Below are 144,179 nucleotides of genomic sequence, written 5' to 3'. Positions count from 1 at the left end.
CCATATTAATTAAATGCAAAAATTCGTTTATCTGGGAAACTAATAGAACTAAATTCTTCAACTTTAATATTCATCTAAACACTTTGGAGAAAAAAGGGCGAGCTTTTATCTTGGGGGCTTGAAACCCCACATGAATTTAATAGAAAAATTCTTATATCTGAGAAACTATTAGATGTAGAATCTTTAAATATTACATGAAGTATTCTGACATTAATGTGAACATTTAGGGAATAATTGGCGGACTTTAAATGGGAGACTTCGCACTTCCCATATTAATTAAATACAAAAATTAATTTATCTGGGAAACTAATAGAACTAGATTCTTCAAATTTTGCATAAATTACTTTAATATTCAACTGAATATTTTGGGGAAAACGAGCGGACTTTCATATGGGGGTCGTGGAGCCCCCATATGAATTAATTAGAAAAAATCGTATATCTGAGAAACTATTAGAGCTAGAATCTTCAAATTTTACTTGAAAAACTTTGACATTCATCTGAACAATTAGAGTATAATGGGCGGACTTTCAATGGGGAACTTGACAACTCCCATATGACTTAAATATAAAATTTCGTTTATCTGGGAAACTAATAGAACTAGATTCTTCAAGTTTTGCAGAAATTACTTCAATAATCATCTGAATATTTTGGAGGAAAAAGATCGGACTTTCATCTGGGGAGCTTGAAGCCCCCACATGAATGAAATAGAATAATTGTATATCTGGAAACTACTAGAGCTAGAATCTTAAAATTTTACATAAAAAACTCGAGCTTTCAATTGCGGGCTTGGCACTACATAAATGAATTAAATACAAAATTTCGTATATCGTGGAAACTATTATATTATTAAAATTTTTCATAGATAGATAGAAATTGGCGAACTTTCAGTAATTTGCTTGGCATCTCTAATATGTAACATATTGTAAATCTAGAGAACTATTGCAGTTAGAATCTTCAAAATCGTTAAGTGGGTTTTTTATTTATACTGCAAAGCATACTGGGCAAAGCTAGTATATATATATATATATATATATGTTGCATTTTTCCAAACTTTGAGCGACGAGCGGCACGTGTGAACGTCTTTTAATCTTTATAATATATATATGTATACATATATACTATCTGCGCGTACCCGGTGTTGCACGGGTTTCTTCTCAAATAAAGAGAATATTATTCTGTCTGTAATGACTATACTTTTTTAATAGATGTCAAAATTTAGCTTATTACGATAAAATAGTTATTATATTTTTCTGCATTTTGTTTAATACTTTAAGTTAGTTTCTAGACAAAAATGTCCCTTAAAAATTTACAAATTGAAAATAAGCTTCAATTACGAAATTTCGACTAATTTGTACAAACATTTAGGAAACTTTTTTTGAGAAATTATATTGAAATCAGCATTCTCAATCACTGGTAGGGAACTGAGGACACTTTCAAATTAGTTATTTTTCCCATGTGCAGTTGATTTAAAGAACTGTTCAGTTTAAATTCGGTCACACTGTACTTAGAATTGTAGTGCCCCTGGTGTATAGAGACAAAAGGCTTCGGGGCATTTTATTAACTACAAAAATACGTACCGTTAACCGTACAAAATTTCAAGCGATTTTCTTTCTATTTGAAAAAGTACAGGTAATTGAATAAACTCTGAAACGATTATGAAACATTCTGCAAAAATTATTAAAAATTTGGAAGAAAATTAAGTTTTTTTCTGTTCTAAAAAATATGAAGAATACTTAAATCTTGACTGAGAAAACAAAACAACTTTTAATTTGACAAACAATTTTGAATAGTTCATTAAAGAGTAAAACCACCGTTTTTGTCTCATCATTGTTTCTCAAAAATACATCCATTTATACAAAAGAATGTTTAAATATATTATTTTTATTCATTAGCATTTATGCATCCACACTAAAGTTTTGACTGAATTTAGACATCACTTATTAAATCCGAAGAAATAAAGGTCAAATATCGTTAGATGTACAAAGCAGATACCCAAATAATTTTACTTATTAAAATATCCACGTCTTCCTCTAATTAAAAAAAATCGGAATTTGTAAATGTTAAATGGAAAATGTGTGCTGGAGTTATTCAAAATGATTATTTAATTTGAAAGGCTTAGAATAAATACGGCGCTACATACAGAAAAACTTGTGCAGAATTTTTTGTTGATAATTTTCTAAAAGTTTAAAAAGATCAATTTATCCAAATTTTATATGAACAATGCTTTCAATGCATCGTTTGAGAGGTCTACCTATATAAGATTTGCAAAAGTGCTGTCTTTCTGGACACTCTAATGCAGCGGTTCCCACCGTTTTTTACTTCGCGGACCCCTTGAGGAATTTATTTAATTTCACGGACCCCCATACATATTTTGATATCTTATTGTTATAAATAACACTGTGATACAAAAGTGAAGAAAAATAAAATGCAGGCGTTCTCATATACCAATTCTATTTCGTTATAGTCCATAGAGTACGAATATATTTTTAGTTTTCCCCTATCACTTCGTTAACTTACTTTTTAAGAGCAAAAGATGCGAAAAAGAGCCATTTTTGAAGTTTTAAATTTGAAAAATCATAAGTTTAGTAGTAGTTTTCATCCGATTTTCAAATCCGATATTTTTTTTAATGATACAAGTGTTGCCTTTTAATCCAAAAAAAGAAATCCAAAATTTATGGTCAAATGTCTGAGTTATGGTCGTTTAAGTAAAGAAACTCACACTTTTTTAAAAAAATTTCATTTTCATCATGCTCTACTTTGACCATGAGGCAGTGAGTTCATCTTTTATTACTTTCCTGAAGAATCACATAAAGGAAGGTTTCTAAAACTTGTTATTTCATAAAAATCTATGAAAAACTGGATGATTTATGCCAATTTTTCTAATAGCATGTTCCTCGAATTTTTGGTTTTCTCCATACAAATTAATTTTTGTATAAAAATGTTTATAAACATTTTTTAAACTTGTTACAAAGAAAACCAGAAACATGAACGTTTTTGTATGGAAGAAATATGCTATATTTTTATAAAACTTAGCACAACTCATAACCTTTTTCATCGATTATCATAAATTGACCATCATTGGAAACCCAACTTAATGTGCCTTTTTTCAAATGTAATAAAAGCTAAAGTTACTGCTTCATGGCCAACGTAGAGCAGTATGAAAATTAAAAATTGTGAAAAAAATGTGAGTTTTTTTACTTAAATGGCCGTAACCAAGACATTAATCATAAATTTTGGATTTATTTTTTTGGGTTGAAAGACAACACTTGTATCTTTAAAACAAAATATCCAATTTGAAAATCGGTTGCAAACTACCATAAATATATTTTTTTAAAGTTAAAACTTCAAAAATAGCTCTTTTTCACATCTTTTGCTCTTAAAAAGGAACTAAACGAAGTGATCGGGAAAAATTAAAAATATATTCCTACTCTATGGACTATAACGAAATGGAATTGGTATATGAGAACCCCTGCATTTTTTTGCTGTATCACTGTGTAATTGTTCGTCCGAAAATTGTCTTAGTCCTGGTCCATAAACCCTATAAAATATTCCCGTACATTGAGATCGGAGATGTTTTCAATTGCATGGTTTTAAATATAGAATGACTTCTAACATGATGTTTAATTTTATGATCGTGAGAGCTTTCATGTTAATTTCTCGTCAAGGTATAGAAAAGGTTTCTTTATCAAGTATTGTCGACATGTGCTTAAAGAGTCATGTTTCTAAATTTTTTTGCGATTGCATAGGAGTGAGCTGAGTATGTAAGCTAAGTTTTCGAGAAAATATGTGAAAGTTAGACTTCTTCGATGTTGTTGCGGAATGCGTTACCCACATAAAATATGACCTGAACTCTTTGCGAATGTACTGTGAATTTGGATCTTAATTTTGAATTTTAAAATACCTACGAATTATTTTACTGCGTGGTTTTGACTATTTACGCAAAACGCTATGAATTTTCTGATGTTGATTTAATAATATTGGACAACAAAATGAAGTTAAAATCTGTGTATCACGTCGGAATGGAATATTTATATTTAAAATTAACTAGATTAACACTTTTGCTTACAATTTAAAAAAATATTATGAAATGTGACCTAACCTGGGATACCAGTATCAGTATTTAATTCTAAGGCAAATCATTATCCGTCTGCTATAAAAACATTTATTTCGATACATATACATTTATAAAAATTACAAATCACGTAATACTTTACTTTATAAAAGTGAAACAATAAATTTGTAAGGCCTAGCTTCATCCTGATAAACGACCGAAACAATAAAATTCAAAGAGTCACCAACAAATCTGGGATTATTGAATAAAAATTGTGTATTTTAGTATTTATGACAAATTTGGAGATATTTTTAATATTTTCTAACATATAGATAATATTTTTTATTCATGATTTTTTTCGTTCGTCTTCGCGGACCCCCTAGGATTTTGCTACGGACCACTAGGGGTCCACGGACCCCCTTTTGGGAACCGTTGCTCTAATGAGTAGTCAAATACATATCTTCATGGTTTTTTAGATTTGAGCTGCATTTGAAAAATGGCAACCGAATTTATATCCAGATAATTTTTTGATGGCATATTTACCTGATCATAGATTTTTATTGTTATCTCGATTATTAATAATTTTAATTTTTTATTTTTGATATAAAACTCGATTTGTATGGAAAATATGAGTGATTACGGATCTTTATTGTTTTCTCAAATTGAGAGTTATTTAAAGTAATTTTTTAAAGAGTTATATAAATAGGAGTTAAAGGAAGAAACCACAGCCGATTTAAAAATCGAATTTAAGTGAAAATGTAATATGAATATATTATTTTCCCTAAAATAGTTATTTTCTGAGAATATACAGCAGATTACAGGTTTTTAAATAAAAACAGTTTTCTGGTGGAAAACACGCTTTAGATGAAAATCGATTTTTGATAATAAATTAAATTGAATACAGATTTTAATTTTACCTAATCGTAAAGTTAGTTAAGGATCTACAAATATTTTAGAGTTTTCATATAAAAATAAATTTTTGATTATAAATTTAACTAAATAATAATTCTCATATACTATGAGAATTATATATCATAATCTTTAGCATTATAAATGAAACAAAACGTGGACGGAAAAAGGTCATTGCATTTCATTAAGATCACAACAGGCCCGAAATTAGTGCTATAGGTGTATTTATTCGGATTTGGTGTATTAAACATTCTCTTCCTCTAACACTGTATGTTGCCAAATTTCTTGAAAATCGGTTCATGTTTTTCTATATTTAGCCCAGAAATTTGGTGTTATAGGAGTTATTCAAAAAGTGAATATAAAAATGTGCGTATCATCCGATCAATATCATATAGAGTTTTTTTATACAATCCACCACCATCAGTGGTGATAGATGGTATATATAACTCTGTCATTCCGTGTGTAACACCAAGAAATATTCATCTGAACAAAGTATATATATTCTTGATCCTTATGAAATTCTGAGTCGATTTAGCTCTGTCTGTCTGTGTAAAACACGCTCACGTTAAAATGAAACAAAAAAAATTCACGAAATTCACCCAAAACATTCCTTATTATCCGGTCCAGTTTGGTATTGAAAATCAGTAAAACCGGTTCACGACGTAAAAAGTTATGTTTAAAAATTTCAGTTAACCTCGAAAAAAAATTACGTTTTTTTCCCAATTCTTAAGTAGTTTTCTCAGAAACTACCAAAGAAATATCAAGTATGTTCAAACTCATAACAATTGATTCAATATTTCCCATAGCCCCCATACAAAGGTGTAATTCCCGGATAGTTAATAACTCCCTATCGTTAATAACTCCCTCAAATATATAGGTATCAACACAAAGTTTTGTAAATACAAATATAATATGAACAGAAATCATACTACTAACGTAGATCTCAGTCGGTCCACAATTGGTCATAGCTCCCATGTAAGGTTCACTTCCAAAAATCACCCAAACACACATATTTCATTGACAAATAAAGCTGTTGTGATAAAATACGAGCTGAATATGTTTTGTGTACATACAAATCATTCGACCAATTTTTTTTTGGATAGATTCATTGTTAGTCATAGCTCCCATATAAGGCCCACTTCCGGAAATCACTTAAACGCACATATTTAATTGTCAAATAAAGGTATTTTGATAAAATTCGATACAAATATGTTTCGTCTATATATGAATCACTCCACGAAATTTTTTTCGGATAAGACCATAATTGGTCATAGCTCCCATATAGGGTCCACTTCCGAAAATAAAGCTATCGGTATAAAATTCAACTTGAATATGTTTTGTATACGTATAAATCATTCTAACAATTTTTCCCCGGATCGGTCCATTATTGGTCATAGCTCCCATATAAGGCTTATTAAATAAAGCTATCTTGATAAAATTCGACACAAATATGTTTTGTGTACATACATATGAATCACTCTACGAAATTTTTCTGGAGAGGCCCGTAATTGTTCGTAGCTCCTATTTGAAGTCAAGTTATCTAAAAATTAGATAGTTAAATGGGTTTTAATAAAAAGTAGGTTGCTGGTGGAGGGTATTTAAGATTCGGTATAGCCGAATATAGCACTCTAACTTGTTAACTTCTGAGGTTAGACCTATTAAATGCCAAATTTTATGTAAATAAGTTTATTAGTTATGTAGTGAAAGAGTAAAAAAAGAGTTTCATAAACATATATTTATTATTATATATTATAATAATAGATGTAATGTGTCGTACGGTCAATTCTACAACATTCATTATAACAAATTTCATGAAAATCGGATCAGTAGTTTTTTGTATGCCTGAACGTAAATTTGGTTTAATAAATGTTCTACAAAAAGTTGGTGTAAAAAGGGACGTGTCGTCCTATCCTGAGATCAGACCTATCAGTTCAGTAGTTTTCTGTAAGTCTCGAATGAAAATTTTATATAACAATTTTATATAGAAGAAAGTGAGCATAAGAAGAATCGTGACGTAAAATCATTATTTTATATAGCCTATTGTTCTACTTTACAATAGAGCAAAGAACAAACAGTCTGTTATATATATATATATATATATATATATATATATATATATATATATATATATATATATATATATATATATATATATATATATATATATATATATATATATATATATATATATATATCTATATATATATATATATATATATATATATATATATATATATATATATATAAAACAGACTGTTTGTTTGTAACGCTTTCACGGCAATTTGGACCGCTATTATGCTATATAACATCTTGATTGGATGACACGCCCAATTTTGACCAATTTTGCAATCACAATATGCAAAAACTACTAAATCGATTAACCTGAAATTTTGCATACCGATAGGTATAAGCTTGGAAAGAACTATAGGCTATATATAAGAACTTGATCCGATGCCATGCCCCTTTCTACGCCCACTTTTTATAAAACTACCCTTACCTATATCTTATCCTATAATTATATGAAAGAGAAAGTCTGTTTGTTACGCTTTCACGGACAAACTACTGAACCGATTTACATGAATTTGGAACACTAATAGTTCTATTCTAAAGTAGAACAATAGGCTATATGAAATAATGATTTGACGTCACGTCTTCTTATGCTCACTTTCTTCTATATAATTGTTATACAAAATTTTCATTCGAGACTTACAGAAAACTACTAACTGATAGGTCTGATCTCAGGATCGGACGACACGTCCCTTTTTACACCAACTTTTTGTAGAACAATTATTAAACCAAATTTACGTTCAGGCATACAAAAAACTACTGATCCGATTTTCATGAAATCTGTTATAATGAATGTTGTAGAATTGACCGTACGACACATTACATCTTCTATTATTATAATATATAATAATAAATATATGTATATGAAACTCTTTTTTTACTCTTTCACTACATAACTAATAAACTTATTTACATAAAATTTGGCATTTAATAGGTCTAACCTCAGAAGTTAACAAGTTAGAGTGCTATATTCGGCTATACCGAATCTTAAATACCCTCCACCAGCAACCTACTTTTTATTAAAACCCATTTAACTATCTAATTTTTAGATAACTTGACTTCAAATAGGAGCTACGAACAATTACGGGCCTCTCCAGAAAAATTTCGTAGAGTGATTCATATGTATGTACACAAAACATATTTGTGTCGAATTTTATCAAGATAGCTTTATTTAATAAGCCTTATATGGGAGCTATGACCAATAATGGACCGATCCGGGGAAAAATTGTTAGAATGATTTATACGTATACAAAACATATTCAAGTTGAATTTTATACCGATAGCTTTATTTTCGGAAGTGGACCCTATATGGGAGCTATGACCAATTATGGTCTTATCCGAAAAAAATTTCGTGGAGTGATTCATATATAGACGAAACATATTTGTATCGAATTTTATCAAAATACCTTTATTTGACAATTAAATATGTGCGTTTAAGTGATTTCCGGAAGTGGGCCTTATATGGGAGCTATGACTAACAATGAATCTATCCAAAAAAAAATTGGTCGAATGATTTGTATGTACACAAAACATATTCAGCTCGTATTTTATCACAACAGCTTTATTTGTCAATGAAATATGTGTGTTTGGGTGATTTTTGGAAGTGAACCTTACATGGGAGCTATGACCAATTGTGGACCGACTGAGATCTACGTTAGTAGTATGATTTCTGTTCATATTATATTTGTATTTACAAAACTTTGTGTTGATACCTATATATTTGAGGGAGTTATTAACGATAGGGAGTTATTAACTATCCGGGAATTACACCTTTGTATGGGGGCTATGGGAAATATTGAATCAATTGTTATGAGTTTGAACATACTTGATATTTCTTTGGTAGTTTCTGAGAAAACTACTTAAGAATTGGGAAAAAAACGTAATTTTTTTTCGAGGTTAACTGAAATTTTTAAACATAACTTTTTACGTCGTGAACCGGTTTTACTGATTTTCAATACCAAACTGGACCGGATAATAAGGAATGTTTTGGGTGAATTTCGTGAATTTTTTTTGTTTCATTTTAACGTGAGCGTGTTTTACACAGACAGACAGAGCTAAATCGACTCAGAATTTCATAAGGATCAAGAATATATATACTTTGTTCAGATGAATATTTCTTGGTGTTACACACGGAATGACAGAGTTATATATACCATCTATCACCACTGATGGTGGTGGAGGGTAAAAAAACTCTATATGATATTGATCGGATGATACGCACATTTTTATATTCACTTTTTGAATAACTCCTATAACACCAAATTTCTGGGCTAAATATAGAAAAACATGAACCGATTTTCAAGAAATTTGGCAACATACAGTGTTAGAGGAAGAGAATGTTTAATACACCAAATCCGAATAAATACACCTATAGCACTAATTTCGGGCCTGTTGTGATCTTAATGAAATGCAATGACCTTTTTCCGTCCACTTTTTGTTACATTTATAATGCTAAAGATCATGATATATAATTCTCATAGTATATGAGAATTATTATTTAGTTAAATTTATAATCAAAAATTTATTTTTATATGAAAACTCTAAAATGTTTGTAGATCCTTAACTAACTTTACGATTAGGTAAAATTAAAATCTGTATTCAATTTAAATTATTATCAAAAATCGATTTTCATCTAAAGCGTTTTCCACCAGAAAACTGTTTTTATTTAAAAACCTGTAATCTGCTGTATATTCTCAGAAAATAACTATTTTAGGGAAAATAATATATTCATATTACATTTTCACTTAAATTCGATTTTTAAATCGGCTGTGGTTTCTTCCTTTAACTCCTATTTATATAACTCTTTAAAAAATTACTTTAAATAACTCTCAATTTGAGAAAACAATAAAGATCCGTAATCACTCATATTTTCCATACAAATCGAGTTTTATATCAAAAATAAAAAATTAAAAATATTGATAATCGAGATAACAATAAAAATCTATGATCAGGTAAATATGCCATCAAAAAATTATCTGGATATAAATTCGGTTGCCATTTTTCAAATGCAGCTCAAATCTAAAAAACCATGAAGATATGTATTTGACTACTCATTAGAGTGTCCAGAAAGACAGCACTTTTGCAAATCTTATATAGGTAGACCTCTCAAACGATGCATTGAAAGCATTGTTCATATAAAATTTGGATAAATTGATCTTTTTAAACTTTTAGAAAATTATCAACAAAAAATTCTGCACAAGTTTTTCTGTATGTAGCGCCGTATTTATTCTAAGCCTTTCAAATTAAATAATCATTTTGAATAACTCCAGCACACATTTTCCATTTAACATTTACAAATTCCGATTTTTTTTTTAATTAGAGAAAGACGTGGATATTTTAATAAGTAAAATTATTTGGGTATCTGCTTTGTACATCTAACGATATTTGACCTTTATTTCTTCGGATTTAATAAGTGATGTCTAAATTCAGTCAAAACTTTAGTGTGGATGCATAAAAGCTAATGAATAAAAATAATATATTTAAACATACTTTTGTATAAATGGATGTATTTTTGAGAAACAATGATGAGACAAAAACGGTGGTTTTACTCTTTAATGAACTATTCAAAATTGTTTGTCAAATTAAAAGTTGTTTTGTTTTCTCTGTCAAAATTCAAGTATTCTTCATATTTTTTAGAACAGAAAAAAACTTAATTTTCTTCCAAATTTTTAATAATTTTGTGCAGAATGTTTCATAATCGTTTCAGAGTTTATTCAATTACCTGTACTTTTTCAAATAGAAAGAAAATTGCTTGAAATTTTGTGCGGTTAATGGTACGTATTTTTGTAGTTATTAAAATGCCCCGAAGCCTTTTGTCTCTATACACCAGGGGCACTACAATTCGAAGTACAGTATGACCTAATTTAAACTGAACAGTTCTTTAAATGAACTACACATGGGAAAAGTAAAGCAACTAATTTGAAAGTGTCCTTAGTTCCGTACCAGTGATTGAGAATGCTGATTTCAGTATAATTTCTGAAAAAAAAAGTTTCCTAAATTTTTCTACAAATTAGTCAAAATTTCCTAATTAAAGTTCATTTTCAATTTGTAAATGTTTAAGGCCCTGACTTTAAGTATTAAACAAAATGCAGAAAAATATAATAACTATTTTATCGTTATAAGCTAAATTTTGACATCTATTAAAATAGTATAGTCATTGCAGACAGAATAATATTCTCTTTATTTTAGAAGAAACCCGGGTACGCACAGCTAGTATGTAATAAAATTAAATGCATATTATTTGTTAAATCAACAATACAATAATTGTAATTCCGTAGTTGCTCCGACAAAAACAGTTATGTGGCCAATGGCAACAACGACCACAAAACTCCAATCAATTTTTTCAAAGGCCTCAATTTAATCATGGCTTAAAAAGACAACAACCAAGTGGACAGTTTAGTTCTCAACCAAATAATAAGGCACAAAGAATAAATAATTTGAATGAAACTGCTTTTTTAGACATGACCCCGGATTGCCCTATATCATCAGAACGGGAGCATCCGGAAGAACTTACAGAATTTTAATTGACAGTGGGGCAACCAGTTGTTACTGCAGCCCAAATGTCCTTACTAACAGGAAAGACTTAGTTCTTAAAAAGAGAATTAAAACTATAAATGGATTTATAATTATTGACCATTTCTACGATGCAAGACTTTTTGGCATAAGGGAAAGATTCTATGAAATTCCCAACTTAGAATCTGATTTGATAATAGGATATCATTTTTTAAAAAAAGCAAATATTAAACTTGATTTTGAAAATGGCAATATAACTTGTGGCAATAAAACTGATAAATTTTTAAATTTCAATAAACCTACGTCAATTTCTAGTAGAACTATTAATGATAATAATCATAGAAGCGAAATTGAGGAAAATATTATTAATAGAATTACCGACTCAGGAAATAATCTTGAGGACAAACTTTTTGTAGATGATACTCTCAATCATGAGGAAAATACAATTGATAGTTTAGAAAGTGAAATTCGTAAGGTAATAGATAATTTGCATTCAAAAATTAATACAATTTTACCATTTAGAACGGATATAAAAGCTGAGATACGTACAATTGCTGAAACTCCTATATGGAGTAAGCAATATACCTATTCCCTCTCAGTGAATTCATTCGTAAATAAAGAAATACAAAAAGTATTAAATGACGGAATTATACGTCCCAGTAAAAGCCCTTACAACTCCCCAATATGGGTAGTGCCAAAAAAAGGAATTAATGAAGATGGGACTAATAAAATGCGAATGGTAATCGATTATAAAAAATTAAATGAAAACACTATATCATATAAATATCCGATACCGGATTGTAACGTTATACTTTCAAATTTAGGAAAAGCAAAATACTTTTCCACCATTGATCTCGAATCCGGCTTTCATCAAATTTTAATGAAACCGGAAGATATTGAGAAAACTGCATTTTCCATAAATAATGGAAAATATGAATTTATTAGACTACCTTTCGGATTAAAAAATGCACAAAGCATTTTCCAAAGCGCCATGGATAACATTTTAAGAGACTATATAGGGAAATTTTGCCTTGTCTATATAGATGATATAATAGTTTACTCTGAAAATTTAGAAGAACATAAAAAACATTTAAATATGGTAGTCCAAAGACTTAGGGTTTCTAATATGAAAATCTCCTTGGAAAAATCGAATTTTTTTAAGAAAGAAGTTGCCTATGGAATAATTAAAACTGATCCAGGAAAAATAGAGACTATAGTAAACTACCCTGAACCTAAAACTCTTAGACAATTGAGAGGATTTCTTGGTATAACTGGATACTATAGAAAGTTTATAAAGGACTATACCAAGATTTCAAAACCATTAACAAAATATCTTACTGGAGAGAATGGAAGAATTGCACAATATATGTCCAAGAAGACAGCAGTAGAATTCGATTTAGAGGCAAAAACCGCTTTCAATAGATTAAAAAATTTGTTAACTAACCAAGTTTCACTATAGCAACCTGACTTTAATAAAAAATTTACACTGACAACTGACGTGTCTAACGTAGCAGTTGGAGCTGTCTTAACCCAAGAGGGTAAACCTATAATTTTTATCTCAAAAACACTGACTTCTACTGAACAAAATTACGCTACAAATGAAAAAGAATTGTTCGCTATAGTTTGGTCGTTAAAGACCTTGAGAAATTATTTGTATGGTGTTGCAGATTTGGAAATACATACTGACCATCAGCCACTAACATTTGCAATATCTTCTAAGAATCCAAATGCAAAACTTAAGGATGTCTTTTATAGAAGAGTATTCCCCGAAATTTGTTTATAAGCAGATTATGTTGTAGCAGACGCACTTTCCAGACAGGTTTTGAATAATATTTCTGACGACGAGTCTTTACATAGTACACAACATTCTGCCGAAAGTAGTGAAGAACTCACTATTAAGGAAACTTCCAAACCACTTAATGAATTTAAACAACAAATTCTTTTAAACAGGGCCAATTTCACAAATTATGAATCACTTACTCAATTTAATAGAACTAGACACATTATAAAATTTGATACAAGGGAAAATCTCAAGAACAAATTGAAAGACATTTTATGACCAAATTTAGTGACAGCGATACATTGTTGTCCTGAAGATCTATATGAGTTTAAGGAAACAATAAAAGGAATATTTACCAACAAGTTTGTTTTTACAAAAATCTTTGCAATTGATATTGTTAATATTGATGACCAAAAAGCCATTATTAAGGAAACTCACACTAGGGCACATAGGAGTTCTAAAGAAAATCATAAACAAGTTTGTAAACAATATTATTGGCCCAGGATGATTGATCATTTTAAGGAATTTATTAGGCATTGTGATATTTGCAATAAAGCGAAATATGATAGGAAGCCAACAAAGATTCCAATTGGAGAGGCTCCAATTCCTAGCAAGGAGGGAGAGTTCCTTCACATTAACATTTTTTATGCCCAAAATTTGAAATTCCTTACATATATTGACGCTTATTCAAAATTTCTCGTAATAAAGCAAAAAAATATTGGACATATTGCAGACCTTTCCCGCAGCAAGGAAAATAACGTTAGACAATGAACCAGGCTTTAAGACACCTACATTTCAATCCTTAATGCAAAGATTAAGAATTCAATTATATTTTGCTGATCCCAGGCATAGTACTACTAACGGTCAAGTAGAAAGAGCACACTCAACCCTGATCGAAATAGCAAGATGTTTAAAAGAAGAATATCATATTTTTGACACTGTTGAGATCTTTCATAGAGCAGCTCAACAGTATAATCTCTCCTGTTACAAATGAGAAACCATTTGAAGTGTTTCACAATAAAGTTAATCATGAAAACCTTCGTAATAAACTATTGGAAGCTCAGACTAGAATGCTACAAAGAAATAACCCTACTCATATCAGAACATTTGAGGAAAATGAGGAAGTTTATGAAAAATTAATAGGACAAAGGGATAAATTACTTCCACTTTACAAGAAACAGAAAATAAAGGAAGATTTAGGAAATAAGGTTAAAGTTTATAGTAGAAATAGAATTATTCATAAGGAAAATATAAAAAATTAATTTTATCTTACAGAAAATGTTAAAATTGCTTATTTTACTGGCCACACTCACAAACTGCAGACCTGAGGTCCAAATACTAGACTATTCAAATTCTCAATTAATTTCAATACATACTGGACTAACAAGATTGCAAGACGGAAATTTTAAATTAATACATTCCATAGATTTGGACAAATATGAACAAGTAATTACGAATTTAAAAGAGGAAATTCGAAGGAAAATACCTTCAAGAAACTCCATACTTCCAATACTCGACCATGAGATTGAACAGACTCGACTGCAACTAAACAATATGAGACCAAGACAGAAACGTTCACAAGACTAAACCTAATGACTAATGTAACAAACGCAATCTTAAAGAAAATACAGACTGAAAATGACTTTAGAAAGGAGTTTGAACAAAATTTGATTTATAGATTAAAATTAATAAAAGAAGAAATATTGAACATTCAATATGCTCTACAATGGGCCAAATCAGGAGTTGTAAATACCTTTATATTGTCCGAGCCAGAAATTGACGAAATTAAAAGCAATTAGACTATGAACAATTTCCATATTCCAATATCGATGAAGCTTTAGAATTTTCAGATATTAGAATTGCCTCAAGCAATACAACAATCATTTATATAGTAAATTTGCCTACTATTAATAAACAAATTTGTGAAAATATTGTAATCAAACCGCTAAAAAGACATAAAACTATAATAAGAATTGGAAATGAAAATATTGTTAAATGTAAGAATGAAATTTTTGAAATGAAAACTAATTGTAAAACCTATAATAATATGTAACAATAGAAATCTTTTAAATATTACAAACACAAATTGTATTCCAAAATTATTGTCTAGTGAGAATCATAATTGTACAATTATAAATAATCAGCACGTCCCAACCATTGAAGAAATAAAACCTGGAATAATCCTGTTAAATCAATACAATGGTTCTGTAAGGATCCCTAACGCCAAACCATGGAATTTATCAGGAAGCTTTTTAATAAAATTTCATAATACCACAATTAATTTAGACGGTATTGATTATTTTGCAATGGAAGTACATGATTGGAAACCGCTTCCACCCATTCTGCAATTAACATCTAACAAAACAGATTTTGAAGAAATTCTTTCTCTTCAAATGATGAAAGAAGTCCAGTTGACCTATGTTCACGAATTAAGCTCATTATCAACCGAAGGAAGAATTGAGTTTTCTTTAAACATAATACTTTCAATGACAGTAATCATAATTATTATTTACACTATATGGAAACAAAAAGACAAAGTAAATTCCACAACCAATAATCAAGGAACTAAGCCAACAACTCCACATCCTGAGAATCCGCCAGATAGACAACAAGTTATTAGAACATTAAAACAAATTTTCCAAAATGATTCAATCGGGACGATTCAACTAACAAAAGGGGGAGTTATGAAAACAGCATGAAAATGCTCTTATACAAATTTACAAAACTGTCTTAAATAAAACTGACCTAAATAAGTTTCACTGAACCTGAAAATTATTTGCTGACAGTTAATAAAATATTTATAAAAAATAGTTTACAAATAAATTCGCTGAACATTAAAAATATAATATCAATTTACAAATAATTATGTTGCAATTCAATATAATGTTTTTATTAATTAATTGCTGATTGTGCTTCTTATTAGGTATAAATATGACACTTAGAATTAAGAAAGTTGAGTGTTTATTGTAAGACACGGTGTTAGTGTTAAGTTAATAATGTAAAAGTGAAAATAAAAATATATTTTTTTTTAAATATAAAATAAACATTTTAATTTGTACACGATTGGTATAAAACAATAACAAAGTAAGATGGAAACAGCTGTTTCACTTTTTTGTATGTGTTTACATAAAAATACATCCCTGATTTAATGCGACTTGCTGGTTTTTTGAATCATTTCAAAAAATTAAGAGAGCCATGCGACTGTCAAATTTTCCATTTGTATTTTCTATTAGTGTGTGATGGTTTCATTACATATTGCGTTTAGACGATCCCACCGTGCTCTTCTACACAAAATTTTGACAGATCATATTACTTCTGTGCTCGTGTGAAGGGGGCTTAACTAATTTTGTTCGTAAAACTTGCTCTTTATATAATCAAATACCATGATAATTTCTGAACAAATAAAGATATCCTCTTAGGATTTGGTGGGTGGATTTATGACCAATAAAGGCATTAAATAGTGAAATAAAAAAATTTTCGAAAAATTTCACATTACTGTTTTTGTTGTATTATTATCAAATAATACAAATTCCAAATTGAAGTTTAAATACATTTTACCATGTACGCAATTTTTATTAACGTGGCAATAATACAAAAAATATGTCAACACTAATTTTTTTTCTTTACTTTGTTGACGTTTAAACAAAATCTCCCGTTATATTTTCAATAAAACAATTTTTTAACATCAAATTATTACAAAATGAAATAGATATAAATAGAGTGATTTTAAGAAATTCTGATATTTCCTACTATGAGGATCTGGTAGCGTGTAAAATTTTACTTATTTTTTATAATAAATAAAAATTGTATTACTCATATAAAGTAAAACTACGCATTTCAGCTAAATTTTTAATTTTTTTTAAATTTTTTAAGGAGTACACAAAAGGCCCGATAGTGGCCTAGGTGTATTTCTTCGGATTTGATGTGGATACATCCTCCTATTAACCTAACCTATACTTTTTATTGTTGACCAAGATGTTACTTGCTCTGCGGTCACCAAAACATGAAAAATAAATAGAATAATGTTGTATGACAAGCATTTTTACGTTTCGACCCGTTTGTAGAACTTGCAAAATATCAAAACATTTTGATCTTTCGTACAACCAACTCATAATTTCTTATATCAACCCTACACACTTTGCAATTTCGTAAACAACCCTCTCACATTGTATCAGCGGTTGTATCGTGTATGCCTTGCTTTACAGTTACACTCTTTACATCGGTTCTTATCCCGCGATCTTTTATGCTATGAACGCTTCTAACATGTGAACTCCATTTCAAGTAAATTAAAGAAAATATACAGGAGTACCGCGCTGAAGATATTTCAAAACTAAAACATTTAGAAAGTCAAGGCGAGCTGGTAAGAATAATATCGGAAGCGGAAAGCTTATTGGAAAGTTTAAACTCTTATGAGCGGTTTTCAAGTGGTGATGACCATTTTTTAGATGATTTTGTCCATACTCGGCCAGCATCGACATTAAAAAATGCCGTACCGACGGGATGGACTTCACTATTGGTTATGATTAATAGTTTTGTTAAGAACATTAACATAATTAATATTGCATTACTTCGAGTTAATTTGGAGTTATTAATTATTCCAGATATGGAAAAAGAAATTGTAAAAGAACTTTTAAAGTCTTTGAAAATTAACCACCTACTTGCAAGGACAACAATTATTCCCCGACAGCCGGTTCTACGTACCGGAATGATCCGAATTATTCGGCCAAGGGCTGTCAACCCCAGCAACAACAATACAATTTTCTCAAGCGGAGCAACATCTTCCGGCATTGCTGATCTTCGTATACACAAGGAAAACATATGCAGATATGTGCAGGATCCATTGGCAGCTTTGAACGACATTCATAGAGACGTCATTAATTCCGCGGTCGCAGGATACCGCATGAATGTCATACTTGGAGGTCGCCCACTACCCATAGCAGACACGGAAGAAAACCTTTCTGGCTGGTAGTTCTGGCACAACTAAGATCGGGATGGAGCAACAGGCTCAATTACTGGTCACGTGTAGACCGTGCCGTCCCCAACGAATGCCCTGCATGTGGTCAGGGTCCTCATGACACCTACCACATATTCAACTGCCCAGCCAACCCTACTTCACTCCGTCCAATGGATTTATGGACGCATCCAGGTAGCCCAATTTTTAGTCCTGGATATTGATGCAGAACCCCCCAACTAGATTATTGTATAGTTTTGGATGTTACAACAACAAGGACAAAAATACCCAACAATAAGCTTTGATTTAACAATACAACTCCGCAATTTCTCAAAAGAAAATTTGGGAAATCGTATTAAGCTGCATAAAATACACGTTGTCCGAGCCCTTATATACCCATGCCAGAAAAATTGGACTTGTAAATGAGGTGGAAAATTCAGCTTCAAAATCAAAAATTATAATAGAAGAAATAAAAAAACAAGTAAGAGTGCTATATTCGGCTATGCCGAATCTTAAATACCCTCCACCAGCAACCTACTTTTTATTAAAACCCATTTAACTATCTAATTTTTAGATAACTTGGCCAAATTTTTGTTTCCGTATTGAGAGTACTAAGATATACACAGAACATTCTCATGTGGAATATTATCAGGATATAATCATTTAATAACGAATTAAGTGGTATTAAGTGATTTACAGAATTAAACCTTATATGAGAGCTAATACAACTCATGGGCCGATCCGGAAAAGAAATCCGTTGAATGATTTATATACACAAAATACACACTTATGTCGAATTTTATCCCGATAACTTTGATTGCCAATGTGCATTTAAGTAATTTTCGGAAATGGTCCTTATATGGGAGTTGTGACCAATAAGATAAGATAAGAAAAATTTTCGTATAAAAAAAATTTCGCAAAAAAATCAAGTCGAATTTTACTATAATAGATCTATTAATTAATGAAATATGTGCGTTTAACTGATTTTCGGAAGTGGAGATTATATAGCAGCTATGACCAATTAGAGGCCTATCCGCAGAAATATCGTAGAATGATTCATATGTACACAAAAAAATATTTGTGCGTTTAAGTGATTTTCGGAAGTGGGCCTTATGGGAGCAATGACTAATAATGGACCGAACCGTAAAAAAATGGTAGAATGATTTGTATGTACCCAAAAAATATTCAACTCGAATTTTATCACAAAAATAGCTTTATTTATCAATGAAATATGTGCGTTTAGGTGATTTTCGAAAGTGGACCTTATATGGGAGTTATGACCAATTGTGAACCGACTGAGGTCTACGTTGGCAGTATGATTTCTGTTCATATAATATTTGCATGTACAAATTTTTGATACCGATATATTTGAGGGAGTTATTTATGATAAACTAATTTCCGGGAATATATACCTTTGTATGGGGGCTATCAGTATGTGGACGATAATCTTCCAACTTTCGGTCAAACATCAACAAGACATTCAGAAGAACCGTCTTGAAAAATACAGTAAAAAATTTACAGTAAATTTTCGAACACAAATGAAAACTGTAAACACTGAACACTAAGAAGTGAAACGCTGTCAAAAAGTACCTAAGTCTACTGTCAGTCGGTACCTAACTCTAAGAATGTATTAGTAGAATTCTCAAGTCAACATAGTTGCAAAAAATCGGATTTAAAAATATTGAAAAAAATTATTACATTTAAATTTATATTTTTAAAGGATTTCTTTAAATATTTTGCAACATAATTTATCTATAAACATTATATATGAATGCATCTTTGCTTTTTAATCTGCAATATTGAAATAATAAATAAATTATTTGAAATATTTTTATTTGAAATATTTTACAACATTGTTTTTTTTTCAGTTTTAATTTCAACAACAAAAATTAAATGTCAAAAAAATAAAAAAATGTTTTTTTCGTTTGTAAAAAATTAAATCTTTTCGGGCTATTAAATATATTTAAAGTGTGCAAAAAAATAATAAAATATAAAGTTAAGTTATGAATAATATAATATATTCAAGTGCTATAAGCCACGAATTTTCGCGACAAAGTTTTGAAGTTTGGAGAGAGAGTAAGATTCTTACATATGTGTTGGAGTTACACAGAACTCGTCTGTGAGAAGAGCGTAACATTATTGTTGTAAAAAAATGACAGCGTTTCACTTCTTAGAGTTCAGTGACTGTAAACAAATAACTTTTGACAACAGAAAACTTGTTGAGCCCTTTTTAAAGTAATGTATTTTTTTGTTTCTTTTTTTTTTTTAAATTTAGATTTCAAAGACTGATTTATTAGCAAGTTTTAGACCGTATCTGTAATTAAAATTCAATTAGTTTAAACATTACATTTTGTCAACTGAGAGACAAAAAACTAAATAAAATGAAAGATATCTATCTATATATGTATATAAAAATGAATATGTGTTTATTTGTTTGGGGGTTTGTTTGCTTGATTAAAGTCTAAATATAGACGGCTAAACGGCTGGACCGATTTTCTTGAAATTTTAACAGTACCTTCCTGTATATCTGGAAGGAACTATAGGCTACTTTTTATTTTAAAATTTCAAATTTGGTCGGAGCCACATAAGCCACATAATCAGTATGATTAGTTAGAATAAAACGTGGACGGTCTAGCAGCAGGGGGCGTGGCACCTCCCATATTAATTAAATACACAAATTCGTTTATCTTGGAAACTATTAGAGTTAAAAGCTTCAAATTTTGCACGAAGAACTTTAGAATCTATGTAAATATTTTGGGTAATAAATTGGCGGACTTCCAATGGGGGGAGCGGCACCTCCCATATGAATTAAATACAACAAAATATTTTATCTAAGAAATTAATAGAACTAGATTCCTAAAATTTTGCAAAAAGGACTTTCATATTCATCTGAACATTTTGGGGGAAAAAGCGGACTTTCATCAGGGGGTGTCTTGGAACCCCCATATGAATTATATAGACAAATTTGTATATCTGAGATACTGTAGAAGCTAGAAGCTATGGGGATTGGCCACTCCCATATGAATTAAATTCGGAAAAATTGGCAAACTTGCAATAATTTGAGTGGCATCTCCCATGTGTAAGTGGGTATGTTTTGCTTTTAGGGTAGCAAAGCACGCTGGGTATAGCTAGTTTTTATTATAAAAACGAGTGTTACGAACTCGTCCAAGAACAAAATCACCGGGAGTAGCTCAAAATCGGATAAAAATTTGCAAAACGGTGGGTAAAAAAGGACCATTTATAATTTTGAATACAAATAAAATACATAGAATGAACGAACTTAAACATTTTACTTTTTAAATTTTTTAACATTTAGATAAAAGGGCTTACTTCATATGAAATAATTTATTTTATTAACATAAATTACGAAATGTTCATAGCCCTCCAAGAGTAATCGTTAACTTCAAAATATTTTGATAATCATCATGTGGCAAAATATAAAGTCCTTTCAATCTCAACAATCGAATAAGAAAACAAAATTATTGAAGTAGTTTGAAAACTTTTATCTCATTACAACATAACGCCCGATATATCGGACTAAAGGGTTATGTGGTCTTGTTAAATATTTTTAAAACTTCAATACGTTGCTCTACTTTTACTTATATTCTGGATCCTTATCTGTGTCTGTTGAAATAAATTTTCTGTAGACCACAAATATCTACTGGATTTAAATCATCAAAAATTCTGTCAGACATGCTTTCGAGAAGTTTCCATAAATAACGGAGATATAAACAAAAATCCTAGACTACCTCTAAAAATTTCTTAAAAAAAGAAACTTTTAGTGTATGCTTTGAAAAAAAAAACCAAAAAGTTGTTGTTTTATGTTGGCCTTAGTTATTGTTTTATGTTTTGTTTTTGCTAAAGTTGAAAATATAAAATAAATTGAAATTTTATAAAATTAAACTTATTTAAAACACACTTGTGAAGGGTATGTAAGATTCGACAAAGGCGAATATTGGACTCTTACTTGTTCTTTTTAAATTAGATGAAAACTCGATAAACTATAAATTAATGCAATCCCGCTATTATTTGGTCATTGTCGACAACATGACAGTAAATGTGGCCAAAATTGTATCGACACAACGCAATTTCTATCGAAAGCTAATTTTAATTTTAAATTTGCAATCAAAAAGTCGATTTTAAATTTTTTGGTTGTTACGCCTTTTTCATTTTAGGTGACGATATGCTTCTTGTAATAAATATTTAAAAAATATAGTAAATTTGTATTCCAAGAATTGATTAAAAATAAGAAACCAAATTTACTACATTTTATTTTATAACATGTTAAAGAAATATTTTTTAGCGAAATTTAAAAAAAATAAAATACATACAAGTTTAAGTATATATTTGATTTAATTGTATCAGTTATTTTCAAGTTACTAATTAAATTATAGTAAGGTAGGCAACTGATAAAGCTAAGCTAGTATATAGACTAATATGTAGTCTAGCCTATAATCAAGTTTATAGCCTAGTCTGTAGTCAAGTCTATAGTATATTTATAGTCTAGTTTAAAGTCTAGTTTGGGCTATAGTCTATTGTGTAGTAATAAAATGGGACAATGAGGGGATTTCATGCATGGTATAAAAAATATTAGAAGGTAGTTTCAGTTTCATTTAATGTCAACCTGATTAGTCATCTGACAAGAAAGGAGATTTGAAGTTTTTGTAAAAAATAAAGCTACCGTATTTATAAAAATTACTTATATTTCAAAACAAAAATAATTTTTTTCAGAAAATAAATTCAATCGTAACAAACTTTATTTTACCAAGGAACCATTTCTACAAATTTCGAGAGCCAAAACAGAAAGAACGGGTAAAGCAATGTTAAATTTGAAAGAAATTAAATGTGTAAGGAAAAATAATTATAGTATATTCGGCATTAATAAGGAACATTCCTGTGATTTCATTTTTGTATGTATTTTTGTATGTTTAAATGGCAGATATAAGTATGTTATTCTAAACTTTTACCCATTATCTTATTTTTAATGCAAAGCATCTTTTCTTCCTCTGTTTTAATCTGTTTTAATTATTACTTCTTATGTCTTACACATACATTTCTCGGGGGAGTTTTCCCGTTTTTCCTACCGAGCGCGTCCCAGGGTGGCGGATAGGGGGTGGTGATGGACCATCTGTCCTCCCACAGTTTTAGTTTGACTCAAGCTAAGGGAGGGCAGATAGCCCACCACCAGGGACCAAAAAACTGAAAAAAAAACAACATGGAAAATAAAAATAAGAAGATGAAAGTTACGGTGCAGGGTCTAAATAACCCAGTACCTGCGGCAAGTGTTGATCCACTCGCGAGTCACGTGTCGTCGTCATCCTGCAATCGTGAGCAAAATACTACTACGGAGGTGAGTACCTTGACCTCCGTGGCGGACAATGTGTCAAGTGTACAGCATGCCATTGGCAAAAACATAGGGATGAAAGAGAAGGATGTACTCGGAGAGAGCTCTAAGCTACCTCAGCCTTTAAATATAGGTGAGGGTTCCGACTCTGAATCCTCAAATGATAATAACAACACCATTATAGCAAATCCCAAAAAGGATGAAGTAGAGCAAATGGTGAAACAGGTGAGTGATAGCATAGCTAAACTACCTACTACTAAGAAAAGACTATCTGGAGCACAGAGGAGGAAGTTGAAAAAGATGCTTCAGGAAAACATAGTTAGTCAATCCAACGACACTCCAAAGGAAAAATCGGACTCTCTCACAAGATCTGAGACAAAGAGGATCAGGTCTCCCGAAGAGTTGACAAGTGAGAATAAGCCCAAGAAGAAAATAGCTCCCCGTCTCCTAATACACAGTCGAAGCCAAGCCATACTTCACTCAAAGGAACCTCAAGTCAGAATCCTGAGAGTAAGGGTGACAACGCCAAGATAGATATTCCGAAGACGATCACGTCGGCGAAATCAAACTCGAAGGTACGGGTATCTCAAAAGAAGCCCCGAAAAGCGAGGAAAGAGAGGCTAGACAGTGGAAAAGGAAAAGAGCCGCCATCTTACGCCAAAATTGCCAGAAGAAGACACCGGGACGATCTCTGCTATGCAGTTTACGATGCCGGTAATCCGACAGGCAAAATTCCAATAGACCAACAGAGTAAGGTAGAAGATCTGGTGAACAATAAGATAGTGGACCATGCAATCGCTTTAAAGGGTAAACAACCAATAGAGAGCGTGAGCTGCAAGTTCAGCATGGGCGTGATGTTGATGAGGTTGGCATCTCACCAATGTTAACACCCTAAAGAACTTGGTGGAAAGTATCCCTCCTCCCTGGGACGGCGCTAAGCTGGGACTGGCAAAGAAGAGCGAGCTTCCGGTGCTCTTAAAGTCCACTGTCTACATAAAAGGATGGGGCAGTAAACCGGCTAATGAACGTATACTGGAAATTCTTGGTGGTCAAAATGCTGAGCTGGCCGTGGAAAAATGGGATGTCTTTTACAGGAAAGAAGATCCTGAGGGAACTTTATTTGTAATACGTATCGACCAGAAATCAAAATTGGGAAGGTGCCGATTGGAAGGGCTTTTACAACAAGCCTCGATAAGGACACTAAAATACCTAAGACCACAGCATCAGTAGCAACTACTGATAACGTTAAGGAGTCAAATCCTAAAAGCGAGGAAGCTACTACTAATTCGCCAAAAGAAGGTGAAGCTGCCCTTTCCAAAATTGGGGAGGGGTCGATTGAAACGGATGTCAAAACCGGCCCAGATAAGGACACTTAAACACCTAAGACGGTACCCAAAGCATCATTAGCAAGTACTGGTAATTTTGGGGAGTCAAATCCTAAAAGCGAGGAGGAAATCACTCACTCGCCAGAAGACAGAACAGAAATGCTGTCCAAAATTGGAAAAGTGTCGATTAAAAAGACTGCTCTTGCTATGCCTGATAAGGACACCGCAGTGCCATCAAAGGTACACAGCTACCAACGCTCTGATGGCTAAAATTAACACAGGTGAAATACATATAGCTTTAATCCAGGAACCTTGGACGATTCGCAACAAGGTTTCTGGATTAAATCACGTAAATTTCCAACTTGTCTACGCTGATACAGGGTCTCGACAGAGAACATGTATCTTATGTCATAAGAACTTATGTTTTCTCCTCTCAACAGGATTATCCACATCGGATGCAACGGTGCTGAAGCAAGGTCGTGGCAACATATACCTTGCATCTGTTTACCTGCCTTTCGATTCTCCGACACTACCACCAACGTCGGACCTGATGAAACTGGTCGAAGAGGCACAAAGGAAAAATAAGAAAATTGTAATAGGTTGTGATGCCAACTCCCACCATGTAGCTTGGGGTAGTACAAACACCAATCGCAGGGGACAAGCCCTTATGGATATCCTTAATACTAATGACTTGATCACATCGAACTTAGGTAATAGAGCTACCTTTGTCAATAGAATCAGAGAAGAAGTACTAGATATAACTATATGTTCAGAAAAGCTTATAAACGAAATTCAGGATTGGAGAGTTTCGGACGTACACTCCTTTTCTGACCACCGGTACATAAAATTCAAAATACTACGGCCGCCACCAAAGCCGATAAAGTTTCGGAATAAGTACAATATCAAACTACTACACGGAGTTCAGCGTACATGCTGTTTGGGTATAAGTGGTGCCATGTGTACTACTTCAACCAAGGCTCTGGAAACGTTGCTACTTAGATATTCCACCCATTGAAACATATTTAATATATGAGGCGGCGCTTACATCCGAACGGCTCTTTACTTTAGGCGAACTGGCCAAAAGCAGTTATAGGACACGTCATCAACGTATACTGGAAGGTTATACACAATCATCGTACGTGCCTGATCGTATACCAGACACAGAATATGTCGGAAACTTTGAAACGCTGATCCCAGATAGAATGTCTTGGTCAAGCGGAATATTAGAGCAAATACCAGTAGGAATCCGTTGTTAAACGGATATCTCTAAATTGGGGGACAAAATTGGGCTGGAACCAGAAACAGAAATATACCACCGTTTTCCAAATCATAACACAAGCTTCCAGGCAGAAGTACGAGCAATAACGGAATGCGTAAATTGGATTAGAATAAATATGGCGTCCACAGCGCTTTATACATTTAACGATTTATCAGGTGATAGAACTAAATCTAAGACCATATTGGATTGTAAGAAAGCTTTAACTGAATACTCTCCCAGAGGTAAGGTTCACATCATGTGGGTACCATCCCACTCGGGAGTAGTCGGTAACGAAAGGGCGAATGTAATAGCTTTAAAGGGAAGGGAGCTCGAAGCAGTTAACCTGACAAATGCGCAACAAAAGCTGAACTAAAAATATGGGTGAGAGAATCCCATAAGGTCTCTTGGAATAATGAAACAGTGGGTAGAACCACGAAGATCCTATGGGGTGACCCTGATGAGAGCAAGACGAAAAATCTCCTCAAAATGAGCAAGTCTGAAGTTAGTATGATGGTACGTATTCTGAGTGGACACACAGGATTACGAGCACGAGCATATCGTGCGGATTCAGACGAATATAGAGCATGTGGAGAGGTCAGTGAAACTCTGGAGCACTTTGTTTGCCACTGCCAGGCATTCGTCGAAGCTAGATCCAAGTATCTTGGAAGTGATGTTATTTCGGAAATAACATTCCTGACTAACACTGATTGGAAGATTCTTAAGAATTACGTTCAGGAAACTGAGTTTATGAACACTGAAAAATAATTCATTCAGTTCCCTTTTTTTTCATGTTAAAGAGCACACAACAGGCCCGATAGCGGCCTAGGTGTATTTCTTCGGATTTGATGTAATATACATCGTCCTATCAACCTACCTACCTATTATTATTCTCATTGTGCCATTATGATTTTTTATACCCTACACTAATGTTTGTAACATATACAAATATTCGTCCTATACCCACCTTAAAGTATACCAATCGGATTAGAATCGTTTTCTGTGTCGATATAGCTATGTCCGTACGTCTGGCTGTCCATGTAAACCTTGTGCGCAAGGTACAGGTCGCAATTTTCAAGATAATTGGATGACATTTGGCACACTCGATTTTTTCGACCCAAGGCCTATTGAAAATAGTTAAAATCGATCCATTATTTCACCTAGCCCCCATACAATAGAACCCCCGGAAAAGGGCTTCTGAGCTCATGCTAAGTTTTATACAAGCCTTGATGACCTTGCCAAATTTCATAAAGATCGGGCCTCATTTGGCCCTAGCATCCATACAAAGTCCCCTTCCGAAAATTACTTGTATGTCCAAAATTAACTTATAAACACAAATATGTATAAATATATTCACAAAACTTTATCGGGCTTGGTCCATATTTGCCCCTAGCCCCCATATAAAGCCTCTTTCAGAAATTAGTTTTTCATCCATAAATTGCTTAAATGTATCGGAACAATGAATTGTTATGAAAATAAATCACATTTAATATTCATAACTGGTGTAGGGTATCATATGGTCGGTCATGCCCGACTATACTTTCTTACTTGTGTTTATGTATTGTTGAGTACACTATAAGCAGTCTTATGTAAATATTTAAATAAAATGGTTGGCACCTTTTTTGAGATATCTTTCACTAAAGTCCGTTTTTTGATGTCATTATCCTTACGTAAAACTACAATATTTTGAATAAAATATTGTCAAACTATAAGGCATAGGCTAAAACGATAAAAATCGGATAAATAGTTTAGAAAATATACACAGTTAAAATAAATGCTTGTTGAAAAAAATGTGAACCTTTAACATCGAACTTTAAACTTCAGAAAATTACTTGAATGTCCAAAATTAACTTATAAACACAAATATCGCGATGAAATTCAGCACAAATAAATATTATATAAATATATAAATATAAAAATTTTATGGGGCTTGGTCCATATTTGCCTCTAGCCCCCATATAAAGCCTTTATTAGAAAATTAGTTTTTCATCCATAAATTGTTTAAATGTATCGGAACGAGGTAATATTGAAGATAAATGCTTTATTATGAAAAATAAATCACATTTAGTATGCATAACTGGTGTAGGGTATCATATGGTCGGCTACGCCCGACTATACTTTCTTACTTGTGTTTATGTATTGTTGAGTACACTATAAGCAGTCTTATGTAAATATTTAAATAAAATGGTTGGCACCTTTTTTTAGATATCTTTCACTAAAGTCCGTTTTTTGATGTCATTATCCTTACGTAAAACTACAATATTTTGAATAAAATATTGTCAAACTATAAGGCATAGGCTAAAACGATAAAAATCGGATAAATAGTTTAGAAAATATACACAGTTAAAATAAATGCTTGTTGAAAAAAATGTGAACCTTTAACATCGAACTTTAAACTTCGTATTTATGCAAAGAATATGTGTTCAAAGCTTTATCAAAATCGGAAAGGGTAAGGTACAAAACCTGTATTATATTTTTATATATTTATATTATATTTGTATATATTTTTTATATTTCTCGTGTTCAGTACATTAATGCGCATCGATTGAGAGGTATTCCTATATGAAATTCTTAAAAAAGCTGTTCCTCGGGACATTCTAATTTTTGTGTGCTACAAGTCGCAATTTTCAAGATAATTGGATAAAATTTGACACATACTCTTCTTTCGACCCAAGGACGAAGCCTAAATGGTTAAAATCGGTCCATTATTTCGTATGGCCCCCATACAACCGTACCCCCAAATAGGGCTTTTGAACTCATAAATACGTTAAATGTTTTTGTATCACTTCAAAAATCGGCAAAACTTAGTATTATGTATGTCTTAATGATACTGCTGATTTTCCTAATGATCAGCCCTCATTTGACCCTATCCCTCATTCAAAGTTCATTTCAAAAACTGGTTTGAGGGTCAATATTCACTTATAAACACTAACTGGTGTAGGGTGTCATATGGCCTCCATGCCCGACTAAAAATTCTTAGTTGTTTGTCGTTTAATTTTAATAATTGTGATACATTTTTTTATATTTTACTTTTTTGCTTCATTTACATTTTAACAATATTCTAAAACGGCTATTGTATGGCATGTAGAAGCCTCGCTATTTACTAAATACTCAGATGGATTAGTGAAACCACTTGTATAACTTCGAGGTCAACCTGGCCTCTATATCATATACCGGCGTATAGAGAGGCAGATAAAAAAATCATCACTACACACACACTATTGGCATTTTTTCAATGAAATTGCACTGAAAAAATATTTGGTTATTTTTAGTTTTGAATATTAAATTGCATTACTGTAAAATGCGAATATTTATAAACAAAATGTAATCAATGTACATAAGAATGATAATTTCTTCACATAGAAACAACATTTCAAATTAAAATGTACAAAAAAAATATGAAACAAGATAAACTTATTTACTTTCATTGTTATGTATTCTAGAAAATTATTTAGGGTGTACGTTGTTTTTGCAAATTATGCTCTTGTTTTTGCAAGTTGTTTTTGTTTTTTCAAGTTGTTTCTGCTCTATATGATGCCCCTAAGTTTAGCTTATTGTTGAGCTTTAGCAGAGAGCAAATTAGAACGCTGTTATCGGTAATAACAGGACACTGTGTTATTGGCAACCACGCCAGAAGAATGGGTCCGCCGTACAATGACTACTGCAGAAGTTGTCACAATGAGGAGGAGACTATATCTCAAAGAATATCCTAAACCGGTTGGTTTAACTCTGGAAGTAGTGAGTGTTTTTTTGTAGGAAATAACTCCTATGACCAATAAGGCATCATAACGAGACCGAAATCAGACGGACCAACGTGAGCAACTTAAACTTGCTTGAGTGGCTACCCTTCTTACCTAAACCTAAAACTGCTATTGTGATTTTATTAAACTATTTTTTTATATTAACCTCATTGGACATTTCTGGAAATTTTCGTATTTGCTGTCCATAACCTGAGAATATTATATTCCCCACGGACCAAAAAACTGGAAAAAAAACATGGAAAATAAAAATAAGAAGATGAAAGTTACGATGCAGGGCCTAAATAACCTAGTACCGGCGGCAGGTGTTGATCCACTCGCGAGTCACGTGTCGTCGTCATCCTGCAATCGTGAGCAAGATACTACTACGGAGGTGGGTACCTTGGCCTCCGTGGCGGACAATGCGTCATGTGTACAGCATGCCATTGGCAAAAACATAGGGGTGAAAGAGAATGATGTACACGGAGAGAGCTCTAAGCTACCTCAGCCTTTAAATATAGGTGAGGGTTCCGACTCTGAATCCTCAAATGATAATAACAACACCATTATAGCAAAACCCAAAAATGATGAAGTAGAGCAAATGGTGTAACAGGTGAGTGATAGCATAGCTAAACTACCTATTATTAAGAAAAGACTATCTGGAGCACAGAGGAGGAAGTTGAAAAAGATGCTTCAGGAAATCATAGTTAGCTAATCCCACGACACTCCAAACGAAAAATCGGACTCTCTCACAAGATCTGAGGCAAAGAGGATCAGGTTTCGCGAAGAGTTGACAACTGAGAATAAATCTAAGAAGAAAAAGAGCTCCCCGTCTTCTAATACACAGTCGAAGCCAAGCCATACTTCACTCAAAGGAACTTCAAGTCAGAATCCTGAGAGTAAGGGTGACAACGCCAAGATAGATATTCCGAAGACGACCACGTCGGCGAAATCAACCTCGAAGGTACGGGTATCTCAAAAGAAGCCCCGAAAAGCGAGGAAAGAGAGGCTAGACAGTGGAAAAAAATTGCCAAGGGACGATACCGGGACGATCTCTGCTATGCAGTTTACGATGCCGGTAATCCGACAGACAAAATTCCAATAGACCAACAGAGTAAGGTAGAAGATCTGGTCAACAATGAGATAGTGGACCACGTAATCGCTTCAAAGGGTAAACAACCAATAGAGAGCATGAGCTGCGAGTTCAGCATGGGCGTGATGTTGATGAGGTTGGCATCTCACCAATGTTAACACCCTAAAGAACTTAGTGGAAAGTATCCATCCTCCCTGGGACGGCGCTAAGCTGGGATTGACAAAGAAGAGCGAGCTTCCGGTGCTCTTAAAGTCCACTGTCTACATAAAAGGATGGGGCAGTAAACTGACTAATGAACGTATACTGGAAATTCTTGGTGGTCAAAATGCTGAGCTGGCAGTGGCAAAATGGGACGTCTTTTGCAGGAAAGAAGAACCTGAGGGAACTTTATTTGTAATAGGTATCGACCAGAAATCTATGGCTAGTCTTGCCAAAACTAAAGGTAGGACTTACTTCGCCGCTAAAGCTGTCATATTTAAAATTGGGAAGGTGCCGATTGGAAGGGCTATTACAACAAGCCTCGAAAAGGACACTAAAATACCTAAGACCACAGCATCAGTAGCAACTACTGATAACGTTAAAGAGTCAAATCCTAAAAGCGAGGAGGAAATCACTCACTCGCCAGACAGAACAGCAGTGCTGTCCAAAATTGAGAAAGTGTCAATTAAAAAGACTGCTCTTCCTATGCCTGATCAATGGTACCCACTGCATCAAAAGCCACTTCAGGTTACCCGGAGGAGTCAAATCCAACGAGCGGGGAGGTGATCACTAGCTCGCTGGAAGACAGTTTAAATGGATGACAATGATTGAGGTTATCCAAATAAACCTCCATCGGAGCGAGGCAGCTACCAACGCTCTGATGGCTAAAATTAACACAGGTAAGATACATATAGCTTTAATCCAGGAACCTTGGACGATTCGCAAAAAGGTTTCTGGATTAAATCACGTAAATTTCCAACTTGTCTACGCTGATACAGGGTCTCGACCGAGAACATGTATCTTATGTCACAAGAATTTATGTTTTCTCCTCACAGCAGGATTATCCACATCGGATGCAACGGTACTGAAGCAAGGTCGTGGCAACATATACCTTGCATCTGTTTACCTGCCCTTCGATTCTCCGACACTACCACCAACGTCGGAGCTGATGAAATTGGCTGAAGAGGCACAAAGGAAAAATATGAAAATTGTAATAGGTTGTGATGCCAACTCCCACCATGTAGCTTGGGTAGTACAAACACCAATCGCAGAGGACAAGCCCTCACGGGTATCCTTAATACTAAAGATTTTATCACATCGAACTTAGGTAATAGAGCTACCTTCGACAATAGAATCACAGAAGAAATATTAGATATAACTAATAAATCTGTCGCAGATATTCACTTCATGCTTGAAAATCACATATAACCCCATTAAATGGCAGGATGCAAGGGTAGTATTTGTACCTAAACCAGGGAAACCTAGCTATTCGACATCTAATTCTTATCGACCGATAAGTCTTACGACCTTCCTACTTAAAACCTTGGAACGGATAGTTGATAGTATGGTTAAAAGCAGAATACCCGACAAAGACCTAAAATTTAAGCAGCATGCTTATGTAAAGAGACGATCGGTGGAAACCGCTTTAAACGAAGTTGTCCACTACATAGGTGCAAATTTTGATAACAAACTATATATACTGGCGGTATGCATTGACATCGAAGGCGCCTTCAATAACGTGCACACTAATACCCTTATCCAATCCCTAGACCAGTTTTATGTTGACCGGGTGCTCCGTTACTGGATCAACCACATGCTAAGGAACAGATGGATAAGCTACGAGATGTACGATATAACTATCAGGAAAAAGGTATTCAGCGGTATACCACAGGGTGGCATTTTGTCACTTTTACTCTGGGTTACCACGATTAGGACCCTAACCGAGAAAGGACTTAGACCTGTCTGCTATGCAGACGATGTCTTAATACTTTTAAAGGAAAAGGATTCAAATTACTTGTGTAGAAGAGCTGAGGAGGCTCTGAATACGGCCTTGAGCTTGGCTCAACCGAGGGTCCTCAATGTTAACCCGGCAAAAACGGAAATCTGTCTTTTCACTAGAAAGACAAAAATTTCTACGTATACTGAACCTTGCTTCCTGGGCCAGAAGATACCAGTGACAGACAAAGTTAAGTACTTAGGTGTAATCCTCGACCGGAAATTAAAATGGAGACACCACATAGAGGATAGGATCAACAAGGCACATCGGTGCTGGGCGATATGTAGGAGAACTATAGGCATGAAATGGGATCTTAGTCCTACTATGACAAATAGGTTTTATAAAAGAGTAATTAGACCAATTCTGGCTTATGCTTCAATAATCTGGTGGACTCCTTTAGATAAAAAGTGCAATATCAAACTACTACAGGGAGGGAGTTCAGCGTACATGCTGCTTGGGTATAAGTGGTGCCATGTGTACTACTTCAACCAAGGCTCTGGAAACGTTGCTACTTAGATATTCCCCCATTAAAACATATTTAAGATATGAGGCGGCGCTTACAGCCGAACGGCTCTTTACTTTAGGCGAACTGGCCAAAGCAGTTATAGGACACGTCATCAATGTATACTGGACACATTGGAAGGTTATACACAATCATCGTACGTGCCTGATCGTATACCAGACACAGAATATGTCGGAAACTTTTAAACGCTGATCCCAGACGGATGGCTCTAAATTGGGGGACAAAATTTGGCTGGAGTTCTATATTGAAGAACCAGAAACAGACATATACCACCGTTTTCCAAATCATAACACAAGCTTCCAGGCAGAAGTACGAGCAATAACGGAATGCGTAAATTGGATTAGAATAAATATGCTTAATATATTTAACGATAGCCAGAAGGTGATATCAGGTGATAGAACTAAATCTAAGACCGTATTGGATTGTAAGAAAGCTTTAATTGAATACTCTCCCAGAAAAAACAAAACATTCGACGCAACAAAAGCTGAACTAAAAATATGGGTGAGAGAATCCCATAAGGCCTCTTGGAATAATGAAACAGTGGGTAAAACCACGAAGATCCTATGGGGTGGCCCTGATGATAGCAAGACGAAAAATCTCCTCAAAATGAGCAAGTCTGAAGTTAATATGATGGTACGTATTCTGAGTGGACACACAGGATTAAGAGCACATCTATGCAAAATTGGACGTGCGGATTCAGACGAATGTAGAGCATGTGGAAAGGACAGTGAAACTCTGGAGCACTTTCTTTGCCACTGTCAGGCATTCGTCGAACTTAGATCCAAGTATCTTGGAAGTGATGTTATTCCGGAAATAACATTCCTGATTAACACTGATTGGAAGATTCTTAGGAATTACGTACAGGAAACTGAGTTTCTGAACACTGAAAAATAATTAATTCAGTTCCCTTTTTTTCATGCTAAGGAGCGCACAATAGGTCCTATAGTGGCCTAGGTGTATTTCTCCTGATTTGATGTAGTATACATCCTCCCATCAACCTACCTACCATGTATTTATTTATAATTATAATTGTAAACAAATTTTACTTAAGTTTTGTGCTTATTATAATTAATTATTTTAGTTTTAAAATGCCTATTTTTAGGTTATTTTTTTTGTATTTGTTGTAGAATTGCCAACCATATATGGCTCTGTAAGCACGGTTGGTAATAAAGATTTCATTAAACTAAAAAAAATAACTTAAAAATCATTTTCATATAAATACCTGATTTTTAACAAAGTTTCCATTGCTTTTATATGGACTTGGTATTTCTGAATCTAGTTATGTAGTTTACATTTGTCTACCAAACATATTTTTACTGTTATAATAGGATTTAGTAATAAATTTTCCCAAATTACATCCCAGCGGTAAAAATACACATTATGTATTCGCTTATCTAAGTGATATTTAGTGGCAATCAGTGGTGATGCTTTCACTTATTCTTTCACTTAGATTTAACATAAAAGTGTCCTAGGCTACCTCATCGATGTGCTCTCGCTTAGAATGTAAGCCACAATATCATTAAGACAAATTAAAATTTCACTTACATAATGTGTGGAGTTCTAAGCGAAGTTAATGAGACGCCTATAAACGCTTGCAAATAAGAATGTAATGTATGTAGATTACAATCCTATTTGCATCTGTAAGTTAAAGTACCATGTTTTCCGATTTTGTTATAGAAAAGATATATACTTTTTATATTTATTTTAAAATTATGCAAGTTTATTTAAAAATGATCATCAAATAATAAACATGTATTATAGTTAATTCAATAAAAATATAATTAAACAATTTTAACGAAGATAAATGAAATGAATCTTAATTATCTTTTGAAACTTTCGGTCATCTTCCTTTAGAGATCCTGTAAATAATCAAGAGGAAATTGTCAGTATTAAAACTAGAATATATGAAGTAAATTTACCCTAATTTTTAAGTCCGTTTCTGCCATTTGGATCACCACAATTATTTTAGATTTTTACAATAAAATAACTTTTTTAACAAAACACAACTTCACTTACAAAAGATCAACTTTAAACTGAAACAAAAAGATTCTTCTTTTCATGTAGTATACAAAAGAAAAATAAAACGGTACTTTAGTTCTGTTTTTTTTTAAGAAATAAAAACAAAAAACAACATGTAGAAGGCAGCTAACTCTCTGCTTAAATCGTAATCTATGTTATAATTAAAGTGCATGATATGTTGGATTACGCATACATTGCACTGTAAGTACTTAGATTGCTCGCTTAGAACGTCATACTGATGTCATCGAATATTATCTAAGTACTTTGTTTCATTTACCGCTGGGATGTTATTAAAATTGAAAAAAACCCTATTTCGGCGTGTCTGGGCAGTTATAATTTTACTGCGGAGACATTCCTTGGATGTTTCCTTTATATGGCAAGCCTTATAATATTGTAAAATAAACAAAATATTTATATATTTGAGACCCAAGTTTAAAGGACTAAAACAGGATAAAGGTGGGTCCAATGAATATGAAATTTACATTAAGTAATAGCTGATTCCAATATTTATATAAGTTTTGAAATATGGATTTTTATATGGAAAAATGCTTGAAATATAAAATATTTCGTTATGTATACATTTAACATTTTTGAACGAAAATATGATCCAACATTTGTTGAACTTCGCGCACTTCTGTTATAAAAACGAAACGTCTCACAGTGATTCGTTTTCATACATTAATTGGACAAAAATAGAAGGACTTATTGTAGGGTTTCGAAATTTGGCTCATTCTTGTATATTGGTATAGTTAAGAAAAAATTGGTCAAAGGATTCATATACTTCCCATATATCAAAAAATGGAAAATAGCGATATTTTTCACAAAGTTTGCAATAAAATTCTGAAACTTTCTAGTTATATTATATAAATAATCAGAATTCATCATGTTGGTATTTTATAATTTGGAGCAAGGACTCTTATAGCTGACATATATCCTTTTTACTAAAAACGCGATAAAATCTTTAAACCTAAAATATTTTTGTGTAATTATGTTTATGGGTTGGTCCAACATACACAATTGTCCATACCAAAATTTTATGAATTCGATTAAATAATTCTGGTCAATACTAGTAATTCTGCTCTAGTATAGTGTACGAATAATATGTAATTGTTCCTACAACTATTTGGATTTTTTTTATAATTGCCATTCCCTGCAGGAAATAAAGCTATAATTGCCTAAAAGCCACTAGTACTATTACTAGTATAGCAGACACTAGTACAAAAGAGGTTAGAGTTTTTATGGAAAAATACTAGTAGTAGTTAAAAGAGCACCACTTGCAGACCGATTTTTATTTGACATGTGTTGGAAAAAATTAATTATTGAAATTATTAAAATATAATTCTCAAATATTTTGCATAAAATAAAGGATATTTACAAACATTTCCTTTCAAATTAGAGGATAAATAGTGAATGACTGTTTAGGTATAGTTGGATACAGAGCTCCATGTAAGTACGTCTGTTAAATTTTAAAATTGCAATGAGTTTCATATGTACATACATATGTACTTATTTTATCGCAAATGTATTTAAGGCAATACCTGAATGGAATTTGGTGGACATTATATGTATAACCCACGATATCAACATTGGTGATAGAAACCAGAATTTCTTCAAACTTGTATAAATGTATTTACACAATTTTTTATTTGAATTGAATTTTTATAAACAATTTTTACTTGGAATCTAGCAGGAGGATTACAAAGGAGCAAAATCAACCAATTCTATAATATAACTTTTTCAATTTATTTCATTAAAGTTTGTGAATTTTAAGTATTTTGTCAGCTCAAAATATTTTGAGTTTAAAATCAATTTCAACGAAATAGAAATTACAAAAAATATATAATTATAACATTTATGTTAAGAACATCATGATGAATCATTGAAATCATAATTTGCTTTTTTTAATTTTTCCTAAAAATATGTTCACGAATATGCTGTTACAAATTTTAAGATTTTTCCAAAATGTAGGAAATAGTTGGTTTTGTTCTCTCTTGTTTTCAATTAACAACCTAATGGTCTTCAATAATGAGTAAAAAAAAATTAAAACTTTTTTAACTTGTTCCATTTATTTCATCAAACTTTGTAAATTTTAAGTATTTTGTCTGCTCAGAATATTTTGAGTGTAAAATCAAATTTAATTAAAAAGAAATTACAAAAAATATATAATTAGTACATTCATATTAAGTATATCGTGATGAATCATTGAAATCATATTTTTTTAATTTTATTTATTCTTTCTTATATAGAAATTTGCAATAAGTATTAAAATCTTAACCTAAACTGTAACTAACGTTGTTATTGCCGCTGCAATTTCAACAAAATTTCTCAATAATTTGATTATCTCGCAATATCCAATGTTTCCGTTCTTTTCAGTCGTCTATGACCCACAAATGACAGCAACTCTCTGGCAAGGGGATTTTGAGAATATGAATATTACTATTGCGAATGTACCACGGGGCACCTGTTATTGACCTTAACAGTGCTGACTGCTTTCTTTGTAATTTTTCAATATTAGATGAGGAGGCACAGTTGAATGCCATATAGCCATATCAGTTTTATAACTGTTTTGTGCAAAAGCACTTTGTACTCCAAGTCTAGAGCTGACCGTGGTTCAATTAGCAAGTACGTTTGAACTGACTTTAATTTTATTTGTGTAACCTATTTCTGTAAATATATGTTAGGCGGCGATCAAGGTAGATACCAAGATATCTCACATGGCTTTGTTGAGGAATTTTTATATTGTTTATCTGTATGGAAGGACAATTTTCCCGTCTTAAAGTAAATGTAACGTGAGTACATTTTGTTGCATTGACATTTATTTTCCATTTGTCCGGCCACTTTTCCAATTCGCCGATGTGAAACTGGAGTTGTTCAGAAGCTATTGAAGGGTTATTATGTATGCTTACAAAAGCGGTATCATCCGCAAATGTAGATGTGTGAGTCAGTGCGCTCATTAGCATATCTGCAGTATATAAAATATATAGAAACGGACCTAGAATACTCCCCTGGGGTACTCCAGCAGATAGTTTTTGACGTGAAGAGGTCACATCGTTAGATCTGATTTGAAAAGATCATTCATATATGTAATTTTTAGGCAGTTTGTGTATTAGTCCATCGTGCCAAACTTTATCGAAAGCTTGAGAAATATCTATGAATAATGCTGAGCAATATTGCTTGCTCTCGAAGGCCTTCCGAATAAGAGTAGTTATTCGATGTACCTGTTCGATAGTGCCGTGCTTTCTTCTGAAACTGATGGTCAGGAATAATGCAATTATCGTTAAGGTATACTATAAGGCTTTCAAGCAAAAACTTTTCAAAAAGTTTTGATAATATAGACAACAGGCTAGTGGAACGGTATGATGTCACTTGAGTGACATCTTTCCCCAGTTTTGGTATCATAACAATTTCGGATACTCTCTATGAGGTAGGGAAATATCCAATACGTAGCATCGAGTTGAAGATGCACAAAATAATTCTCAGTGCTGAATTGGGCAGGTTACTTATCATAGTGGTAGTAATTTTATCTATACCATGTGATTTTCCTGCCTTTAGACCTTTGATTATCGTCTTCACGATAGAGAACCGGAATTTTATTGGGTGTGTAATCTCGTTATCTATAATGTTAGCACTAATAGGTGAATTAGTGTCATTTTGAGTAAACACATTATCCAAGTGATTGGCGAATGCTTAAATATTTTCTGACGTATTTCTTGCCCATTGATCATTCTGGAGGCGTATGGGTGACTCATATGCAATAGGGCATTACATATGTTTAAAACAGCTTTCCAGAGACTATATTCTGATTTCTTAGTAGGGTCTAAGTTTTTTAGATAATTTCTCAGATTAGATTCCTTATTATTTTTTAAGGCGATGTGAAGTCTTCTTTGGCACTGATTAAGTTTAACCTTTATGTTTGGAGATCGCGATTGTTGCCATTGACGTCTGAGTGTTCTCTTTTCTTTAATAAGAGATTCAATGTTCCTAGGACATTTCGAATTTTTGTAGTCTCCCAAGTGACTGGGGGTGTAGACACTTTGACAGCATCTTGTAAGATATCCGTAAAATGTGAGCTAACATACATTTTATACTTTATCCAGTTCGTCTTCTTGTTAGGGAAACAAGAACAATAGTTTTCCAATTTATTTGGGGTTTCTAATAAAGTTAAAACTGTAGGCTAGAGGTCTGACGAAGGGATCACTGAATAGAAGAAAGTTCTGGTAGGACAATTTACGCATTGAATAGGACCTCTGCGCTTAATGGGTTCCTCTACAGTTATTTTCCGATTAAGAAGATATCTTAAACTATATATTGGATGAGTATCACCCTTTTTCTTCAATTGTGAAGAGTTAAAAGTAATTTCAACTTTTAACATTGGTTGAGGAATTTTGTCCTTGTTAAATATATGTTGCGAATGGACTTCACTTCATAACCTTCAGACTCTAGCGCCCTTTTAATGTCATCAGTTGGTACAGAGCTGTCTACACCTTTGATAACTACTGCCAAACCCTTTGCACTTTTTAGTTGATATGTATGTGTAATAATTTCTTTTCTCAGAATCTAAACCATAGAGTATATAGAGCGGAAACTCTGCTGTCAAGGACCTAAGTCTGTTGTCAAAAACCTAAGTCGTTGATATGTGTTAGTGAACAACTTGTAACAGTGTTGGTATTCAAAGAAAATATTCACCACAGTCAAAATACCTTCATGGTTGTTAAAAAAAGTAGTGGAAAAAAGTAACACTTTTCTGTTGTATTTTTTCTCCATAAATTAGTATATATTTTTAAATATTTATAAAAAAAATATCATTTATTATTTTTTATATATGTTTTTATGTATGTATAAGGCAAATAAAAGTTGTTTAACGTATATTTTACTAATTAGTATAAAAATTTTTAATACTAAAAAGGTATTGTAAAAACAACAATGTTAATGAAAAAATAATTTTTCACCACCTCAACCAAATAATGTCAAAAAAATTTTCGTTACAAATTAAAAAATTAAATTAAAAAATTGATAAAAAAATTTAAGATTTTGTAAGAAAAACCAATTTTTAAAGTATAAGTATTTCCGAAAAACAAATACAATAAAATGGGATGATATTGCATCATGGAATGCAAAAGTTATTGCAAACTATTTAAATTTCCCAAAGATGAAGAAAGGTATTTATAAGTTTATAGTCTAGTATGATCTATAGTCTAATCTATAGTCTAGTCTATAGTCTAAAGTCTAGTCTATAGTATAGCTAACTCATTTTAAAATCTTGCTCTCTGTTCTGTTAGATTTTAGACAATTTTTATTTGTTTTTTCCCGGTGTTTCTTTATATCTTCTGAAGGAGACATGATTAAAGACAATCGTCGTCGTTGGTTGACTGTCTGTCATTCATACAGAGATTTAACAAGGAAAAAAACAGAACATTGCTAATGCCTCATTTGTTTATTTCTTGATTCAGCAATTGTCGTCTGTCCAAATTTTTGTCTGTCTCATTTGGCTTAGTATTTGTAGGTCCCCTTATATTTAATAGTTTGGTGCATATACAAACACATTTGTATGTATGTATATGTCCATAGTCTAGTCTATATTATAGTCTATATCCTAGTCTATAGTCTAGTCTATAGTCTAGTCTATAGTCTAGTCTAGTCTATAGTCTAGTCTATAGTCTAGTCTATAGTCTAGTCTATAGTCTAGTCTATAGTCTATTCTATGGTCTAGTCTATAGTCTAGTTTATAGTCTAGTCTATAGTCTAGTCTATAGTCTAGTCTATAGTCTAGTCTATAGTCTAGTCTATATTATAGTCTATATTATAGTCTATATTATAGTCTATATCCTAGTCTATAGTCTAGTCTATAGTCTAGTCTATAGTCTAGTCTATAGTCTAGTCTATAGTCTAGTCTATAGTCTAGTCTATAGTCTAGTCTATAGTCTAGTCTATAGTCTAGTCTATAGTCTAGTCTATAGTCTAGTCTATAGTCTAGTCTATAGTCTAGTCTGTAGTCTAGTCTATAGTCTAGTCTATAGTCTAGTCTATAGTCTAGTCTATAGTCTAGTCTATAGTCTAGTCTATAGTCTAGTCTATAGTCTAGTCTATAGTCTAGTCTGTAGTCTAGTCTATAGTCTAGTCTATAGTCTAGTCTATAGTCTAGTCTATAGTCTAGTCTATAGTCTAGTCTATAGTCTAGTCTATAGTCTAGTCTATAGTCTAGTCTATAGTCTAGTCTATAGTCTAGTCTATAGTCTAGTCTATAGTCTAGTCTATAGTCTAGTCTATAGTCTAGTCTATAGTCTAGTCTATAGTCTAGTCTATAGTCTAGTCTATAGTCTAGTCTATAGTCTAGTCTATAGTCTAGTCTATAGTCTAGTCTATAGTCTAGTCTATAGTCTAGTCTATAGTCTAGTCTATAGTCTAGTCTATAGTCTAGTCTATAGTCTAGTCTATAGTCTAGTCTATAGTCTAGTCTATAGTCTAGTCTATAGACTAGTCAAATTTATAGTCCAGAATATGACACATTTACTTGTTAAACATTTATAAAGCTTTTCAGTCACTAACATTACTTATTTTATATTTTAATATGCGCATAATTTTTTAGACGAAAAATGTGGATTCAATTATTGCAAGTTGAAGATCCCATTCAAACATTATATGCGCGCTCAAATCATTTTTCTGAGAGTATGTTCTCCAACAAAAATTTAAAAATGGTTGCAATTCCCGACAAAAATTTACCTAATCTTAAAAAAAAAATGGAAAATATTCAAAATTCTAAAAATTGTCAAATTCCTGAAAAGATCGAAATCCTGAAACAGTAGTATCAACTCAAGATTCGTTCAATAAAACAAATTTGGCAACCAATGAAATTTCGAATATTAATCTATATGATCAAAACTCCAGTCCACCCAAACGTATTTGTTTACAAAATGTAAGTTTTAGTGGTAATAATAATCAAAATAAATGTTATTGCAATTATGATTACACTACATATATAAAAATGTTAGAAAATAAAATAAAAAAAATTGGAATTCGATAATAGTAATTTGAAATATGAAAACACTTTGTTAAAAACGGAAAATGAAAATATTAAAGAAAAAGTGCAATGTACCTGTACTGAGAAATATTCAAATACTTTGTTAAGAAACAAAGATTTGGTTTCAAAAAATAAACACTTAGAAGTAGAAAAGAATCAGCTTATTGAACAAATAAAAGTTAGAAACCAAAATGTTTTTGAGAAACAAATAGAAAATTTAAACCCGAGTTTAAAAAATATTATAAGAAATGCCATAGCAAATGCTGACAGATGTTCAAACGGTAAACGTTTTAGTACCGAAATAAAGACTATTGCCTTGGGTATTTATTTTTTATCACCAATGTGTTATCGGTACCTTAAGATCGACCTGGACTTACCTGAACAAAGGACTTTGACGGAATTTGTATCAGACTGGCCAAAAACACCCGGACTAAAGAAATGCCATTTAAATTTATTAGCTCTTAGAGCGAAAAACTTGACCGATGACCAAAAATTTGTTTCAATTTCATGTGACGAAATGTCCCTAAAAATTAACATGTTTTATGACAGAAAGACAGACAAAATTATCGGACTGGAAGATTTTGGTAATGGTAATCGCACAGCGAATGTTGCAACACACGTAATGGTGTTTATGGCTCAGGGAATAGGCGGACAGGCATGGAAACAACCCAGAAAATATATGCGATGCATGATACACCGCACCTAATAAAAAGTACGAGAAATGGTTTAATGAACCCCAAAAATAATATGTATTATCAAAATTACAAGGTAAATTGGAGTGATATTAAATATTTTTATGATATTGACTCCAATTTACCTATTAGATGTGCTCCGAAATTAACGGACAAGCACATTAAACCTCACAATCTACTAAGGATGAAGGTTCGTCTTGCAACGCAAGTGTTTAGCAATACAGTAGTATCAGGTATGAATACTTTGTATTCCTCAGGTCTTATTGACCAATCGAAGGCCCCAACTATGCCTAATACATCGGAGTTCTTATCATTTTTTAATAACCTTTTTGATGTACACAATAGTTCTACAGCAAAAAATCAATTTGGTAAGGAACTATTTTGCGGTTCTGAAAATCAAATAAGTTTATTAAAAACAGCTAGTGAGCGGATACAAACAATTGAGGTAAAGGATATCCACGGAAGTGATATTACGAAAGAATTGGCTTTTGAATAATGAAAGCCTTATTCAATTATTTGAATATTTAAATAAAAACGGTTTTAATAATTTAATGACAAGACGGTTGTGTCAAGACATTTTAGAGTATTTCTTTGGTCAAATCCGTAGAGGTTCCGGAAATGCGGAAAGTGTAACACCAACTATGTTCTGCTGTCTTTTCCAAAAGCGGTGGGGCATAAATTATGTAAATGTTGTTACAAATGGAAATTGTGAAACAAATTTTGAAATAGAATCATCTGAAACCATTTCTAATACCTGTAATGTCGTCGATGATTCACTTTGTAATCTATGCAATACATGCGATAATGACGAATCTCAATTTGTCCTAAATGATAATTTTAACATAGACATGTGTAACGAAAATTTAGATGCAGCTATATTTATACGAGAGAACGCGTTTGTTTATGTGTGTGGATACCTTTTTAAAAAATTGCGGGAATTGCATCAAGGTTCACTCCCAATGTATATAAATATACCTTTACGCAAGAAAAATAATTTGACAAAAATAAATTAATTCGACCACCAGAAAATTTTGTACAATATGTAGACAAACTTAATAGCGAGTTTTTTAAATACTTTAATTCAAACTGCCATGTTATTGGAATATCAAAACTAATTTATGAACAACTTAAATATATAAATGATTATAAGTGTTGTGATAAAATGGACAATGAAGAGTTTATTTATCTTTTTATTAGGACACGAATTTATTTTGCTCTTAAGTTTTTTAATAGGGATGCTGCAGTTCCAAATTTAAGAAAAAAAGTACTAAAGATTTCTCACATATAGATTCACAAGTCACAATCTAATTTAATGGTGAAATTCTGAGGTCAAATTTGGATTCATCGTATCCCAATCACTTAGAAAAATATACTTTAGTCTCTTGGTTTCAAATTTTGTCGGCCTGCGTTATTGTAAAACAAATACGATCATTACACAGGCAGACTAATTTTTAACCTAGAAACTAAAATATACTTTTCTATAGGAATCCTAATCTACATCAGAATTTTTCCATCACATCTAAGCTTCTAGATATCGTGGTCTAAAATTTGAAAAAAACACATTTTTGGGGCGTCTTGAAATTTTGTATGTCCTCTGAAAGTTAATTTTTATCAACATTAAAATAAATGTTCAAATTTCGTAATATCTTCTTCCTTTTTCGAGATATTTTTACCAACTAATTTTCACAACATTAAATTTATAAAAACAAAATTTTATACATTTTTAATTGTTTCAAAATCTCTTGTATTTCTTGAGATATCCGTTAAAGTTTTTGCTGTAAGATAAAGGCAAATTTCCACTTTTTTTGTTTTAGGCAAAGATATCTCGAAATATTAAGAAGATATATCCCAGATGTGATGAAATTTGAATCCGAAGCGCTGGTCAATCTTTTAGAAAAGTAAAATTTTATCCCAGGGTTTCGAGTTTTTTTTTTTTTTTTAATTTTGTTGGCCTGTATTATTTATGTATATATATAGCATTAATTGCAAAATGTTGAAAAGTAATTAATCATTATACAATTGAAATTGTTTCATATTATTTAATTTCAAGATATGTTTACAATTCTTTTTATAATAATACATATACATTTTTAACCCAAAAAATATAATTGTCGTAAAAGTTTCAAAATCTCCAAACACTTCGCATTTGGTTAAAGAAATATTCTTACTTGCCTTAAAGACTAACCATTTTGTTTATAACTTAATTAAACCGTTAAAAATTGATAAGGCTTTAATTACTCAAAAGCTCAGTACTTATAAAATTATTTTCTTTGTAATAATGTTTACGTAGTGTCCTTTATCTAAATATTTCGACTCTTTACTAGCATTTTAAATACTTATTTAATGTTTAGCACACAAACCTTTTCCTTACCGACTATTGTGAACATAAAACAAGGATAATAATAAGAACTGCGATTATTAGGTATACTTGTGTGTTTGGTTTGATCATTATCACCTCAATAAGAAAATATCCATACCACTACATATTTGTTTGCAATGCTAAACATAATCCCTCTAGATTGTGAGGTTTTATTTCATAATATAAAATTGATCACATTTGATAATATATATGTGGAAGTTAGTTTTTATTATTCATATTTAAAAAGTAGCGCATACATATTTTACACCTAAAATTATATTTTTGCATGTTTTTAGTTTTAATGAATATTATGGCATATTTAAACTTTAGTTTTTAGATTTTATGTATTTATTTTTATATTTTCATATAGGTTTTTTTGAAGTTTTATTTTTAATATTTTTAGATGTTAATGGCCGTATTCATAACGAAAAACGAGTTAACTAACTTGCTGCTATTTTCTGCTAACTATAAGGGAAAGATAGCAGCTCGTTATTAAACAGTTAGTTTTTTATAACGAAGAAGGCCCTAAATATTTTTTTAACTATTACTTTTAAATATGAATAGCACAAACTAACTTGGTCATATTGCAATAAATAAATTGATATAAGTGGTAATTTCTCTTGAGAAGATTATAAAAGATACATTCATAATTTGTTGAGTTCATGCTGTCTGCCTATTCCTTTCTTTAAAAACTGTTCAGTATACCAGATACTAAATTACAAAATAAATCGTATCAAATATGTTCAACCCCCTTTTTAGGGACTGACCTACTGTTCAGCAAAAATTACAGATTATTTTTACCAATAATATACGCACGGACGAACGGACAAAAAGATTGGACTACTGTATATTCAGACATTGAAACATTTAACGTTTTCGGACCTTTTTTGTACACAGTACCAAATATTTATACATAAGTATTTGTTATTGCATTTCAAACAAGATGAATTCTTTGAAACATTGCTAAAAATATTCTTTTTTAATTCTTAAGACATATTTAAACTATTTCCACTATAAATCTGTCTTTATTAAATTTTTTAATATCTAAAAATTTTTCAACTAGTACTTAATAAAACGTATTACTATTTTATCTATTGAATGTATATTACTATTTAATATCTTATTAATTGCAATGTTTTTGTATACAGTAGTTTCCGCTTAATTGTCCCCCGCTTTATTGATTTGCCCGCTTATTTGATCAAGAAAAAACGCTAACATTAAATTCCATACAATATATTCAATAAACTTTTCGTTTAATTGAGTTCGTTTATTTGCGTTACCCTCTTAATTGAATTATGTATTAAGAATTTATTTTTAAAAGCAATACAAAAAAATCCGCATAATTGTCAAACAAAAAAGTCGATTGCAAAACATAAAAGTTGACTTTTCTCTACAATATCAATATCTTAAAAAGTATGTGGCAACTCTTTTAAACATATGTTTTTATTTACATATTTTCTGCACTACAAGAAGTAATGAAAAAAAAATCAAATCTAAAAGTGATCAGAAATCTAATGTTAATAAAAATGAGTGCAGCAAGAAAACACACAAGTTTAAACATAAAACAAAAATTAAATGTAATTTCTGACTATAAAAAATATGACAAAGAAGAACTTTGTACAAAATATAAGTGCTGCAGGGCCACAATAAATAGAATTTTAAAAAATAAAACTTCACTAATAGAAAAATCAAAGACTGTCAACGGGTCCACCAAAAGGGATCGAAGTGGAGCATGTGCAAAAGTAGAAAAGGCCCTTTTATTTTGGTTCAATCAAATACGAGAATCGGGTGCCGTGATTTCACGCAATATGTTATTAGAAAAGTCAAAACAATTTGCTGTTGAGATGAATGAAGACTTTAGGCCCACACATGGTTGGCTTCACAGATGGCAAAAAAGAGTAGGCATTACTCTAAAAAAAATTCATGGTGAAGGTGCGTCTGCAGACAATGATGCTGCAAATGCTTTCTGTGAATCTGTTTTGCCAGACTTAATTTCCAAATATCAGCCATCAGAAATATTCAACGCTGATGAAAGCGGCATTTTTTATAAAGCTTTACCAAAATCAACATTGACAAAAAAAGGTGATCAAAAACGAGGATTTAAAAATTCTAAAGAACGACTGACATTGCTTTTTATTTGTAATGCAACCGGTGACTACAAAAAAGCAATTGTCATTGGAAAGTCAAAAAATCCAAGATGCTTTAGAAACAAATCATTACCTCTGAAATATTATTCTCAAAACAAAGCTTGGATGACGCAAAGTTTATGGCAAGAGATTTTGTGTTCGCTTGATGATGAAATGGGGAAACAAGGACGTAAAATAAAATTATTTGTAGACAATGCAGCTTGTCATAAGACATCAGCAGTGTTTCAAAATATTGATCTACAGTTTTTACCAGCAAACACAACATCAATAATACAACCGCTAGATCAGGGTGTTATTCACTGTTTTAAGTGTTATTACAGACAAAATTTGCTACGTAAACAAATTTCTGCAGTGGAAAACGGAAAAACGATTGCTGATTTTATGAAAAGTTTCAACATTTTTAATGCAATGCACGTTATACAAAATTCTTGGTGGCTAGTTAAACCGACGACAATAAATAACTGCTTTAAAAAGGTAATCTTACATTTATTTGTACATAGCTATAAAAACTTTATTCATACATGTGTATATTCTTAAAATTCTAGTCAAGAATTTTTCCTTCTACTGAGCCTACTGAATTGGAACATGAAGTATGTCTTGATGTGGAACAAGAATCAGCTGATTTTGAAAATTACGTCCGCTGCGATGATAACATACCATGCTATGGACAACTTACTGATCAAGAAATAATTAATGAAATTTGTCAAGAATTAACATCAGACAATTCTTCTGATGAAGAAAATGAAGATGTTGTTAACAATCCTCCTTCAAGTAAAGAAGTTCTGTGTTCTATTAATATCCTTCGGGATTTTTTTTTTGCCAAAGAATCTTTATTCACAAGAACTGGATAATATGGAAAACTATATAATCGAAAACTGTTACAAACAACAAATTCAAACCTTAATAACTGATTTTTTTAAATATAAATATTAATTAACATGTACTTTTTTTAGTACAGCTTTAAAGTATCATTTATGGTATTAACTTTTAAATTTCATTCCTTATACATATAGATCTCATTTTTATGTGAAGTTAATTTAATTTTTTCCTTTTATTTACTTTTTGTTATTGTTTATTTTAAGAAGTTATTGTTATAAACATTGTTTCTAATAAATGAATTAAAGATTTAAAACTGGTACAATGTAAAATAATGCATTTTATTTGTATATTAATATATGAACGTTTAATTGATTCATTGGAGCAATCAAACGGGTGTCTTTTAATTGAGTTGCTGAATCAATTAACAGAATATCGGGTAAATGATTTTTCGGATAATTGTAGCAAAAACTGAAACATTTTTGAAAATCAATTAAGCGAAAACTACTGTATATGTATGTATTATTAAAATATTTGTTTAATGTTTTTGTATATGCTTTTGTTTTGTAATTGTAAGTGTGATATGAAAAAATAAAATACATATGATTTATCTAACAATTCTACAATATAAATGTCTAATTTACTAGCTTTTTGTCCGCTACATTGTTAGCATTTCTTCGGCCACTGTAGTAATTATTTGAAAATTCAGAATGTAGCTACAATATCTTTGCAATAAAGAAAATGTATCAACAAATAGGACTTTACCATTATTATATTCTCTCCCGTTTCAAGTTTATGTAGGTTAGAATACAACAGTTTACTCTTATAGACTCTCATCTAAGTTCAATATTTTAAAAACTTAACATTATTAAAAACTTTAAAGTGTCTTCCGTTTGTATGTGCCCTCACATATTATTGGCCTTTCCACCTTGGCGGTACCTCATGATGTAGTCACAGATATGGGCTATAGTGAGACTACTGTAATGACGGTCTATAGTGGCGTTCAAATAACGCAAGCATTCTAGGATTTGAAATATGGTGGACATGCTTTACGCGAAGAAATTAAGCGTCAGATATTGCTGGAGGGTATAAAGAATGTCGTATCAGTATTAGAGAATATTAAAGTTTGTGCTACTTTTGTTACGAAATTCAATAGAGCTCATGAGTAATGCCTATCTTAAGTTGTCTTCGAAATTCTATTCGAAGAAAGTCATGATCGTGATAGTTTACCACTTTTAGTAATAAAATCCATACTTCGTTGTCCTCCCGACGTACACCGTTGGTTAACTAAAAATACCTTTGTTGTGGTGGCAGTTTGATTATAGTTGGTTTATTGTCCATACAGTATTTAGCGGCTAACGGCAAGGAATATAAGGAAAAACTGCACGACTATTTAAGTTTCATAAAACTATTGGGCGTCCCAATATAATCTACTGGCTGTGTGGTTCTTTATGTGGCGGTAGTGATTTGGTTAATACTCGTTCTTTAACTAAAATGCGTATATAAGATTGGAACGTGTACCCAATATGAGTTGGTTGATATTTTTAATTGTATTTTTTCTTTTTTTACTTTTTTGTTTGTTTGTTTACACATAAACTGTCAAACAGATGTGGTGAATTTTTATAAGTATGTTGAATTCACAGCACTCGTATGTGTACAAAGCCTACTTTATATTTTCAAAAAAAAAAAAATAGTGACACTTTCCGCTCTATATACTCTACGTGGAAATTTTCTTTGCCTACAAGTTGGGACAACTTTTTAACCAATAGATTTGTGGTAGGTTCGCGCAAATAGAGGGGAAGTGGCTTGTGGACTTTTAAGGGTATGGATGGTACTTTCTCACTTTCTTGGCTGTCAAGGAGTGCAAAACGGACTTACGTTTTGTATGAAAAACGCGATATGAAATATTTTTTTTTTTTTAATTTGTCCTAAAAATTTGTTCACAAATATGCTGTTACAAAATTTAAGATTTTGCAAAATATAGGAAAAAGTTGGTTCTGTTCTCTCTTATTTTCAATTTACCACCTAATTGTCTTCAATAATGAGTAAAAACTTTATTTTAAATATTTACTAACTTAAAAAAAAAAAAAAAAAACAAATCTTTTTTTTTTTTTGGTTAAATATTACTGGATTTCAGAGCCCTCTAGTGGCCGCTTTTTTAAGAAGGAAATTTTGTAAGCTTTCAGAAAAATGTACAATTTTAAATTTTACTCTCGATTATATTTTTCTCTATAGAACGGATCACTGTGCATCCATTTGAAAAACCCCTATACATTGGATGAGAGCAATGTGTTAGCTACCGAATAAACCATGTTTCTCTAAATTCAGAAGATACAGATTTTTTAAATTTTGTCCACCTCGATTTTGATTTGAAACTCGGAGAGAGCTCTAAGCTACCTCAGCCTCTGACTCTGAATCCTCAGATGATAATAACAACACCATTATAGCAAATCCCAAAAAGAATGAAGTAGAGCAAATGGTGAAAATGGTGAGTGATAGCATAGCTAAACTACCTAATACTAAGACTTTGCGAAGTTCAGAGGAGGAAGTTGAAAAAGATACTTCAAAAAATCATAGTTAGTCAATCCCACGACACTTCGAAGGAAAAATCGGACTCTCTCACAAGATCTGATGCAAAGAGGATCAGTTCTCCCGAGGAGTTGACAACTGAGAATAAACCTAAGAAGAAAAAGTCCTCCCCGTCTTCTAATACACAGTCGAAGCCAAGCCATACTTCACTCAAAGGAACTTCAAGTCAGAATCCTGAGAGTAAGGGTGACAACGCCAAGATAGATATTCCGAAGACGACCACGTCGGCGAAATCAACCTCGAAGGTAAGGGTATCTCAAAAGAATCCCATAAAAACGAGGAAGGAGAAGCTAGACAGTAGAAAAGGAAAAGAGCCGCCATCTTACGCCAAAGTTGCCATAAGAAGACACTGGGACGATCTCTGCTATGCAGTTTACGATACCGGTAATCCGACAGGCAAAATTCCAATAGACCAACAGAGTAAAATTAGAAGACCTGGTCAACAATAAGATAGTGGACCACGTAATCGCTTCAAAGGACAAACAAACAATAGAGAGCGCACAGTGGGGCAGAATCGAAATTTTTTGGAAATAAATCTGGCATTTCTAAACGGCTGATCCGATCGGTATAAAATTTGGCGTGAGCGTAGCCAAGGAGTATTCGAGTTTAAGTTTTGAAGATGAACCCTGCAGATGCCCCAGGGACGGCGCTGTGGCGGCTCAAAGTAGGGTACCTACGACATGTAAAATTTTTAAACTCGTGCCATTTTTTTGTTTTTCAAAGATTTACAATTTTCTTTTATATTTTCTGAAAGCGCTCGACGAGATCTTGAAAAACCATGCTTGGACAAACTACTTATCTCTTATAATATCCGAGTTATAGGCATTTAAAAATTTAGTGATACAAAATTTACCATACCTTGGTCCGCCTTCTTTTGAATACCGGGCGTAATTTTGGACCAAATGAACTCAATTTTTTCTTGTTAGTTAGACAACAAAATTTCCAATAATATACAAAAAATTTCAGATCAATATCATTTACAGATCCAAAAATATACGTTTTTTAATTTAAAAATTCAAAAAATTTTAGATTTTTGCCGATTTTTTGCCAAAAATGTGTCTTAACTCTTTTATTAATAAAATAAAATTTTCTTTAAGAACATATAACAATTTTATAGTTTTCTAAAAGGTATCTTTACGCAGAACGCTTTGGCGTAAAAAACTTGTCCTATTTTTTGAAAATGTTGCCACTGCGTCCTTCCGAATATGACCTATTTTTTATCAAAACTTCAACTTTGGGCGACATGTTCTAAAATCCCAAAGCTGGGATCAGAAAACTGAAAGCAGTTTTGGAAACCTCAATATGTTTTCTATTTACTCCAAAAGTATTTTCCCAGCCCTGAAAGAAATGTGGACCCTATGGGCAAAAATGTAAAAAATCCCATTTTTGGGATTTTCATTCCTATTTTTGGGAATTGCGGGATGCCCTTTGACCTTTTTAATTTTTTTTTTGCATTTTCTTATTTGAAATTTAACAAGCGTTGAAAATTTCATTGAGTTTTGTTCATAAATAAAGATTTTGTCATATATTACATATTTGTTTAATTTCTAAAACTGATTTATATCAAAATTTTAATAGGGTCGCAGATAGCTACAACAATTTAGTCCATATTTATCCCTTAATATCTTTTTTAGTTAGATATGGAAATTCTCGATTCTTTACAAAAAGTTTCAAGCCAATATCTCAATTACATTCAAAAATATGTTCATTTAAACCTGTATCCTTTAATTTCATATTTTTAATATTTTAATATTAAATATGACAGAACATATTTAAATCTTATATTTACCTATTTTCTATTTGTTTGCTTATCCTTATAATTGAAAGGTCCTATTATGCTTAAATTTTCAGAAATTTATAACTATTTTTTACCTAAATTTTTTCGACAGATCATTTCGTTCTGTTTCGTTTATGATCATGTAGGTAAAAATATACAGGTAATGATAATTTCGATTCATTCACTAATAAGAAATATCAATGACTGAATTACAGGTTATAGTAATATAGTCCTAAATGTTAATAGGTAGACAATTCGTAATTTTTTACTTTGGAATATCTGTATCGGAAATGACAAGAATTGGTATATAAGTAAACTTCTCAGATTTTGAGTACCATATTTAATAAATCTACAATGAAGATTACATTAAAGTACGAAGAGTTGTGTTCCGTTTTATGGAGTGTATCTTCAAAAGGGCCAGAAAGAATTGGACATTTCAAATTATATAAAAACTACATATAGTAGAAAAGTAGACAAAACAGGCATATCAAAAATTGAAAACTTTTTGATGTAAAAAGTAAGTCTGTGGATGGAAATCAAAAGAAATCTCGATTAAAATTTTGTAGTTGGATGGAAACTACTACGGAAATCTCAACTTACAACACATCAACAGGAGCGCCTTGCAAGTCATACGAAGACTTATGTTCAAGGTAAAAAAAAGAGGGTCACACAAAAACTTTTTTCAATCTCAAATGAGGAAATTGCTGATATATTTAACGAAATGCTGAAAAATGAAAACCAACCTATGGATGCCGTACATATTGCAACTATTCTTCCTAATGCATCACCAAAACGACTTAAGCGAATTGTGGAAAGTATACCAACTCCAACATCACAATCAAATTTTACTGAAGAGGAAGCAATAGCGCTTATGTTGGAACTGGGTCTCAGTCGAAATAAGTACCAAATATTAAGGAAAGCTCTGCATGAAAAAGGACACAATATATTACCATCATACAAGGCGATCCAGGAAACAAACTATCCTACCATCACCTATTGCTGTTAATGATGTGGAAGCTTGTATTGATATATCATCTTTGCTCGAAAACACAGCATCAAGAATTGTGTCAGACTTTTCAGAAGACCAACTAAGGAAAGTTCATAACTGTGATGTTGTGTTAATGTGTAAGTGGGGATGTGACGGTTTATCAGCACTTCCAGAATACAAACAAGCTTGTGGAAGTCGGACATTAGCAGACTACAAAAGTGTATTTATGTCATTATTAGTGCCATTACGAATTCGTTCATATTCGCTCAATCCATCATCGTCAAGCATCGGAAATTCATTTGAAGATATATGGATCAATACAACTCCGGGTTCAAAAAATTTTTGTAGACCCATTGGATTTGAATATATAAAGGAGTCAAAGAAAACAACAAAAGATTTAGTGGAATATTTAAAAGATGAAATAAATGCACTGGAGCCCATTTGCATAAAAATAAAGGAATTCTCTATTAACGTATCATATCAGCTAAGCTTAACAATGATTGGTGGAAAGGTCAGCAATGCCATAACAGAAACTTCTTCCATCTGGAGATGCTCAATATGTAATGAGAAAAAGTCGCAATTCTCAAATATAAACAAAAGCAGAAATATTAATGAAGAAGTCCTGTCTTTCGGAATTTCACCACTTCATGCCAGAATACGATTTTTGGATTACTTTTTACACATAGCATACGACCTCAAATATAGAAGTGTGCCAGAGAATCTTACTAAATCAACAAAAAATAATGAAGAATTGAAAGAACTGAGAGCTGCGGAAAAAAGCAGAATCCAAGAAGAATTTAAAGTTCAGATGGGATTAAACATCGACAAACCACTTCCAAGTTGCGGTAGTACAAATAACGGTAATACGGCGAGAAGGTTTTTTCGTGATTTTAAATTACTTCAAAAATAACTGGAATCGACAAGGAGTTGCTTCGAAGAGTTAACACTATTTTAATGGCACTGAATAGTAAACATAAAATTAATGGAAATCGATTTGGGGAATATACATCTAAAATTTCTAAATTACTTGTATCTCTGTATCCATGGAGGGAACTAACACCAACAGTACACAAAGTATTGTGTCATGGTCAAATAATAATTGAATCGAATATTCTTCCACTTGGAGAGTTAACAGAAGAAGCCCAGGAAGCGAGGAATCGAGATTTTAAGCATGTTCAACTATTTAGCTCAAGAAAATGCTCCAGGCAATCACAGAATGAAGATATTTTTAATAGTTTACTTCTATATTCTGATCCTGTTCTTTCAACTATGCGAAAAAGATGGATTTGTTATGAAACTCTATCATCTCAAAACAAGGAAGATTTAAAGGACTTATATTACCTTCTGGATATGTATACCGATATGACAGATTATTTTATAGAAAATAAGTAGTGTTAGGAATTAACTATATAAGTAGGTTGTAAGAATTAATTGTATTATGTTTAAGATAAACAGTTCAAATAAAAATAGCTATTATACTAACTGATGATATTGTATTAAATTGTGTTTTATATTTCGGTGGGCGGGAAAGGTGGTTTGTGTGGGGTGATTTAGGTGTTGCTGTGCGTGGCTCATAATAAAATTATAATTTTTTTATTGTATATACAATGTTATAGTCTTTAATAAAATAATTAACTAAATAATTTTTAAAAATTGTCCAAATATTTTATTCAACACCAAATGTATGTTCTGTCATACTTAATACTAAAATATGAAAAAGATAAAATTAAAGGACACAGGTTTAAATGAACATATTTTTGAATGTAATTGAGATATTGGCTTGAAATTGTAAAAGGTCGAGAATTTCCATATCTAACTAAAAATGATATTAAGGGATAAATATGGACTAAATTATTGTAGCTATCTGCGACCCTATTAAAATTTTGATGTAAATCATAGTTTTAGAAATTAAACAAATATGTAATATATGACAAAATCTTTATTTATGAACAAAACTCAATGAAATTTTCAACGCTTGTTAAATTTGTCATTTCAAATAAGAAAATGCAAAAAAAAATTGAAAAGGTCAAAGGGCATCCCGCAATTCTCAAAAATAGGAATGAAAATCCCAAAAATGGGATTTTTTACTTTTTTGCCCATAGGGTCCAAATTTCTTTCAGAGCTGGGAAAATACTTTTGGAGTAAATAGAAAACATATTGAGGTTTCCAAAACTGCTTTCAGTTTTCTGATCCCAGCTTTGGGATTTTAGAACATGTCGCCCAAAGTTGAAGTTTTGATAAAAAATAGGTCATATTCGGAAGGACGCAGTGGCAACATTTTCAAAAAATAGGACAAGTTTTTTACGCCAAAGCGTTCTGCGTAAAGATACCTTTTAGAAAACTATAAAATTGTTATATGTTCTTAAAGAAAATTTTATTTTATTAATAAAAGAGTTAAGACACATTTTTGACAAAAAAACGGCAAAAATCTAAAATTTTTTGAATTTTTAAATTAAACAAGTTAGAGTGCTATATTCGGCTGAGCCGAATCTTAAATACCCTCCACCAGCTACTTTTATATTAATACTTTTCTAATTGATCAAATATTTGTAGAAATAAGTTTTCTCATATCTTAAATAGAAAAATCCCTAGATTCAAACAGCTCAAATCTATTACAATTCCAAGATTTATCGAACATTACCAACGCTTGGCGATTTTTATTAATTTGCATGTATGCATGTGTGTGAAAGATTTAAGGATTTTCAAAATACATATATATAATTTTGTTCTACACAAATTGATAAGGCAACTAGTTACGGTTTTAGTGGCAGGACTTAGTATGGGAGATATGACCAATTATAGACCGATCGTAAAAAATTCTTTAAGCAAAACTTCTGGACATGAAAGCTATATTTCAGTAAAATTTTGTATCTATATCGTAATTTAGTAATAAGTAATGTGTGTTATGAACCGATCGTGCAAAAATCTTGAAATAGAATTTTTGTATCAATAGCTTTATTTGGTAATGAGTAATGTGCATTTAAGAGATTTTCGAAAGAGGACCTTGTATGGGAGCTATGACCAATTGTGTATATAAAATCAAAATTTCAAAATTCTGTATCTATATCATTATTTGGTAATAAATATTGTACATTTAAGTAATTTTCTGGAGGGGGCCTAGTATGAGAGCTATGACCAAGTATGGACCGATCGTAAAACAATTTTATAGTGTAATTTATGTATATAAGAGCAATATTTGTGCTAAATATATGGATATCAATATTTTGTAATGAGTTATGTTCGTTTATGTGATTTTCGGGAGGGAACCTTGTATGGGAGCTATGACCAAGGATGGACCGATAGGAAAAAAATTTAACAGTAATATTTCTGTGCATATGAGCAGTACTTGTACCAAATTTTATATGGATATCTTAATTTAGTAATGAGTTATGCGCGTTTAAGTGATTTTCGGGAAGGGACCTTGTATGGAAGCTGTGACGAATTATAGACCGATCGGAAAAAAATTTCACAGTAATATTTCTGTTCATTTGAGCAATACTTGTACCAAATTTTATATGGATATCTTAATTTAGTAATGAGTTATGCGCGTTTAAGTGATTTTCTGGAAGGGACCTTGTATGGAAGCTATGACCAATTATGGACCGATCGGAAAAAAAATTCCACAGTAATATATGTGAGCAATACCTGTACCAAATTTTATGTAGATATCTTAATTTAGTAATGAGTTATGTGCGTTTAAGTGATTTTCGGGAGGGGACCTTGAGTGGGAGCTATGACCAATTATGAACCGAACGGAAAAAAATTTTACAGTAATATTTTTGTGCATGTGAACAATACTTGTACCAAATTTTATATAGATATCTTAATTTGTTAATGAGTTATGTGCGTTTAAGTGATTTTCTGGAAGGAACCTTGTATGGGAGCTATGACCAATTATGGACCGATCGGAAAAAAATTCCACAGTAATATTTCTGTATATGTGAGCAATACCTGTACCAAGCAATACCAATTTTACAGTAATATTTTTGTGCATGTGAACAATACTTGTACCAAATTTTATATAGATATCTTAATTTGTTAATGAGTTATGTGCGTTTAAGTGATTTTCTGGAAGGAACCTTGTATGGGAGCTATGACCAATTATGGACCGATCGGAAAAAAATTCCACAGTAATATTTCTGTATATGTGAGCAATACCTGTACCAAATTTTATATAGATATCTTAATTTGTTAATGAGTTATATGCGTTTAAGTGATTTTCGGGAGGGGACTGTGTATGGGAGCTATGACCAATTATGGACCGATCAGAAAAAAATTTCACAGTAATATTTCTGTATGTGAGAGTAATACATGTACCAAATTTTATATAGATAACTTGATTTAGAAATGAATTATTTGCGTTTAAGTTATTTTCGGGAGGGGACCTTGTATGGGAGCTATTTCCAATTATGGACCGATCCAGAAAATTTTTTCTCTGAATGAACTCTATTGACATAAGATTTTAATTTGTAAAATTTTGTAAAGATTTCGACATTGTGCTGGAAGTTATTAACAAAAAAGCCATTTTCCGGGAATATGTATTTTTGTATGGGAGGTATATGAAATTGTGGACCGATTCTGGTAATTTTCAGCAGAAGTCAAGCTCTTGTGTAGAAACGAATGTGTGCTGATTTTCATGGAATTATCTTTCATAGTTTTCGAGAACATTACATCAGAATGTGTAAAAAATGCTTATTTTTTTCGAGGTTGTTTCAAATTTTGATTCATAACTTTTCCCGGTGTGAACCGATTTTGCTCATTTTCAATACCAAACTGCCTAGGACAATAATAAATATTTTGGGTGAATTTCGTTAATTTTTATTGCTTCGTGTTAACGTGAGAATGTTTTATACAGACAGACAGACGGACATAGCTAAATCGACTCAGAATTTCATAAGGTCCAAGAATATATATACTTTGTTGGGTCTCAGATGAATATTTCTTGGTGTTACACACGGAATGACAAAGTTATATATATCCTCTATCACCACTGATGGTGGTGGAGGGTATAAAAACGTATATTTTTGGATCTGTATATGATATTGATCTGAAATTTTTTGTATATTATTGGAAATTTTGTTGTCTAACTAACAAGAAAAAATTGAGTCCATTTGGTCCAAAATTACGCCCGGTATTCAAAAAAAGGCGGACCAAGGTATGGTAAATTTTGTATCACTAAATTTTTAAATGCCTATAACTCGGATATTATAAGAGATAAGTAGTATGTCCAAGCATGATCTCGTCGAGCGCTTTCACAAAATATAAAAATCTTTGTATTTGGGTGAAAAACAAAAAAATGGCACGAGTTTAAAAATTTTACATGTCGTAGGTACCCTACTTTGAGCCGCCACAGCGCCGTCCCTGGGGCATCTGCAGGATTCATCTTCAAAACTTAAACTCGAATACTCCTTGGCTACGCTCACACCAAATTTTATCCCGATCGGATCAGCCGTTTAGAAATGCCAGATTTATTTCCGAAAAATTTCCATTCTGCTCCACTGTGGAGCGTGAGCTGCGAGTTCAGCATGGGCGTGATTGGCACCTCACCAATGTGTTAGCACCCTAAAGAACTTGGTGGAAAGTATCCCTCTTCCCTGGGACGGCACAATGCTGGGACTGGCAAAGAAAAGCGAGCTTCCGGTGCTCTTAAAGTCCACTGTCTACATAAAGTATGGGGCAGTAAACTGGCTAATGAAAGCGTACTGGAAATTCTTGGTGGTCAAAATGCTGAGCTGTCCGTGGAAAAATTGGATGTCTTTTACAGGAAAGAAAAACCTGAGGGAACTTTATTTCTAATAGGTATCGACTATAACTCTATGGCTAGTCTTGCCAAGAATAAAGGTAGGACTTACTTCGCATCTAAAGCTGTAATTTTCAAAATTGAGAATGTCCCATTGGAAGGGCTGTTACAACAAGCCTCGAAAAGGACACTAAACAACCTAAGACCACAGCATTAGTAGCCACTACTGATAAAGTTGAGGAGTCAAATCCTTAAAGCGAGGAAGTTACATCTAACTCGCCAAAAGAAAGTGCAGCAGCCCTTTTCAAAATTGGGAAGGTGCCGATTGAAAGGGCTGTCAAAACCGGCACCGATAAGGACACTAAAACACCTAAGATGGTACTGTTGAGGAGTCAAATCCTAAAAACGAGGAGGAAATCACTCACCGACATTACCACCAACGACGGGTCTGATAAAACTAGTCGAAGAGGTACAAAGCAAAAATAAGAATATTGTAACTGATTGTGATGCCAACTCCACCATGTAGCTTGGGGTACCACAAATACCAATCGCAGGGGACAAGACTTCATGGATTTTTTTAATACTAAAGACTTAATCGTATGTACTGATAGTAAGAAAAGGAGTGCTCTTCTGAATTTCGTTTATAAGCTATTCTGAACATATAGTTATATCTAATACTTCTTCTCTTATTCTATTGACGAAGGTAGCTTTATTACCTAACTTAGGTAATAAAGCTACCTTCGTACATACGATTCAAAATACGATATGAAATATGATACGGGCAAGAGGCTGGAGGATATGGAGGAGACAATGAAACTCCTACTGGACTCTAATTTTCCACTCGGTATATCGAATAACATAGATGAACCGATATTGGAGGAAGGGTAGGCTAACACGGAAATTGTAATTACATCGCAAACAAGAGCTTCGCTCCCTATAAAGCTGCAGGGCCGGATGGCATTTTCCCGGCACTCTTACAGATGGAGGCGGGACTGGTTTCCGAACATCTGTCTCAGATATTCACTTCATGCTTGAAATTCACATATACCCCCATTAAATGGCAGGATGCAAGGGTAATATTTGTACCTAAACCAGGGAAACCTAGCTATTCGACATCTAATTCTTATCGACCGATAACTCTTACGACCTTCCTACTTAAAACCTTGCAACGGATAGTTGATAGTATGGTTAAAAGCAGAATACCCGACAAAGACTTAAATTTTAGCACCATGCTTATATAAAGGGACGATCGGTGGAAACCGCCTTAAACGAAGTTGTCCACTACATATTTAGGAGAATCCTTCAATAGCAAACTGTATACACTGGCGGTATGCATTGACATCGAAGACGCCTTTAATACCGTGCACACTGATACTCTTATCCAATTCCTAGACCAGTTTTATGTTGACCGGATACTCCGTAACTGGATCAACTACAGGCTAAGGAACAGATAGATAAGCTGCGAAATGTACGATATATATGTATATGTATATATTCGTAATACTTTTAAAGGGAAAGGATCCAACTTACTTGTGTAGAAGAGGTGACGATGATCTGAATACGGGCTTGAGCTGAGCTCAACCGATATGCCTCAATGTTAACCCGGCAAAGACGGTAATCTCTCTTTTCACAAGAAAGATAAAAATTTCTACGTATACTTGCTTCCTGGCCATGAAGAACCCGGTGATAGATAAAGTTAGGAACTTAGGTGTAATACTTGACCGAAAATTAAAATGGAGACACCACATAGAGGATAGGATCAACTAGGCACATCGGTGCTGGGCAATATGTAGGAGAATTATAGGCATGAAATGGGGTCTTAGTCCTACTCTGACAAATTGGCTTTATAAAAGTGTAATTATACATATTATAGCTTATGCGCTTACAGCCGAACGGTTCTTTACTCTAGGTGAACTGGCCAAAAGCAGTTATAGGACACGTCATCAATATATACTGGACACATTGGAAAGTTAAACACAATAATCGGACGTGCCGATTTCATACCAGACACAGAATATGTCGGAAACTTTGAAACGCTGATCCCAGATAGAATGTCTTGGTCAATAACAGTAGGAATCCGCTGTTATATGGATAGCTCTAAATTGGGGGACAAAGTGGGCCTGGGGTTCTAATATTGAAGACCCAGAAACAGAAATATACCACCGTTACCTTCAAGTTTCCAAGCAGAAGTCCGTGCAATAACGGTATGTGTAAATTGGATTAGAATAAATATGGCGCACACAGCCCTTAATATATTTACCGACAGCCGGAAGGTAATTAGGCGATATCAGGTGGTAGAATTAAATCTAAGACCGCATTGGATTGTAAGAAAGCTTTAACTGAATACTCTCAGAGAATTAAGGTTTACATCATATGGGTACCAGGCCAATCTTGAGTAGTCGGCAACGAAAGGACGAATGTATTCAATATTAGATGTGCGGACTAATGTAGAGCATGTGGAAAGGACAGTGAAACTCTGGAGCACTTTCTTTGCCACTGTCAGGCATTCGTCGAAATTGGATCCAAGTATCTTGGAAGTGATGTTTTTCCTGAAATAACATTACTGACTAACACTGATTGGAAATTTCTTAGGGATTACGTCCGGAAAACTGAGTTTATGAACATTGAAAAGTAATACATTCTGTGAAGAATTTTTTTCATGAAATGGAGTGCACAACAAGCCCGTTAGTGGCCTAGGTATATTTCTTCGGATTTGATAGTAGGATGTGTAGTACACATCCTCCTATCAACCTAACCTAACCATACTAAGTATAAGAAGTGTCTATCATGATCTTTAGCATTATAAATGTAACAAAAAGTGGACGGAAAAAAGGTCATTGCATTTACATAATTAATATATCAAAAAGCCCAATATTAGTTGTCTACTTGTATTTATTCAGATTTTATGTATTAAACATTCTCTTCCTCAAAATAACATAACCTTCCACGATAGAACTATTGTAATGCAAAATTTCACCAAGTATTAAATCCAGATCAAAAAGTTGATTCCTTAAATGACACGCTAATGAAAAATTCAATCGCACTTTAAGATGTGATTAAGATGTCGCTTGTAAAGTTTTTGCTGGGTAGTGGTAAAGTTGTTTGTAAAGTTTTTGCCACACTTTTTTCCTGGGTTTGTATAAGAATTGTAGTTCTAAATGTTGATTGGATAGATCTATAATCATAAATTGGCGTATTATATAATTTTGAGATCGCTTTTATCTTCGTTATATGAAAATATACCATGTTCATACGAAAATGTGATTTTTTCCATTTTTTGCTCAAATTACAATCTACAATTAACTTGTAGATATATGGTATACTATTGACGTAATAATTATATAAATTAAGTTAATTTAATTAACTTAAAAAATAAAATTTTTCAAAACTATTACTTGAGCAAAAATACATATCAATATCATATTTAGTCTTAATTAACTTCCGAGTGTACCTAATTTCATGTAAATCGCTTCAGTAGTTTTATGTAAATCTCAAATGAAAATTATGTAAATCGGTTCAGTAGATTTTCCGTGAAAGCGTAACAATCAGCCAGTCTCTTTCATATAATTATAGAATAGGATATACAGTGTCGGCCAAATCATGTTGGACAAAAATAACATCCCAGCAAAAATAAAACGAAGTACTTCCAAAAGAATAACATTTATCACCACTTCAAAAGTAGCACTAATTGAATTTTTTTACCTTCTGAGGAAGTGATGTTTAAGATTTCTGAAGAAGCGAAAATATTTCTATTTTTTTGTTCTTTCATTTTTGTGAGATAAAAAATGTTATATTTGGGCTTTTGTATTTAATGTTTCTATTACTCTTATTAATGTTAATATTATTTAAGTCAAATTAGTTGTATTTTATAATACTACAATTTCACCGAATAACTTCCAAAAAAAGAGCATTAAAATTACTTTTTGAGAATTTGTTCTGAAGTAGTGAATTTGGAATCAAATAAAAGGAAATAAAAAGACATCCACTTATGACAAGCCTGTGTTAAAATCATCACTTCTTCAGGACTTTTTCAGTACTTCCATGGAGTAAATTCTACTTCTTTTTCGCTTCATTGGAAGTTTTTTTGCTTAATTGGGATGTTACATATTTATGGAATAAAACAAATATTTTCTCTTTTATAAAGAAAAATTGCATACTTATAGTAAAGTTGAACTTTAATTTTATAATGGCAGCACTTTATTATATTTATAAATTTAAAGTAACATAATTTTCAAAAAAAAAATGGAAGTAAAAACTAGTAAGAAATTAAAGTCGGGCGAGGCCGACCATATAATACCCTACACCTGTTACAAAAATAAAATGTGATTTAGTTTTCATTTAATTTGAATTGTACCTTGCCTCAGATATACTTAAGCCATTTATTGTTGAATAAAATTGTGGACATTTAAGTCAAATTTTGAAGGGGGCTTTGTATAGGGGCTATGATGAAATGAGACCCTATAATTGGGGGCAAGGTCAAATAATGGACCGATCTTAACCATTTTCAGTAGGCTTTGTCCCTGGGACAATAGAAGATGTACCAAATTTCATTGAATTATATTCAAAATTACGACCCGTAGTTTGATTACAAGGACAGACGGACGGACATAGCTAAATCGACTCAGAAAATGATTCTAGGCCGATTGATATATTTTAAGGTCGGTATAGGACCAATATTATTGAGCGTTACAAACATCAGCACAAATCCAATATACCCTCCCCACTAAAGTGGTGTAGGGTATAAATACATGCAAAAAAACATATTGGAATTTAAATTTGTCTTGATAATTGGTTAAAAATCGTTTGTTCTTCATTGCTTGAAGATTATGTCATATATTCATATATTGGTATGGTGAACATTTCTAGAATTCCACTAAAGACTCTGTGGCCTTCCATCCAAATCCTCTTGATTTATCTTCTGTTTTACGATTTCTTATAAGATTCTCATCAATTATAGGACGGTAAACTCTGTGGACCTTACCATGGATGTTAACTCTCTCCACTGAATCCATTTTCTGTCGTAAGTATTCTTATTTGTTATATCATACATTTTAATGTATGAATGATTAATAAACTTTGTACAAAAAAGCAATCTCACACCCTAACATGCCCAGTTCCACTAAAAAATGTGTTATTTTGACCTTTGACCTGATCTGTGGTAATTTTTACATTATTTGGAGTTAAAATATTCATATTATTCATATTTCCGAAAATAATTTTTTAAATGTTATTCTCATTCCTATTCCAGGATTTTTGTATTTGTAGATTTTGTACCCATTGAATTGGGTATTGAACATAAAATCGTAATATGTTATTGCTTTTGGTTAATAATGAAGTTTAGTGATCTTTCCATATTACTCTCACCTTTTTTTATAGAAAATTTTTTTAGAAATTCGTTATATCGAGTACAAAATTTACTCACTCATTCGTAATATAAGGTACTCAATGGAAAAAATTTGCCCGTTCGGTAAATCGCGAATCCGCTAAACTGAGTATTCGTTAAACCGGGAAACTAGTGTAATAGTTATTTTGCATATTTTTTATAAAAAATTTAAGGAAAACAGAATACCATTTTCAGAATATTCAAGGATAAATGAAATTTTTAATTTTATGGTCCTTGAGCCAGGACCTAAAAAATATTTTATGAAATTCCAATAATGATTAATCGGAGTCCTGTCGAACGACACATCATTTGAAGCATGGATGCGAATAAGGGCGTAAAGACCACTTTCTCCAAATCGCGCTTTTTGACAGTATAGCGTTCAATCCAAATTTTTCGCCAATATATTTAGCTTTTAAAGCACGTTTTTGTAATTTTATTTTTTATTTAAGGTAAACAATTTCAGAATTATCAAGAATTTTTCGATAAAAATCGTATAAATAATTATTTTAAATGCATCAAATTTACAGAATAGGAGGAATACATTTCAATTCTATGAATTTCTTTATTAGATTGCAAAAAATATTATTATACCCTACACCACTTTAGTGGGGAGGGTATATTGGATTTGTGCTGATGTTTGTAACATACAAAAATATTCGTCCTAGACCCACCTTAAAGTATACCAATCGGCTTAGAATCGTTTTCTGAGTCGATTAAGCTATGTCCGTCCGTCCGTCTGGCTGGCTGTCCATGTAAACCTTGTGCGCAAGGTACAGGTCGCAATTTTCAAGATAATTGGATGAAATTTGGCACGCACGTTTTATTTGACCCAAGGACGAAACCTATTGAAAATGGTTAAAATCGGTCCATTATTTCACCTAGCCCCCATACAACAGAACCCCCCGAAAAGGGCTTCTGAGCTCATAATTATGTTAAAATACAGATATATCGATAAAATACGGCACAACTAAGTTTTATATAAGTCTTGATGACCCTGCCAAATTTCATAAAGATCGGGTACCATTTGACCCTAGCTCCCATACAAAGTCCCCTTCAGAAAATTACTTGAATATCCCAAATTAACTTATAAACACAAATATCGCGATGAAATTCAGCACAATAAAATATTATGTAAATATAAATATATTCACAAAATTTTATCGGGATTGGTCCATATTTGCCCCTAGCCCCCATATAAAGCCTCTTTCAGAAAATTAGTTTTTCATCCATAAATTGCTTAAATACAAGGGAGTATTGAAGATAAATGCTTTATTATGAAAAATAAATCACATTTAATATTCATAACTGGTGTAGGGTACCAAATGGTCGGCCACGCCCGACTATACTTTCTTACTTGTTTGAACATTAATCTGAACATGGACAACAAAAATGGTGTATATCCATATCGAAAGAATTATAAGGTACAAGAAAACTAGTCGTATAGCTTTACAACTAATTTATTTTTCATATTCTTGTTTCTAAAAGCTCTTGGGGATTCTTTTTAGAACCCATAAAATGTCAGACATTTCTCTAACTAAAAATATATCTTTTGATAATTTCAAAATTTTATGTCGATGATTTCATATGAAATATTTATAAGGTACAACTCAAGATGTATTAATTGACAGGTGGAGTCAATGAGGCAGCTGACTATTTTGTTTTATATTTTCTAATTGTTAAAGTTTGTTTATTTATTGTTAATTGTTTGTTTTAAATTCTTTTTGTTAGAAACAAAAATTCAAAAAATGTATGTTTTTTATAATCTATCCGGTTAAACACGGATGAAGTTGATAGTACAAATACTATTCCGCAGCACTTTAAAACAAAAGGGATGCAAGTGTACAAGATGTTGATACTTTTTCAACCACATAGTAAGCTCATTAGATGACTCACCACCGCTCTTTTGCGCTTCTTACACGCAGGTGGCAATTTTTGTACATGGTTCCGCCGGTCCATATACAAGAACTTTGCTCAAGTGCTCGAGGTATCTAATAATAGTCTTCCAGTTTTTAACAGTATGACTCTGATTATTTTTAAACTGAACTCATTAAAATTTAATAAGAAATTTGAAATTTCTTGTATTCACCCTGTTTTACACAAGATGATCATGTATTTTTCGACAGATTTTCTCGATGCGAGAATTACAGAAACGGGGCACTGAACATACCTGGGCAAGGAAGGAAAATTCAATGGTATCACTTGTATAATACACCTAACATATACCACAATTCAATTCAGTACATTTCTCATTCATCCAAAACATTCATTGAGAAAAATATCCGACACACTCAATACGGGTAAGGTCCACAGACCCCTACATTCATCCAGTATCATATACACTTCACACCAACTCATTTCCCACGGTCACTCCTCTGGGGTATCTGTTGACTTCGGCAACAGTTCCCTTCCCACGAATTTTTAAACCACAGCCAACACGTGCACCCCGAAGGAACCTCTATAATAACCTGGACAAGACAAAGTTCGAAACTCTGCCGTGCGGGCTACCGGTTCCCGTGGAACTACTTTATGTGGTTCTCTGGTTCGACCCCACGTAAAATCATTCCAAGGAAAGGCCGAGAACACATATATATATGCATTGTACACAGAAAAAAGTTTCAGCATAAATATTACGAACTGCTTTCATTGACTAAAGTTAATAATATTTAAGAATAAGTTCCTAAATTGTATGAATTTTTTCATTTTTATATTTTTAAACATAATCTAGAAGCCTTGACATAAAATATTAAAAATTTTCTTTATATTTTGTTTGTTAAAAAATGTTTGAAATTTTCTTTAGAAAATTTTTTATTTCATTATGATTTTTAGATTGAAAACAATGAAATATGCGCGTAACATGCAACATTTTCTGAAGAATGGATGTTTAGCTATATGCTTGTTTTTTTATTTCATATTTTGTTTTCCAGCATTTTTATTTATTTATCATAAAAATTCGCTAATATGTGATTATTTTCTAAAAAATGGAAGATATTAATAGGTAACGGTTATTTATTTATTGCATTTTTGATGAAAATCAAAGAAAATGAACAAAAAAACAAAAAAATCTTTCATGTACAAATTCATACATTTTATGAACTTTTAATATTCTGAATGAAAATGGTTTGGGAAAAAAAGTCATGTTCGATTCATTCAATTTATTTCAAAATTCATTCCAAATATGAATTATTTTTTTCTGTGTATGTTAACAATTATATTCGTATTTTATAATTTTCCTTTTAATATAATAGCTTTGTTCCAGAACTTTTCTGGCTAAAGAGAATTAATGAATTTTCTCTTCGTACTTGTAAAAAGTACGGGAACAGAAAAAACAAAATTTCTCTTTCAATAAATTTGTATTGAAGTTTATTCATACAAATTTCCATAGTAGAAAAAGTAAAGGTATAACCGTTCTCTCTTTTCGTAGCCATATTAAACTTCTGACGTTTAAGCGATTTATTTTTTTATATGCTACCATATTTACTTTAAAAATCCAAGTTTTTTGTTTATTATTTATTTTTTTTTCTTTCAATATAAAAATATAAAATAGAAAATATTTTTCAAACTAAATTCAAAATTTGAATTTCAAATATTCTTCAACATAAAATTCAAATAATAAAAATGTTAAAACCCGTTCTTCACTATTCGGACGGACCCTGCTGATTTCAAGTTTGCTTGTAAGTAGTGCGGGCCATTCTCCGTAAAACAGATATGATTTTTCTGTAATTTCTACTTTGTGTCCAATTACAGAAGTTTCTTATGAGTGTTCCGCTGGCATTTCTTTTTTAGTGCCAATTCATTTGAGTATGAGTCCGGTTAGATTCTTCACAGTTCGCACATTTCTCGGATGAACATATCTTGCGCTGTCAAACATGTCCAGGTCGTTTTTATACCCAACTTCAAGTTAGTTTTATACCGACTTGTGGAAATCCGTTGATGGTATATTTCAGTTAAATGCTTTAACGTAGATAATATTGCGAGAATAGGAACAAAATTCAACGTAAACAACTTAATCAGGAGCCGAAATCACAAAAATTGGTCAAAAATTTAACCCACAAATAACACTTCTTTCATAAAATCAGTTTAATTTTAATAAAGATGGAATTCAACAAGAACTTGTTCTGTGAAATTAATCAAATTCTGTTTCCAAATAGGGCCTTCGGATTAACTTTAAGACACATGCCAAGCAAAAACCTCTAGATTTCGACGGATCTTCAATAGAATGCTACCATAGACCGACTCGCAAAAATGCAGCTTATGTTATATGATATTGATATTGTTGAGTTTAATGTTGTCCGTTTATGAGATGGACCGTTTTTATGAAAATATCGTTAGAACAGACAATTGTTATGTTTTATCATGGTTCCCAAAATATTCTGAGTCTATCGATGGCCGATGAGTGGTTACAAATAAGACACTTTTTAGTATTTTTTTTTTTTAATTGTAGTTTTTCTAAAAAATTTAAAAATTTGAATCCGCGTCTAATGGTGTACTAAACTTGGAACCATTGGATTCAGCTTTAAAACCCCTTTCAAATGATACCTCTGATTCGAATATTCTAATGAATGTATGGTTTATCATCTTGATTCTTTCTGTGAATTCTTGTATCTAGTAAATAAATTCCACATTATTTATTTCTAATTTCCTAAATATGATTTTCCCTTCTACATGTGTGGCAACGTTTCTCCTTATTTCTTTACAAAAAATAAATTTCAATAATTCTTATTTACGTCAAAAAACTTTTCATTGAGAGAGAACGGAGTTACCTTGTTTTCTTTATACCATGCAAATTTCTATTAAAATTAAAATAAAATTGAAAAACTACAATCACACATACTTATTTATCAAAATAAATCAAAAATTTTAAACAGCTTTTGTTTTCAATGTATTTTTATAAACAAATAATTTATTTGACAAATTTTTTTCTATTTGCCAGGAAAAAATGTTCTGGCTAAAACCTGCAAGTTCTGGCAAAGAGAAAACAAAATTTATTTCTCAATTTTGTTCTCTTTTACAATTTCTGGTAAAAACCTGCAAACATGACAAGTAAAGGAACAAAGCTAATATAAAATACAAACTGAATTGTTTTTTAGTTTTATTTTTGACATTTAGAAAATATTTTTACAAAAACAAAATACGTGTTGTTTTTGCTTAGTTGTATTTTTTGTAGAATTGGGACTACCTGTAAATGATTATGCCATGGTACAACTTAAAAATTGGGTAAAATTTTGATTTTTGTATTATTTATTTCAATTTTTTTTCGCTCGAATTGGAAGGATTTTAATATAAACAAAAAAACTTGATTTTTCAATATTTTTTCTAAAACTATTTAAAAATTTTCGACTAAAACGAACGCTACCGTACCAGGTCAAAATTTTTCTTTTTAAGGTAGGAAAATTAATATAAATGTAGTAGATTTATATCGATTATTATTATATTGAACAAATTCTACCGTTTTGTAAAAAATATTTTAAAATTTCTAAACAAATAGTTGATTTTTTTTCGAAAATTTACGTCAGTTTTAGGTTTATTATATTGCAAGTCATGCAATTAAGGCCCTTTTTGTAATAAATATTAAATTATAAAGCAATAAATTATTGAAATTAGTTCTGAATGTAACGAAAATTTTAATTAGTAGAATTTTAATCAATGTTTTTACCGTTAAGCATGACATTTTATGACTTAAACATAACCTTACTTAAATGAATTAATCATCTAAAAACGCTTTCGCTAAAACTATGGCCTAGGGGAAAAAATTCTGGAATATTTTATACATAACGATCATAAAACATTTAAATTTAGCAAATCATGTAGTTTTCAAGGTCATTTGATAGATATGTGGAAAAACTTAAATTTTTGTGGAATTACTAAGATTTCGTCTGCGTAACTTTTACGTATTTTAGACTTATAACTAAATGAGGAGATTCATTTATTTTATAAAAAATAACTTCTTAGATTGTAATATGTTAAATAAAACCTAATGTAAAAAATGTACGTTAAAAAATACTGTTTTTAGCGAAAATATCGCCATAAACCTCCTTAAATTGTTAAAAAGAAGCAATTTCTTTGTAAAATTCGTAGGTCTTTGCATAAGTCACCAAAATTTTTCGTGATGAAATTTTTTATTGAACATCTGGGAAGTACAAATCGACACTTTTATTAAAGTTCTGATGTTTCTATATAAATGAAAAATATACAAATGTATATAATTCACAAAAGTTCTCAAAATTGTTAATTTATTTATGTATATGAAGAAAATACCAACAACAAAAAAATAAAATTGTTGTAAATTGTCAAGTCCTTACTTATTTAAAAATTATATGTTCTTCATTCCTTAACAATAATTAAACACAAATTTCTATGCATATTAAGATCACAGTCAATTAATTATTTCCTTTTTAAATTATTTGTTGTAATATTTGCAAATATAAAATTACATCGAATATTTTTTATTCAAATAACTTGTACTTGTACACATAATTTATGAAGAAGTATATAATAAATTTTAGATCTAAATATTTTATGTTATTTTAACAAAAATGATGTACCTTATAATTCTTTCGAGGTGTGTATGTATATTAACAAGACGATTTTTGAGCTTCTTAATAGTTTTAAGTTAAGAAGTTTTTCTTCCTTGTATGGCATTATTGTAATGGTTAGGTTAGGTTGATAGGAGGATGTATATTACATCAAATCCGAAGAAATACACCTAGGCCACTATCGGGTCTGTGCGCTCCTTATCATGAAAAAAAGGGAACTGAATGAATTATTTTTCAGTGTTCAGAAACGCACTTTCCTGTACGTAATTCCTAAGAATCTTCCAATCAGTGTTAATCAGGAATGTTATTTCCGGAATAACATCACTTCCAAGATACTTAGATCTAAATTCGACGAATGCCTGACAGTGGCAAAGAATGTGCTCCAGAGTTTCACTGTCCTCTCCACATGATCTACATTCGTCTGAATCCGCACGTCCAATTTTGCATAAATGTGCTCTTAATCCTCTGTGTCCACTGAGAATACGTACCATCATACTAACTTCAGACTTGCTCATTTTGAGGAGATTTTTCGTCTTGCTCTCATCAGGGTCACCCCATAGGATCTTCGTGGTTCTACCCTCTGTTTCATTATTCCAAGAGACCTTATGGGATTCTCTCACCCATATTTTTAGTTCAGCTTTTGTTGCGTCGAATGGTTTTTCGTTTGTCAGGTTAACTGCCTCGAGCTCCCCTCCCTTTAAAGCTATTACATTCGCCCTTTCGTTGCCGACAACTCCCGAGTGGGCTGGTACCCATATGATGTGAACCTTACGTCTGGGAGAGTGGTCAGTTAAAGCTTTCTTACAATCCAATACGGTCTTAGATTTAGTTCTATCACCTGATATCGCCCTAATTGCCTTCTGGCTGTCGGTAAATATCACTATGCAACAAATTGAGGGTCATGAGACCGTGAAAAATTCCCATGATAACTTAAAGTACTAGGTTAGAGTATTAAAGCCCCCAAACCGTTCGGCGTTGGTAGGTCAAACTTTTATGTTATCGGTCACTGAAAGTTGCGCTTTTTAACACAAAGTTTATTAAAACTTTACAAATACTTTCAGAATTCACTTCAAAAACATATGTTTTGTTTTGCTATCTGCAGAACAACTTTGCAAGGAATATATCAGATTTCGGACCACAAATATTGATTTTTAATGGGCATTCGAGTCCATTTTGTAAACACTTGTTATGCAAAGATATAAATGTTTATTGGAGTAGGACAACAGTGGTATCATTTAAAAGGTCTTTCGAAAGCGCATTAGTAAATGTAAAAATCTCCAATATTCATAACGCAGCTTCCGTAAAATTATAAAATATTAATAAAAGATTTAATTTTTTCGAACAGTATACGGATTATTTTGACAAATTATTCAAATTTTATTTAATTTCTATGTGATTAAATGAATCTTGTATTTTATTATTTTTTATATTCGCGTCTTTGTCCATTCTTTTACAGTCTCAAAATTTATATCAAAAATATTTAATATAGGTATCAAACTTTTACATTTGTCATTGATATTTCTAAAACGTGCAATTATTTTCAAATTAACCTTCTTATACCAAATGTGCAAAAAATCAAAAATTTTATTTTTAAAAAAAAATATAGTTTAAATTTAAAAAAAAACATGTTTTAAGTATTTAAATATATTCCGCATTTAACTTATACACATTAAACAGCGCATTTCGCAGAAAAATTTTTAATTTAGCCATTTAGTTAGCCGTTTAAATACCATTTTTTCAATTTTCCAAAAAAATATGCGTTTATTCGGAAACCGCGAAAATTTCGAAATGAATGTTCTTGATTTACATATTATTCAATGGCACTTCGAAGGAGCTTTCATATGATACCCCATTCGTTAATAGTTTCTATTAATTAAAGTTAAAAATCCCGTTAACCCACTATGAACTTTCAATTAGCGATAGCGTAAAAGTTTGACCTAGCAGCGAAAAATGCTTCGGGGTTTGAATACACTAATGGCATACTTTCATTTTGTGAAGGAATTTTTCGCCCCCTAAAAATAGTGTTGCATAGTGTATATTAAGCGATGTGGGCGCCATATTTATTCTAATCCAATTTACACATTCCGTTATTGCTCGTACTTCTGCCTGGAAGCTTGTGTTATGATTTGGTAAACGGTGGTATATTTCTGTTTCTGGGTCTTCAATATAGAACCCCAGATGTTCCGCTTGACCAAGACATTGTATCTGGGATCAGCGTTTCAAAGTTTCCGACATATTCTGTGTCTGATATAAAATCAGGCACGTCCGATGATTATGTATAACCTTCCAATGTGTCCAGTACACATTGATGACGTGTCCTATAACCCCTTTTGGCCAGTTCGCCTAAAGTAAAGAGCCGTTCGGCTGTAAGTGCCGCCTCATATCTTAAATATGTTTCAATGGGTGGAATATCTAGCAATGTTTCCAGAACCTTGGTTGAAGTAGTACACATGGCACCACTTATACCCAAGCAGCATGTAACAAAATGGCACTCTGTGGTATACCGCGAAATACCTTTTTCCTGATAGTTATATCGTACATCTCGCAGCTTATCCATCTCTTCCTTAACATGTGGTTGATCCAATTACGGAGCACCCGGTCAACATAAAACTGGTCTAGGGATTGGATAAGAGTAACAGTGTGCACGTTATTGAAGGCGCCTTCGATGTCAATGCATACCGCCAGTGTATACAGTTTGCTATCAAAGGATGCACCTATGTAGTGGACAACTTCGTTTAAAGTCTTGGTCCTTGTCGGGTATACTGCTTTTCACCATACTATCAACTATCCGTTCCAAAGTTTTAAGTAGGAAGGACGTAAGACTTATCGGTCGATAGGACTTAGGTGTCGCATAGCTAGCTTTTCCTGGTTTGGGTATAAATATTACCCTTGCATCCTGCCATTTAACTGGGTATATGTTAATTTCAAGCATGCAGTGAATATTTGTGACATATGTACGGAAACCAGTCCCGCCTCCATCTGCAAAAGTGCCGGGAAAATGCCATCCGTCCCTGCAGCTTTATAGGGAGCAAAGCTCTTGATTGCTCCTTTAATTATTTTAATACTTACAACCATAGTTGACATTGTCCATTGGATATTTTATGTATAAAAATAGCAAAAATGGAATTATTTAAGAGCAGAATATATGCACCCAATTTTAAAAAAATCGAAGAAGTTAATATTTTAAAACAGCCCTTTTTGGTCGATAAATTTTGAAATGACTCTATATTGAATACTTGGATTGATGCAAAATAAATAAATTAAATATTACTCGACCATCAATATTTTTTATTAAAAAATATATAATTACTATTATTTTAACAATAAACATGATTTTGAATAAACGCAAATAATACCCCATTTACACTTACATTGCAATTCCGTTTGAATGAGATTTCAAAAAAATATGAGCACAATAACTGATCATTGTTAAATTCCATACATATGTATATACATAGTTCTAAGTTTTATAATGACAAATTTTTCAGAAAATAACACAATGGTCAAAACCTAACTAATATATCGTCGCTTTGGGTGAACTGTAAACAGGGTTTAAAATTTTCTAGTTCATAATTTATGTATATTAATTTAAGATTATTTTAATTGTAATTTTATTTCTTGCCGCTTTATGTTACAATAAACAACTGTATTGTAATTAAAATCTTGTACACTTTATTAACATTTACATAAACTAAACATTATAAAAAATATTGATGTAGTTTGTATCAAAAATCTTATTCAAAATCTCATTCAAACTAGATCTGTGCTATTTGTAAATGAAATTGTAAAATTAATAAAATAAATACGAAATTTAAGTTTGTTGAAAGTTTTTACTATCCCCACTTAATTTTAAATCGAACGCTTCAAGATTAGCTAGTGGATCAAGATCGGCAAAAAGTTCTATCCAAGGATTTGTTTTCATGTTTTTTATAGGTTTTCTCTTCTCGTTCGAACAAACTTGGGATGATCGTAAAGAAACATCTTTTTCTAAACATTTACTTTCCATGAGTGCTGAATCTCCTGTGTCAGAGTTCATTGGTAATAGTGGTGTCTGTTCTGTTGATACCGATACTTTTGCGTTCAATATTTTTGAAAGTAACTCTGTCGTTTCGCTAAATGTGCTAGGTTCCCGAGCAGATTCGTTTAGATTTTGATCATACAAGTCCATAATATTTTCATTTTCAGAATGATTGCATAATTCAACTAATGTATCATCTGGTAATTCAATAATATTATCCCCTTTTGACTGATTGTCATTGACATTTGATTCGTTATTGTCGACGAAATCATCCTGTAATTAAAATTTTTTGAAAAACATTATTAAAATTTAGGTAAAAAAAGCATACAATTACTGATTTAGTGCAGATTATTGGCCTCAACATTACAAAATATTTTCAAACATATATTAAAGATTTACTCCGATTTATTTATTTTTATGGTAACGATATATTGACACTTTTTATATAAAAATTATTTTAACCATCAGATTATCTACCGGTTAAACGATAACCGAAAGTTGAGATAATGGGCCTTATTACAATTATCTCAATGACTGGTTATATTTTATCGGAAATTTAAATTGACAGTTTGCATACAAAAATTATTTTAGCCGTCAGAATATCTATCAGTTAAACGGTTAAACGAAGGTGCCGTGCCTTAATATAATAGCTTTTAAATATGCGCTAACTTATAAAATTTTACGGTAAATTAAACTAATTACTTGCACAGTAAGCACTTTAAACTAGGGATGCCAATCGGGACTGGCTTTAACATATCCCGGTATTCGGAATCTAAAAATTGTAACCCCCGGGATATTTCGGAATACCGGGATTTTTCAGGAATAATGAAATTATTTTATATATGAAAATCTTTAAACTTTCTTATAATAAAAATCTTAACGTTTGTAAAGAAATTAAAACAAGGTAGTTGTTTTAATTACTGGCTTGTTTTAATTTAAATTTTTACATTAAAACTTTTACAATTTCATAATTTCTCAATTCTGCAACTGATATTTTTTAACTATACATACCCTGCAAACATTTGGAAAATATTGTCCATTGAAAATATGAAAGTAATAACTTAGTTTTATCATTTAGATAAAAATCATCAAAGAAATATTTGTTTAATATCAAAATTTTATTTATTTAAAATAAAATTCAGCAGTAAACAAAAAAGTGTATTGTACCTCTATATTATCATACGAAAGTTGTTATTAAAAATAACAATTTTGTAAAAATTGTTCAAATGTTTACTATAATCTTTAAACTAGTCAAGAAATCCATGTCGTGGACATTTATACATTGATAAAGTATGTTTATGTTTAGTATTATTTTACAATAATATATGTATATAGGTATAGGTCGGGGGATCTCTCCGAACCAACGTGGGATAACCTGGTAATTTGAGTTTTTTTAAATACTCGCCAACAAACTTTAAGAGTAAAAAAAAAAATACAATAAAGAATTGGACATTATTTTTTACTTTTCAGTTCTTGAAATTTTAAGTTACAATACATTTATTGCGGTTTGAAGTAATACCCAGTTCATATGATGCAGTTATTCGTCATTCACACTCTCATTCATCATTCAACCCCCAATTACATGATTGGCCATACAAAATTTCAGCTGCGAATTACACAAGCTGTACGTAATTCAGTTTGAATTACGTACGAATTACGAATGAATGAGTGTCATCTCTAATTTTTATCGGGTATTTTCATAATCAGATGTTTGTTTTCATTAGTTTGAGACAAATAAAAGATAAAATTACAAAAAAAAAATGCAAATAAATAGAAAATATATACACTACACTATGCTATATTCTTTCAGCGAAAAATCTGTTAAATGATTATTGAATATGGATTTTTTCTCAAAATAATTTAGTTAATATACAATGCTACAAAAATTACAATAAAACAAAATCATTCTACCTAAAATTTTTCTGTATAACATCTAAAACTAAAGTAAATTCAATTTTTTGTCGGACAAAATAAAGTATAAATTTTATATATCATTAATTAAATTTCTTGTATATCAAAAATTTTTTATCTATTTTGGTTCTGATTTGAATATTTGGATCTACTTAAGCCATTTTTTTTAATTTTTTTTACCATTTTTACCATTATTATTGTGGCCTCCGGTAGGTTAGTGGTTAGTGTTCTAGTCTGGTAGACCGGAGGTGGTGGGTTCGATTCCCACCTGAGGCACTGGTTAAGGAGCGCACAACAGGCCCGATAGAGGCCTAGGTGTATTTCTTAGGATTTGATTTGACTAACTAACTACCATTATTATTCGCAATCACCTTCCGTTCCCCTTGCTTTCCCCCCTATACGATTATTTTCAAAAGAAATCCGTTTTTGTTCGCTATTTTAGCGGAATTTTTTGATTAATTGTGGTCAAAAATTAATATATTGGATTTAGGGCGATGCTCTGAGCAGGTCATTACAATTATTCAGTGTTTTTTTCTTACAATAATGTTTTTAACCTTTGTCGTGTGTTTGAAGTCATGAATCTGTTGAGGCATTAAGTATCCCAAACCCATTTTTACGGCATTTATTTTAAAATTTTTATTTTCACTAAGATTTCCGCTTCTAAAGATGAATAATGTACCAATACCGATAGCCCTCCACTATAATGTTTAAAACCTGGGGTATTGTTTTGTATATTGAAGGGCTAAGCTCACACTAATTGTCGACATTTAAAATTTTTCGGTACAAATTGGGACTCATCTAACCAACTACAAAAATTTGAGCTAAAAAATACAAAATTAAATACTAAAATCCAAAAAAAAAATGGGCCATGCTTTTAAATATGTTGGTGAAAGATTGAAGATATGGGTCAGTTGACTCTTCTTATGTGTCCAATTTTTAACGTTAGGTATGGGGAACCTAAGGGAAATTTATTCAAAATACTCCAGTGAACACTATGTGAGCATATTACAGTCAAATCTTAAGATCAGTGCCTTCGAAATGGACTTGGGCAACTTTATATCTCAGCAAGATAATAAGCTTAAGCACTTGATAAATTTAAAAAATAACATTACTGTAGGAAAGAACACTGAAAAATTGGAATAAGTTGCTCAGAGCACCGCCCAAAATCCATTAGATTAATTTTGGACCACAATTGATCAAAAACTTCCGATGAAATAGTAATAAAAACGGATTTCCTTTGAAAATAATCATATGGGGAAAGCAAGGGGAAGGCAAGGCGATTGCGGAAAACAATGGGGAAAAAATTACCAAAATGGCTTAAGTAGATCCAGATATTCAAATCAGAAACAAAAAAGATAAAAATTTTGATATACAAGAAATTTAAATAATGATATATAAAATTTACACTTTATTTTGTCCGACAAAAAAGTGAATTTACTTTAAGATGATATACAGAAAAATTTTAAGTACAATAATTTAGTTTTATTGTTATTTTTGTAGCATTGTATATTAACTAAATGATTTTGAAAAAATTTTCCATATTCAATAATCATTTATTTATTCTTTCGCTGAAAGAATATAGCATGAGTGCTTTTGCACTTTATTTTGTCCGATAGTGTAACTTAATTTGTTAAAATAATGTACCAAACGTATTTTTATATCATACACATACACTAATATTCCAAAAAATTACAAAATAATGAATAAAAAAAACAACATGGCGATGAACTGTCAAAACGAATTACGAATGTGTCGTAGAAACGGGTTAATTGGCTATCGTCATTCAGAGGCCGAATTAAGTAATTCAACTGCTCGTGTGAACTTGGTATAAGTCTTTGGGAAGTATAGTGTAGTTTTTGAATATTTAATTATAAGATTATCTGAAGATATCTTCTTATTTTCACCCTGCTGATTATCTAGCAATTGTTTTTTCTTTGCTTCTAGGAGTATTGCTTAAAAGCAGAGACAGTAATTGTTATCATTATTATTTAAAAAAATTAAATTTAAAAATTTTATTTGATTTATATTTGATTTCTCAGAAAATACAAATTGCTTTTGATTTGTATTTTTTATATTTTCCGTAAAAATTACTGAAAACTTTTTTAAATAAAAATCAATAATAACAAGTAAGAGTGTTATATTCGGCTATGCCGAATCTTATATACCCACCATCAAACCTCGTTTGAATCTTGTATTTTTAGGCCAGTTATAAGCGTTAAAGTAATTTTCTGAAGGGGACCTTATATAGGGATGTAGGTCGTATTAAATTTATTTGTGTCGAATTTCATCGATACACTCGTATTTTTAAGCCATCAATGAGCGTTGCAGTCATTTTCTGAAGGGGACCTTATATGGAGGGTAGGGTCAATCATGGACCGATCAACATACATTTTTTTAGATAGATTTTGTTATGGCTGTTAAAGCTGCTTTTCGAGGGGCCACTTGTATGGGGGCTATCCGAAAACGTGGACCGATATTGCCCATTTTCAATACCAAACAGACCTTACTTATAAACAGGGTAGGTAAAAATATCGCTCGCGATCGCTATTTTATTTATATCGCTCGTTTTAAAATTCAAAATCGCGAGTTTTATTTTACAACACGCGAGCACAATCTTAATTAGAGTTTTATGTGTTTTGTATTCGCTTCGTAAGCGATATTTACATGTTTTTGTTTTTTCAACTCGCTTACGAGCGAGTGGAAAACGAGTTGAATTCGAGTTAAATTCGAGCCGAAAATCAGCAAAGTGTGTGTGCAAGAAACAGTTTCTGTTGTGGTAGTAAAAAAGAACCAATAATAAGGTTATGAAGATAATAAAACACATGTTGAATGATGTATGTATGTATGTATGTGTGTATGTATGTATGTATGTATGTATGTATGTATGTATGTATGTATGTATGTATGTATGTATGTATGTATGTATGTATGTATGTATGTATGTATGTATGTATGTATGTATGTATGTATGTATGTATGTATGTATGTATGTATGTATGTATGTATGTATGTATGTATGTATGTATGTATGTATGTATGTATGTATGTATGTATGTATGTATGTATGTATGTATGTATGTATGTATGTATGTATGTATGTATGTATGTATGTATGTATGTATGTATGTATGTATGTATGTATGTATGTATGTATGTATGTATGTATGTATGTATGTATGTATGTATGTATGTATGTATGTATGTATGTATGTATGTATGTATGTATGTATGTATGTATATGTATGTATGTATGTATGTATGTATGTATGTATGTATGTATGTATGTATGTATGTATGTATGTATGTATGTATGTATGTATGTATGTATGTATGTATGTATGTATGTATGTATGTATGTATGTATGTATGTATGTATGTATGTATGTATGTATGTATGTATGTATGTACGTACGTACGTACGTACGTACGTACGTATGTATGTATGTATGTATTTTTGTATGTATGTACGAAGTGTCTACTACTTTGCACCAAATAATGTGCATACATATGTATTTGTGTACATACTTTTAATGGGAAACTTATTTGGTTCTGTCATATTTATATATAAATTGATTATGCCTTCTAAATTTAAATTTATTCCATTTACAAAATTATAAAACTCGCGATTAACTCGTTTTGACTCGAATCGCGAGCGAGTTCTATTTTACGCTCTTTAAATTTTCAACTCTTATCGCGAGTTTAAAAATTAAACTCGCGAGTCGAATAGATTTATTCGCCGGAAAATGAATTATTTAAATCGCTCGAATTAAACTCGCTCGCGAGCGAATTGAATTCGATCGCTATCTGTACCCTGCTTATAAAAAATATTTATGTGAAATTTCAACCCTCTAGCTCTTTCCATTCGGACTCTATCGTGCTTTCAACAGACAGACAGACGGACGGACAGACATAGCTAGATCGTCTTAGAATTTAATGAGGACTCAGAATATATGTACTTTTGTGGGTCTATGACCAATATTTCGATGTGTTACAAACGGAATGACAAAATCAATATACCCCCCATCTTTTTTGATGGTGGGTATAAAAAACACAAATATTTTTAAACCATAAGGCTCAAATAAAATCAAGGAAATGATTTTTATTTTTTGAAATTAATTATAAAACTCATTATGAGATATTTACCTTTAAAACACATGAAAAATGATCGGGTTTAAACAGAGATTAATAGAAAATTAGTAAAATTTCTTACCACTGATTTCATCGACCAAATTTGCTGAAATTGTGCAGAAATTAGATTCGAAAATTGGAAAATTAAAATTCTTTAGGTGACTTTTATTCTTTGTTTTGAAAAATAAAAATCATTGATTGATTTCTATTTTTTGTTTGAATAAATAAAAATTACTGAGTGACTATTATTAAAAACAACATAAATAATTTTATTTATGTAATAAATAAAATAAAAAAAAATAATTTTTATTTTAAATTTTTATTATAACAAGTAAGAAAGTACAGTCGGGCGCGACCGACCATATGATACCCTACACCAGTTATGAATATTAAATATGATTTATATTTCATAATAAAGCATTTATCTTAAATATTACCTTATTCCGATACATTTAAACAATTTATGGATGAAAAACTAATTTCTGAAAGAGGCTTTATATGGGGGCTAGAGGCAAATATGGTCCAAGCCCCATAAAATTTTGTGACATTCAAGTAATTTTCGGAAGGGGACTTTGTATGGGAGCTAGGGTCAAATAAGGCCCGATCTTTATGAAATTTGGCAGGGTCATCAAGGCTTGTATAAAACTTAGTTGTGCCACTTTTTATCGATATACAGGTATATTTAATATAATAATGAGCTCAGAAGCAGTGTTGCCACTGCTTCCGGTTAATAATAACCAATTTTGGTTATTATTAACCAAAATTGGTTATTTTTATTTTGCATGTGTACATGTGAATTTTTTTTTCGTTTTGGTTATTTTTTGCAAATAATTGAACTAAATGCTGTTTGCTTTTATTCTAAAAATAAAATTAAAAAAAAAACTTCTTTTATCTCTAGTTTTAAATCAACTATGTAAATATACATATCGTCCTGTTTTGAATTTTGGTAATATGTGGAATTTTTTTTTACTATTCGAAATTTTTTTATTACTGCAATTTGTACATCTACTGGTTATACTTATGTGCACAAAGGTATTTATCGATATCTTAATTGGTTAGGATTTAGCAAAAGTACCTATGAGTTTTCCACATATTAAATGAGTTGATTTAAATCATAACAACACCGCAATATTATTTTATTTACACTAGTCAATCTAACACCGTGTATAATGAATCCTCTCTCTCCTTTTGGTGCATCCATGAACTTAAAATCACTTTTTTGGTCGATTCAAACTCGTCCGTCCTTCCTTTAATATTTCTATTGGAACTTTTTATGTAAAGAACTGGCGATAATTATATGATAAAACGAAGTAGTCTGTATTTCGCATTTCGATTTTTATGGAATTTGGTGGGAATAGTCTACGTACTTAGTAGATTATGTCCTCTAAATTAAATTTAAAATTTAAAGTATAATTGCAACTTCTATATTTTATTTTACCGTCTTAAATTCTAAATTTTGGTCAATTTGTCGGATAATTTGGATAGATTACGTTTACAAATATTGCTGAAGTTATGAACGTAATGCTAACATCCGCTGCATGGTATTATAATTTGGTGAAATATACCCCTTAAACCCAAAATTCGAACGAAATCTCCAAATCTGTACATAAAATGGGAAGAATTTTATAATTTAAAATTGTTTTCCAAAAAGTCATATGTGGAGTATTTTTGAATTGTGCTAAAACGCGTTAAAAACTCAGTTGTTTTTAAAAATAAATATTAATTACATTTGTTAACGAATCCGCGAATCCGAATATTTATTGTTGAAAACACGATAGAGTCGGAAAGAAACAAGATAGAAAACTGAAATATTTCGCCAAAATATTTTTAATTGACCCAGTTTGATTAGTATTGAAAATGCGAAATATAGGTCAACGATTTCCTATTCAGAAAATTACTATATTGCTTAAAAAGGCATCTATAGCGATGAAATTCAATATAAAAAAGTTTTATTGGAAATGTATTTGTCAAAGTTTATGAGGATCCCTCATAAAAAGTCTCCTCAGAAAATGACTTTAAAGATCATAATGTACTGCAATATAGCAACAAAATTCAACATAATCAAGTTTTAAAGGAACTAAAATATCTCTGTCAGATTTTATGAGAATTGGTCCATAATTGACCATACGTCTCATATAAGATCCCGTACAGAAAATTACATTAACGCTCATAACTGTTTTCATAATACCAGTTTAGCGACGAAATTTAACATAGTTACAAGTTCCACTTCAGAAAATGAATTTGTTATTTTAATGTTCAAATGTAAACATGAAACAAATAAAAATGATTTTGTTTACTTTTTTCCTAATTTGGTTATTTTTTATTCGAATTTTGGTTAGAAAAAAAATTTTGTTGTGGCAACACTGCTGGGAACTTAAGACTGTTTAATAGGGTGGGTTGAAAATAGGCTATTCTCTCGGATCAACTTCTAATAGTGAAAATATGTTGTATTTTAACGTCAAATGGAAGACTGTAAAATATTATTCAATTATTTTGAGGTTAAGGGCACGCGCACGTAATAATATAATTTTTCGTAATTATTGGCAAAAAATTGCCTTTTCTCTAAATTCTTCAATTTCACATCGCAGGTACGGCAAAACTATAAGACGTATTGAGCTCATTCTTTTTATTTTTAATTCTTATATATATTCCTTATAAAATCCAGTATAGAAAATTTTAATTTTTTTAAATCATTTTAACAAAATTTTTAAAAGTTTGAAAATGGAGTTTTTGAGATGATGTTAAAGACTAAACCAAGTAAGCGTTATCCAATTTGAAAAATTTTCTTATAAATATTTTATGCGTCGTCAGAACCACAAAATTCTCGGGGAAATTTTAGTAACTCAAAAATTGTAAAACCAACTTTACAAAATTCTCTTGGGAAATTTTAATAACTCAAAAATTGTAAAACCAACTTTAAGTTTTTCTCTGTTTTGGAAAAAACAATTTTGTACATATTACGATTTTCCTATAAAATGGTGCAAAAATTATTACTTAATACCTAATTTTTTCAAAAAACTTGAAAAAGTGCCATTTCTCCATATAAACACATTTACAAACTTTGGCGGCGATGCGCGTGCTCTTAACCTCAAAATAATTGAATAATATTTTACAGTCTTCCATTTGACGTTAAAATACAACATATTTCCACTATTAGAAATTGATCGGAGAGAAAAGCCTTTTTTCGACCCACCCTACTGTGTAAGCTTAATTTGGTGCAAACAATATTTTAGTCCCCTTAACGGTTTATTCGTTAGAATCTTCCAACAAAGATGTATAAAATTGGCATAAGATTCTAACGTTGTTGGCACACACGCTTCTTTTGACCCAAGGACGAAGTTAAAATCGGACCATTATTTCACCTAGCCCCCATTCAACAGAACTCCACGAAAAGGGCTTCTGAGCAGTGTTGCCACAACAAAATTTTTTTTCTAACCAAAATTCGAATAAAAAATAACCAAATTAAGAAAAAAGTTAACAAAATCATTTTTATTTGTTTCATGTTTACATTTGGACATTAAAATAACAAATTCATTTTCTGAAGTGGAACTTGTAACTATGTTAAATTTCGTCGCTAAACTGGTATTATGAAAACAGTTATGAGCGTTAATGTAATTTTCTGTACGGGATCTTATATGAGACGTATGGTCAATTATGGACCAATTCTCATAAAATCTGACAGAGATATTTTAGTTCCTTTAAAACTTGATTATGTTGAATTTTGTTGCTATATTGCAGTACATTATGATCTTTAAAGTCATTTTCTGAGGAGACTTTTTATGAGGGATAGAGTCAATTATGTACCGATCCTCATAAACTTTGACAAATACATTTCCAATAAAACTTTTTTATATTGAATTTCATCGCTATAGATGCCTTTTTAAGCAATATAGTAATTTTCTGATTAGGAAATCGTTGACCGATATTTCGCATTTTCAATACCAATCAAACTGGGTCAATTAAAAATATTTTGGCAAAATATTTCAGTTTTCTATATTGTTTCTTTTCGACTCTATCGTGTTTTCAACAATAAATATATGTCTCTTCGCGGATTCGTTAACAAATGTAATTAATATTTATTTTAAAAAACAACTGAGTTTTTAACGCGTTTTAGCGCAATTCAAAAATACTCCACATATGACTTTTTGGAAAACAATTTTAAATTATAATATTCTTCCCATTTTATGTACAGATTTGGAGATTTCGTTCGAAATTTGGGTTTAAGGGGTATATTTCACCAAATTACAATACCATGCAGCGGATATTTGTAAACGTAATCTATCCAAATTATCCGACAAATTGACCAAAATTTAGAATTTAAGACGGTAAAATAAAATATGGAAGTTGCAATTATACTTTAAATTTTAAATTAAATTTAAAGGACATAATCTACTAAATACGTAGACTATTCCCACCAAATTCCATAAAAATCGAAATGCGAAATACAGCCTACTTCGTTTTTTCATATAATTATCGCCAGTTCTTTACAAAAAAAGTTCCAATAGAAATATTAAAGGAAGGACGGACGAGTTTGAATCGACCAAAAAAGTGATTTTAAGTTCATGGATGCACCAAAAGGAGAGAGAGGATTCATTATACACGGTGTTAGATTGACTAGTGTAAATAAAATAATATTACGGTGTTGTTATGATTTAAATCAACTCATTTAATATGTGGAAAACTCATAGGTACTTTTGCTAAATCCTAACCAATTAAGATATCGAAAAATACCTTTGTGCACATAAGTATAACCAGTAGATGTACAAATTGCAGTAATAAAAAAATTTCGAATAGTAAAAAAAATCCACATATTACCAAAATTCAAAACAGGACGATATGTATATTTACATAGTTGATTTAAAACTAGAGATAAAAGAAGTTTTTTTTTTTATTTTATTTTTAGAATAAAAGCAAACAGCATTTAGTTCAATTATTTGCAAAAAATAACTAAAACGAAAAAATAATTCACATGTACACATGCAAAATAAAAATAACCAATTTTGGTTAATAATAACCAAAGTAGCAACACTGGTTCCCAGCAAAAATAATTTTGCAGTAGTGCAAAGTGAATGTAAGTTCCATGACTTCTTTAATAACAGTGCTAATCCAACTCATTCTAAATGCCTTCCTAAATTCAACCTATTCCGCAGTTAAAAAAATTCCTTTAAAACTTTAAAAATTTATTCAGATTGTAAATTTTATCAAATGAAATTTATGTGTTATTAGAAATATTTTTGATTATTAATATTATTTTATATATCGTCATATGAAATCCAAAAAGCCCTAAGTTAAAAAAATCAAAATCGACTTTTTGATTGATTATGATGCACCGTACAATTAAAATCAACGTCCCTATCAAAGAAATTCTAAAAGGTTATGTTCTAAAATTACCTTAAAATTCATGAAAATTTTAAAATTCTTTTGAATTTTTAACTTAGAATTTGTGAAATGTCATAAGTTGGCATCAAATAAAACAAAAATGACACTTTTAGCGAATCCTTGTAATTTAGAGATTATTTTAACAGTTTTAGAATTTTTTCAAAGAAAAAATTCCAATTTCCGAAAATCTTTATGAAAACAAAGTAGCCTTATTCCTTTCATGCTTCGGCCTATTTTACCAACAAAAACCGATTTGAATTTAGTTGAAAATGTTAAAACTTACTATTTTTTAATGTAACATACGCCCTTTTGGGTTTCAGAAAAAACTAATTCTCAAGGGCGTAAGTTTCATATCTTCGTAAGTAAAACAAAAATCGGAAATTTTTCTTCGAATAATAATTTGTCAATAAGAAATAAGCTTAACTTGAGATAATGTTGAACATTTTTGGTTTATTTATCATTTTAGACGGTTTTTTGCTTCCCCTGAAAATTTGTTCAATGTAACTTAGGGCTTTTTGGATTTCATATGACGATATATTCCCATATTTCTCAAGTTAAGCTTATTTCTTATTGACAAATTATTATTTAAAGAAAAATTTGCGGTTTTTGTTTTACTTACGGAGATATGAAACTTACCCCCTCGAGAATTTGTTTTTTGAAACCCAAAAGGGCCTAAGTTACATTAAAAAATAGTAAGTTTTAAAATTTTCAACTAAATTCAAATCTGTTTTTGTTGGTCAAATATGCCGAAACATGGAAGGCATAAGGGTTCTTTGTTTTCATAAAAATTTTAGGAAATTTGAATTTTTCTGTGAAAAAATTCTAAAACTGATAAGATAATTTCTAAATTACAAGGATTCGCTAAAAGTGCAATTTTTGTTTCGTTTGATGTCAACTTATAACATTTCACAGTTTCGAAGTTAAAAATTCAAAAGAATTTTAAAATTTTCATGAATTTTAAGGTAATTTAAGAACATAACCCTTTAGAATTTCTTTGATAGGGACATTGATTTTAATTGTAGGAATGTAAAATTTAGCAGGAACATGTATTTTGATACGGTGCATCATAATCAATCAAAAAGTCGATTTTGATTTTTTTGTAACTTAGGGCTTTTTGGATTTCATATGACGATTTGTTATAATATTTTCCTTAAAAATATTTAAAATATCTTCCAAAAATACATACAAAGCAAATAGCTTGAAACAATGAAACATCGTTTTCGAATTATCGAATTTGCATTGGTTCGATTATTCGAAATTCTCGCATAAACACATGATCTCCAATGACACGCTAATGTTAAAATTGTGCAAGCTTCACTTGTACCTCTGATTAATCAACATCTTTGTCATGTAACTTTTTGCTGGGATATTGATGTTGTCTACGACAAGCTCTACTTGCACTTTAATATAATAAAATAAAAACCTTTTAACGTTCTACGAGGTAATATTTTGTTTTTTAATAAAAAAGAGATATACGCCTCATAAAACTTTATTTTGTTTTATTTGCATATGTAAAATCTCGGACAAATTGGATTGATGCCAAACAATATTTATGCTGAAATTTTTTTCTGTGTATTATCAATATATGTATGTTCTTTATGTAGAAAATAAAACAACTCTGTTTTTTAATTTGAAAGATTTCAAGAAACGCGAATTTTGTGGCGGTTTTATTTGTTCGAAAACTATAAAAAATCAAAAAGGTATAAAATTTTAAGGTTTATATCTTTGAGAGTTTATATTATTTTTTTTATAATTTAAAACCCAAACTCTTACTATAGTGTGCTCTTTCATTCATTTTTTATGTTTTATATTGGAAATTTTTTAAATATTCGGACTATTCCGTTAAATATCTAAATGAAATATATATGATCCGGTTAAATGTCTGATAAAGTTACAAAAACAATTTTCAGAAATAATTCGTAAGCCATTTTATAAGGATAAAAAACAAATTTTTGCTCTCCTCCTTTGACGGAGCAACGATGTATGGGGAATTTCATGCCAAGTGAACTTTTGAAATCGATGTCTTCCGATCGGGATGAAATTTGCACCAATGTTAGTTCTATTGGATAGTTTTTAGACACAATTAGACAAAGGCATCGGTTTCAAAAGATTGGTCATTTCATGAAATCCGAATCATGCGAATCAATCAGGTTTCCGACAGAATTACTGTACTACTACTCTTTTAGTAAATGTAACTGATTCCATAAGGTGCAACCTTAACAATAGGAAATGTAGTGTTTTGCTATCATTGGACCTGTCAAAAGCGTTTGATAAACTGTAAACTCACTTACTGTTATTTACATAGAAGATCTCAGTTTGTATCTTTGGGGGGTAGAGATTCGGGTACCTTGGAGGTTACAAGTGGTGTCCCGCAAGGGTCCGTTATAGGCCCCTTGTATTTTATGCTATATCTGAATGATTTAATGAATATAGTAGATGACAAAGATCCCGCAAGGGTCCGTTATAAGCCCCTTGTATTTTATGCTATATCTGAATGATTTAATGAATATAGTAGATGATAACTCAGTTAAAATCCCAGCAAAAAGTTACATGACAAAGATGTTGTTTAATCAGAGGTGCAAGTGATGACGAATTGGTTCGATTTAGGTGAAACATGCATGATTTTAACATTAGCGTGTCATTGGAGATCATGTGTTTATGCGAGAATTTCGAATAATCGAACCAATGCAATTTCAATGATTCGAAAGCTATTTGTTTTGTATGTATTTTTGGAAGATATTTTACATAGTTATAAGGAAAATATTATAATAAATATGGGAGGATACATAAAATAATATTAATAATAAAAATTATTTCTAAAAACGCATAAATCTCATTTGATTAAATTAACCATCTGAATTAATTTTTTAAGTTTTAAAGAAATTTTTTAACTGCGGAATAGGTTGAATTTAGGAAGTCATTTAGAATGAGTTGTATTAGCACTGTTATTAAAGAAGTCATGAAACTTACATTTCCTTCGCACTACTGCAAATTTTTTTTGCTGGGATGTTCTCATATGCAGATGACATTCAAATGTTATTTACCGCTGAAAGATATTTTATTGATGTCTTGGAAGGCAATAGATGAGTGGAAATGGATTTGAAATAAACCCTCATAAAACAAAAGCTATTAGTTTTGGATTTAACTCCGATGTGTTGAATATTAATTTGGGTGGTGTAGGACTGAAGTAGTATTTAGAATTATAAACTTATTTAAATTTTTTTCTTACAACTTAAGTAGCAAATGACTATAATTTACCAAAATATATATGTAATTATGTTAAATCTTTACCCTTAATAGGTATATATTTTATTAAAAACTTATATTTCTATTTCAATATTTTAAATAAATATGTGCAAATAAGCCCAAAAAAATATTTGCTACTTTTAAACTAAAAAAATATTATTTTTGTTTTAGATTAATATTATTTCTAAATTTCAGTTTTCCACGCAAGCCTTGTTGTGAAGATGAGAGTATAACTATTTCTCATTTCTTCTTTTTTCGCTCTTACACTTATACAAGTGCAAAATGTGGTAGTATATGTCTGCCGATCGCGGCTTTAGATTTATATTTAACATCTAATATAAGAAAAGCATAGATATTTCTCTCCTAATGTCCCTTTTGCTTTACGCCATTGAGATTTGTAGTGGAACTAGTGCACAAATGTTAAGACGACTACACTTAACATTTAACCGTATTGTAAGGTATGTTTACAGATTGCGGGTTAGGGATCACATATCTGAATATGTGCTAAAATTTATCGGGTTTCCATTTGAAAATTTCGTAGATACAAGAATTTTATTACTCTTTTATAAGATTATTAAGAATAATTGTCCTATATACATCGCCGACCCTTTTAAGTTTTCTAAATCGTTGAGGAATCTTCAAATAATAGTTCCCCACATTGCATCTGCAGTATATGAAAAGTCATTTCATGTATGAGTTTCGAGAGTGTGGAATACGCTACCTAGGGAAATTAAAAATTTTTCTTACTCTAATCAGATTTTTAAGAAAAAAATATTTTTTTTTTTTTTTTTTTTTGTTATCGCTACCCCACAGAAAATTTATAGCTTACTACATTGATATTGTGTTGCTTATTTTGTATTCGAAAGTGCTTACAAACTTACACACACTCTGGCTTACTTTACACAGGGTATGGCCGCTTGAAAATGACACACAAACTGATATACTTGGTTTGCGATATTGTGTGTAAATTATACTTTTTTATAATATACTTGTGTGTGGAAAAGTAGCTATTCCTACATTCTTACCGATATACCTAGTAAGTAAAATTGTTTCTACAGCACCTTTCTAGCTGGAACACAAGTGTATCAAAAAGTATCTACTACAACTTTCTATGTTAAATACATGTGTATTAAGAAGTATCTAAATATGTATATTTTTTAAAAAATGCTACCCAAATACATGTATCTAAAAATTCATTCATAAGTATATGGCCATTCCAATTATCGCTAGATCATGATCCTAATTTTAAGCAATAAATTTTGTATAAAATTCATCTTAACATTGAAAAAATGTTGATCCAAAAAATATTTTTCAATAAATGAAAAATTTTTTGTTGATTAAATTACAGCACACTTGATTTTTTTATATTTTAATTTTCTGTTCTCATATACAATGTTAATCACAAGTATATTAAGATGTAATGCAAAAAAATTTTATTAAAAATTGAAACTTCATATTCAGATTTGATATACAAGTAAATCAAATTATAAGTAACACAAAGTAAGGCACACAACATTGGTTACAATTCCGAGTACTCTGAAAATTTTCTGTGGAGTACATTCGTTTCAACAATTATTTTATAATTTATATCATACATGGGAATTTTTCATTGAGCATTAAAATTTCATTACCATTTATAGAAAAAATTGTAATGAAAAATATTTTAAGTACCATTTAATGAAAATTATATTTTTTCCATTATAACTTTTTTTGATAATGGTAATGAATTTGATAATGAATTTTCAAAAACGAATTTAATTAGTATTTATAATTGTCGAAAAATATATTAAGGAAAATTTTTCGAAGATTCGAGGTTTGAAAGCTTTTAAAACCAATTACCGTAGCCCAAATTGGCTGAAATTTTGCAGTCATAAGTACATCTGATGACAATACAATAATATGTTCGAATATTCGAAATTAAGTTCGAAAATTCGAAGTTATTTTCGAAAATTTTTTTATGTTTTTAAATTAACCTCTGTGTCATAAAACCTAAAAAAAAAATTTCGAAAATTCGAACTCGTGTTCGAAAAATTTTTAAAGCTGTTAAAACTAGTTCTTCTAGTCCTAATGTGCTGAAATTTGGCATACATGATTTCACCTAATGACAATACATTATAATGTTCGGATATTCGAAATTAATTTCGAAATTCGAACTAATGTTCGAAAATTTTTAAAATCCATTGAATAATGGTAATAAAAATTTATTTTTAAATAATTACTAATGAAATCGTTTCATTAAAAACCATTACCATTAGACAAAATAATGCTAATGAAAAAAAAAATAATTATAATTTTTTCAATTTAATGCTAATGAAATCGTCAATTAATTAGTCGATATAATTAACTACTCCCATGTATGATTTATATGTATCACACCTTAATTTATATTATTCTGTCACATTTTACACTATTTAAATAACTTTAAGAAGTATTGTTATGGAGTAGAATTATAAGCCATATTTGGCCCCAAGGGCTTGGTTTTGAATTTGTAAAATTAAAAATAAAAAAAATAAAATAAAATCCCCCATATGTATGTATGTATGTACATTTGAAAAGCCATAAAACCTGCACTTACTAAATTTTTCCCCGAAAACTATGTAATGGCCATAAAAATCAAACTTACTGCAAAAAATAATGATTGGTCTTTATCGAACGGTGATCCCTTACTGTCGTTTAACTTTTCAGGATTTCCTTCATGTTGTGTCAATTCCTTCAGGACACAAAAATCATATTTTGGCCTTTGTTCCAGAGCCTTTGAAATTGCCTCAAATGTTGTATTTGTCTTCTGTGCAAATTGTTTCAGTTCGGACATGTAAGAAACTAATACATGCGAGAACATATTGCACCTTGCAGCTGCTAGTAGATCAATCTGAAATAAATAATTTAAGCGTATACATAAGATTGCAGTATAAAGTTGGATGATATTTTTTAAATGATAGATATATTGAATGTTTATATATGAATATGTCGTTGGTGTTTTTAATAAAGTGAAGACATGATTATTTTGATTAAAAGATTTTCAAAAAATCGTATGTATGTATGTATACCCAGCAAAAAAAGTGAGGAAAAAGAAGTAGAATTTTCATTTAACCTAACCTACATTTGCGTGTCATTGTAGGGATGTTGTTCAATTTTGACAACTTTGAACTACATCTAATCTTATTTTTAGAAGCAGTAAAAATCCGATATTTGGATGTCAAAAATAAACCACATTCTTTCAATGACATGCTTATGTAAATTTCACTGGTTTTCACCAAAGTGTAATGTACTTCGAACATGTTATTTGTAGTGACTTTTTTACATCTCTTTCCTCACTTTTAACTGGGGTTTCATTTGTAAGGAAATATTTGGTTTATAAAAGCAAAAAATATGTAATCGCATTTTTGGATGCGATTAAGGTGTCGTTTATAAAGGATGACATCAATTATTTTTTGCAGGGTTCATATTATAACACCCTGTAACAATTTAGAAAAAAAAGGTTTCACACATGTAAATGTTGATATGCATGTAAAAATAGAGTCTATTTATAGGTCCGTGCCGGAATCGAACTAAATCCCGGACCATGGTTCTGTACAGTTTGCCAGAACCGGTTGCACCATATGTCCACCCAATTACGGTGCAACGCTTGTTTGGGCTGGTGTCACCACAGGAACTGCTCTGGACTAAACCATCATCGGGAGTGGTCAGAGACTTTTGTCGCCCCATGCTGCCAACAACAGCGACGAAATTCATTGGCATCATCGACATCGTCATCGTCGTCATAATACGCCACAACGCGTATCATCAGCTCTGGCACTCTAGTCTAGGGGAAGACCAGAGAGGCACGTCACTGGCGGAACAAATTGACTAATCCACCTTCTGCACACTACATGATGATGCCCCCACACGGATTATGGGTAACTGCGCCAGCTCACAATAGCGAGCCCTGGTCTGATAAACTACGCAACTTGGAGAGCAGTAGTTCCTCTAGTCTCAGACCACTTACCCATAATCGTTTGTCTTTAGGCGAACTGGTGAAAAGCAGTTATAGGACGCGTCACCAATGTATACTGGACACGTTGGACGTGCCCGATCGCATACCAGAGACAAAATATGTCGGAAACTTTGAAACGCTGATCCCAATAGAAATCCGTTGCTACGCGGATGGCTCGAAATTGGGAGACAAAGTGGGCTTGGGTTTAGATTAGAATAAATAAAAAAAAATATAATATATATACATATATATATATATATATATATATATATATATATATATATATATATATATACATATACATATATTACATAAATATAGGCCTCTTCTACGCTGTCCCTGGGGGTTCCAGTCTAGGACACACCTAGCTATATCATTATGTGGGCGTCGTAAGATGTGGCCTAACCAGATCCATTTCCTAATACGGATTTCCATTTCGACTGGACTACTGTTTGTCCGATGTAGTAATCGCTTAATCCTGCGAGTAGTATCCTAGGCCGATCTCCAGGTTGTGCAACCATATGGTAAAATCGATTTGACGCTACAATTGAAAATTCGTAACTTCGTTTTGCGCGAGATATTGTTGCATCTCCAAATTTTACCTAGCGTTAGAAATGCACTTCTAGCCTTGTTGAGCTTGGTCTTTCCAATGTTTATCTTCAGACCAACATTAGCGGTATTTTACTTCAGGCGTTCCAGCTTGGATTTTATGTGTACAAAGCTGTGCGCAAAAAAGCAGATGTCGTCAGCATAGTCAATGTCGCCAAGGAAATCGTTGACGCTCCAGCGAATGCCATATGGTGCCTGATTATTTGTTGTTTCTAAAGCGGAATAAGCGCCCACATGGCTTAACAGGCAATTAGGGCGATATTAGTAAACAAAAAAAACCTATTTAAGTGAGCGGGAGTGTATTTGAAAATTTAATATTCAAATCATAAATTGTCAATAAAAATTTTAACAATTTATTGCAAAAATTGGTATTTGCACTGAAATATCAAGTGCACTATTCAAGTTACAGAAAGTTTGTTTATTTTACTATTTTTATACATTTTAAAAAATATTTGTCATCTATTGGTGAATATCAAAATAAAATAATTAATTTCTTTTGAAATTAATATTGAAATTAGTTGAATCCAACTTTTTTTTGGATTTAATAAATCTTAATTGGATTTACTTCTTTTAGCTACAGAACCGCCATTTTTGCACTTAAATTAATTTTTCTTTGACCTTATATTAGCTTATATAGTGTATTTTCAGATAATGATGACCAAAACTAAATTTTGAGGAGTCTTCTCGTCCTGCTCTCGGTAGGGTCACCCCATAGGATTTTTGTGGTTACATATATATATATATATATATACATATACATATATTACATAAATATAGGCCTCTTCTACGCTGTCCCTGGGGGTTCCAGTCTAGGACACATCTAGCTATATCATTATGTGGGCGTCGTAAGATGTGGCCTAACCAGATCCATTTCCTTATACGGATTTCCATTTCGACTGGACTACTGTTTGTCCGATGTAGTAATCCTGCGAGTAGTATCCTAGGCCGAACTCCAGGTTGTGCAACCATATGGTAAAATCGATTTGACGCTACAATTGAAAATTCGTAACTTCGTTTTGCGCGAGATATTGTTGCATCTCCAAATTTTACCTAGCGTTAGAAATGCACTTCTAGCCTTGTTGAGCTTGGTCTTTCCAATGTTTATCTTCAGACCAACATTAGCGGCAGGCGTTCCAGCTTGGATTTTATGTGTACAAAGCTGTGCGCAAAAAAGCAGATGTCGTCAGCATAGTCAATGTCGCCAAGGAAATCGTTGACGCTCCAGCGAATGCCATATGGTGCCTGATTATTTGTTGTTTCTAAAGCGGAATAAGCGCCCACATGGCTTAACAGGCAATTAGGGCGATATTAGTAAACAAAAAAAACCTATTTAAGTGAGCGGGAGTGTATTTGAAAATTTAATATTCAAATCATAAATTGTCAATAAAAATTGTAACAATTTATTGCAAAAATTGGTATTTGCACTGAAATATCAAGTGCACTATTCAAGTTACAGAAAGTTTGTTTATTTTACTATTTTTATACATTTTAAAAAATATTTGTCATCTATTGGTGAATATCAAAATAAAATAATTAATTTCTTTTGAAATTAATATTGAAATTAGCTGAATCCAACTTTTTTTTGGATTTAATAAATCTTAATTGGATTTACTTCTTTTAGCTACAGAACCGCCATTTTTGCACTTAAATTAATTTTTCTTTGACCTTATATTAGCTTATATAGTGTATTTTCAGATAATGATGACCAAAACTAAATTTCAGTCTCCGAAGATAGTTTTTTTTCTTAAAATAAAATAAATCCATTTTTGCACTTAAATTAATTTTTCTTTTCGTCCTGCTCTCGTTAGGGTCACCCCATAGGATTTTTGTGGTTACATATATATATATATATACATATACATATATTACATAAATATAGGCCTCTTCTACGCTGTCCCTGGGGGTTCCAGTCTAGGACACATCTAGCTATATCATTATGTGGGCGTCGTAAGATGTGGCCTAACCAGATCCATTTCCTTATACGGATTTCCATTTCGACTGGACTACTGTTTGTCCGATGTAGTAATCCTGCGAGTAGTATCCTAGGCCGAACTCCAGGTTGTGCAACCATATGGTAAAATCGATTTGACGCTACAATTGAAAATTCGTAACTTCGTTTTGCGCGAGATATTGTTGCATCTCCAAATTTTACCTAGCGTTAGAAATGCACTTCTAGCCTTGTTGAGCTTGGTCTTTCCAATGTTTATCTTCAGACCAACATTAGCGGCAGGCGTTCCAGCTTGGATTTTATGTGTACAAAGCTGTGCGCAAAAAAGCAGATGTCGTCAGCATAGTCAATGTCGCCAAGGAAATCGTTGACGCTCCAGCGAATGCCATATGGTGCCTGATTATTTGTTGTTTCTAAAGCGGAATAAGCGCCCACATGGCTTAACAGGCAATTAGGGCGATATTAGGTGATAAAGTTAAATCTAAAACCGTATTGGATTGTAAAAAAGCTCTAACCGAATACTCTGTCAGAGGTAAGGTTCACATCATATACACATAGGTACCAGGCCACTCGGGAGTAGTCGGCAATGAAAGAGCGAATGTAATAGCTTTAAAGGGAAGGGAACTCGAGGTAGTTAGGGCAGAATTAAAATTATGGGTGAGAGGAACCCATAAGGCCCCTTGGAATAATGAAACCGTGGGTAGAACCACAAAAATCCTATGGGGTGACCCTAACGAGAGCAGAACGAGAAGACTCCTCAAAATAAACAAGTCTGATGTTAGTATGATGGTAGGTAATCTGAGTGGACACACAGGATTACAAAATTGGACGTGCAGATTCAGAAAAATGTAGAGCATATAGAGAGGACAGTGAAACTCTGGAGCACTTTATTTATCATTGTCAGGCTTTCGCCGAAATTAGATCCAAATATTTTGGAATTGATATTATTCCGGATATAATATCCTTCACGAACACTGATTGGAAATTTCTTTGGAATTAAGTTTTTTTTTATTTTACCAACAAACATTTGCCATGAAAAGGAGCGCACAACAGGCCCGATAGTGTCCTAGGTGTATTTCTTCGGATTTGGTGTAGATACAGCATCCTACCAACCCAACCTAACCTATATCTTGTGTTTATCAATAATCCTAACCAAAGTTAAAAGTGAGAAAACATAATAACAATTAACAATTCGGAACAAGAAAAACTAAATTTTTTAAGTAAATAGTAATATTCCGATTTGTTTTATTAATGTTACTATTGTTTTAATACCCTTATTCTATAATTTTTCGTTCGTTTCTGTACATGTACAGAAACAAAAGCGTTATCATGAATATTTTGGGGCTTTTTTAATCACTGGATTTATTTTATTTTAAGAAAAAAACTATCTTTGGAGACTGAAATTTAGTTTTGGTCATCATTATCTGAAAATACACTATATAAGCTAATATAAGGTCAAAGAAAAATTAATTTAAGTGCAAAAATGGATTTATTTTATTTTAAGAAAAAAACTATCTTCGGAGACTGAAATTTAGTTTTGGTCATCATTATCTGAAAATACACTATATAAGCTAATATAAGGTCAAAGAAAAATTAATTTAAGTGCAAAAATGGCGGTTCTGTAGCTAAAAGAAGTAAATCCCACCAATAGATGACAAATATTTTTTAAAATGTATAAAAATAGTAAAATAAACAAACTTTCTGTAACTTGAATAGTGCACTTGGTATTTCAGTGCAAATACCAATTTTTGCAATAAATTGTTACAATTTTTATGGACAATTTATGATTTTAATAATAAATTTTCAAATACACTCCCGCTCACTTAAATAGGTTTTTTTTGTTTACATTCAAATAATTTTTTTTTCAAAAAATAATGGACTAAATAGTAACTAGAGTTCACCCCGCGGCCGAAATTCGACCGGAACCATTGAAGGAAAAATTGCAGACATATGCTACAAAATAAAACCCTATTTTTGTAGTTCAAATGTCTGACAAAAAATTATCTCAATTGCTATTATCAACGTATTCTTTAAGAAAATGTGATAAATTTTAGTCAAAATCCCGAAAGAAGTATAAAATCTAAGTTATCTAAATTATTTATGCAACATGTTTTTCAAAATTATTTGAACTTTTTTAAAAGCAAAAACAACGAATATTTCTTCTTTCGATTATTTATTATCCCCTACAAAAATGTTCATTAAAATCTATGCAAAACTTACAATATATTTTCATATTGTAAAATTAGTAAAGAATTTTCTTTAATACCGTTTGAGTTCTTCAACTTTTGATTTTTGCTCACTCTCCCCCAAGTTTTTTTAAATGTCTCCCAGTTTTAAATTAAGCCCTTTGTTAAACAATCTGCCAATTCTTCCAGCAATCACCCATGCCCCTTCATGAAAAGTTTGTCGTAAAAAATGTCGAACCTGTCCAGCACTATTCCTTTGTAACGTGTCTCTTGTAAATAATATTGAACCTATATCTATATATCCCAGCAAGAAGTTTTTATTTCCATTTTTTTTTTAATGAAGTAAAAATACCTTTTTTTGGAATGAAACCACTTTCAATTCTTAAATTATTGTTTTTTTAGTTTTAATAAATATCTTTACTAAAATAATTCCATTTTAGATCGGAATGGGATTTTGGAACAGGGGTATATACTATTATCTCTATTATCAATAAATAAATTTTATTTTTTGTTAGTATAAAAAGTCCATCCTTCTGGTTTATGTTGTATAAATTTTCCCTTATAATACTCGACAAAGACTTCTTTCAGGCGACTTACTATAACCGCCTTTTTCCTAATTGATTAGAATAACCCGAAATAGAAGAATATCATCAAATCCTCACTGTGCTAAACCTGCATATTAGCGATATACTGATTCATTTATTACGGTGTATCATGTACCGACATGACCAACTAAACTTTCCTACTTATATTTTAGCAGGTTTTATTTTTTTTCATCATTAAAATCCTTAAAATCAATAAAAACTAAATTTGTGTAGAATTGTTGTCCCACCAATGTTTTCCCAGGTCAAACATCAACATCCTTTTGTATCTTACTTCATTAATATCATATCATTATTACAATAAAATCATAAAAACAATAAAATCATATAAAAACAATAAAATCATATTTTCGCTTTGCCTAAGCCTGTCGTATACATTTTTTTCACAAAAATCTTATTAAAAACAACAACAAAAAATATCATTGCAAAATACAAAATACATCATCAGAGAAGTAACATGTTTTTACACTCTCCTCTCTTTTATGAAAAAAAGTGTTGCTGTTTTGCTTACTTATTTTGTTTTCTATTTTTTAATTCAAGCACATGTTTGTGTGATTGTGTATTGGTAGAAACTTTAAACGCTTATATTTCCGATTTTGATCATATATTGATTCTGCAGATTCTCGCGAATCTGCGTTCATCAAGAAAATCGGTCAAATAATTGAGCCGCAAAATGTTCCCAATCATTTTGGCTTTGCGTATTTACATATATATATATGATGATGATGATATTAAAATTTTAAATAATAACATGATGTCTTAGGTATCACTAGTGAAACAAAAATTAGCGCAATTCCTAATAGCGGATTTTTAATATTTTTTTTTTTCAAACATACTACGATTTTTAGCTATATTTTTTGGCGCACTTGATTAGGTTCAATCAGAATAAAATCAGTTTACTGCTGGCAGTGAGTAAAATCCATTCATATTCTAGTATCTGTGAATATAGATAATATATTTTTTAACAAATAAAAGAATAAAATGACAAAATTAAAGCGTTTTTGGAAACTGTCCAAAATCACAGGAATTTGGCACAAAAAAAAATTGTGCTAATTCAGAATGTTATTCGCAATTTTATAAGAAAACAGTTTGAATATTAAGAAAGCATAAATGGAACTACATATAGAGTCAAAACAAAACCGGACAGAAGAGATTTCATAAAATTTGCCTCCAAGTCAAGTGATTCTGTAGCAAAAATTAGAGAAAAAGTGGGTGTTACATCAAGCCTAGCTACAGTAAAACGTATTGTAAGAAGGGCCAAGGCTTTAGAAATATTAAAAATTTATAAAAGCCACTCCAATTGCCACTCGTAAAGAGAAATCCTCTTCAGTTTGCACGTGAACGCATGGTTATAAAAAGCTATATCAACATCTTGTTTTTTGGATGAAAAAATGATTAATTTAGAAGGTCCAGATCCATATAATCATTATTTTTATGATTTTTGAAAGGAAGAGCTCTACCTGAGTCGTTTGCATAGCTGTTGAGGATGTGGGATGTAGTAGGGGGCAATTTCGTAATATGAAACATGTGAGCTTAAATTTCTTTCATCTAGTAAGAATTGTAATAATTGTAATGCCATGCTGGAAACAGCTTTTTTTCACATTTTCGGATATCTTTGAACCATTGCACAGTAGGAAATGGTAGAAAGAAGCTGATCATAAATACTTTTTATAAAATGCTAAATTTTGACATATTTTTTTTTTTCATAGTAAAGCTAAGACATTGTGTAATATAATATAAAAATATTGGAGAAATCCAACTGGCATAACTATCCTAAAATATTGATCAAATGTGAAGGATTTCAAATACAATATTTTTGTGCTTTAAAATAGCCACTTTTAAGGTCGTTATTTTCGATGATATAGCATTTGCCGGAAAATATTTTTATTAATATTAGATAGAGTATTTTGTTCAGATATTTATTAAGTCATAATCTTTAAATAAGATTATAAACTGCTCTTAATATTTGGATACATATTTTGTATTTAATGTTCTATTTATGAAGTATTAAGTTTTTGGTGGAGTATACGTTTTAAGCTCCCCTTGCCTCCGCGTTAAAATTAACATAAAATGAAAGCTTAATGTATTGTGTATTAAATTTAATAAATTTAATTTACGGTCACAAATTTATTTTTAAAATTGAATATATATTGTATTTTATATATCGATATCTATGGTATTTTAGTCCCATTTAATAAAGCCAATTGAAGAGAATGTTTGTATAATATGCAAATGTGCAATTTCGGTCCACGTTTTTGTTGTATATATGAATATAGACCCATAGTGTAACAAGTAAATGTAAGTTGGTAACAAATCTATGTAATATAATATGGCATCACTGAAATAAATAAAAGCACATTCTTTGAATAAACTAACATGGTGTCAGAAGTGCGCTCTAAATGAGAATATAAAAAAAAAATTTTTTTCTTGCACATTTAAAAAATTTGTGTTGGTTTGAGACAAAAAGAATATGTGAATAATTACCGAAAAGTTTGAGATAAAAAAAAGTATTATATTATAATTGGTCAAAGTTAAAAAACAAAATGCCGGATACTCAACCAAACATATGTGAGATGAAGCCGTCAAATAGTGGTCAATTTTTTACGACGACGTTATCGCCAACAAATTTAAAGGCTTCAAATCTATCAAAAGAATGGAAAAGTTGGTACACTCAGTTTAAAATATTTCTTACTGCGTCTGATTTGGAAAGCCAACCGGATCGTCGTAAAGTGGCTCTGTTATTGCATCATCTTGGAAGCGATTGTTTGGATATTTATAATTCGTTTAATGTTGACTTAGATACGATTGCGTACACAACTCTAGTTCAAAAGCTGGAAATGTTTTTTATTCCCAAGGTGAACATAGCCATGGAGAGGTTTAAATTTTTTTCGTGCAAACAAAAGTTAGAAGAAAATGTAGACGAATATGTCACCATATTAAAAAATTTAAGTCTTAATTGCGTAACCTTCGTGAAGATTTGGTTCGAGACATATTTACCTGTGGCTTGTCGCCGAAAATGGCGAACGTTCGTGAAAAATTATTGGCTGAAGGTGCTATAAGCTTAGATAAGGCAGTAAGTATAGCAAAGACAATGGAAATAGCTAAACAAAATGCACAAATGTTTGAAAACACCCACGAGTCTGAACCTATAATCAACATCATAAGAAGAAAAAATTTCAAGCCCATAAATAAAAATCAACAACAAATAAAACCGAACATCAATTGAAATCGATGTGGCCAAATTCACAGGAACAAATGTCCAGCAGAAGGAGTAAAGTGGCAGTCGAATAGGTCATTTTGCTAAAATGTGTTTTTTAAAAAACAAGGTTGTAAAAAATATTCATGCTGAAAAAAATGGCGAATGTGACGATGATGATGACGACGAGAATTTATTTGGCTTAAATATATTATAGGTATAACTCTCCGGTCTTGAAAAAATTTATACCACATATAAAGCTTTCAATTCTATGACTTGTGATATATGTCTTTTGGTCAACAAATGTATAGTTTTTGGAGTTATAGACCTTCAAAGTTAAATTTATATATATTCAATATCTTCTCTAATTATGAACCGATCCTGACAATATATATATCGTTAGAAAGAGCTTTGAAATACCTTTTCAAAGATATATAATATAACCCTTTGAGAACAAATTCCACAAAAAGTATTTTTTATATAGAGTTTTTTGATGAAAGTGTCGTTATTTCATAAATCCATCGATATAATTGTACAGATAAATATCGAGAAAATTGTAGAAAAGATTTCAAGCTTTCATTTGATGTATAGATATGTGCTAATATCTTAATAAATGGGGATGATATTTAAGTTTCAAAATAGTAAAGCGAGACTGTGACAAAAAAATTCTTAAATTATTTAAAAAAGAGAAAAATTATTTGAAAAAAATCGCGCGATTTTTTTCAAATAATTTTCCGCCTGCGGCGCTATCATCCAATTTTCGAATGTTTACCCACAAAAATTTTTTTTTTTGGGGGGTTTACAAATACAACATTTCATTACCCAAAAAATTTAAAAAAATTGTTCGGGTCCGGCGCTACATACCCATTTCCGAATATTTACCCAGAAAAATCGCAATTTACTCAATATACATAAATTGGTACCTTCTTATGAATGAATTTTTGATATAACAGAACTTTTATTAACCTAACCTAATATAAAAAGCACAGTTTGTATTAATCCTTCTCAATAGGCTAATTAAAATTATATATCGTTGGAAAGGTATTTTGATGTAATTTTCAATACTTTATGTATATTTAGTTTAGTACTTTATAAAGTTATAATACTTTATTCCTGCCAAAACAACAACAATTAACTAATATCAAATAAAAAACATTAATTTTAGGTACTTTACCTTATTCCAACTACAATATCGTCTATACTTATTAAGATATTAGTATATATCCATACATCAAATGAAAGCTTGAAATCTCTTATGCACTTTTTCCAATATATATCAGTAACGTTATATCGATGGATTTACGAAATAACGGCATTTTTGTCAAAAAACTCTATATAAAAAATACTTTTTGTTAATAAAAAGGATCATATTATATATCGTTGAAAAGGTATTTCAGAGCTCTTTCTAATGATATATATATTGTCCGGATGGGTTCTTAAATAGGGAAGATATTGATAATATATATATATTTAACTTCGAAGGTCTATAACTCCATAACTATACATTTGTTGACCAAAAGACATATATCATAAATCATAGAATTAAAAGGCCTTTAAGTGGTAAAATTTTTGTCAAAATTGGAGAGTTATACCCAATGTATATTAGTTCCATTTATTTGTTGGTGCGATTTCCAGAAATAAAATGCCATCGGCAGAATGGAATATTGAGGTAAATGTTAATAATAACAAATTAACATGTCAAATAGACACAGGCGCGCAAGCTAATATTATATCTTATAAGACAGCATTGCTCTTAAATGTTTTAGATTTATTAAGAGAAACGAATGTAAATATTTTCACTTTTAGTGGCGAAAAATTGAGTGTTTTAGGCAAAGTATTTTTAAGAGTAGCCTTTGAAAATAAAATTTATGATATGATTTTTTTTTTGATGTTTGTTCCTTTAGAGGAACAAACATCAAAACTATGTACGTTTAACACACCATTTGGACGCTACCGGTTTCTAAGGTTGCCGTTTGGGATAAATGCGGCGCCTGAGATTTTCCATTCACAAATGATTAGGTTATTTGGTGACATTTCTGGATTAATCATATACATTGACGATTTTTTGATACATTCTTCAACACTGGAAGAGCATATAGAAACACTTGAAAAAGTTTTTCAAAGAGCCGAACAAGTCGGCCTCAGATTTAATAAATCAAAATGCAAAATTTTACAAAATGAAATAAGATTTTTAGGTCATGTATTCAACCACACAGGGGTTAGACCTGATGAAGAGAAAATTAAGTCTATAGTTAGTATGCCTAAACCTTCTAATATCAAAGAACTGCAAAGATTTTTAGGCATGGTCAACTATCTGGGCTCTTTCATCGAAAATTTATCTTCCAAAAATATTAAGCTTAGAGAACTTTTGAGGAAGGACGTACAATGGCACTGGTCTTCTATGCACGACAAAGAACTTGAGAATCTAAAAAATGAAATAACTAAATCGCCCGTACTTACATATTTTGATCCAAATAAAGATATTACTTTATCTGTTGATGCATCACAATATGCTCTTGGAGCTACAATTATGCATGGGAGAAATCCCATTGCATATGCATCTGTCTCCTTAACGGAGTCTCAAAGGAACTATGCCCAAATAGAAAAAGAGTTGTTCGCCATACTCTTTGGATGTACGAAGTTTCACCAATATGTTTATGGGTCAAAAATATTTGTTGAAACAGACCATAAACCACTTGTCACTTTATTTGAAAAACCCTTATATAAAATTCCGGCCAGATTACAAAGATTTATGCTTCGTCTACAATGTTACGATTTAGTAGTTCGTTACATACCTGGTAAACATCTACAAATTGCCGATACATTATCAAGGGCGCCAGTAGTTGAAACTGCATTTACTGCATTGGATGACGAAATTTCATTACATTGCAATTTTGTTGCATCTAAGTTAGAAATACCGTTCGCAAATCTTGAAGTTTTACAGAAAAATTCTTCTAATGACCCAATTTTTCGAAAAATTCTTCAGTATATTAAAATCGGTTGGCCAAAAAACAAAAAAGACGTGGACCAAGAAGTCATGCCATACTTTAAAATTAAGGATGAAATGTCAATATTGAATAATGTTATATTAAAAAGTCACCAAATTTTAATTCCCAAAAATTTACGCAAATTTATTTTGGATAAAATCCATGAGGGCCATATGGGAATTCAACGATGTAAAAATTTAGCTTCTCTGTTCGTTTACTGGCCTAATATGTACAATGACATAGAAAATCTTATTTCAAATTGTGAAATCTGCATGAAATACAAAAATGCCAATGTGAAGAGTAAAATGTTACCTCATGAAATCATTGATGTACCATGGTTTAAACTTGGTTGTTATTTGTTTGAGTTCAATAAAAAAATGTACATACTCGTAGTTGACTATTATTCGAAATTTGTTGAAGTAGAATTATTGAATTCTGGTTACAGTTGTACACAAGTCGTTACAAAATTAAAATCAATTTTTTCGAGGCAGGGTATTCCATGCATTCTAATATCAGATAATGGGCCCCCATTTAGTTCAGTGGAATTTAGAGAATTTTGTCAATCTTGGGGAATTGAACATAAAACCTCAAGCCCCTATTTGCCTAGGTCTAATGGATTGGCTGAACGCTCCATCCAGACCATTAAAAAGTTGTTTTTGAAAGCTATGGAAAGTAAGTCAGATCCATATGTATCATTGTTGAACTACCGAACAACACCTAAGGGTAATTTACCAAGTCCGGCGGAATTGCTTATGTCAAGGTCGTTACGAACCAAAATTCCGTCCATTAGTCAAAATCATCGACCAAAAGTAATTGACTATAGTGATTATAAAAAAAAGTTAAATAAGCAAATTCGTAATTATTCGGAATATTACAATAGGACTGCTAGGGATGTTAATCCAGTTCGGAAAGGGGATATGGTTATGTTCAAGAAAACGCCAACCAGCTGTTGGTTTCCTGGAAAAATAAAAGAATGTTGTAAAGAACCAAGATCATTCGTTATAGAAGATAATGATGGAATTCTTTACAGGAGAAACTGATAAAAATACTAATAATATTTGTGAACCTGAAACTCCTCAATCAAGTGCCAAGAATTTAGAAGAAATTGAAAATAAAAATGTTACTAGAAGGGGCAGAATTATTAAGAAGCTTGAAAGATTGAATTTATGAATAATTTAAAGTTATTGTATAAATTTAGATTTTAAATAATATTTAAAAAAATAATAATAATATAAAATAGAAAAAATGTACTCTTATACAGAAATGAATTTGAACTTGTATTTGATAAAATCTACTTATTATCTTCAAATATTTTATTAATAATAGTATTATTAAGATTGTATTATTAAATCTTAAAAAGAGAGATGTTGTATATATGAATATAGACCCATAGTGTAACAAGTAAATGTAAGTTGGTAACAAATCTATGTAATATAATATGGCATCACTGAAATAAATAAAAGCACATTCTTTGAATAAACTAACAGTTTTCTCATAGCCCTCAAGCAAGTTCGTCCCCGGAAAACAGTTTTAACAGCCATAACTGGTTTAAAAACACCAGTATAGCTTTGAAATTCCACATAAACAAGTTTTATTGAAGCAAAATCTCTCTACCAAATTTTACGAGGATCACGCCATAATTGATCCTAACCCCATAAAAGTCCCCTTTATAAAATGACTTTTACGCTCATTATTGACTTAAAAATAGGAGTACAGCGACGAAATTCGACTTAAACAAGTTTTGTACAAGTTAAAATTTCTCTACAAATTTATGAAGGCCGGTCTTTAATTGACCATACACTCCATATAAGGCCTCCTTCAAAAAATGTGTAATTAGCGTTAAATTAAGGCTTAAAATTACGAGTATAGCGATGAAACTCGACATAAACAAGATTTGTATGAACCGAAATCGTTCTACAAAATTTTACGAGGATCACCACATAACTGGCCCTACCACCCACGCTAATGTAAAATTCATAGGTTTTTCACCCGAATTTGAAGCACTTCTGGTTACTACCCAGCAAAAAATAATTGATGTCATACTTTACAAACGACATCTTAATCACATCTAAAAATGCGATTGCATACTTTTCGCTTTTATAAACCAAACATATACTTACAAATTAAAACACAGTTAAAAATGAGAAAAGAGATGTAGAAAAGTCACTACAAACAACATATTCGAAGTACTTCAAATTTTGATGAAATTTACATAAGCGTTTCATTGAAAGAATGTGGTTTATTTTTGACATACAAATATCGGATTTTTATAGCTTCTAAAGATAAGATTAGATGTAGTTCAAAGTTGTCAGAAATGAACAACATCCCTCCAATGACACGCTAATGTAAAATTCATAGGTTTTTCACCTGAATTTGAAGCACTTCGGGTTACTAGTTCCCAGCAAAAAATAATTGATGTCATACTTTACAAACGACATCTTAATCACATCTAAAAATGCGATTGCATACTTTTCGCTTTTATAAACCTTCGCCAAGGGTAACTATCTTGTCGTGATGCGAGGGCTTAAGTACACATCGTGACTAGAGCTTACTGTGACTAATGCTTCGGTATTCAGCCACAGGAAGTTATGGTTTTAAAGAAGTATATAACTAAAGGTTACTCATCTTGTCAAGATAGTGAGTGTGGTATGTGTCTGTCAATCCTACTTCCTTCTATCATGACATAGATGATACGCTATGTTATTCGATTTGGCTCTTTGAGCAGTAAGGGCTTTACCGTTAGACATAGCGTTATATAGGCACTTTTAAGGTCAAGGTGAGTGGTAGCAGTGCCGAGGGCCTGGATGGCTAGCCAGTGCATAAAGAGGCTAGTTGCTAACAGCTCCCCTCAGCGTCATGGTAAAGCGCTGTTGTAACGTAGTTGCCTAGTCCACGTACGCCGTCACTGCGTGGATCGTCCGTCTGTACGTGCATACTCGTGGGATTCAAAATAGAAGAACCAAAGATTGAAACAAAAAAGGATGAGAGTAGGGACACGACGGAAGGGGTGGTCGACCTGTTAGGGAGAGACAATCCGGACGTCACGGTCAACGAGGATAATGGGGAGTTGGACAGTACATGGGAGGACGGTGACGTTACCCTTACTGACCTCCATGCCAGAATTGTTGAGCATGAAGGACAGGTACTGACCGACTTAGACGTGGAGGATCTTCTGGAGGTGTCAAGTGACTCCTTTGGTGAAACTAGTGCCACACAGAAGCTGGGGAATTTATCTCTGTCTGACGAAGAGCTTGCTGACAGTCAGACTGTTAAGATAACATCCCCTGCTAAAGAGGCCAAGAGGATCCAAAGGGGACATTTGGGAGAAGACCGTCCACAGGTCGTTCGGCAAGTAGCCGTGGAGGAGAAGCCAAGTGCCCCTCCACGAGATATTAATTATACAGGCCGAACGAAGGAGGAGAAGGCTAGGAACGGGACTTTGAGGTCTCTCGCCTTTCTGTCTAAGAAGGCAAAGGCTGATTCTTCAAAGTTCTCGTCAAGGGAGAGGCTCCTGCTCAGAAGGAAGAGAATATACGGCCCCGTTGGTGACGTTCTGGGTTGGTCCACTCCCTGGAGACAACAGGTGGATGCTGCAATCAACCCGACTAACACTCAAAAGAGTGATGGGTCGATAGCAACATCAACCTGCAGTCTGCCGAAAGGCAAAGAGGGTGGTATCCCGGAAACCAATGCGCTCATGTCTTCGGAGCGAGCTGCGGAGGTCAAAGGTCTACCACCAAAAACCCTAGCAAGGTGGACACGACACCAGGTAAGGTAAAGAGGACCGGTAAACTTCCGGCCCGCTCTCCTACTGACCTCCGCAAGAACGTCAGTAAGGGAAAGGGCTCCGGTAGTGACCGACCCTCCAAACCAGTGGTTTCAAAGTCACCTAGCACAAAGATGAGGTCTGGTCCATCCCCGGCTGGCGCTCCTAAAGGTCCCCGTAAGGAGACAATTAAGAGAGCCAGATCTGGTGATGATCAACCCTCTTTATCCAGTAAGAAGGTGAAGAAGTCAACCAGCCTAGATGTATGCCTTCAAGTGGCAGTCATTGATCGGAATGATCCAGATGGGAGGATCAAGAATTCCATAGGGAAGAAATGGGGTCTGCAACCAGATATGGTAAATTGGATTTACACATCGGTTGTCAGGCCTATTCTAACTTATGTCCAACTCCGCAAGCGGCCTTGGACATCATTCTGAACCTGTCACCTATAGAACATTTTGTAGCGGGTGTGGCGGCTAGCAATCTACTAAGACTCTACGAGTCTTCGTTAGTGAAACCCTCGCGCGACAATCATACAAAAATTTTGTACGAAGTAGGTCTGCTTGATCAGGGTAATTCCCTTCACGGAATTACGGATTATGATATTACGACTCTAGACTTCGGGGAAACACCTTTGATAGAATTTCCAACTAGGGATGATTGGCTTGTATCCGATAGACTGTTTGGAGGGTGTGCAGTTTTCACTGACGGGTCCAAGATGGATACCGGCACGGGTGCCGGTGTCTATATCGCTGATATTAACATAAAACGGTCATTCAGACTCCCTGACGAATGTAGTGTCTTCCAAGCAGAGATCCTAGCGATCTGGAAAGCGACGGAACTGATTCGGAATCATATCGATCCGGGGTCGGTTGTGACAATTTATGTTGATAGTCAAGCTGCTCTTAGAGCATTGGATTGTCACACGGTACACTCGCACCTAGTTGTAGATTGCAGAAATGCCCTTAGGGACATTATGAGACTGTTTGTCATTAGATTGTGTTGGGTGCCAGGGCACTGTAATGTGCATGGTAATGAGGTTCCGGACGAACTAGCTAGATTAGGTTCGAACCTTGATATAGATGACAGGGAAAGGATGGTTAAACCACCCATTTGTCACTATAATAGGTTGATATTCGAAAGAATACGTGATATCATTAACCAGTCCTGGAATAGTAGATTGGATTGCAAAATATCAAAGGCCCTGTGGCCAAAACTTGATATGGGTGCTACCAAAATACTTATAGGACTGGACAGACGCAGTCTAAGGGTTCTGATAGGGATTCTAACTGGACACTGCTCAGTTAGAACCTTTGTTAGTAAGTGGGACAGTAGTGTATCGGACTATTGCAGGTTATGCGAGGATGAGGAGGAAGTAGAGACGATCGAGCATATTATTTGCCAGTGTCCTAGGATACAGAACCTCAGGTTGAAATGGCTAGGGAATAGGTTCCATGGCGAACTGGGGGAAATTGCGGGACTTAACCCTCGCAGTCTACTAGGTTTTGTCAAGGGAATTAGTCACTTCTTTAACTGGGCTTTATAGTCACTTCTTTAACTGGGCGTTTCATTGAAAGAATGTGGTTTATTTTCGAAATACAAATATCGGATTTTTACAGCTTCTAAAGATAAGATTAGATGTAGTTCAAAGTTGTCAAAAATTAACAACATCCCTCCAATGACACGCTAATGTAAAATTCATAGGTTTTTCACCTGAATTTGAAGCACTTCGGGCTACTAGTTGTGATGAAAATTCTACATCTTTTTCCACACTTTTTTTGCTGGGTTGTGATGAAAATTCTACATCTTTTTCCACACTTTTTTTGCTGGGTAGTTGTGATGAAAATACTACATCTTTTTCCACCCTTTTTTGCTGGGTTATTAAAAATGTTTCGGATATTCTTTCTCGTAATGTGTATAGGTCGAGCAGACAGTATGACACAAAAGAAACCTAAATTGAAAGAACTAAAAAGGCTTGGACCGAAATTTCCTTGCCATTACTTAAGAATCTTTATAACTCTTTATCACCTCGAATTTTCGGAGTTATATCAAGTAACGGCGGATATGTTCCTTCCCAGCAAAAAAAGGGTGGAAAAAGATGTAGTATTTTCATCACAACTAGTAACCAGAAGTGCTTCAAATTCGGGTGAAAAACCTATGAATTTTACATTAGCGTGTCATTGGAGGGATGTTGTTCATTTTTGACAACTTTGGACTACATCTAATCTTATTATTAGAAGCAGTAAAAAATATTTGGATGTCAAAAATAAACCGCATTCTTTCAATGACACGCTTATGTAAATTTCATCGGTTTTTATTCTGAATTTGATGTACGTCGAATATGTTATTTGTAGTGACTTTTCTATAACTCTTTCTTCACTTTTAACTGGGTTTTCATTTGTAAGGAAATACTTGGTTTATAAAAGCGAAAAATATGTAATCGTATTTTTAGATGTGATTAAGATGTTGTTTGTAAAGTATGACATCAATTATTTTTTGCTGGGTTAGTAAATCTTTTCTAAAACCTTGTAAAAATGTTTATAAAAATAAAAGAGTTTCATGAAAAATGCAATTTGTTGCTGTTTTTGTCAATTAAAGATGACGAACCTATTCAAATGAGCCAAAAAAATATTGTTCAAAAACGTATTATTTTAGAAAAAAAAATGATTAAAAATCGGTTATTAAGTATTGCACTAATGTCTGTCTATCTATGTAGTGATATATAAGACATCATGGTATTAATTAAAATTTTAATATAACCAATTAATCCATTATTTTTTGCAAAAAATTAATTTGAATGTAAACAAAACAGTGAGCCTATTTAAGTGAGCGGGAGACTCCATCTGTTGGCCTCTGCTGACATTATGATTTGAAATTTGTTTAGTCTCGATTGAAACCTTTTGCCTTATCCATCTGGCGTACAGTGCGAGAACTAAAATTTGGATTTAATAAATCCAATTGTTTATAATAATAACAGTTTTAAAATTGGTTTGTGAATTTGATAATCAATTCAAATTTACCAGATGCACAATTTTTTAAGGTTTAGAACAATTAAAAAAATGATTTGAGAAAATTTTCGTTTAAAAATTTTCATTTTACAAAAGAAATATTTTCAAAAAGCAACTGTTTGTTTTATTTTTGACTGAAAACTTGGCAATACTAACAAAGTTAACTGATCTTAAATCCATAACAGCAAGTTAAGCCTAGTTTAGTTTTAGTTTAACTGAGTAGTAAGAAACCCGCCCTTGCAATTTCAAACGAATATTTCAAATATTTGTATGTGTTTAATGATACATAAAATGAAAGCTGGGAATTTGTAAATTCTATCTATATAATTTAAACACTTAGAATAAAATTAAATTTAAAAAAAGTCTCATTTTCAAAACAAACATTTTTAACAATCTTTTTGTGACAAATTTTCTTTAAGCTTCTCTATACCCTACACCACTATAGTGTTGAGGGTATTATGCGTTTGTGCTGATGTTTGTAACACCCAATTGTAACAAATATTGGTCCTACACCCACCTTAAAGTATACCAATCGGCTCAGAATCTTTCTGAGTAGATTTAGCTATGTCCGCCCGTCCGTCTGTGTGTCCATGTAAACCTTGTGCGCACTCTACAGGTCGCAATTTTCAAGATAATATGATGAAATTTGCCCATACTCTTCTTTTGACCCAATGACGAAGCCTATATTAAACTCATAACCCCATAAATATGTAAAATGTTCTTGTATCACTTTAAAAATCATTTCATTTGACCCTATCCCCCACAAAGTCCGCTTCAGAAAATGACTTGATGGTCAAAATCCATTTATAAACACTAATGTCACGAAGATATTCTGCATAAATAACTGATGCATTTACATCTAATCTCTCTACCAAATTTTTAAGGATAGGACTTTATTAACACCATGCCTCCATTTAACACATCTTTTAGAAAATCCCTTTTTTGTCTACTAATTGAAATAATCGAAATACACAAAAAAACAAAAACAAAATACACAAAGCAATGAAACCGAAAGACCGATCTTCTCGAAAGCATGTCTAACAAAATTATTGAAGATTCGTATCTCGCCGATATCTGGGGTCCTCTAAAAACTGATTTCAACAAACACACAGACGGACAGACAGACAAACTGACAGACAGACGGACAGAGATAGCTTAATCAACTCCGCTACCTATAAGGATCCAGAATATACATATATACTTTATGGGGTCGGAAAATTTTATTATAGAAATTACAAACGGAATGACAAACTTATATACCCTTCTCACGAAGGTGAAGGGTATAATAATCAAAATTTGTAACATAATCACTGTGTAGGGTAATCATATGGTCGACCATGCCGGACTATAAATTCTTACTTGTTTTTTAATCCTGATGAATTGAAATAAATAATGTTATTTTTAAGCAGAGATTGTCAGTTTCATTTGATGTTATTAGCAAAGTTTTTATATAAATTTGGAATTCTATCTTTCGAAATCGTATGCGCTTTAAACTTTAAGGTCATTTACAGGGGTATAAGAGCTGATTACGAAAAACTGAGTACACAGATTTAATACAAATGGTCAAGAATTTCCTGTACACATAGAAAGGCAAATCTCAATGAAGAATATAAGTCCATAAATTTATATTAAATTTATAATAATTAATTAGTTGTGATGCCTACACCATGTATTGAAAGATCTGTAATAAAGTGATAATTTTCAAAATAAACTTTATGATGTGATTTTAAATGTGTTTCCTAAATTAAAGCAAAATCAATATTATTGTAATTGAGTAAATTTAACAAATACATTATTCTACTTGTTCTACAAGTGATCTAACTAACATTAAATGTAAAGATGTTGAATAATAAATGAAAAAATAAAAATAAATAACTGGACCTAATTCATTCCTCTTTTTTTAAGAAAATCTTGATATTCTTATTTTTTTTCTTTTACGGCTGGGGAGCCCATTTGAGATTTGATATTTGATATTTTTTATAACATGAAATTTATTGTATATTTAAACTTTGTATTTACACTTAGGTTTATTAAATTACTATGTAATATTATTTTGGCCAAATTGGATTTTTTAATACTGAATAAATAAATAATTTACGGAACATAAGTTGATAGAACTTCCCTTAAAAGACTTTTACAATAGTACATATAATGCCTGAGATTTAGACATTGTTGTGTAATTTTTCATAAAATATACTATTCTATTCTCCAAATAATTCTGATTCACATAAAAATTTTGGTATTTTCAAAAATGCATTTACAAAAGTTATCTTATTTTGAGAATTGTAAATTAAATATTGTCAAACTAAAAGACAGGGACAAAAACGATAAAAATCAGATAAATAGTTTATACAATATACTTACGATGTCAAAATTAATGCCTAATATTTCGACATTGAAAAAAATTTTAACATTGAACTTTGTACATATTTATACAAAGAATGCACATTGGGGTCTCCTTTAAGTAAACTTGGCATAAAATAAATATTTAGAATTTTTTTTTATAAAAATCTAGTATTCCTAAAAAGCTAAGACTTTTACGCTATTATTAGTTTTCCCATTTTTATTCTATAGGACTTTAGATGATAAAGCAAAGTCTATGTTTTATGTATATTTTTCCAGATTTTTTTTCATAATACCATAACTTTTTTGTACGAATCCAACATTTAATATAAAATTTCTGAAAATTTTCTTTTTCTATACCAAATATAACATTTTTATGTATGAAAAGGTATTATTTTAAATCATCTTTACAGCCAAAGATTTAATTATTAACGACTTTTTAAAATGCAATTTTTTATAGATAAGTAATTATGTTTTTTTTTTTTTAATTTTTAAAAGTGAAAAAGTACAATGGCATCCAAGCGACAAAGATAATCTGAAATATTCTCAATAACACCAAAATTCAAATGTTTGCCCCTTTTATAGGAAATAAAGCTGATCTTCATATAATTCCCTAACCTTTTATAACTGTAAAAAGAACTTTCTCTAAAAAATTCTAAAATATTCCAGAAGATGCATTAAATTTGGTCTTTCGCGAAAGTAATTACGATATATATAAATGTAATAAAAATATGTTGTAAATAAAATTTTAAAATTTTTTGCAAAAAAAATTTGCAACTTTTTCCATTTTTACTTCGTATATAAAGGACTTCCACTATCCGTCGATACCCATAATTTATACCAAAATATTGTTGCTCAGTTAATGCCAACTTTTGTTCAGGGAGACCCCACTGTGGAATGTGTGCACCAAGTTTCATCAAAATTGGGAAATGTAAGGTACAAAACTTGTTCGAATATTTTTGAAATGAGAATATTATAAGGTCTTTTATATTATTTTGGTATGCTCTTTATATAATCCACTAAATTTTAATAATTTTCCCCGGTATGAGCTCAAAATTACGGAATTTTTGAGAGCAATTTCGAAAAGATTAAATTTTTTTTAAACTATTGTTCTGATTGATTTTCATTCGCTGAATCTCGTTTCAAGGAAGAAATTTTTTTTATTTTTCTCGTATTTAGAATATTAATTCTAGGGCACACCCTAATGTATGTATAAAAAAATCAAGTAACAAAAACTACCTTTTGAATAGAATCCATGGACAAATTGTCGAAAAGTTGTTTTGCATTTCGTACGTGGGATTGAGCTGTTCGAAATTTTTCTAATCCTCGACCTGTATCTGGGTCAAGTTCAGTACTTGCAGATTTCATCCATTCTAATGCTGCTCTATACTCCGTCCGCTCCTTTTCCATAGCAGTAATAGTGTTTTGGGTATCAGTAATAGCGCGATAACGAAAAACATCCACTTCGTGTTGCAATCTCAAGAGTGGAACGCGTACACACATTCTCTGTTGGCCACAATAAGAAACTGCTTTCCCAGTGTTCGTAATACTTTGGCCAGTTGTTTTACTTCTTTTTCCAGCTTCTTTCAGAAATCGACCAAATACACTTTCTTCTTGCGACAATATGCAAAGTCTTTCTTGGTATTGATCAATTATTTTCGATAATTCTACACTAGTTGCAGATATTGATTTAAAAACTTCAATTTTAGCATCAAGTTCCGCATCGGAAGAAATAATATGTTCGTCCTCCTTAGAACCAAGTTTCCTTTGAACAGTTTTTTTGGTAATCCAAAATTGATGTTGCATTTCCGATTTTAACATTTTTCAAATTTTAACTTTATTTTATTTATATGCTGAGAAGTATGCTATGTTAAAAGGTATACTTTATTTTTTCAAGTTCTCAAAGGAAGGTTGCCATCAGAGTCCTGCGCCGACAAATATTAACATGCGGCGGCGACTGACACTAAATATGTCGGCGGCGGCTTAAAATCGACTGTAAGCCGGCTAAGTTTTCAACTACGTTTAGTTTTTAAATTTTCAACGATTTTAAATAAAAACGGAATCCGAGAGATCAGAAAGTGGGATTTTGGAAGCAAATATATTGTTTATAAAAACAAAACAGAGCAAGCTCAAAAGTTGTGTGAGAAATTATGAGGGATAAATAAAAAATTCTTAAAAATTAAAAACTAATCCTTTCTCCAAGTTTTACGAGGATCTGCCGATATTTAACCCTATCCTCCATATAAAAAATCTTGCAGAAAATCAGTTTCTAAAAAATTTTGCATTAAGAAAATGATCAATAACGTAAAAACAAAGATATTTTATTTGTTTATTTACTAGCTATACCCAGTGTGCTATGCTACCCTAAAAGCAATATAAATAAGAACGATTAACGATTTTGATGATTCTAACTACAATGGTTTTCCAGATATACAATTTGTAACATATGGAAGATTCCACGCAAATTATTGCAATTTCGCCAATTATTCCGAACGTCAATTAAGATTTTAATTTAATCTATGAAAAATTTGAATAATCTAATAGTTTCCCAGATATACAAAATTTTGTATTTAGTTCATATGAGAAGTGCCAAGCCCCCCATTGAAAGTCCGCCCGTTATTCTCTAAATGTTCTTCAGTTAAATTTAAAGATTCTAGCTCTAATAGTTTCTCAGATATACGAATTTTTCTATTTAATTCATATGGAAGTTCTTCTTGCAAAATTTGAAGAATTTAGTTCTATTAGTTTCCCATATAAACGAATTTTTGTATTTAATTCATATGAGAGATTCCGCTCCCCTCATTGGTAGTCCCACAATTTATTACCCAAAATGTTTACATGGATGTTAAAGTTCTTCCAGAACAACATCATTTAAAGGGATCACAAAGAGATTGAAAAATATTCTAAAAGTTTCACTTTGAAAACATTATTAGAGTGTATGAAAACTCGCGGTAATTAATTTATGATTAAAATAAGTAAGAAGTAAGAGTTATATTCGGCAAATCATATATCGTAAAAATGGACTTTGATCATTAGAATAAAAAGAACGTCACCGTGATTTTCGGATTAGGGACTTAAATATGGAATTGGGTCAATTATAATTGAAAGTATTTTTTTTAATTCTACCATAATTCTATCATAATGATAACTTTTGGAATGATGTATTAGCTATAAACTGATTTTCTGTAAGAGGGTTATATTGGCGGACCGATCCTCATAATTTTGTTTTTCATAAATGTAGGTTTCGGTTCCTAAAAATGTTTTTTTCGTCGACATCGACATTTGAAAGCCATTTATGTGCGTTTAAGTCATTTTCTGAAGAAGATTTCATATACATACATATTTACATTACATATTTTCTTCCAACAAAAATTATGGCCTATAGAGATTTCGATTGATATCGAGCCCTTTTTGCAAAATGGACGTAAGCGAGATAAATTTTCGTTCAATTAGGATACTGCGTGTTTAATTTTATGTTTATATATTCAATATTTTAAAAAATTCAAAAAGTACCAGTTAAAGAACGAAAAATTACCAGAAATACTCATTTAAATTTTGATTCACTCAAGTCCCTCATTGCTTAGTTTTATGTTTTTAGGTTCATTATAATAGAAAATTCAAATAGTACCAGTTGAAGAACGAAAAAGTTCCAAAAAGTCCCGTTTTATATGTTCTCACATACTCCATGCCATACAGGTTTAATTTCATGCCTATAGGTTCAATATTATAGAAAATTCAAAAAATACCTTTTGTACATTCCTAATTTCATGTTTCTAGGTTCAATATTATAAAAAATTCAAAAAGTACCAGTCGAAGAACAAAAAAGGACCAAAAAGTCCCCTTTTTTATGTTATCACTTAATCTGGGGTGTAGATTCTTAATTTCATGTTTCTAGGTTCAATATTATAAAAAATTCAAAAAGTACCAGTCGAAGAACGAAAAAGTACTAAAAAGTCCCTTTTTATAGATTATAATTTACTCCGGGCTCTACATATTTATTTTTATGTTTCTATGTTTAATTTTATGGAAAACTCAAAAAGTATCAGTCGGAGTACGATAAAGTTCCCCTTTTATGGATTCTCATTTACTCCAGGCTCTAAGTGCTTAATTTCATGTTTCGAGGTTCAAATTTTGCAGCAAGCTCAAAAAGTACCAGTCAAAGAACGAAAAAGTACCAAAAAGTGTCATTTTATAGATTCTCATTTACTCCGGGCTCTACGTGCATAATTTCATGTTTCTATGTTCAATTTAATAGAAAACTCAAAAAGTACCTTTTGAAGAACGAAAAAGTACCAAAAAGTCCACTTTTATAGATGCTTAATTACATGTTTCTAAGTTCTAAGTAAAAAAAGTACCAGTCGAAGTACTATAAAGTACCAATAAGTCCCATTTTTACCCCTTTTGGTACTTTTTTCCTCCAAAAACTCACATTTATGAAAAAAAGTTTTATTTAAACATGTATTGTAAGAAATAAAGAATAGATAATGTTGTTTTTATAATTATAATTATATAAGATTAAAATTAATATTATTAACTAATTTTTAGAAAATAGGAATAATTTCTAATATACAGAAGCTAAAACTGGAAAAATACGTGGGCATAAACCTAAAATTTACCAGGGGACAAATCAGTGGGATAATTTTTTAAATATTTTTAATTTAATTTCAATATTTTTGTTTATTTAATATTTGTTTATAAATTTGATTGGCAATTTTTGCTTTTATCTTTTTATTTTTATGTTTTTGACAGGTATTTTATTGGAAATTTCCAATAAAAATGTAATTCATGTTGCCTCTTTTCACTTTAAGACTGTGTGCCAAACGGCAGAAAAGTTCTATGGTAAAATAAAATTTCCTTATGGTGGAAAATATTATCACTTTTGCTGTGCCAAACGAAATCTTTTTTGAACACAGGCGCAGAGTTGATTTTCTTTGTGTTTAAAGCATATACCGGCGGATAGAGAGGCAGATAAAAAAATCACCACTACACACACACTATTGGCATTTTTTCATTGAAATTGCACTGAAAAAAATATTTGGTTATTTTTAATTTTGAAGATTAAATTGCATTACTGTAAAATGCGAATATTTATAAACAAAGTGTAATCAATGTACTTAAGAATGATAATTTCTTCACATAGAAATAACATTTCTAATTAAAATGTACAAAAAAAAGTATGAAACAAGATTAACTTATTTACTTTCATTGTTATGCATTCTAGAAAATTATTTAGAGTGTGCGTTGTTTTTGTAAATTATGCTCTTGCTTTTGCAAGTTGTTTTTGTTTTTTCAAGTTGTGTTTGCAATTTCTTTAACAAAGCGACATCAACCCGCTTTGTTGAATGCTGTCAAGCAACTAAATAAAATATTTGTATTTTTGATGCTCTTGTTTAGAGGTTCGTATGCGATCGTGTTGTGTACATGTAATTTGCCGAAAATCTTCGTTGTCAGAACAATACTAGCGCCGACGTCTGGTTTAAAGCTAGATTAATTAATATTATTATATAATTTATTATGTTATTATATAATTAATATAAAATGTAAAAATTTTATCGAAACACGATTTTTTATTTTCTTACTTGGTCTTTTCTTTTTTTCTTATGGTTGAAAGTAATGTCAACTTTTATATTTTCTTTGACATACATACATATTTCAAAGTTTTTCCTCTCTTACTTTTTAATTTTTTCAATAACATTTAGTATGATAATTTTTTAATAAATATTTACTAATTTAAGAAGTACATTAATTTAAATGTTTAATTTTAAAGTATTTCAATTAATCGTAATAATTAAAATTTTCTGATGTACATTATTTTTAAAACATTGACATCACTATTTTTCTCTAGAGACCAAGATATATTAATTATAAGGTAGTGTCGTCGGCGAATTCAGAAAAACAGAGCGAATTCATTTTATTTTTTATATATGGAGTTTGACAGTATGCCTACACTTAAAAGTGCCAGCACACAGTCAAAATACATGTAAAAAAAATCAAAAGTGTTTTAGCGAAAAACAATCAGCTGCTCTGTTAACACTACCTTATAATTAATATACCATGGTAGAGACTAACTGAGCCTTTAAGTACACATTATAGAAAAAAGTTTACTTAACAACTAAACCCCCTTCACATGAGCGCACAAGTAAGGAGAAAAGGAAAAGATCAGTTTACATCATTCTTTATTATTGTTTTATACCAATAGTGTAAACACAAAAAATATAAAACATAAGACTTTTATACTCCTTTTTGTCATACGGATGGAATTTCATTTTACTTTTCCATTAGACTTTTGTCTATATTAGTCAAATATTTATTATGCTAAACGTCAAATTTGTATCATGATAAAAAATTAGCATTTATTTGCGCTATAACGCCGTTATGACAGTGTTGTCTAAACAATTGTTTAGACAACGCTGTCCTGATAACAAACGTCATTTAATTGTAAAATTTGTTTAAAATTTTGTTTTTGTGTAATTAAAATTGATTTTTAACATAAGTTTTAGTGAAATTAGTGTTTATTTACAAAATTTGCATTTAATTTTAATTGTTTTTATAAAATATAACATATTTCAATAAAATTATCTGTGAGTTGTCCTAATAAAACCAGCATTTTGTTACCCCTATGCATTAACATAAACAAAAAACTGATCATTTTTCCGCCGACGTTTTGTCAAGTGCCATGATAAATATTTGTCTAATATAGACATGGGTAAAGTGTGATCGGGTGAAAGGCCCTTTAATAGCTACTGTACGGCCACACGTCAAAATTTAGTCAAAACTTGTTTATGTGTAATATATGAAAAAATTTTATGCGTTATGTGTCAACACTGTTACACATACAATTTTTACCATTATTATAAATGTAATTCTTGTTATAAAAAACGTATATTTATTTTATGAAATTATTTTTCTATTAACCCATTAGATCCCAACCATCCCAAAAAGCGATTTTTGGGTTGTACTCGGATGGGTACAACTGGACAATATGGGTATAAATACAAATAAATAAAAAAGAATTAAGAGCAATTTTTCGACACTTTATTGATATTTGTGCTAAAAATAGTTAATTGAAATTCATCATACGGGATGTATTCTTCACTGACACTACTGTTATACACTTCTCATTCACCAAAAGTGTTGTCTGGTAGATCCTCCAGTAATTAACTGTATTTATCAATTTCTTGGCAATATTTGGAAAAATAATGGAAAAATCTAAATGTGAACTGATTTTATTATAAAGATAATCAGTAGCACCTACAAGCCTTCTAAAATATTTACCAAAAAGGACATAAACATCCTAAATAGATAATTAAGATACATGAAAAAATAGGCATGGGTAAACCCATTGACCCAAGCGAGTACATCAATATTTAAGATTATAAAAATTAACTTAAAAACTAATTTTTAAATATTTTTTAACAAAATCCTAATGGGCTGATCTGTTTACTTTAGTTTTCTGTAAAATTCTAATCCATTCTACTCAAAATAAAACAACAACAACAAAACCCGCAAGCTGGTTGCTTGTAAACCAATCCCTCCCACCAAACCTTCAGTTGTGGGAAAGATCCCAAGCGGTGAGGTACCTCTGCCCGTTGTGGCTAGTACCTCTGCAGCCGCGAGAGCAGCCCTAGCTGATCAAAAGTCAGCCTCTTCCCTGCCTTCGGGTGACAAAAATGTCCCCCCTGTGCCACCTTGTGCAAAAGGGGAATCGTCGACCCCGATGTCGGGTTCCTCATCCGCACCTCCCCCTACGCTGGAAAAGTCGTCGAACTCGATGTCGGGCTCTTCCAGCGTACCAGCAGATTCCCAACGGCACAAAACCCCTTCCCGTAGGGCTTTTGCACATCGGCGCGCCGCCGAGCGCTTTGTTGAGCGACATGGCGCCAAGCCCAACAATGTATTGTCCAAGGACGAGAAATCGTCTCTTGAATGGGCCAAAAATATCCTGGCTAGACAACATGACTCAGATCCTCCAGCCAAAGAAGGCGCAAACTGTCGTCGTTAATAGGCCTTTCAGTGAGGTCGCCAAGAATCCACTGGTAAGGGCTATTATCGACAGGAGCAATGGTGACGGGGCCATCTCTCAAGATAAATGGGGGATCATCCGTCAACGAATGCTCGGGGTGTACTGGAAAATCCTTAAGGAAAATCCAGGACCCGCTCCACAAAATGATGACGCTGGTTGGTTCCAGGGTCACATAAAACTGCTGGCTTGTTCGAATGAGCGCTCTGCGTTACTTCTCAAGCTAGCGATTGAGTCCCTTGGGGAAGTGTGGCCAGGTGCTATATTGGACGTGGTCCCGGTATGTGAAATTCCTCGCAGACCGAGATCCATTGCCACCATCCCAACTGAGCCTCATGACCCGGCGGAGATTCTGGCGCTCCTTCAGAGCGGAAACCCTCATCTACCTACCCATGACTGGAAGGTGGTAAAGGTTTCCGAACCGATAGGAACGATCAAAAAGGCGATTGTGGTCCTTAATAAGGAGTACGTATCGCCACTGCGAGAGTGCGGAAGCAAAGTATACTATGGCTTTGATAGTATTACTCTCCGTATCTACCGCTGTGACGATAAACGCAACGCCGCCTCTAGGGTTAAGCTAGATGTTCCGCCCAAGAAGGACGATGAAAACATCGACGATCCCGCTGTTTCAGAAGGCGGGGAGAACTCTCAATCGACCACAGGTCAATTGGGAGAACTCCTCGGCGATCTGAAAGTGGCGGAGGACGACGACACCCTTTCGGATACTGATCCGGAAGATTTCGACGTAACCGTCGTTTATGATCCTGACTTAGGAGATGGTGCAGGTATTACAGATTAACCTTCACCACTCCAAAGCAGCATCTGCTGCCCTCCTCCTCCGTTTATCCGAAAGAGGGGAGGAGCTAATCCTTGTCCAGGAACCGTGGACCCACCATGGTAAAGTTCGTGGACTCTCTATTAAAGGCTATAAGCTTCTTTATGCTAACTGTTCAGGTAATATAAGATCCTGTATTCTGGCTAAGAGCCATTTAAACATCTTTATCCTGTCTGATTACAGCGACGAAGATACTGTTGCGGCTGCTTGGGACTCTGGTAACTCAAACATCTGGCTTCTAAGTAGCTACATGGCACACGACCATGGCGACCAGCCACCAAATCGCCTGGTGAGAGATATTTATGTGTGAGGCAGATAGGCGACACATTCCGCTTCTCATGGGTGCAGATGCAAATGCGCACCACACGGTCTGGGGAAGCTCAGATATTAACTCAAGAGGTGAGTCTCTTTTAGATTTTCTATTAGATAATAACCTAGTAGTAGTAAATAGATGTTCAGAACCCACTTTCATAGTTGCAAATAGAAAGGAGGTACTGGATATTACGGTTGTGAATGCAAACCATATTGATCTAGTTCAGGGTTGGAAGGTCTCAAATGAATGCTCCTTCTCTGATCACTGCTATATAGAATTCGAAATAGTGGTTCAGGCAAAGATTATAAAACCATTTCTCAATAGAAGAAAGACGAACTGGGAGGTACATAAAGCGACCTTGACTGATATTCTTCCTACTGCTCCGATGATAGAAAGTAGCAGTGACATTGATTTAGCCGTTAATTGGATCTCAAGCTCTATTAGTGTAGCCACAAATAGGGCCTGCAGATTATCAAAAGGTATGCTTAAGAGTAAACCCCCTTGGTGGGATCCCGAAATTGCGAAAACTCGTAGGTTATGTCGTAAATTATTTAACGAGGCAAAGAGATCTGGTATCTGGTCTCTTTATAAGTCAAAAGTTAATGAATTTAAAAATCAGGAACGAAGTGCGAAGCGTAGTTCTTGGAGAAAATTCTGTAGTTCTATAGAAAATTCATCAGATACGAGTCGTCTTCGTAAAATCCTGTCTAAATCTCCTTCCGTCCCAAGTTATATACAAAAAGCGGACGGAAATTGGACTGCAGGTAGTCAAGAGACACTTGAGCTTCTCTTGAATACTCACTTTCCCGGTTGCATCCCAACTGGTGAATCAGTTGTATATAATCAGCACGGTATTGAACTTGATAATACTGCTGCGAATGTTATGATAGATGATGACATCATCCGCTGGGCAATAAGGAGTTTCAACACCTATAAATCACCTGGCCCTGATGGCATTATTCCAGCGGATCTACAAAATAATTTAGATCGTATCATTCCCTGGCTAAGTAATATTTACAAGGCCTGTTTATACTGGTCCTACATACCTGTTCAGTGGACCAGGTGTAACGTGATCTTTATCCCAAAAGGGGGAAAGACATCACACCAAGGCAAAAGACTTCAGACCCATCAGTCTGGCGTCATTCTTGCTTAAAACTCTGGAGAGAATAATTGATATCAATGTCAGGATATCTATTGACAAATCTCTACTCTCAAACTCTCAGCATGCCTACATGAAAGGTAAATCTGTTGAGACGGCTTTACATTCCCTGGTTGGGTATATTGAAAAATACATGAGTTATGGAAACTTCACTCTGGTTGCCTTTCTCGATATTGAAGACGCTTTTAATAACGTCAGATCCTCACCTATCTGTCAATCCCTCTCTCGGATGGGTGTGGACCGATCTATTGTGAGTTTTATAAAGAACTTACTATCTGAACGGACTATTGTATCTTCACTGGGTGATACAACAATCTATAAAAAAGCCATCCGGGGCACTCCTCAAGGAGGGGTGTTGTCCCCTATTCTTTGGAATACGGCAATAAATGAACTATTGGTTAGACTTGACTCACTAGGATTTAAGACGGATGCTTACGCTGACGATGTTGCAGTAGGGGTAACTGGTACGCATCTTGAGACTCTGTCTCAGAGATCAGAAGAAGCGCTGAAGATAATAAGCTCATGGAGTGTTATATGCGGTCTCAGCGTAAACCCAGGAAAAACGGAACTAGTATTGTTCACGAACAAATACAAACTTCCTCAATTCTCCCTTCCACGTCTCAACGGCGAGGTTTTTACGCTGTCGGATAGCGCAAAATACTTAGGTGTTATTCTCGATAGAAAATTGTCTTGGAGCTTGAATATCATCTCCAGATCTTCCGAAGCCATTACGGCGTTATACGTTTGTAGAAAGGCTATTGGCCTGCATTGGGGTATCAACCCAGGAAATGTAAATTGGCTATATGAGGCGGTGATTAAGCCGATAATGATGTATGGTGTAATTGTCTGGTGGTATGCACTTGACAAAACATCTAACAAAAACATTCTCACAAAAGTTATGAGACAATCTGCTCTTCTTATAACAGGTGTACTTAGGACTACGCCCAGTAAAGCGTTGTTTGCCATGCTGAACTGGCTGCCTGTGGATCTTCTTGCTAAACAACTGGCAATGAATACTGCAGCCAGACTAAGTATTACAAATAGATGGAACTACGGTTCCAGAGGTCATGCAAAGATTGTAGATCTTCTACCAAACCTACATCATGCTATTGACTACCATATTCCGGATCATGCATTTCAAGGAACTTCCGGTATAGTTTAATCTGTGATTATAATGAATTAGCACCTGAAAGTGGTGAAAGCTTTAACGTGTATACAGATGGCTCTAAAACAACTAAAGGTGTCGGCGGTGGCATATTCATTGAAGAATTCGGGACGAAAATCTCTTTCCGACTCAACGACGAATGTACTATTTTACAGGCTGAAATCTCAGCTATAAAAAAGGCATCTAATTGGCTTAGGTACTATCGGATATCCAACAGAGATATCAGAATTTATACTGACAGTCAAGCCGCTATCAAATCCCTGTGTATTCTACATCAAAACTTGTCCAAGAATGCCGGGCGTCTCTAAACGAGATGGCGAGACATTCAAGAATTACCCTCGTTTGGGCCAAAGGACACGGGGATATAACTGGCAATACTACTGCTGACATTTTGGCACAAGCCGGCACGAGGATGACCATACTGGATATAGACCAGTTCTGTGGTGTCCCCTTAGCGGTCATCAAGAAACAAATACTTGATTATTGCTTTAGTTCAGCTCAGGAACTGTGGTCTCAGGAGCACACTTGCTCTATCGCTAGGTTACTGTGGCCTCGTATGGATTCTCATAAAACATCCTACATTTTAGGGCTAAACAGAATATATCTGAGCGCTCTGTTATCAGTTCTTACCGGTCATTCAAAGTTCGGAAACCATGCTAGACGTATTGGTATTCCATATAATGACTTTTGTAGGAGCTGTCAAAATGAAGAAGAGGAGGAAACAATTACTCATCTTCTGTGTAACTGCCCGGCCCTGGAATCGCTCCGTCATCAGGCGCTGGGTTCGTCTCACTTTTCTGATCTATCTGATCTGTCAGCTGTTCAGCCTGGGTGTATACTAGCATTCTTGAAATTGTCGAAATGGGTGTGTAACTAAATACACACTATGATTTTTCTTGTAATACAGTCTTGATTTCATCGTTATGCGATATTCATTATTCTATGTTCTTTATCTGTATCTTCACTACTATCTCTATCACTATTTTTCCCTTCCAAATGTTTTTCCCTTATCTTTTCTCTTTACAGACGTTACAAAGGGACCTGATAGGACCCAAGTAAAGACTTACTCGTGACAGTAAGCAGTCTGCAAAACCTAACCTAACCTACTCAAAATGAATGAGTTTGACATCAAATTGCAATGAAAGGGGCAAAAAATCGAAAAATTGAAAAACTCTGTTGAAAAAAAAATTATTTAAAATTTACCGTTATGTTTTTATTACTTTATAATTCGGTACATTTACCCTTTAGATCCTAAAGTAATGTTCCAAAAATTAAATTTTACAAAAAACTCAGTAATATGGATAATCTAGCATTATAAAACCGGTTGTTTTTTGTACCCAAGCGAGTACAGTGGGAACGAATGGGTTAATGAATAACTGGATATTTTCTATGTATATTTCAAGTAAAATTTGGTACTGTGCCTTTAAATAAATTCGAATATGATTTTTTTCATTCATATTTCATTTACCTTGCTGCAAAAAATGTGATGTCTCACCAAAAACTAAATAAAAATGAATTTATGCTTTCTCTGCCTCAATTTCTGTTGAGAATCAAAAGTGTTTTGATTTTCATCAAACCAATGCTGATCGGGGTTGTATTAGGGTTCTATAAATCGACTTTCGAATAATCGAACAATCGACTTTTTGTCAAAAAAAGTCGAAGTCGACTATTTTATTCCAATAAAGTCGATAACTCGACACGCACATAAAAAACAACCCGACGAAAAATAAAACAAACCGTAACAGCTGTTTTATCAAAATAAACATTTTTTTGATGTGGTGAGTTTCTTTGTTTACAAATATGTGTTTCTGCACGTGGAAAAGACGCAAAAACTCGTTTTCATTATTTACATTTTCAATATGTGTTTATGCACGTGGAAAAGATTCAAAAAAATTGATTTTCATGATTTACTTTAAAAAAATTATGTTTGATCAATTAAAATATGTATATAAATGTGGAAAGGAACAAATCTGATAAAATATAAATATATTTGGGATTATATCGTTACAGAATGCCTTTTAATAAAAAATATTCAAAAAATAATACTATGGTCATATATAGAAAATGATATATAAATGCTATCGGACGATCTTGTGCACGATAAAAACCTATATAGAACTTTAAGTTGGAAGTGTAGAAATCAGATGGCATACATTTTTTTTCCGGATTTCATCGTTCTAGGGTTTGTACTACAACAACAAACTTTTTTTTACAAAAAATGTTACTATGGTCGTATATATAAAATGATATATAACTGCTATCGGACGATCTTGTGCACTATAAAAACCTACATAGAACTTTAAGTTGGAAGTGTAGAAATCGGACTGCAACAACAAACTTTTTTTTACAAAAAATGTTACTATGGCCGTATATATAAAATGATATATAACTGCTATCGGACGATTTTGTGCACGATAAAAACCTACATAGAACTTTAAGTTGGAAGTGTAGAAATCGGATGGCATACATTTTTTTCCGGATTTCATCGTTCTAGGGTGTGTACTACAACAACAAACTTTTTTTTTACAAAAAACGTTACTATGGCCGTATATATAAAATGATATATAACTGCTATCGGACGATCTTGTGCACGATAAAAACCTATATAGAACTTTAAGTTGGAAGTGTAGAAATCGGATGACATACATTTTTTTGTAGATTTCATCGTTCTAGGGTGTGTACTACAACAACAAACTTTTTTTACAAAAAATGTTACTATGGCCGTATATAGAAAATTATATATAACTGCTATTGTACGATCTTGTGCACGATAAAAACCTATATAGAACTTTAAGCATACATTTTTTCAGGATTTCATCGTTCTAGGGTGTGTACTACAACAACAAACTTTTTTTTACAAAAAATGTTACTATGGCCGTATATATAAAATGATATATAACTGCTATCGGATGATCTTGTGCATGATAAAAACCTATATAGAACTTTAAGTTGGAAGTGTAGAAATCGGATGACATACATTTTTTTCCGGATTTCATCGTTCTAGGGTGTGTACTACAACAACAAACTTTTTTTTTACAAAAAACGTTACTATGGCCGTATATATAAAATGATATATAACTGCTATCGGACGATCTTGTGCACGATAAAAACCTATATAGAACTTTAAGTTGGAAGTGTAGAAATCGGATGACATACATTTTTTTGTAGATTTCATCGTTCTAGGGTGTGTACTACAACAACAAACTTTTTTTACAAAAAATGTTACTATGGCCGTATATAGAAAATTATATATAACTGCTATTGTACGATCTTGTGCACGATAAAAACCTATATAGAACTTTAAGCATACATTTTTTCAGGATTTCATCGTTCTAGGGGGTGTACTACAACAACAAACATCTTTTTCACAAAAAATTTTACTATGGCAGTATATATAAAATGATATATAACTGCTATCGGACGATCTTGTGCACGATAAAAATCTATATAGAACTTTAAGTTGGAAGTGTAGAAATCGGATGGCATAATCTGTTTGAGATTTTAGGTAGGGTCAACTGTGGACATTCAACAGATAAATTTTGTTTCATGTAAAAGTTGTTATGTCGAATTTTATAGCTATACATTTTTTAAGATTTTGTTGTTTTTCTTCGCTATACTGGAATATTGAAGCTCAATAATAAACTCCATCAACTAAAAATATTTTGGCAAATATTGGCTAAGATCCCAGTCTATACTTTTATGGATTTTAGACCAATATTTTGGTGTAAAAGTTCCTTGACTCCCTGATGAGTTTATCGTATACCGATATTGTCCATTTTCAATAACAAACTCCATCAACTAAAATTATTTTGGCAAATATTGGTTAGATGGTCTTAGACTGTAATAAGATCCCAGTATATACTTTTATGGATATTAGACCAATATTTCGATGTGTTACAAACGGTGTAAAATGTTCCTTGACTCCCTGATGGGTTGTGTCTTCCAAGTGGTGAATAGGGAATCACATTGTTCATCGGTCTCTGGTAAGATAGTCATGCTGCACTCAAAGCATTAATTGTCATTGCTGTACTCTTGCATAGTCGTAGAATGAAGAAAAGGTCTAAGTGTTATTATGAGACCGTTTACAATAAGGCTGTGTTGGGTACCAGGACCCTGCAATATACACAAAAGAGGTATCTGGCGAACTGACACGATGAGGCTCGAATCTTGCCCCATATGAACGGAACAAGAGGTTAAAGCCACCCGTTTTGCATTTTTTTAGGTTGATCTCCGATGGATTCCGTGACTCTATCAATCAGTCATGGAATATAGAATGAATTGCACATTATATATGGCGTTTTTAAAAAGGTTTGATTCTAAAGAAACCGGAATTATTATTGGGGTAGATGGTGTACACCAAGAACACTTGCACTGGATATAAAACATTATAAAAATACATAAATTTTTCTTAGCACAAAATAAATATGTCTAGTAATTTCTTTTTGTTTCATTTGTTTACGTTTTTACAGAAACTCACCACACAACAATCAAAAACAGCTGTTAGGGTTTGCTGTTTTATCAAAAGGTTGTTTTATTAACGACTATCATCTGTGAAAAAAGTCAAAAATCCACTTTGTTAATAAAAGTCGAAAAGTCTGAAAGTCACGCACATAAAGAAAACAACCCGACGAAAAATAAAACAAATCGCAACAGCTGTTTTATCAAAATAAACATTTTTTTTTGGTGTGGTGAGTTTTTTTGTTTACAAATATGTGTTTGTGCACGTGGAAAAGACGCAAAAACTCGTTTTCAATATTTACATTTTCAATATGTGTTTATGCACGTGGAAAGGATTCAAAAAAATTGATTTTCATGATTTACTTTAAAAAAATTATTTTTGATCAATTAAAATATGTATATAAATGTGGAAAGGAACAAATCTGATAAAATATAAATATATTTGGGATTATATCGTTACAGAATGCCTTTTAATAAAAAACATTCAAAAAATAATACTATGGTCATATATAGAAAATAATATATAAATGCTATCGGACGATCTTGTGCACGATAAAAACCTATATAGAACTTTAAGTTGAAAGTGTAGAAATCGGATGGCATAAATTTTTTCCGGATTTCATCGTTCTAGGGTGTGTACTACAACAACAAACTTTTTTTTACAAAAAATGTTACTATGGCCGTATATATAAAATGATATATAACTGCTATCGAACGATCTTGTGCATGATAAAAACCTATATAGAACTTTAAGTTGGAAGTGTAGAAATCGGATGGCATACATTTTTTTCCGGATTTCATCGTTCTAGGGTGTGTACTACAACAACAAACTTTTTTTTTACAAAAAATGTTATTATGGAAGTATATATAAATTGATATATAACTGCTATCGGACGATCTTGTGCACGATAAAGACCTATATAGAACTTTAAGTTGGAAGTGTAGAAATCGGATGACATACACTTTTTTCCTGATTTCATCGTTCTAGGGTGTGTACTACAACAACAAACTTTTTTGTACAAAAAATGTTACTATGGCCGTATATATAAAATGATATATAACTGCTATCGGATGATCTTGTGCATGATAAAAACCTATATAGAACTTTAAGTTGGAAGTGTAGAAATCGGATGACATACATTTTTTTCCGGATTTCATCGTTCTAGGGTGTGTACTACAACAGCAAACTTTTTTTTACAAAAAATGTTACTATGGCCGTATATATAAAATGATATATAACTGCTATCGGACGATCTTGTGCACGATAAAAACCTATATAGAACTTTAAGTTGGAAGTGTAGAAATCGGATGGCGTACATTTTTTTCCGGATTTCATCGTTCTAGGGTGTGTTCTACAACAACAAACTTTTTTTTACAAAAAATGTTATTATGGAAGTATATATAAAATGATATATAACTGCTATCGGACGATCTTGTGCACGATAAAAACCTATATAGAACTTTAAGTTGGAGGTGTAGAAATCGGATGGCATACATTTTTTTCGGATTTCATCGTTCTAGGGTGTGTACTACAACAACAAACTTTTTTTTACATAGTTTTATTATGGAAATATATAGAAAATTATATATATCTTTAAGTTGGAAGTGTAGAAATCGGATGGCATATATTTTTTTCCTGATTTCATCGTGCTAGGGTGTGTACTAGAACAACAAACTTTTTTTGACAAAAAATTTTATTATGGAAGTATATAGAAAATTATATATAACTGCTATCGGACGATCTTGTGCACGATAAAAACCTATATAGAACTTTAAGTTGGAAATATACAAATCGGATGGCATAATTTGTTTTGTGGAGTTCATCGTTCTAGGGTGTGTACTACAGCAACAAACTTTTTTTACAAAAATGTGACTATATCCGTATATAGAAAATTATACATAACTGCTATCGGAAGATCTTGTGCACGATAAAAACATATATAGAACTTTAAGTTGGAAGTGTAGAAATCGGATGGCATAATCTGTTTGAGATTTTAGGTAGGGTCAACTGTGGACCGACCCTTACAAAATTCAACAGATAAATTTTGTTTCATATAAAAGTTGTTGTCGAATTTTATAGCTATTTTGAGTGGTAGTAATATCCCGAGGTGGACCTTATATCGGGGATAGGTTAAATTATGGACCGATCCCCTTAAATTTGACAAAACGATGTTGACTCCTTGTTTATGTGGAATTTCTTTGCTATATTGGTATTTTTATTACAATTATTGGAGTTAATATCTTTTTCTGAAGGGGAACTTATATGGGGGTAGGGTCAATTTTGAACCAACCCAGAAAGGTTTTGGATCATATAAATCTTGTAAAATAATTTCCTGATCCTCATAAAATTTGGCAAAAAGATTTTAGTTCCTATAAAACTTGTTTTTGTCGTTCTTCTTCGCTATACTGGAATATTGAAGCTCAATAATAAACTCCATCAACTAAAAATATTTTGGCAAATATTGGCTAAGATCCTAGTCTATACTTTTATGGATTTTAGACCATAAAAAAAGTTCCTTGGCTCCTTGATGAGTTTATCGTATACCGATATTGTCCATTTTCAATAACAAACTCAATCTTAGACTGTAATAAGATCCCAGCATATACTTTTATGGATATTAGACCAATATTTCAATGTGTTACAAACGGTGTAAAATGTTCCTTGACACCCAGATGGGTTGTGTCTTCCAAGTGGTGATTTAGCGATCTTGAAAGTGACGGAACTAATAGGGAATCACATTGTTTGCCGGTCTCTGGTAAGATTTTAGGTTGATAGTCATGCTGCATTTAAAGCATTAATATGTCATAGCTGTATTCTTGCATAGTCGTATAATGAAGAAAAGATCGAAGTATTATTATGAGACCGTTTACAATAAGGCTGTGTTGGGTACCAGGACCCTGCAATATACACAAATGAGGTATCTGGCGAACTGATACGATGAGGCTCGAATCTTGTCCCATATGAACGGAACAAGAAGTTAAATCCACCCCTTTTTCATTTTTTAGGTTGATCTCCGATGGATTCCGTGACTCTTCCAACCAGTCATGGCATATAGAATGAATTGCACATTATATATGGCCGTTTTAAAAATACTTGATTCTAATGAAACCGGGATTATTATTGGGGTAGATGGTGTACACCAAGAACACTTGCACTGGCTATAAAACATTATTAAAATACATAAATTTTTCTTAGCACAAAATAAATATGTGTAGTAATTTGTTTTTTTTTTTTTCATTTGTTTACGTTTTTACAGAAACTCACCACACAACAATCAAAAACAGCTGTTAGGGTTTGCTGTTTTATCAAAAGGTTGTTTTATTAACGGGTATCATCTACACTACATATTAAGTAGTTTTTAGAATTATAAACTTTTTTAAATGTTTTTTCTTACAACTAAAGTAGCAAATTACAATAATTTACTAAAATATATATGCAATTATGTTAAATCTTTTCCCTTAATAGGTATATATTTTATTAAAAATTTTGTTAAAAAGCTCATATTTCTATTTCAATATTTAAAATAAATATGTGCAAATATGCCCAAAAAAATATTTGCTACTTTTAAACTAAAAAAATATTAGTTTTGTTTTAGGTTAATATTATTTCTAAATTTCAGTTTTCGAAGCATGCCTTGTTGTGAGGATGAGAGTACAATAATTTCTCATTCTTGTTTTTTTCGTTCTTACCAGGGTGCACTTATAAGGTGAATTCAATTCTACAAAAACAACAAAAGTAGATACTTCTGTCAAAAAATTTACATGTTGCCACCGTGTTTTTTTTTAATTTACATTACAAAAAGACAATCCCACATGCCCAAAAATCTCTTCACGTAAAGCCCCCTTCACACGAGCACACAAGTAATATGATCTGTCAAAATTTTGTGTAGAAGAGAACGAGTGGGATCGTCTAAACGCAATATGTAACGAAACCATCACACATTGAGAGAAAATACGGATGGAAAATTTGACAGTCGTATGGCTCTCTTCATTTTTTGAAATGATTCAAAAAACAAGCAAGTCGCATTAGATCAGGGATGTATTTTTATGTAAACACATACAAAAAAAGTGAAACAGCTGTTCCATCTTACTTTGTTATTGTTTTATACCAATCGTGTAAACACAAAAAAATATAAATCATACGACTTTTATTCTCTTTTTTGTCATACGGGTGGAATTTCATTTTACTTTTTCATTAGACTTGTCGTACGTAAAGTGTGACCATGTGAAGGGCCCTTAAAGTAAATATGTATTATAAGATAAAATTTATTAAAAATTATACGTGAATTGAAAAATTATTCACAAACAAAACTTTTATTTTATAAACGGTATTTTGTATGGAAATTTTGTTTTATAAACCTAAAATAGAATATTATTTTTTATTTACTTATTAAAAAAGTAAATAAATTATTAATTAAAATAAAAATTAGTATTAGATTACACAATTGGAAGTAGTAGCAAAAATACAAATTATATACATATTATTTTTTATCGGTCAATATTAGGAACTTATAATACCGTGTAGGTCTCTACTATTGTCGTATAAGAAATATATAATGATCTTTATCAAAATGTGACCAAACCACTACCATGGAAAGTTGTTAAAAATTAAGATATCTATGATAAAATCGAGTTTTAATAATTTTATTTACAATTGTGAGATGTTTGTACTCTCAATTGATTAATAAAAAGTTCCCTATAATTGATAAAATAGATGCATATTTAAGACAAATAGTTTGTGCAATTTTTGAGTATTTCGCATAAATTTACTAAGGATTAAAATGAATATAAAATTTATTTATTAATTTTTTGTCCTAAAAATATAATGAATCCCTAGATAGATGTACATATTTTTTCGGATTGTGGCAACTCTAAATGGTGTACTTTGATAGTTGTATCTACGCAAATAAAAATGAGTGATCAGCTGTTGAATTGACTTCACCTTATAAGTGCACTCTGGTTCTTACACTTATCCAAGTGTAAAATGTGCTAGTATATGTCTGTCGATCGCGGGTCTAAACGCAATATCCCTACAAACATTTTTTATTGCGGAAGTTACCCGTGTGAAACTTCAAACGTGCTAAAAGCTCGCCAGCGATGTTGCGGAAGTATAAGAATTCTTGTCACCAGACGGGAAGAACTGATGCCGACCTGGGAACGTCTAAGAGTGACGTGGAAGATACTTCTGGAAGACCCGCAGAATAAACTTCTAGATGATTCTTGGAAGTAAGGTATTGCCAAAGACTCTTCTAGATGTGACTAGGAAGTCACTTCTTGAAGTGACTATTTAGTATCATCTAGAAGTGTTCCTATCTTATCTTCTGGAAGATGAGTTTTCTCTTCTTCTAGAAAAAGAGTATTCTCTTCTTCTGGAAGATGAGTCTTCTCGTCTTCTAGAAGATGAGTTTTCTCTTCTTCCATTTTTATACTCACCAAAATAAAATCTATAAAAATAAATCTAAATAAAATGAAATTTTATAGTTTTTATTGAAATAATTGAAATTAAAATAGTAGAAAAAATAATTGGTTTAACAACTAGTCTAAAAAAAGTAATATATGTACATTAGACCGACTCACAAAAAATGGTGCTTGAGTTACCCCCTCAAAATATTCGCTGTTATGTAATGTGATGTTACCGAAAATATTTTCGGTTAAGTGTTGTCCATTCGTGAGCTGGACAGTTTTAAAGAAAATATCGTATGGGAACAGGATTCTTCATGTTAAATTCAATATTTTACCCAGCTTCAAAAAATCTTTGTTATGTTTTATAATGGTTCCCAAAATATTTCTAGTCTATCGATGGCCGTTCGTGAGCTGAGCCGGTTACAAAAAAGTCCCTTTTTAGTTATTTTTTTTTTAATTATACAGCATTTCTTAAACAATATATACAGTATGTGGTATCATTTGAAAGGTTTTTTGAAGCCAAGTCTAGTGGTGCGCAAAATTGCATACATTTTATTTTTCTTAGTGAAAAACCTAACAATTTTAAATATTTTGGAAATGACAATTATAAGCAGACGGTTATTTATGATTAATACATCATTGGACGCGGCATTAAAATACCTTTTAAACGATACCCGTATTGGATATTTTGTTTCAAAACAAATAAAAATTTAAAAAAATAATTACAAAATACTTTTTTTAATTTGGTCCAGCTCATCGCTAGACTTAAAATATTTTGGGAATTATCATAAAACAAAGCAAGGTAAATTTTGAGAGGGGTAACAAAAACACGTTTTTGCTTTCCATACAGAGTGAGTCGGTCTAATGTACATATGTATCAAAAATTTAAAATTATTACCTTATAATAAGATAATTTTCAGGAAATCTGTATTAATTAATATTCCAATTGTTGACTGGTATACTTCCAAAAATTTAAAACGTTGGACTCTAAAATATTTTTGAAGTTCTTCATAAATTTTATGATCAATCCATCAAATTGTAAGAGTTATATTTTGGAATTGAATATACATACTTTTGTATTTATTTAAATTACCTGTTATACTTTAGGAAGCAATAAAAATAGGATTCTCTTATGATCAATACATTTCCCACCAAAGTTTAAACGGTCAGATCCATTTTTTACATTTTCTGCAAATAATCGAAATTTTTAATGGAACCGCGTGATGAAATAAGACATATATAATTTACAAGATCCCTTTTTTATATTTTAATTTGGTTAGAAGTATTTTAATAGAGGGTACAATATTAGCTACTGCTTTCTAAAAAAAATAATTTAAAATTAATTTATTTATTTATTGTTTTGAATCAATAAAAACATTACCTTTCATGAACAATTTTTAAATAACTTGGAATTAAACCATCTATAAAGATCTGAAATTATTAAGTCATGGATTATTTTTAAAATTACTTACAGCGACTAACGATAGAAACACCTTAACGACCCTAAACGGGATATTGCTTTTGACAATACTATTTTTTGCTTGCTCTCTTCTAATTAACACGTTCAAAAAATATTTACTTAACTTCAATATCTTGGGAACGGCATGCTCAATAAGAAGAATATAAAGAATATGAGTATTATATGATAGGTCATAAAAAGACATGGTGCTAATAACTAAAAAAGTACCTATAATTAGAATAATTAAATCCAAAGCTATATGAAAATTAATAAAATTGTATTTAAACAAGTAAGAGTGCTATATTCGGCTGTGCCGAATCTTATATACCCTTCACCATAGTGTATTTAAAATATACATACCTATTATTTTTTATAAAATTTATATTTATTTTATTTTTCCTATATGTAGGTATGTATATCATTATTATATCAATAGCAAAACGGAAGAAACAACAACAACGCTAAACGAAATAAAACACAAAAAAAAAAAAACAAAATACAAAAGGCATTGAAACCAACAGCCATCCAAACATACAAAACGAAATACCCCAAAAAACAAAATACACAACGCAATGAAACCAACAGCATCCACACATATATATTTTTTCCAACACACAGTGTTGCTCATACATAATCCGATATTTTTTAATGATACAAGTGTTGCCTTTTAATCCAAAAAACAAATCCAAAATTTATGGTCAAATGTCTGAGTTACGGTCGTTTAAGTAAAAAAACTCACACTTTTTAAAAAAATTTTCATTTTCATCATGCTCTACTTTGGCCATGAGGCAGTGAGTTCATCTTTTATTACTTTCCTGAAGAATCACATAAAGGAAGGTTTCTAAAACTTATTATTTCATAAAAATCTATGAAAAACTGGATGATTTATGCCAATTTTTCTAATAGCATGTTCCTCGAATTTTTGGTTTTCTCCATACAAATTAATTTTTGTATAAAAATGTTTATAAACATTTTTTAAACTTGTTACAAAGAAAACCAGAAACATGAACGTTTTTGTATGGAAGAAATATGCAATATTTTTATAAAATTTAGCACAACTCATAACCTTTTTCATCGATTATTATAAATTGACCATCATTGGAAACCCAACTTAATGTGCCTTTTTTCAAATGTAATAAAAGCTAAAGTTACTGCTTCATAGAGCAGTATGAAAATTAAAAATTGTGAAAAAAGTGTGAGTTTTTTTACTTAAATGGCCGTAACCAAGACATTAATCATAAATTTTGGATTTATTTTTTTGGTTTGAAAGACAACACTTGTATCTTTAAAACAAAATATCCAATTTGAAAATCGGTTGCAAACTACCAAACATATATTTTTTTAAAGTTAAAACTTCAAAAATAGCTCTTTTTCACATCTTTTGCTCTTAAAAAGGAACTAAACGAAGTGATCGGGAAAAATTAAAAATATATTCCTACTCTATGGACTATAACGAAATGGAATTGGTATATGAGAACCCCTGCATTTTTTTGCTGTATCACTGTGTAATTATTATGAATGAAATTTTTGCTTAAAAAAATCAGTATGAAAGAATCGTCCTACAAATGTTTTGAATGTACCAAAATATTTCCCAGACTTTATTTAAACGATTTCTTCAATTGATTTCTTGATTTTTATAATAAAAATTAAAAATATAAATTATTTTTGATTTTTATTCTATTTGTTTCAATAAAAAATTATTTATGTTTTTTTAATAATACTCACTCAGTAATTTTTATTTATTCAAACAAAAAATAGAAATTAATCAATGATTTTTATTTTTCAAAACAAAGAATAAAAATCACCTAAAGAATTTTAATTTTCCAATTTTCGAATCTAATTTCTGCACAATTTCTGCAAATTTGGTCGATGATATCAGTGGTAAAGAAATTTTACCAATTTTCTATTAATCTCTGTTTAAACCCGACCAATTTTAATGTGTTTTAAAGGTAAATATCGCATAATGAGTTTTATAATTAATTTCAAAAAATAAAAATCATTGCCTGATTTTTATTTGTGCCTTATGGTCTAAAAATTATTTGTGTTTTTTATTATTGATTTTTATTTGAAAAATTTATCAGTAATTTTTACGGAAAATATAAAAAATATAAATCAAAAGCAATTTGTATTTTCTGAGAAATGAAATACAAACCAAATAAAATTTTTAAATTTAATTTTTTTAAATAAAAATAATAACAATTACTGTCTCTGCTTATAACTCCTAAACCAATTAAGAGAGAGACGAAATTTAATATAAAAACATTTTTAATTAAACATATTAGACTTCGTTTAAAAATAATGGAAATGGAAGCTGGGGTGGTGATGGACCATTTGTCCTCTCCCGGCTTTAGAGTCACTTAAGCTGAGGGAGGGCAGATTGTCCACCACCTGGGAATATTATATTCCCCGCGGACCAAAAAACTGGAAAAAAACAAACATGGAAAATAAAAATAAAAAAAGTTACGGTGCAGGGCCTAAATAACCCAGTACCGGCGGATACCGGTGAGGAGTCCGACTCTGAATCCTCAGATGATAATAACAACACCATTATAGCACATCCCAAAAAGGAGAAAGTAGAGCAAATGGTGAAACAGGTGAGTGATGGCTTAGCTAAACTACCTATTACTAAAAGCTCTGATACACGGTTGTCAGATCTTACAACGTTGTCAGTAAAATGTGCAGAAAATGTCGGATAATCGTGTGAACTTGCAATTTTTCTTTTGCAACGTTGTCAGAAAAAGCATTACTGACAATATTGCAAGATCAAGTTTGAAAATTGACACCGTTGTTAGACATTTTTTTAACATCCTCACTAAAAATTTATTTAGTTTAATTTCAAATTCATTATAGAAATTAACTGATTAAATTTTACATTAACAAGAGGCTTGGTAAAAATATCTGCTGCATTATTTTCAGAACATATGTATTTTAAATCAATTTTATTCAATACTATATTGTCCCTAATAAAATGATACCTTACATCGATATGTTTGGTTCTGGGATGAAACGATTCATTTGTAGCAAGATGAATTGTACTTTGATTGTCACAAAACAGTACGGTTGGCTTGAGTTGGTATTGCATTAGCTCTTCTTCTAATCCTCTTACCCATAGCACTTCCTGCACCGCCATACCCATTGACATATATTCTGCCTCGCAAGTCGAAAGGGCTTTTTTCATTAACACGTAGCCACTGACTGATTTTCTTTCTTGAGGATCCGCTGCATAATCAGCATCACAAAAACACGTAGTTTCAAAAACGGATTTCTTTTCAAACGTTAATTTGAAGTTGATGGTACCTTTTAAATACCGTAAACACGTTTTGCAGCTACCCAATGTTGATTGTTATATTTGTTGTTGAAACGTCTAAGCAGGTTTACAGCGAAACTTATATCTGGCCTAGACACTTGGGCTGCAAATAGTAAACTACCTATAAGTTCTTGATACGGATCTTGTTCACTGGACTTGATGACATCATCGGTGTTATGAAATTTTTCATTTGGATCCATTGGAGTAAGCACTGAATTGCAAGAAACCATATTAAAACGCTCTAACATCCTTTTTATATATTCTGTTTGGTCAAGAGTTATGCATTCGCCAAATTTATAATAAATTCTCATGCCTAGAAACGATTTTGCTGGACCAAGGTCCTTCATTTTGAATTCATCCATTAGCTGTTTAATTAATGTATTTTTCACCTCTACATTTTTCCATAGAACAATCATATCATCCACATATACTGCCAAAATAATTAAATTTTCCGTATTTTCATTGAGAACATAAACGCACTGATCGGATTGTAGCTGTCTCATTCCTAAACTTTTCAATTTACCACTTAGTTTTTCATTCCACATTCTGGACGCTTGTTTTAAACCGTACAATGGTGTATTTAACCTTAAAACATGACCATCTGTAATAGGTGTACCTACAGGGGGCTCAATGAATATTTCGTCTTCTAAATTTCCTTGAAGGAAGGCAGTACACACTTCTAAGTGATTAATTTTCAAATTAAACTCTAAGGCAAGCGTTAACAAATAACGTAAGGTGTTGTACCTCATCATGGGGCATATGTTTATGTATAATTTATACCATTACGCTGGGCATAACCTCTTGCCACTAACCTGGCTTTATATTTTATATTGCCTTCTTCATCAGTTTTCTTTTTAAACACCCACTTTGTGGACAATTTTTTAAAATTGCAATTATCTTTTACGATACTCCATGAGTTGTTTTCTAATAATGATTTATACTCACTATCGATAGCCTCCAGCCAATATTTCTTTTCAGTACCGTTTACAGCTTCGGAATATTTAACTGGATCTTCGGCATTACCATACGTTAAATACGTTATATAGTCATCCATTGGCATAGGTTTTCTTATTCTTGTTGATCGACGTGGAGTAACTGCTATGAAATCATCTTGTTGCAGGGGCTGTTGTGAATTTGGATTTTCTACGGAATTATCATCCGCACATTCAATCGGATTAGAATTTTCATTAAAATAAATCCTCACTAAATTCTCATCACGTTGTGTAGACTTAGGTTTTTCATCATTTTTGGGCATTGAAAAATACATTTCATTTTCAATAAAAACGACATTACGACTTACGTGCATTTTATTGGTTTCTGGATCATATAACCTGTAGGCCTTCGAGTTTTGACTGTAACCAACCATCACACACCTTTTTGATCTTGGATCCCATTTTCGTCTAAGTTCTTTTGGTATCATTACCATCGCAACACAGCCAAACACACGCAAATAATTTAAATTTTGTTGTTTTCCACTCCACACTTCTTCTGGTGACTTTTCATTTAAACTCCTTTTTGGCGTAAGGTTTAATAAATATATAAGGACTATAAGGTGCTGAGGTTTGATGTAGTATACCGCTGTCATTACAAATCTGCCTTAGCTCATTATTGCAATATTCCAAACCATTATCTGACCGGAGAATCTTAATGCGTTTGCCTGTTTGGTTTTCAACTAGGTTTTTAAACTCTTTAAATACTTTTGGCACCTCTGATTTATGTTTCAGCATATAAACAAATACTTTTTTTGAAAAATCATCTAAAAACAACACATAGTATTCCGCACCACCTATAGATTGCTGCTCCATTTTACCACAGACATCCGTGCGCACTATTTGCAAAATATCATCTGTCTGAGTTAGTGAAGGCTTATACGACGTACGAAATTGTTTTCCACGTAAACACGATTCACAAATTTTTGAGCCAGAACTTTCGTTACACATAACACTTGAGTTTTTATCTGGATTGAGCTTTTTTATATATATTTCAGCAGCATGACCGAAACGCCTATGCAGAATTTCTTTACTAACGGCAGCATAATTTTTCGATGGTACATTAATTTGATATAATTTTCCTTCTTTGAACGCTTCTAAAAATAAATTTCCATTTTTTGTAACTTTACATTTATTTTTAACGAACTTAACCTCAAAGTCGTTTTCTGTAAGTTGGCTGACAGATATTAAATTTGCAGAGAGTTGTGGCACAAGTAATGCATTTCTTATTTTTAAATATTCTAATTTATTATTTACTTTGTGTTGAATCCGTACGTCACTAATACCAATAACGTTAACTTTGCAGTCGTTAGCTACAGTTACAGATTAATCTACATCAAATTTCTGCAAACTTACAAATACATCTTCAGATATCACCATTTGCATAAAACGCTGATTCTACAGTTGTGGCGAAGTTGTTATACGAATCAAAATCCTGCAGCAATTTTGTCTTGATGGTGTCTGCGGTAATATTTATGTTGTTACTTTCTATAGCCAATATCATGGGACCAAAATGTTCTGGTAAACCGCTTAGCAAAAGGCTTCCAACCCACTCATCATTTACTTTGAAACCAATTTGATTGAGTTTTTGGGCGGTGTCAATAATAGAATTAACATACTCACTTATGTCTTTACAATTAACCAATTGCGTTGTTGTAAGTTTCCTTAACAATCCACACCTACGTGTTAAACCAGAGTCATCGTACGTTGCTTGGAGTTTATTCCAAATATCTTTTGCCGTTAAGACATCTTGTATGTGTACATATAAATTTAGAGATATATATAACACCAACCTCGACATAGCCCTCTCCTTTATGGCAGCATTCAGCTCAGTTACCAAAACAGCTTTCCAAAAACCTTGCAGCTTCATCGCGTGCTCCACAGCAAACTTCCATTGATGGTAGTTTTCTCTACCAGTCAATTTTTCAATTTCGAAAACCTTTTCCATTATGCGGCGTTCTCTGGGCCCATAACCTATTGAATATTTTGCTATCCAGAAACACTAAAAAACAGTTAAATAAAACAAGTGTGGATTTTGAAGTAATAAAGGAGAATGAGAACAAAGTTTTTTTAAACAATAGAGTTGCCATAAGATAATATTACTTTAAAGTATTGCTAATTTAGCGAGAAAACAAATTTTTCAATTTCAACACAGTCAAAGCCAGAATCCTGCGAGTAAGGGTGACAA

At 31.8% G+C, this 144,179-nt stretch overlaps 2 protein-coding genes and 1 pseudogene across 2 annotated transcripts; 2 read left to right on the top strand and 1 right to left on the bottom strand.

The window, feature by feature from the left end:
* The first annotated feature begins 47,076 nt into the window (after positions 1–47,076).
* Positions 47,077–48,905, top strand: LOC119602794 (tigger transposable element-derived protein 6-like). The gene is made up of 2 exons (XM_037954501.1): positions 47,077–48,231; positions 48,303–48,905. Exons 1-2 carry the CDS (start codon positions 47,086–47,088, stop codon positions 48,606–48,608), a joined length of 1,452 nt encoding a protein of 483 aa, XP_037810429.1. The 5' UTR covers positions 47,077–47,085; the 3' UTR covers positions 48,609–48,905.
* Positions 48,906–49,314: 409 nt separating this feature from the next.
* Positions 49,315–50,880, top strand: LOC119602788 (annotated as a pseudogene).
* Positions 50,881–74,861: 23,981 nt separating this feature from the next.
* Positions 74,862–116,787, bottom strand: LOC119602790 (islet cell autoantigen 1). The gene is made up of 3 exons (XM_037954496.1): positions 116,123–116,787; positions 92,889–93,134; positions 74,862–75,874 (listed from the first exon to the last, which is right to left on the bottom strand). Exons 1-3 carry the CDS (start codon positions 116,702–116,704, stop codon positions 75,395–75,397), a joined length of 1,308 nt encoding a protein of 435 aa, XP_037810424.1. The 5' UTR covers positions 116,705–116,787; the 3' UTR covers positions 74,862–75,394.
* Between the last annotated feature and the right edge of the window lie 27,392 nt (positions 116,788–144,179).

Source organism: Lucilia sericata, unplaced genomic scaffold (assembly GCF_015586225.1).
Source record: "Lucilia sericata isolate MDLA Ls3-8-SP2 unplaced genomic scaffold, ASM1558622v1 Contig000253F_arrow, whole genome shotgun sequence".
NCBI classification, from domain to species: domain Eukaryota; kingdom Metazoa; phylum Arthropoda; class Insecta; order Diptera; family Calliphoridae; genus Lucilia; species Lucilia sericata.
This window is presented reverse-complemented; position numbering and strand designations above follow the sequence as displayed.

Coding starts and splice junctions, on each gene's coding strand:
- LOC119602790 (XM_037954496.1), bottom strand. CDS start 116,704: ATGTTAAAATCGGAAATGCAACATCAATTTTGGATTACCAAAAAAACT. Junction 93,135..116,122: donor CCATGGATTCTATTCAAAAG/GTAGTTTTTGTT, acceptor TATTTATTTCAG/ATTGATCTACTAGCAGCTGC. Junction 75,875..92,888: donor ACCAATCATTATTTTTTGCA/GTAAGTTTGATT, acceptor TTTTAATTACAG/GATGATTTCGTCGACAATAA.
- LOC119602794 (XM_037954501.1), top strand. CDS start 47,086: ATGAAAAAAAAATCAAATCTAAAAGTGATCAGAAATCTAATGTTAATA. Junction 48,232..48,302: donor TAAATAACTGCTTTAAAAAG/GTAATCTTACAT, acceptor TTAAAATTCTAG/TCAAGAATTTTTCCTTCTAC.